Source organism: Cygnus olor, chromosome 1 (genome assembly GCF_009769625.2).
Source record: "Cygnus olor isolate bCygOlo1 chromosome 1, bCygOlo1.pri.v2, whole genome shotgun sequence".
In the NCBI taxonomy this organism is placed as follows: domain Eukaryota; kingdom Metazoa; phylum Chordata; class Aves; order Anseriformes; family Anatidae; genus Cygnus; species Cygnus olor.
This window is the reverse complement of record NC_049169.1, coordinates 198,236,584-198,339,693: the sequence shown is the minus strand read 5'-3', so window position 1 is coordinate 198,339,693 and position 103,110 is coordinate 198,236,584. Positions and strand designations below refer to the sequence as shown.

General features: G+C 38.5%; 2 protein-coding genes and 1 long non-coding RNA gene across 13 annotated transcripts in view; 1 reads left to right on the top strand and 2 right to left on the bottom strand.

The window, feature by feature from the left end:
• Positions 1 to 30,732: 30,732 nt before the first annotated feature.
• On the bottom strand, positions 30,733 to 46,055 carry LOC121063638. Of its 4 annotated transcripts, none has more exons than XR_005816115.1 (6): positions 45,299 to 46,055; positions 39,798 to 42,675; positions 39,386 to 39,497; positions 35,899 to 36,024; positions 34,755 to 34,877; positions 30,733 to 31,287 (listed from the first exon to the last, which is right to left on the bottom strand). It is a non-coding gene; the product is annotated as an uncharacterized LOC121063638 (long non-coding RNA). The 4 variants fall into 4 exon arrangements; XR_005816116.1 differs by having other exon boundaries at positions 39,798 to 39,892; positions 45,309 to 46,055; XR_005816117.1 differs by lacking the exon at positions 45,299 to 46,055 and having other exon boundaries at positions 39,386 to 39,504; positions 39,798 to 44,362.
• A 359-nt stretch (positions 46,056 to 46,414) lies between these two features.
• On the top strand, positions 46,415 to 89,050 carry DEUP1 (deuterosome assembly protein 1). Its single transcript, XM_040570514.1, is given in 16 exon segments — positions 46,415 to 46,601; positions 47,761 to 47,825; positions 55,333 to 55,504; positions 56,839 to 56,934; positions 61,750 to 61,809; positions 61,811 to 61,885; positions 64,795 to 64,908; positions 67,322 to 67,534; positions 71,376 to 71,512; positions 72,140 to 72,245; positions 73,814 to 74,011; positions 75,075 to 75,161; positions 77,144 to 77,210; positions 77,213 to 77,342; positions 83,005 to 83,302; positions 88,832 to 89,050. Coding segments are annotated over 15 exon segments (1,968 nt in total). The 5' UTR covers positions 46,415 to 46,601; positions 47,761 to 47,781; the 3' UTR covers positions 89,003 to 89,050.
• Positions 89,051 to 97,309: 8,259 nt separating this feature from the next.
• Positions 97,310 to 103,110, bottom strand: part of SMCO4 (single-pass membrane protein with coiled-coil domains 4) — a 27,239-nt gene continuing 21,438 nt past the window's right edge. For 2 of the 8 annotated variants that reach the window (XM_040544258.1, XM_040544259.1), the window contains exon 2: positions 97,738 to 98,196. In XM_040544258.1, the coding sequence (XP_040400192.1) occupies positions 97,885 to 98,064 (180 nt within the window). In that variant the 5' untranslated portion in view covers positions 98,065 to 98,196 and the 3' untranslated portion in view covers positions 97,738 to 97,884. Of the gene's footprint in view, positions 98,197 to 99,756; positions 99,975 to 100,118; positions 102,505 to 102,901; positions 103,080 to 103,110 lie in introns of all 8 variants that reach the window. The other 6 variants (XR_005816106.1, XR_005816108.1, XR_005816107.1 and 3 more) reach the window with 6 other exon arrangements.

Below are 103,110 nucleotides of genomic sequence, written 5' to 3'. Positions count from 1 at the left end.
AATGTGGTTTGAGATTTAGGTTTCTGGCATGTTAAGCCCACAGTGAAACTCTGCATAGCACAAAAATCAAAGGCAAATTTGTTATAGTTTATTTTTCAACTGGGCCTGGCTAGATGGGTCTACTGCTGCTGCATTCACAGGGCATCATCCCAGAGTGGACAGCCACAAGCACCTAATTACCTTGGCAAATAATCCGGTTTTAATATTTCTTTTTTTGGTTAAAACTTTCCAATATTAGTTCTGGAAAAGGGTTATCTTGCTGATTATCAGAAGATAAACGCAATGAAGATAGCTGCAATATTTCCAGATGCAAATGTGTGGTCAAGTTCATACTAAGAATGATAATGAGACTCATCTGATACATAGTGACCGTCTTTTTAATTATTGCAGTTCTCTTCTCCTCATTTATTATCCTAACAAAACTGTTTAATAAACCTCATTTTAAGACTGGAACCAATACAATTAGAAATATCAATTTCACTTTTAACTGAAGTCACCCAATTAGTAAGTACAATTAATGGTAATTTTAAAATCAGTTCCCATTAGAATATGATGGGACATAACTCTCCCAGGATCAATAACAATTTTCTGGTGTTCAGTAACCAGTGCCTGGAATAACAAAAGGCAGAGCAAGTCAATAGATAGTAAGATGGTCTGAGTACTGGAGGCTTGGAGTTTCCGCAAAATATATATTTTAATGTCATAGTGGTCACTGTAAGTGTGAATACCCAAACAGTTTTTGTTTTGTGTATTATCTAGTACACAAGACCAGCACACAAAACTTGCATATTATCTAGCACACAAGACCAGACTTTCAAAATAACTTAACTTCCCTTTAGGCTCAAAATATATGTTCAGGTATTTTTGGGTGCATCTCAAGCGCAGAGGTTTTTTGAAACTTTCTGCTTATTTTCATGCCTTTCTTGCAGCTCGAATATTTAAGTGTTGTGTCTCTGATTATGGAGCTAATTCTGGGCTGCCAAAAACATTCAGAAAAATCTCAGCTAGCTCTCTCCAATGCAAGACTCAAGTCTAACCTGGGAAAAACTCACCTCCAGGGCAGCTCCCTAAACACAGCACGGGTGAGACTACACCAGTTCTGCCTTTGCCCAGCACTATTGCAGAAAGACCAAACACCTCCCAGCTGCCTTCCCAAGAGTAAAAACCACACACCAGTGGGCTCAGAAACAGCTCTTACGACATTACAACACCAAAAAAGGTGTCTGTATACGCAGAAAATCAAGCTCTTGGCAGGGCTGGAGGGGCACCAAATGGCATCCAGAGGAGACTGTGCCCAAGTGCACGGCAGTGTGGATGCAGATGGAGAATTTGCCTCAAGCTGTGTGGACTTGGCCCAAGGTCAAGGCCCACACTCATCTAATCATGTAGATGTGACATCACCACTCAGTCTGGATGGCATCGAGATTTAGGTCTCAAGACTTCAGCTTTATTCACAGCCTGAGGACACCTTTGATGTGTACTCTCCAGTTAGCACTTGGAAAAAAACCCACAGGAGCAAGATCTACAACAATTGAATCATAAAGCATGATAAAACTGCCAAGTTAAGGTTGCAGCTTCAGTTTTGGAGTTCTGCACTGTTCAACTGCTTTTATTTTCAAACATATTCCTTGTTCCGATGGTAAAGCTCTCAAGAGCAAAGAGGATTGTTTTGTTTATATTTGGAGAGAGGGCTCTAAGATCAAAAGTAGCACTACATAACGTAAATAAAACATTTAGAGTAGCACCCTTTACTTTTACTGATTTAATGTATCATTTATGAATAAAGCTAAGTAGCAATCACCTCTCATTTTGTTTTTGGTGAAGTTTCCAGGGTCAGATTCTGTGCCATTGGAAAGCTCCATTCACTCCCCTGAAGTAATTGGACCTGTCCTAATGTACACCAGCTACTGCTTTCGTCCATTTGTAGAAGTACAGCAATTTGCTAGACATATCCATGGTGGATAGTACAGGTCTTTTATGAACTAGCCCATCTAGTACTATTTCTTCCTTGTGATTTCTTATTTTTAGATCAATACAGTAAGAACCATTAACTATTCTCTAATTTTAGGCTTTTATGCCCCATTATGTTACTTTTAAATTGTCATCATGATGATATTACAGGCAACATGATGGACACATCAGGCACCAATTAAGATTTAAAAGCTAATAATGATCTAAAAATGTAGGTAATTAGAATTGCCTGAGAATAATTTTCTCAGGGCATCTCTTGACATGTGTAGCTTTTTTAACCTAGTGGTAAAGGATCTTATCCTCTGGCTCTCCTGCTCTTTGTGAGTGCAGCTGAAGGTCAGAAGGATATCACAGATTTGAAAGTGAGACCATTGGAAGCCCTGGATTCCTGTTTCCTCACTAAAAGTAGGACAGAGACTCCTTCTGAGTCCTGTTTGTTGTGTGTTGATTGGAGAACCCTTATGTATCACTCCTGCATGAAACAAAAATTGGGAAGTTACAACGGGTAGAAAAAAAGACTGAGATGCACACTAAGCCTTTCAGCTTTTACATCTAGCAGACAAAGCCTAGGTCCTAACAGAAAATCCAGACAATGAAGACTGGACACATATCTCTGAAAGATCTCTGATCTCAAGTTTAACTGTGCTACAAAAACTTTGTGACGGTGTAAAGGACTTCAGTTAAGCACCTTCTGACTTCCAATGACATAAGTGAGATCTAACTATTCATGGAAATGTAATATTCATTTATGATACTTGGTTTCTGAACAAGTATTTTTTTAAATTTATCTGCATTCTCTTTTTTTTTTTTTTCCCTTACTCTCTTTTCCAGCATTTTTAACTCATGGGAAGGTGGGGAAAGACAAGATTTGTTTTTCTGGCCAAAAGATCCAGTGAAATAAAGCTGCCCAGGATTTCTTAATGTTTTTCTTTCTCTTTTTTCTCTTTTTCCTTTATGTAACTTTATAATCTCTGTACTTGGAAGAGATTTGTTTCCCTTTTGCCAAGCTGTGTCGTTGTGTTGGGTTTTTTTTTCATCTATTTTCTTTGAAGTTAAAAAGTGCAAAAGAGAAAACCGAGAACTTGTAAAGTTTCATTCTATTGCATGTAATGCCAAAAGAGGGGAAGGGAAGAAAGAAAATAGTATCCAAACTATTATAACTTCTAACATGGTCTGTTTTTAAAAGTTGAACAAATAAGCGTTTGTCTGCTTCATTTAAAAGATCAATAGAAGTGTGCCTGAGGAGAGAGAGAGCACCCTGAGCTGAAGGAATCCAGCTGAGAATTTCCATAAGAAATGAGGCTGATACCGAGATTCTTTGCAGTATTTCTGTTTCTCTGGCTAGAATAATATAAAGATATGTCACTCTGAAAGGACTTTCCATCAGCAGAAAATAGTCTATATTGTGTTTAATTGTAGCTTCAATATTCAACCTACCGAGAAATTATTAAATACTGGCTTTGGGCATAAAACCACTATAGCAGTCAAATAAAAGAAATTTAGTTTCAAAAATTTCCTACCTGTAACTTAGGTGTTTCTCATATTTCAGACATTCATTGTGAAACCACCTCAAAACCTTTTCAGCCCTATAAGCTGGAATACTTCCCACAAAACAGTAAGTCATAAAGTAAGTGTTTAGGCTACTTAGGCTATTCCTGAAAACAGAAGAAGAATTCTTTCCAGAAAATAACTCCCCAGCAGGAGATTTCTAAGTGTGTGTGTATGAAGAAGACTCCCATTTGACAAGAAAATTGCTTACTTGGCGAAGAAAGACTTAAAAAATACAGGGCTTGCCTTGCTGAATGACTATGAAAAGCTGAATGTCATATGTAATGTTTTGAAAGCCATGAAGTATGTAATTTTGTGAGACAGTGAGGCCCAGATCCTGCCCATGTATGAGAAAACAGCCTGACAGAGCCCTGGATAAGAACTATTGCCCTTACTCAGAGCTACTCTCAGCTTGCCTTGTCCCATTTCGTTGCTTGTTCCCTGAGACAGCAGGGATGTACAGTCTGGATTTCAGTCTGCATTAGGCAGTGGTGTTTGAATTGCTCTATTTATCACCCATTTACAGGTCTTATCGAGCAACTGAGGAGTGTTGTGAATAAGTTTTAGTCTTCTGACTGAAAGAATGTCGGAGGCTGTAAAAACCCACAGATAGGATTAATAATGGAAGGAAAGGAAAACTATTCTTCAGTTTTGCCAGTTACAAAAAGGATGATGCCTGATGGCTTTCTGTGCTATGAGAACCTGGACCCAGAGATCCAGGGCAGCCTTTCCGAGTTCCTGAGCTGAATTTAAATTCCTCTGCTGAATTTAGGAACAATATATATGTGTGTATATATATATATATACACATACATATATATATTTATTCACAAATATGAAAACCATAAAAAAAAAAATTCAAGGCTCAAGAGACCTGAGTGTTTAATGTGGAAAAAGTTGGGGATTTATTGTATTTATTTAAAATACATATATGAGATTTTCTTTAGTCATTAGAAGAGCAGCGTCTAACCTGAATGCCTCTGCATTTCCAATTCATGCCAGAACTTCAAATCTTTGTAACAGTAACTAAAATCTAGCCATGCTACTGACTGCTGCTACCCTATAAACAATATCAAAGATCACATAAATTACTGAATGAAGATACAGAAGAGTCTAATTAAATTAATGACTGTAATAATATATAAGGAGAAATAATTATGTTTAAAGCACCCTGTACTAAATAACAAAGGAAAGCTTTAATATATCATTCTTTTGATTTAAATAACAATCAGATGATACCCAGGAAAAACTCTTAAATGCCTTAACGCATAATTAAACTTATAACAATAGGATAGTATTCACCAATTAGCAAGAGATATTCATGTGAGAGGAACACTTCAATAGAGCCAGCAGCATTAAAAAATCATTTATGTACAACAGATCAAGCCAGGCAGTGGAGCAGAGGAGAAAAACATGCCTTTTCCTGGTATAACCCTTTGGAACATGCCACCAGCTTTCCTTCAAAGGTGATTGCCTCTCACTGCTCCAGGGGATAGTTTGTTAGAAAAACCCATTACTCTACAGCCAGCGCAGCTGCCTAACGGGCACAGCCTTCTGCAGTCTCACATTAATTTTGTTAATACTTCTTGTATTAATACTTCCTCATGCAAAGTTTCACAGCAGCTGCTACCAAGAAAGTTCAGGCTTTAAAAGCTAAACCTGGATCAAAGTTGCCTGCAAAGCATGGCTGTAAAAGTTACTACGTGTGTAATAAATTTCCCAATAAATGGTTATTTCAGCCAAAATGGAGGGGATTTTGTGACTCCAGAAGGTGAACAGCTTGTCCATGACTACAGGATATAAACATTTTTGATGTGCCTGTGCTTGATTTACAGCTGTAATATATTTGTAACAATTAATAATGTATTAACTCTTTAATAAGCCCTCAATTAAGAGAATCTGAAGCCCTAGGCAAGTTTAAAACTCAGACACTCTTGGCTGTGATAGTCACGCCAAAGGCTTGTAACATATTTTCCAGATTCCCCAAAGACTAAAATAAATCATGATTCATGGAATTTTAAAAATTCATCGTGCACTGCAGTCGTAGAATACTTTTAGGTCAAAAAACAGTGTGTCCAAGAGACCACAGACAGATTTTCTCACACAGACAACTCTATTCATAACCCTGCCTCAACAGAGTGAATAAGCAATTCAGAGTTACCGGTGACTAGCACAACAGGTACCTTTAGAGTGCTGAAGTTACTAAACCACAAATGAACATAAAAAAAAAAAAAAAAGTAAAAATAATTTTAAAAATACAAATAAAGACCCTAAAAGCAAATAGCTCACAGTCCTGAATGGCACTGCTATTCCTGTTAATTCCCTCTGTGGCCCCTACAACAGGTGAAACACCAAAGACGTGTTACAAACAGAGGTATAACTGGACAAGGAGTTATATGCCCACGTATTTACCTCCTTGATTTCCATAAGAAAGTTCTTTTTATTTTGGCTTTATTTCCTATGGTTTGTGTGTTTTTGAAGAAATGCAAGATAATAGAGAGGCATATTGAATCTAACTTCACAAAGAGCAAACATTTTCAAAAATTGGCTTGCAAGGGAAAGCAGTCAATGGGCTTTCTGGGAAGTGCTGATTTTGTCCACCAGGATGTTTCTGTCCTGCTTTCCATCAGAGTGTGTCAAGCAGAGACCAGCGCAGCTGATATTTTGGCTTTTTCTTTCAGTTTACAGAATAGATATATTTACAATGATTAATAGGTTTGTCTTTTTAAAAACTGTTCTTTAGCCTGGCAAGAAAATGGAGAGCACCTAATTAGCAAGGGCAAACATTTCCAAGAAGATGACGCTAATGCTTAAGTCCCATTTTCAGATGGGTGTCTAACAAGACTTGAAAACACTTACACTATTTCTCTTAACAAAAACCTTGGAACAAAGGCAGAAGGGCAGCTTCCACTGCAGCTCTCACAGTGTGCCAGGTCAATTCTGTCCAAGCCACAGCTGCTGGGTGACCTGTGGGCGCTGGGCGGGAGATGGGGCTGCAAAAGTCACAGCAGCTGGTGGACCTGCTCTGATTTACAACAGATAAAGTTTTCTTCCAAAAGCTGACTTGTCTCTTAGGAAACACCTGCAAATATAGACCTAATTAAAGCACCGGCTTGCATACAGAGCAGTGATTATCTTGCAGAAAATATTCCTTCTGTGTTTCTCTGTTTATTCTCTGAAACTCTTCTCTTTCAATTTCTTCTGTGGATATTTGCCTGAAAACAACTGTAAAGCCATCACTGAAAACTGGTTCAGTCTCAGACGTGATAAACGTTTGGCTACTTTCTATTTACAATAGCACATAGGAATTCAAAGCAAGTCATCTGTACTGAAAACAGGCGAAACTCACCTGAAATCTGAAATATTTCCCCAAGCTTTTTTTTTTTTTTTTTTAAGAACATGGTCTTGAGTTAGAGTAAATCTGGTTTCATGTACAGTGTCAGTGGTGGAGATCTCACCGCTTGTAAAAGGCACTATATTTGTGCCCCCCAGTTTGGAAAACAGGCAGGGTTCTGGTGCTTGAGCCTGAAATACATTCACACTATATCGAGTATTTTTCTTAGAAGCCATTTCATCGCTGCAAGCACTAATTTGCTTCCATTCCGTCATCAATAATGAACATAAAACTGCAGTATCATCAAAGTTAAGATTTAAGTCCGAGTGTGTGTAATAGAGGAGAGCTGTGGGATGTCCACCGGAGCGGACCCCGTGCTCCCGTGCTGCGGGCTCTGCTGCCATCAAGTGGAAATCAGCACAAACGCGAAGGCTCAGATCTCATCATCCTTACCCAGCCTCAGCTGTGGGACAGCGGTCCTAAGAATGGAAGCCCCGCAGTCAGCAGATGTCCGTTGTGGCTGATGGTGAATCCAGCTCGCCAGAAACGCTGCACCTAAGGGCAAAGGGTGTCATCATCATAGAGAAGTTCAAGTCGGCAAGGTCATTCCTTGTGTGTACGTATGGACACACCTAAACCCACCTATAGATTGGGATGGCCATCCTGCATCAGTCCAGGAGCAGCTGCAGGGTGATGGTGGTGAGGGGCCAGGCAGTGCCCCGCCCGATGCGGAGATGTCCTGCAGCACCCAGCCCGCACACCAGAGCAGGGCTGGGGACCACGACCAGGGTCAGCCACAGCCCAGGGGTGGCTGGACAAGCCCACAGGTCTCAGTCTGGCAGGAATTCAGTCTGCATTTCTCACCAACCTGAGCAAACAACACAAGTATAGGCCCATTCCAGCGATGCCTTCCCATCACCGCCCTTGAAGCCGAGCTGCTTTGCAGCAATGTGTTCATGGGCGCTCGAACCAGCAGTACGAAGTGTTTCCCTCTGCTTCATCTCCCTCTGGGCACACGGATTTCTGCTACATCACCTTGTTAGTGCAGAGAGCAACTTCTCTGCTCGTTTGTACCATTAGCAGCACGTGGAGACCTGCCTGGCTGGTTTCTGTGTGCTACAACAAAGTTACATTCACCCCACATCTGTGAATTAGCAAATATAATGACAATAATAAAATAATAATAATAATAATTGGTTTTTAGACTTTTGATACTATTATTTCATATTGCCACTACTGAAGAAGAAAACATGGTTTTAAGGACTGAAAATTGCATGAAGATCTTTTCTAGACATCAGCCAATGTGTGCAAGTAGACCAGAACAGCTTTTCTGGTTCATGCTTGCCCAGGATTCAGCTCATCTGGGATTCAGTCCAAGATAAAGATACATTTCAGCAAAATACTCACACATACCATTACTGACATGCTGCATGGCAGTACTGCTATGATCATTAGACCCATTTGAGGCTCGCTTTGTAGCAAATGTTTAGCACTGAGAGAATTGAACCCTTACACCTCTGTGAAATGGGTACAAGGCACAAAAGAGTTACAACATTCTGCTTTTATATATTATATATATATATAAAGTTATATATATAATTACATAAATATAGTTCTGCTATATATTATATAACAGCTTTTTGGGCTGCTATATCATAAATCATAAATCTTTCATAAACTGGTCAGCTTCCATCCTAAATATACTTCTCTCTGTTCCCCTTAGTTTCCATAAATTTGCTTCTCAGATAGTTAGAAATTTTTCCTACCTAAATTATTTCACATTGTTTTTTTTTCTTTTGTCAAGCTTGTCTTTCAGTTAAAATCATCTTCACTTAGTGAATATTTCTCCCTTCTCTCGCACATCTGTCCTGATGTACTTATACACAGTAATCACATTTCTTGTTAACCTTTGGTTTGTAAGGTTATAGAAGCCAAATTCTTCAGTCTTGCCACGTCTTTCTTCATTAGTAATATCAAACCAGAATGTACTTAGCTTCCATTGCACACACATAAATTATCAGATATAAAAAATGATAGTTGAAAATGAGGATCAGAGTTATTGGGGAAAAAGGAAAGCCGCTGAGAGCCCTGTAAATAGAGATGGGCATACGGCAAAATTCTCTGTTCCAGAGCCATATGGAAAAATCACAACTATAATTTAGTCTGAAACAAAATATAACAGCATTTCTGTCCAAATGGTTTTACTACATGAAATGGCAAGAAAAGTTTTGGTCTAAATGGGAATATTTTATTCAGTCCTAAGTGAAGAGTTTCATTTGATTCTTTTTTATTATTCAGTCTTTTTACAGGTCTTGTTATCCACTTTTCATGAACTCTTGTTTAGAAAAAGGAGGCCTTTTTAAATGCCATTTAAAAAATCCAAAACTTTGTAGGTTTCAGATAGATAATGTCAAAACAGAGCATTTCAGCAATACACAATACTTAATTCTGAAGATGTTAAAATGAAATGTTTTGGCATTTCCTCAATTTATCCTTTTTTTTTTTTTCTCCCAGTCTCAACTATTTATCAGATTTTATGTGACCTCACCATTTGCTTAACTGAAATTTTCTATTTTGGCAAAGTTACTAATCCTCAGAGAAGAAAATGGCCTGTATCTATCTACTGGATCTGCCTCATGTTCCTCTTCATCTTGGAAAAAAAAGGTGATACAGGTCTGTGCAAAATGAGTAGTAAAATGGAGGTGGTGAACTGGGTTCAGTTATCCTCTGATTCTCCCAATATTAAAGCCAATAAATATCAAATGCAGGTAGCAGGTTAAAAAAAAAAAAAAAAAAATGTTTCACAGCAAAATTCCTTTCTAGAATATTTTTGAAGGCTTACATGGGTGTGACGGATACATTTATGGAAAAGAAGCCTTAGAGGATGACTTAAAACTTAGATATCATTGCTGGCTCAGGAAGTCCCCAAGCTGCAAACTGTTGACGACCAGAAGAATATTTTGGCAAATAATCATCATGGTCTTTCTCCACTCCCTGTGGATGTACTTCTGGAAACGTTATGAGGAAGGATACTGAGCACCATGGACCTTTGATCTGACCAACTCATCTGCTCAGCAGGTAGTGCAAAGAAACAGAATTAATGAAGGAACCAAGCCTGGCTGCTCTGCCTGTTGAGCACAGCTTCAATGGTACAAGCTCTACTAAAAACGTCACATTTGATGTCTGAAATGCTCTTTCGAGTTCCTACTGAAAAGCAAGTAGCTGCCCTTCTGAGAGGCTTTAACAGGCCAGATATTACCTATTTTATTTCCCTAGAGGTAAGCTTATGATAGCTTGTCCTATCAAGCTGTTTACTGTACCATAGTAGTCTATTTTATTTCCTTTTGTCTTGTGTAGGGATTCAGATTTGTTGAAAACATGGCATCAATAAATAAGGAAAAGGCAAGACGATAAGATCTTAAAGCAAAAGAACAGACGTGGAGAGGGGAGAAAACGACATAACTTTGTTTAGACATTAGCTCAATTGCTTCAAGCCCATCAAATCCAACAGTTTATATTTCCCTTCATACTGCACAAACACTTAGCACAGCATGGGGGTGAAGCTGCTCCTCAAATGCAGCTTTCCCCACTCAATCTCAATTTCAGTGCCTCCATTACAGAATGCTCTGGCAGCATTATTCTGCCTTCTCTTTTAAGATGAGAGGAGCAATTAAACTGATTAAACTTCTTCTGAAGCCTCAGTCCTTTAGATGGGTTCTTAAACATCACAGTGACAGCTGTTGGTCTCATGCAGCCTTGGAAAAGTACTTGAATTTCTGCTCTGTTATATATAAGCACCATGTGGGTATTGCTATGTTGGTGGATTTGAAGAGCCAATGCATGGAGCACTGCAAGAAGAGTCAGGCTAAGCAAGGGAATCTCCGTAACACTTACAAGAGATTCTTCATTAATTATTACTCAAAAGAATAATTATTTGTGCCACTTTCAGGAGCATATTAAGAGTCTTTCCAAATAAAAAGCTGATAACGTCATAACAAGTGTAAAAGTGAAAGAGGTTCTCAAGCCTTGGTTCATGGACCACTTGTTAGAAGGTTGTAGAGGTAAAATGGTATAGGTGGTACCTTCTTCTGATTCTAAGCTTCATTAAAAGCTGCAAATATTTTCCAAATATTCCACATATTTCCAAACAGCTGCTGATTTTGTGAGTGGAATGGTAGGGTACTTATTTGGGAGGTTTCTTGACCATGATGGTAAAGGGAGTGACAGAGTTCCCAAGAGATTACATGAACCACATGACAAAAGCAGGGTAAGGCTACAAAAGAAAGATTATGCCATGACTTGTGGCTTAAGGACTATGTTATTACAATATTAATCAGAGCACGAGGTGTCACAGAGAGAGCTGCTAAGCTCACTGAAATTTGTGGCCTCATTTATAGCTACAAACCACTTGCAAATGTGCCCAGTGAGACAGAAAACATGACGCTGAAGGACCTGGGCATCATTCTTCAACTCAGTGCGTGCTACTGCATGGAAGGAGAGAAAATGAGAAAACAAAGTCAGAATGGAGAAAAATGGAAGAGAATGATATACATCCATAAGCATTTATTCCTTAGGAAAATGCTACTGTTAAACAAATAGTGAGAGAGGGAGAGTTGTGGGGAAAGAAGAGAGGTGGCCACTGTTAGTAGGGAAGTGCCAGGGAAGGGGCAGCCAAGAGGAAGGGTGAGCTCAAGACAAGGCAGTCCACTATTATCCTGTCCAGCTGCAGTCCATCCCTGCCTCTAGGCAATCATTCTCCTGCCACGCCAACCACCTGGGCTGGGCTTCCCCCGATAAGGCTGGGATTTGTTTTCATGCTGAAGAAAAGGTCTAAAATAAGTTGGGTGTTGGAGGAACAACACTTGAGCCAGACCTGGTGGTTTGTTCAGAGGTGGAGGGCTGTGCCGATATGGCTTGCAGGTGGTGTTCGGAAAGTCCTACCTGGGTCCCTTGTTTCACCAGGCCCCTTCTCTCCTCTCTGGTCCTCAGTTCTCATTCGGGAACATGCAAACAGCACTCCACCTTCCTAAGAATTTTGTCACTAAAAAAATACCTGGACATTTGGAAATGACTGAATGACATGAAACAGTATAAAAAGCAACACGGAAAATCTCAAAAGGAAACTAATGGTTTTGTTTTTAGAGCAGGTTTTTCATGTTTTACAGTAATAGGGAATGGGGATCACTCACTGACCGAGGGAAAAGCAAGGTGAGGCTGCACCTGGAGTACCATCTTCAGTTCTGGGCCACCCAGTACAAGAGAGACATGGACATACTGGAAAGAGTCCAATGCGGGGCCACCAAGAAGATGAAGGGACTGGATCACCTCTCCTGTGAGGGAAGGCTGAGAGAGCTGGGATGGTTCTGCCTGGAGAAGAGGAGGCTCAGAGGCTTGATGTGTATAAATACCTGGAGGGAGGGTACAAAGAGGGCAGAGCCAGGCTCTGTTCAGTGGTGCGCAGCAATGGAACAAGAAGCAATGGGCACAAACTGGTACACAGGAGGTTCCCTCTGACCATCAGGCAACACTTCTGTGCTCTGCAGGTGACAGAGCACGGGCACAGGTTGTTCAGGGAGGCTGTGGAAGATCTCCTTGGAGATCTTCATAAAACACCTGGACGTGGTGCTGGGCAGCCTGCTCTGGGTGTCCTTGCTTGGCCAGATGACCTCCAGAGGTCCCTTTCAACCTCAGCCATTCTGTGATTTTGTGATATTGTATTGCTGATGTAGAAGTCCTGCAGAGAAAGAAAAAGTATTTGATAATACATGTGATAATTAAAAACTACGTAGCAATGCAGGTGGACAAGGTCTGACTTATGATCGCGCTCTTTCATTTTTTTAGTGCTAGTCTAGCAATTTTAATAACATTCATTTACTTCTGGCTGTGTAACACACATTAAAGAGAACTCAGATCACTAAACAAGAGCGTTCACTCCTTAATTGATCTAAAATATGCAGTAGGTCTTCGCATGTGGTAAGATGTGAGAGAAAGTACTGCAGATTTCCAACCACATGCAAAAAAAAATGTTTAAAAGGCAGGAAACAGTCTTCTTCAATAGCAGAGATGAGTTGGCACTGAGGACCATGGTGATCAGCAGCAGGACCTTGATGGTCAGTACACGCACCTTCATCTGCAAGCAGCAGAGCAGGGTAGGTAAGGCTGGTGCCATATAACTGGTCAGAACAGCCAAAGCAAGGACTGCCTGCAAAGTCACCGAGGTCCTTACAGTCCTGAGTGGCTGGCAATGTAAAAAACCTGTCAAGTGAAGCACATAGAAAAAGTAGCCATTAGCAGAGGTCAGTGGTGCCTGTAAGACAGCTATATTCTAATCAGTGAAAACACAAAGGTCATGGTTGGGTACAACGCCTTTATTTTTTAAGGTGCTACCAAATACTTCAGAGATTTTTTACATCAGGAAGTATATTGGGGGCTGAAATTACTGGTTGCTTCACTGTAGTTTTGTGCACCAGCTTTCTCACTAGTAAAAGGGTAGAGTTGATGATTCCATCTCAATTTTTCTCCTATGTATGCATATGTATACAAACAGGCACACAAACACGTGCATGCATTTGCACACACACACACATACACACACCCCTCCCTCTGTTACTGTAACTCTTTGCCAGAGTCTCTCTCATTCAGAGTATTTCAGAGTTTCAAAAGAATCTCAGTGATGTCCTTCTGCACTTTATTTCTCCTTAAAAAAAATGTTTTCCTTTGCCACTTACCCCAGTTTGGTGGCGTCTGTAAATCTGTCAAGAGGGGACACTCCGTCACCTCCTCCAAATGCTGGTAAAGATGCTGAACTTGACAGACATCACCCTTCAAGCCAGTCATACAACCAGCTTTTTACCCATGCAGTTTTGCAGCCATCCAAACCATACTGCTGTGACTTCAATCACACGTTTCTGCTGTACACGCTCCTATACACCAACATCAAAAGTCTTGTGTAACAAAGGTGTGTATAGGAATTTGTGTTCTCCTAGGAGACAAAGTATATTGCATCCTGAAAATTGTCCTTACGTTAACCATAAGTAGTCTTATTAATGAGATGATTGTAAGAGTGCTGCGAGACAGAAAAAACATATCCAAGTTCACACACACACATAAAAAAAAAAAAGAAATATAAGAGGATGACAGTCATTAACAGAGACATTGAAAGAAAAAGATTACTGAGAAAAAAAAGGCAGTAAATGATAAATCTCTGCTGCCCATCATTATTTCAGGGAAACTGGACTCTTTCCAAAAGCAGGCACTTTGTGCCTAGCTATGCAGCAATGAAAGAACCATTTGGGGTCAGCACTAACTGTAAAATAAATGGACAGCCAAGGAGCCCCTCATTAGTCAGCCTGACTGGAGACAGAAGAATATTTGATGATCACTTTATATTCGGTCCCTGAAGGTGAGCACAATTAAGGCAAGCCAAAATGGTGATGGCTAATGGGATGCCACTGGGATTCAAACATTGTGTAGATTCCCGTGGCATGTGAAATCAGAGCCAGTAACGCAATTCTGTGGCCTAATTAAAAACAACAATGGAAATTTAATGAACACTGTGTTAGTGCAATGAGAAACATTTGTAATTTTTTTAAAAATTGCCCTAACAAGAGAAGATTGAACATTTGTGAGATTTGAAAAAAACCCAGGTGGCCAACGGATCAGAAGGTCAAACATATTTCACTAGTGCTTTTAGTTTCCCGTAGGAATTATAAACAGAAGGATCTCTGAGAAACTTGCTGCAAGAAAAATAGCTTTAGCAGCACCTGAACTATAGCGAGCAAAGGTATTTCAATGGCATTCATTGTAGCCTGAAAGAAGAAATTGCTCACTTCTCTGGGTGAAACATATTAACCTCCAACAGGCAATGAGTCAATAAAAATGACTTAAGACTCCTTTCTGGCCTTAAAGTCTGTGAATCTATGAATACCAGAACAACACCTGTGCGAAGCCAACTGCTTGTCATTCATACCACGAGCTTCTTTATGCTTCCTGTCATATTAAAAGGACAATGTTCTTCACTATTTTCTCACTTGCACATCTTAAAAGACTTTGTAATCATATGCCAGAGACTTTGTGAGTTGCTTCTACCCTCTGGATGACCTGTTTGGAAGCTGGGAACTTGGGATACGTGTGCAGAATCGCAGCTATGCTGCTACCGGCACCTGATAAATGTGATGACACAAATAGGCCCAGGCTTTTTTGTTTGTTTATTTTTACCAAATCATACCCTCCAAACTAGAGATTTCACATAAATCCTGAATGCAGGTCTGTAGCTCCCACAGCTCTGTCAGCAGTGACTGCAGAAGGTGAGCCCTCTTTTTACTTGCATCACAAGACACAACAAGGCAAGAGCATCTTCTAATGAAACAATTCCTTAACCATGAAGTTTTGAGCACGTACTAACATAAAAAGCTCTTCTCTGAGGTAGGGAGCAAAATGTCAGTGCCCCTTAGGGAGGCTGTAGGAGAAGAAATGGTTTTCCAAAAGCCAAGGCAGATGGGAGGGGAGACAGGCAGAGAGAGGAGGTGGCTGAAAAGTCCTCTCTTGGTGCTCAGGCATCGCTGTCAGGGAAAGCAGCCCAGGTCTCTCCCTGACTGCAGCAAGCAGTCACATCCCTGGGGGGTCAGGGCAAGAAGGGGTTCACTGCTCTGCTGTAGCCCCACTCACAGGAGTGCCACAGCTTGTGCAACAGCAAGGGCTTTCTGATTGCAGCTCCACAGCCTGTCCCTTGCAATGCTGCAGTCTGCCAGCCGCTTTTCTGGGTGGCCAGTCACCTTCTTACCTGCTGGGGCAGAGCTTCATACCCCTGTATCCAAAGAGCTGCCATCCTCCTGGCTTTGCACTCCCTGTTCTGGACCACAGTCGTGGCTGTTGCACAGGATTTCTTATGAGAAGCCATTGCCAACACTTTGTGAACCACCTTTTCTGGCATTCTTTCCCTCTTCACCCTTTGTAGGTTTTTTGTCTTACCTGAAATGTCTGTTCCCACACAAGCTGATGTCCCTCAGTTCTTTATATCATCAGTCATGTCCAGACATACTCTTCATAAAACATCCACATGGATGGTGTTGGATAGAACAGTGAGGTAATCATTCACTTTGGTGATTTATTACTGGTGCATAGGGTGTCTAGGGCTTCTGTATTTTAAGTTTGTAATAATTTCCTCTGAATTTATGGCTACCAAGCCTAAAAGATCTTGATTCTTGTTGTCTCTTCTTTTTGCATTTCATCCACAAAATGTTGTATCTTTATCTCTAAGACAGATATTTCTACTTTCAAAAAAAATGGCTTCTCTGCCTCTCTCGCTTTCATCTAGCAGCCTGGAGGATACCTAGGGGATCATTACTGTCTCAGGAGTGCTACCCTTCTTCTCTGCAAACTGTTTTATTACCCAAAATCCCTTAAGCACAAGGTTTTAGAATAATTCCTTATAGCATCTTTGGGTGATGAAACATGTGGCGAGAGTCTTTCTTTATTAAGTATGCTTGTAAAACTGCAATATTTTTAATATCATCTCAAGACTCTACTGTACTTTACCAAGGCTACGGTGGGAGGCAGCATGCAGTAGTAGACAAGGCACTATACCTTGACTCAGGACTGCTGGGGTCTTTTCTGTCTGCACGTCTCCCTGTCCTGTGGTTTTGGGCAAGATATTCCTCCTCTGGGCCTCAGGTTCTTTGTCAACAGTAAAGAGCGCTGATCCCAGCTTCCCACTGCTGTCTGTCAGGTACAGATGCAAAGAGTATGTCATGTGGATACGGTCATTTTTTTTGTTAAATCCATCCTTTTGACAACCTATATGAATAAATAGGTCCTAAAATTAGATCACTGTGATGTCAGTTTATTTTATTTCATGAAATCTAGGAACCTGGTGAAAGCAGAGGAGGGAATCTGCTGGAAGATATGTGGAGTGGTATCCAGTCAGGTTCTGCTCCTGTTCTTTTATACATTTGATGTGAATAGAGCATTTCTGGTTCCCAGCTAATTACTATAAGTGTGATCTCACCTGTTATATCCACACAGAAAGTAGGAATCTAATTCAGACCTCTAAAGTTCCCACTATAGTTGAGAGATACAGAGACTCCTTGAAGAGCAGTTCATCCAATAGTTAGGACACTACACATGTACAATGGCATCTTTATCTGCTACTTTATCTACTAAAGATACTACATCTTTATCTACTAAGGCTGATCAGGGCAATTAATGCAATTAAGGCCTTACATCCTCAGATTATATTTTTATAGTTGCATTTCTTTGGTTACTCATAGTCTTTCTGTGAAAAAGTAGTCTGCTAAACCCCTTCTTCTAAGTTGTTTTCAAGTGATGTAATCTTGGGTAACAGCAGAAAATCTTTTCATTATTCTTTAAATACATGATTTGGCATTTTAGGCTGTTGATTTTTTCCTCCACTTCTAGTACTTTGAATCTAAAGATCATCCATTTGTTTCTTGTTTTATATCTTCTGACTCCTTTATATCGATCATTTCTCATAACACAATGTCATAGGTAGGTTTTGTCACCACATTTCCACATTTAATTTCCACTTTTTTAAAGTGAAAATATTTTAAAAAATCAGTCACTGGGCTACTTTCCTCCAGACAGCGCATTCCGTTTCAGAAGTACTTACTGCTGTTTATTCTCTAACTAATTCCTTATTCACCTGAAATTTCCTCTGGTAATTTCCATCCTCTGCAATTTCCCACATGGCATGGAAGACCAGACAGATGAAATCTACTGCATTTCTTTTATCTAGAAAATCAGCTAGCAAAGAACAGTCAGGTTATATAAAAGCGATTTACATTCTGTAAACCCGAGCTGCAATTTATCTCATTCTCCATTTTTTCATTCTCTCAGGTTTCTTTTTCCATTAAGATGTCAGTGTCCTGAGGGCACTAATAGGCCTTAATTGCCCTGATCAGCCTTGCCTGAGCCTCCACTCATCCTTTCCAGCTCCTTCAGGAACTCCCAGCCTTCCCTGTTCCCTGACAATAGGTCCTTAAATTTCTCATACTTCTGAGACCAAAATAATGGGCCTGTAGTTACATAAATAACACTTTTAACCATCCTTAAATACCATCACTGCATTTTCATGATTTCCCTGACTTGAGATATGTGTTGGAAGCACTGCTATTAGACCAATAACTTCAGGTCTTTGAGAAATCTTTAATGGAGATGACGCACTCTCCCTGATCTGAACTCGTCAATCTCTCTGATGTTTTTGTGTGCACCTCACTTCTGGTAATTTTTATTTCTATATTCTTAATCACAGAGCTGTTCTGCCTTTGCCCATATGCTCAGCAGCAGCATCTTTGCTAACGACCGAGAAGTACAACAACCATGTTTCATCAGAAAACATCTTTCTGTAGATCCCTATTCAGTTAGGTTGTTAAGTACATGAGCAGTTTAGTTTGTGGCCCGTGGGAAAATTTGCATGTTTAAACACTTCACTATATTGGACACTTGCACCCAATCGCCAAGCTCGCTGTCACAAGATTAGTGACTTCTGCACTTTAACTCACATCATGTAATCTTCAAGCATTTCAAGGAGCTGACACAGGTGTCAAGAGACACTTGCTAAGGCTAAATATTGGAGCCTGCATTTTAATACGGTACTTTATTACAGGCAAGTATTCCCCTCTAGCAGCCATGCACCATATGGTTATCTAGTTTCACACATATTGCTAACCCCAGACTGCCTTAATGCAAATAAATCATGGCATTCTCCTAATATATTGGCGACAGCATCTGTTATCCTGCACCTGTCACTGCTGCAGCAACAGAATGATTTATGGTTCTTAACTTCAGCTCATTACCAAACAGCACATAGATAGACACACATGACACCAACAGTTTGGGGGACAGGTGGAAGTGGCAGCGTCACAGACTTCACGCATTATTTCCTGACAATGTCAATGCTCTCTGATGGACAGTTCATCTGAGAATCTCATCTAGAAACCGGTTACTCACCAACATCTGTATGCTTCTTTGATAACTGGAGCATAGCTTAACATCTACTCATTTCACTTGTTATACGTTACATGAGCATCATCCAAAATACTTGTCTGCACTGGAGAAATGAAGGTCAGTACATGGGTTTAGAGTACAAAAGAAAATAAGTCTTCTAAATCTTTCTTGTTTTCAACTTAATTTAAAGGTGATTTTAAAATATTTGATTGTATATATATTGTATATATATAGTGTGTATATATATACATATACTATATTGTGTGTATATACTATGTAGCTGTGGTGGTTTCACACTGATGGGCAGCTCAGCTCCACCATGCCACTCTCTCACTCTCCCCTTGAAAAGTACAGGGGGAGAAAAAGCAATGAAAAAAGGCTCAAGACCTGAGGAAAGGACGGGGAGATCACTCAATAATTATTGTCATGGGCAAAATAGCGCAGGGAGATTAATGTAATGTATAACCTATTACAAACAAACTAGAGCAGTGAGAAACTGAAAACAAACTAAAAACACCTTCCCACCGTCCACACTCTTCTACAGACACTCTGCCCCTGCTCCACGTGGGGTCCCTCCCACGGGATGCCATCCTTTCCGAACTGAGCCTGCGGGGGCTGCCCACAGGCTGCAGCTCTTCAAGAACTGCTCCCACACGGCTCCGTACCACGGGGTCCATCCCCAGGAGCAAACTGCTCCAGCACGGGTCCTCCAGGGGGGGCAGCTCCCCCCAGACCCCCTGCTCCTGCGTGGGCTCCTCTCCACGGGCTGCAGCTCCGGCCCGGGGCCTGCTCCTGCGGGGGCTCTCCCTGGGCCGCAGCCTCCTCCAGGCCACATCCACCTGCTCCACCGGGGGCTCCTCCACGGGCTGCAGCGTGGAGATCTGCTCCATGTGGGAGCCATGGGCTGCAGGGGGACAGCCTGCTCCACCAGGGGCCTCTCCACGGGCCGCAGGGGAACTTGTGCTGCGTGCCTGGAGCACCTCCTGCCCTCCAGCTGCACTCACCTTGGGGGCTGCAGGGCTGCTTCTCTCTCAGCTCTCACCCCTCTCTCCCAGCTGCTGTAGCACAGCAGATTTCCCCTTCCTTCAATCTGCTCTCCCAGAGGCACAACCAGTGTTGCTTATTGCCTCAGCTCTGGCCAGCAGCAGGTCCCTTTTGGAGCCGTCTGGAGCTGGCTCTGCTCTGACCTGGGGCAGCTGCTGGGCTCTGCTCACTGAGGCCACCCCTGCAGCCCCCTGCTACCAAAACCTTGCAACATAAGCCTAATAAAATAGCTTAGAGAAAACAGACCTACTACTTGTGTAAGAACAAGTAAAGAAATATATTCATAAGTTGATGAATAAAAAATGACTGCAATCTTGTTTTAACAGTGCTCTTTATTAAAGACAGGATGAATTTCACCTAACCTTATCAATGTCATACACATGTATGTCTTTTGTGGCCCTATGGACAATGAAAAACAATTCCTCATGTTTTAAAAATAGATGTCAGAGATAACTGCGTCTTAAGGAAGTGTGGAAGAAGTTTTTACATTATATGCCCAAATTTAATCATGTACAAGGAGATCAATCCCAACACTTTTCTCAACAATACGGTTAGAAATTAGCAGGCTTGCTCAGACGAAATGAATAATCTGTCTGTTTTCCACATTTTTTTTCAGACGTTCCTTGCCCTAGCTGCCATCTACCAGCTGACTGTGCTGTTGTATGTTACCAAGAAACTCTTATTGATATCTGGCTATTTCACAGTGTTTAAATAGAACAGTAAATAATTTAACTTACAAACTGTTTGAACACTATGAAAATAATTCAAACAGCCTGTAATACTACCAAACACCTTGAAAACGTTTGCTTAGGAGAGTCTTCTGTTTTCTCCTATTATTCCATTTCAGCTTTCAGAAATACCACACTATATGCTTGGAGGCCAGCAGAACATGGTTTCCTTCATTTGCACATAACTATAACACCTTGGACAGCAAAATGAGCTGGACCAAAAGTGCATTTCTGCATAGTCCTTCTTCTCTTTCCTGACCAAATAGGAGCAACTGAGTTTCTAGTGCCTAATAATTTTATACGTCAGTACAGGCATCCAAAGGGCAGACTGTCATTGAATGTGCTATTCATTCATACCAAGACTCCACAAATGACACCTAATCTGGTCAGAAATTTTCTGTAACAAATTGTTGTTGTAGAGTCTTTCATTCACATCACTTTCATAATTGCCTGATTACGTGCCAGCTTGCCTGCTTCCACAGCAGCCCACCAAGAGATCCAAACTTCAGAGGCTTCTGCTCTTGAGCTCTGTGACTACAGAGGATTAAACATGACAGCTAAACTCACTTTCTTCAAAAAATTGCCAGCTGTCTAATTATAGCATACACACTTGAGTAGTTACCTCTCCAATCAGATTCTTAGCAGCTCTGTCCTGTCCCAAACAAGAAGTCTTGCTGGATCTTTAACTCCAAAGCTCTCAGACTCTTTCATAGGTCACCAAGCTGTATATTGTGAAATGGGATCCCTGCAGTGTGCCTACAATTAAATATTGAGGAATTTTGGCTCCATGAAAATATCTTGGGTATTAACTTTATGTCCCAGTTCTCAAAACATTTTTTTTTTTCATGGATGTGGAATTTGCTTTTTCAGCAAACTGTGTGAAATAGACACCTTGCACAAACAGTTCACTGGAGTTTTTATATTTCTTTGATGCCGTACTACAAGATTTTCAAGCTTTTTAGATTTGCAAAATTGCAATTAGGACACTTAATAGGATTTTCAAAAAGGCCTGTAGGCATCTAATTCCGCTGATTTCAAATGTGTTTTCTCACTCTGCATATTGAAAACAAACATTTATGAAGTTAATTTCTTATCTCTGTGGAAAAGTGCTCTGTAACAAAGGACAACGGTCCTTAGATTAGAGTTTTCATAGTCTATATATTATGAGAATTAATGATGTTCTAAGGTTGTGCCTTAGAGCCTGGATGATATTTAAAATATAAAATCATTGTCAAATTGTTAGCAAAATATTGCTGTTTCCTAAAAATTGCAAATGTAGATTCCCATGGATGAGTGGAAAGCGGTCTATGAGAACGCACATAAATAGTCTTTCAGATATTGGGCCAAATTCTGCCTTCACATAAACACATAAAGTCTCAATATTTTAATGAGAATTCATAAATTGTAAGTCAAGACAGTTTGGCTAATGCTTGGCAAATAAATTTTAGAGCTTTTCTTGGAGGAGCTGTAAGTCACAAATTTCATTTTTCTATTAAAATTGAGCTGGCTTAGACAAACTGCAATTCTCAGTCAACTGCTTCTCCCATATGAGAAACAAAAAATACTACGCCAACCTTATGCTTCCAAGTGAAAATACATCATCAGCGTTATTAGTTATTTAAGGATGGATCCAAAGCCTGTGGAAGTGTACCATTTATTTTAATAGACTTTTGAACAAGTTTTTTTCAGAATGATAAACAGATTAACAGTAAATGGAAAATACCACAAAATGCAATCTCAATCTTCCTTCATTGGTTTAGATCTCCTACAGTTGGAAAACTATCCTGTACAAGCTATGAACATTTTTCTGATGAGTGAAACTACATATGCAGTTGAATCTGCATATAGAAATCAACATTTTTCATGTTTTATCCTTTTTTATTATTATTATTTACCTGCATTTTATATATAGGCTATTTCAACTTGAAACATAGCAGCCTGAAAGGAAGTGGGAAAGTTGGTAAGAAATTTATTTTATTGTTTCAATACTCCAAATGAAATACAAAAGACAAAGAAATTATTGTTGTCTATAAGAGAGAAAGCTATTTCTGGTTGACTTTAAAATGTTTCTGTAGATTACTAACAATTACGTAAAAATAGACTTACTTAACAAATCAACAGCTGTCAGATTAATATTCTTTAGGAAAATGACTAATGTTACCATTTTTCTAAATTTGATCATAAATTTTATGAAATGTAGTGCTTTTCTTAGAGTTCCGGATGCTTTGAAGACAATAATAACATAGGCATCCCAGCCAAATTAAGTTTCTAATCCTTAGAGCTAAAGAGAAAGGAGTGTGCCAAAGGACAAAAAAATATATATGTATATAAGCCTGTAGGGATTTTTATCCCAAATCATAGTTATCGTAACTACTAGGATTTACCAGCAATGAACTACTGTTAAGGTTACTGTTAAGGTTGTGTGCATCACTTTAGGTCTTTAGGTCTTATTATACTCTCTTTATATTATAGAATCACAGAATGGTTTGGGTTGGAAGGGACCTGAAATCCCACCCAGTTCCACCCCCCTGCCATGGGCAGGGACACCTCCCACCAGACCAGGTTGCTCAAAGCCCCATCCAGCCTGGCCTCGAACACCTCCAGGGATGGGGCATCCACAGCTTCTCCTGGCAGAGCCTGTTTCAGTGCCTCACCACTCTCTTAGTAAAGAATTTCTTCCTTATATCTAATCGAAACCTATCTTCTTTTGGTTTAAACCATTACACCTTGTCCAGTCACTACACTCCCTGATATGGAGTCCCTTTCCTGCTTTCTCGTAGGCCCCCTTTCGATACTGGAATATTTTATAACGGCTCTTTGACCTGTCCATCACAATCCTACCATTGAATGTGTATTAAGGGGAAAAGAGGATGTGTACGGTGGATGTTCTTCATATTCTTGTGTCCTGGTTTCAGTTAGGACAGAGTTAATTTTCCTCCTAGTAGCTGGCAGGGTGCTATGTTTTGGATTAGAATGAGAAGAGCGCTGATAACATGCTGATGTTTTAATTGTTGTAGAGCAGTGCTTACACCAAGCCAAGGACTTTTCAGCCTCTCTCTGTCCTGCTAGCGAGCAGGCTAGGGATGCAGCAGGAGCTGGGAGGGGACAGACCCAGGACAGCTGACCCAAACTGGCCAAAGGGGTATTCCATACCATCTGACATCATGCTGAACAATATATAGGGGTGGCTAGCCGGGGTGGAGGGGGGGCCGGCTGCTCGGGGATAGGCTGGGCATTGGTCAACGGGTGGTGAGCAATTGCATTGTGCATCACTTATTTCGTACACATTATTACTATTAATACTATTATTATTATTATTATTATTGTTATTCTTTTCCCTGTCTTAATAAACTGTCTTTATCTCAACTCACAGACTTCACTTTCCCGTTTCTCTCCCCCATCCCAGAGAGGGAGGGGGGAGGGTGAGCGAATGGCTGTGTGGTATTTGACTGCCAGCCGGGCTAAACCACAACATCTTGATAACAGGAGAAAAGAAAAAAAAAGGCTTTCAAGTGCAAATTTCAATAATTACCTAGATTCTTTGATTTGCCAAAACTGAAAAGACCAAGAAAGCAGAAAAGTAGAAATTAACTGGTGACTTGCAGACACTTTTTCCATATCCTTCAAGTGTGCTTTTTGTCATAATCCGTCCATACCACAGAGGCTCCCACATCCTAGAGGAATTAACGTACAACTTCCATTCAATTAAAACAAAAAACAAACAAAAAAAACCACTCTCTTTTTGAACCACACTGATCCAGTAACCTTCTAGACATCAAGATCACATATACACTCATTCAGAAGTTTCACATAAACAGTTGCATTACAAGACTTTGAAATAAAGGGTTCATTATGTCAAATACCTAGCTTATAAGTAAACTTTTGCCAATTGCAACTCCCTTTTTCAATGCAACCTCAAAAAAATCATGTAGTTGTATTTATACGCTCCTTTTAGCTGCAAATATCAAAGTGCTTGCAAAAATTTTATTATCCTCACAAACAGTCCAATAGAGTAGTAAAATCTGTAGTAGTAGTGATCTGTTTAAACCACAAGAAGATCGAATGGCAAAGATTAAGCCACTTTCCTGAGATCATGTATAAAATAATTCTTTTCTACTCACTAGATATTGCTTCCTCTTTAACTGTGATGACACCATCATTACCAACCAGTCAGCCTCACCTCAGTGCCCAGTAAGATCATGGAACAGCTCTTCCTGCAAGTCAAGTCAAAGCATATGGAAGACAGGGAGGTGATTAGAGATACACAACATGGCTTCACCAAGGGCAAATCATGCCTGACTGATCTGGTGGCCTTCTACAATGGAGTGACTGCACCAGTGGACAATGGAAGAACAACAGATGTCACCTACCTGGACTTCTGTAACACCTTTGAGATGGTCCCCCACATCATCCTTGCCTCTAAATTGGAGAGAGATGGATTTGATGGATGGACTTTTAGATGGATAACAGATTGGCTGGATGGCCACTTCAAAAGAGCTTCAGTGGCTCAATGTGCAAATGGAAACCAGTAATGAGTGATGTTCCTCAAGGGTCCATACTGGTACTATTACTACATACTATTTAATACCTTCATTGATAGCAGGATTGATACATTGATACAGGATTGATACATTGATAGCAGGATTGATTACACTGATAGCAGGAGAACACCCCAGCAAGTTTGCAAATGACACCAAGCTCAGTGGTGTAATTGACATGAGAGGTGGAAAGGATGCCATCCAATGGGACTTGGACAGGCTTGAGAGGTAGGCCTACATGAACCTCATGAAGTTCAACAAGGCCAAGTGCAAGGTGCTGCACCTGGGTCAGGGCAATCTCAGACATCAATACAGCCTGGTAGATGAATGGATTGAGAGCAGCCCTGAGGAGAAGGACTTGGGGGTTCTGGTGGGCGAAAAACTCAACATGAGCTGGCAATGTGAGTTTCCAGCCCAGACAGCCAACTGTATCCTGAGCTGCATCAAAAGAAGGCATGGCCAGCAGATCAAGGGAGATGATTGTCCCTCTCTACCTTGCTCTTATGAGGCCCCACCTGGAGTACTGCATTCAGCTCTGGGGTCCCTAGCACAAGAAGGACATGGACCTGTTTGAACAAACCCAGAGTAGGTCCCCAAGGATGAACAGAGGGCTGGAGCACCTCTCCTGTGAAGACATGCTGAGGGAGTTGGGGTTGTTCAGCCTGGAGAAGAGAAGGCTCTGGGGAGACCTTATTGGGGCCCTTCAATATAGAAAGAGGGTTTATAAGAAAGATGGAGAAAGATATGGCCTGCAGTAACAGAACATAGAACAATGGTTTTAAACTGAAAGAAGATAGATTACAACTGGATATGAAGAAAAAATTCTTTACTATCAGGGTGTTAAGGCATCAGAACAGGTTGTCCAGAGAAGCTGTGGATGCCCCATCCCTGGAAGTGCTCATGGCCAGGTTGGATGGGGCTTTGGGCAACCTGATCTACTGAGAGATGACAGGGAGGTTGTAACTAGGTGATTTTTAAGGGTCTCTTCCAACCCCAACCATTCTATGATTTTGTGGTTGTTCATTTATGTCAGAACTGTGTTGAAATAATTCCACTGCCTTGCAATAAATGATGGAAATAAAATGAGAATGTAGTCCATCAAGTGTGGCATTTCTATTTCTGTTGCCATTTGCCCTTTGTCACAATTATAAATACAAATTTGGTGTTTCATATGTGTCTTATCAGATTGAGCTTCCAGACCGTACAGTTCACTGAAGCTGAAAGTAGAATGCCTCACTAGGGAGACCCAGACTAAATGGAAACAGTAAAAGGTCACCTGAAAGGTATTTTACTTTCTAAACTGCATGTGGAAATTATATTACTTGTGCAGTACCGTAATAGGATGGATCTCCATTTAAAGAGGTAACTATATAGAAACCTCATTGTGCTAATACTGTCTTTCAATAATGCAATTGCTTCATTAAATGAAGCACCTGCTTTTTTTAGTTAAAATTAAGGAATAGAAAGGATTTAAAAATGATTTATTTGCTGTCCACCTGCATATGCTTAGAGAAACAGAAACGGATTATCCACAGGTTAGGTAGAAAACTCATTATGGCAGAGTCTCTTCAGAGACAGTGATTTGCAAGTTTGACTTCTTTGGCTCTCATTCGATTCCATGCAGAAGATAAAACACCGCACTGAATGCTCTTATTAATGTACTCAGTTACTACCTGGGATGTTACACTGCCAGTCTAGACATACGAAGTGTTATGCATGACAGAATAGAAAATAGTTTTCTCAAAACAGTTTTCAGGGTTGTTTTCAAATAGGTTTATATAAATGAAAGTGTATCAGCCACAATTTCATTTTGGTGAATCCTAGCGAATCAATCTTTACTAAGTTTCCATTTAGCTGACTTCAACATCTTTTTGTCTCTTGAACAGTTTTCAAACTATATTAAGTTCCTGAATTACTGTTGCTAGACATTATCTATATCTATTGCAGCATAAAAATTAAAGATTAAAAGCCTAACACTTGCATTTGTCATTCAGTATGTTTAAAATTTCTTGTCACTCAGGAGTGATTCTGTTTCTGAATGCTTTGACAACTCCAGTTCCAAATTGCCCTAACAATGAACGTATAACAATTCTTGGACAACATTTCAATATAAGTGACATAATTATTAACATTTCTGCTGACAATTTAAGATACATATTCTAAGCTATACCTGAGTTCCTTTAGATTCAGCCAGCCATGTCCTGTTGCCTTCCTTAGCTGACCTTGAACCATCATGCTTCATCCTGTGTCGTCAGCCTATCATATAATTGCAGATGGAACAGATCCACAGCAGGCAGGAACAGAACCTGGTTCCTCAGTGGCAGCTGAGTGTCTTTTGTCCGCCTATCAGTAAACATACAGGAGGCTTTGTCCACCTCTGCTTTGCCTCTGTTGACATGAATTAATGTGCAAAATAGTTATAGACAGTTACATGAGATCAATGGTTTTCAATGTGTACTCACCTGGACATCTCTGGACAGCTTCTTGGAGATCCACATAAGATAGTTAAGCAAATATAACTTAAGTGTCTTAAATTTGCTTCATTGATAACTTTTCAGTTGAAAACCATGACAATTAAACTAGATCCATATATTCCTTTGCAAAAGAAAATGTAGCAAATCAAGAGCAGCGAGCTAACTCCGTGATACTTTTTTAAAAATGTATCTTTAAGCACATACTGATGTTTATTATTTCATTTCTGAATTCTTTGTGACTTCTTTTTTGATATTGAGGTGCTCAGAACAGTTCATTGTTGTGGCAGCCTCTAATATCTAATAGCCATTTAACATCTCTGTGCACTCTGGTATCCTGTACCTTTTCACAGTCAGAGCTATTTTTTCTTCCTGCCCCAAAGGCCTTAAGTAGTCTGTCGTTCTTTTTCTCATCTTTTGGTCACTTTTTCTAGCAAGCAATATGATTAACGTCTCTTTGAGAAATGTCAGGCAGCATTCACTCCACCGTAATTCAACTATACCAGTTCTCTTCCACATTTATTAAACAAACTGGCCCTTCCGTTACTGCCACCGCTGTTAGCACTCATTAGTTGTACTGCAGGAACACTACTGCCTCAGCTTCATCCTGGTAGGCACTCCGCTAATGCGTGACAAATAATGGAACCTATTATCTAGAAAAAAAAAGGGGGGGAAACAATAGATAAGACAAGTAAATAAGAGGAAGTGCAAACTAATCATAGGAAACAATTTATGCCAAATTTATTATACAGGGGAAGACAGACAATAAAATTAATTCTGGCAACAGGTGAGCTACTCTGTATATGTAATTACAAACATGATACGAAAAGGCAAGCCTGGAAAAGGCAGTCCATCCTGGAGCAAAGGGGGAGGGTGAATCCTTTCTCTGCTGCAGACAGGAGGGCTTATAGCAAAGCTTTCAACCTATTTGTAGACTCCTTTTACCTTACATTGTGATTTTAATTACTGGATAGCCATGCATTTCCAGTTCTTCATACCCAGCTTGGTATTTGGATACTGTGATCTTGTCAAGAGCATGAACAGACCCCTGAATCCCTAAATGTCCCTGTTGAAACAGAATTTCACTCGTTCTACTGTTTTCAGGAATTCACTCTTCTTCCTGTGTCCAATATTGTATGCCCTCTGGTGCATTCCTGGTGCATTCACAATTCACCTCTGAGTTGTGAGCATGGTCATAATGACTGAAGCGTGGTAACATCCTGAAAACTAATATTCTGAAAAGAAACCTCAAATGGCACAGTGTGGATTCGTCTTTTATTGTCTCATTCGTCCCTCTAATACAAGCTGTTTACTTTGGAATATTTGAAAGACTGCATTGTTATTTGTTCTAAAACTTGCTGTAGATTGATTTGATAATCATGCCAAGTCCTTTCTGTTTCTGATGTCTTCAGTCCTAATAATTCAACTCATTTATCAGCAGCAGCAAAGGAAAGGAATGCATCTTGCTGTGCAGCGCTCACAGAAGTAAGAGTGAAAGAATTTTATTGGTGTTACGTGTCCAGAAAGTGCTATGAAACACTCAGCATGGTTCCTAGATGGTGTACTTCTGCGTTCACACTTCTGCAACCATTCCATTTTGTCCATTTTTCTAACCTTCACTGTACTTTCAGAGTAGTCTTTGAAAGAGACATGTTCAGACTGCTGAAGACACAATGTTCTAATGTTCACATTGAAAATCAGGTCACCAGAATTAGAATGATTAGTTTTAATAAGTTATTAATTATAAATCTTCGAGTCTGCTTTTAAGAAATTAAACTTGAGGAAGACTCAAGATTGTGTGGTCTAGAAATCTACCTGCAGGTATTCCCTGCAAGATTTAAGTGATACTTCAGGTGAAATTGTTACAAACGTAGATAAAAAGAGCCAAGGCTCCTCTGGAAAAACTCATTACATGGTTACCATTTGCATCCATTTTCAAACTTCGCAGCTCCTTGATGAATTACTCTTTATATTGCATTGGACACATTCCGAAACAGCGTGACTCATTTTCCTGTGCTGGAGATCCTGGCATCTCACAACACAAGAGCTACTAATCTCAGAGTCAATACACGGTTAATTTGGAAAAGGAAATCAGCTTGCCATATAACAAACTTAACATGGGGATAAACTTTGAAGAGAGCCTGAAAGAACAAATAGAAAAAGCACTTGATTGAAAAGAGCAGCTGATCTGGGAGAAGCTGTGCAAAACTAAGCTGCTAACACTGGAGTTTGCATTCTTAGAATTTGGTGTCACAAGGACATCATTATTTTTCAAGTTTTCAAGTCAACACATGACAAAACAACACAGTTACCAAGGTAGAAAATGCACTTCCGTAGTTTGGCTACGTTTATTTAGGTCCTACATCTTATATACCTCTGTGGCAGAACAATTTCTGCTCTGCAGCAGTGGTAAAATCTACAGAAAATTTTTTCCTTGTAGTTTTTACAAAATTAAAAAAAAAAAAAAAAAAAGAAAAAAGAACAACAACAGTAAAAACATTAAGCAAAATGTGGACTCATAATTTTCTTTGATTTGTACTCCTTACTTTACCTACTCATCAAAAATGGGTAATGCTTTTTTCTCTATACTCACTATGCCTGTATGTTCATAAAGCTGGGAATTGGATGCAAATGTTACAATGTTCTTACTTGTATAGCAATTAGTATTCATTTCCTCATATACATATATATATGCTCATTTTTTTTCTTTTCAGTCCTATTTCAGTGCTGAACACAGAATCAGATGTACTGATATAAAGTGTGGTCCACTATACACCGCTGTGAACAAAACACTTGAATATTTTGATGCCTTCAGGATTTAGGGAAACTAAAATATAAATGCAAACTAAAGTTATGGACTTGAGCCTGGATATTTCCAAGGAAAGGGAAGAGGAGCTATCATAATCAGCAAAAGACAGTTGTCATGTTTGTGCACAATGTTACAGAAGATAAAGATCCTCACAGCCTTTGAGGGAATTCTTTCTTCACAGGTTGACTGTGACTGCTGATGCTACCAATGTCCTGTTTTGCCATCCTTTGTGTTGCAGTCTGTTCATACTCTGTCCTACTACAAATAAAGAATATCCTGTAATCTCTCTTTTTTTTTTTTTTTGAACAGAAGCACAAGCTGAACATTCAAGCCCTCTGTACTGCCTTAGTTTCTCTGATCACAGCTGGGTGGCAATATAGACTAGACAGACTAATGACTTATAAAGAAGAAATATTCCCCACACGTTCAAACACATTTACCTATAATTTTGCCACGTTCCCCAAGTAAAATGAAGAAATCCAGAGTTCCTCTTTAGAAAAGTTTATTCAAAGGTGGATAAAACAGGAGCTAAAATCAACAGGCTCCATGTAACTGTCATACTAATTAATTATCATTTTCTTTCACATCTTTGTCTATTCCACCTGTTTAGATTGCACTGTACCACTGGACTGTCACTTCTTTATATTTAAAGAATATTTATATTCCAAGCTCTGTAATCCAATGATAAGGTTTTAGGAAGTATTTTTATATTTAAGTGAAATTTGTTAAAATGTATTAAGACAAGCAGCAAGGATCAGGATACAAGACTTTTCTCCTCAGAGCAGTCTTTTCTCACAGGTCTGCAGAACCCAGCTCCTGGTTTTGATTTCCTTCGGTCTCATTGATGTTGAATTCTTCTACTCACAGTGGCTTGAACAAGCTCCAATAAAAGTGATAAAGGATAATTTTAAATTACTTCTAAAATCCTCTAGCAGTTATATCTATCAGTCTTTTTGTACACAGAATTTCTTCATCAGAAATAGGAGATAATAAACTATTACCAAAAGCTTCAAAATGCAATAAAATGTGGCAGCCATTGAACACAAAGATATGACAGTGGGCTGTATGCCATAGGATATGGGCCTGGAAAGAAGAGGGGTCTAAGAGAACTTGTTGTTATTCAAGGGTTACCACTTCAACCTCACGAAAAAGTCCATCCTGACAAGCATGAAATCAAGTAAAGTTGACAGAAAGCCTGCATGAGTGAGCAAGGAGCTCCTCACTGAACTCAGATGTAAAAAGGAAGTGTGCAAGAGGTGGAAGCAGGGGCTAGTGACCAAGCAGGAGTACTGAGTTGCTCTCTGATCACATAGGGATAGCGTTAAGAAAGCCAAGGACGACCTAGAGTTGAATCTGGTGAGGGATGGGAAGGGTGACAGGAAAGCATTCTACAAGTACATAAGCAGCAGAAAGAAAACAGGAAAATGTGGGAGCACAGCTGAATGGGGTGGTCACCAGGAAAAATGGTGACAAATGACATGGGAAAGGCCGTGGTACTCAATGATTTATTTGCCTCAGTCTTTTCTGGTAATGTTGGCCTTCAGGAATCCCAGGCCTCCGAGACTAGAAGGAAAGTCTGAAGCAAGGAAGAAGTACCTTCAGTGGATGAGGATCAGGTTAGGGAACACTTAAACTGGACATACAAAAGTCCATCAGGTCTGATGGGTTGTATCCATGCGCGCTGAGGGATCTGGCTGACGTCGGTCTGAGGACGCTTTCTGTTATCTTTTAGAGATTATGGCAACTGGCAGAGGTTCCTAAAGAATGGAAGAGAGCATATGTCACTCCAATCTTCAAGAAGGGCAAAAAAAGATGCTCCTGAGAACTATAGGCCAGTCAGGCTCACCTCTAGCCCTGGGAAGGTGGCGGTGCAAATAATCCTGGAAACCATTTCAAACACACGAAGGACAAGAAGGGAATTGGGGATGGTCAGCATGGATTTACAAAGGGGAAATCATGATTAACGAACACAGTAGCCATCTACAATGATGTTACTAGCTTGGTGGGTGAAGAGAGAGCAGTGGGTGTTGCATATTTCAACTTTAATAAGGCAAGATATACTCTCCCATAACATCCTCACTGCATGGCCACAAAGATAGTTAAGGGTCTGGAGCACCAGGAGAGGCTTACAGAGCTGGGGCTGTTCAGCCTGGAGATGAGAAGACTCAGGGTAATCTCATCAAAGTGTATAAATACCTGGTGTGAGGGAACGAAGAGGAAGTAGATGGGCTTTTCATAGTATTGCCCGCTGGCAGGACAAGAAGTAACAGGTACAAGTTAAAAAACATGAAAAAAAACCCTTTGAATTCCTCCTAAACACGAGAAAACACTTTTTTTTTTTACTGTGAGTGTGGTTAAACACTGAAACAGGTTGCCCAGAGAAGTCACAGAGCCTGTGATCTGTGGAAACATTCCAAAGACAACTGGAAATGGTCAGCTTGCTATCACTGACACTGCTTAAGCGACAGGGTTGGGCTAGATGATCTCAAGAGGTCCCTTTCAAGCTAAAAGGTTCTGTGATTCTGTGACAAAACAGTGACAAAAATCAACAAATTTCTCCAAAAGTGAGTAAGTTCATGAATTAAGACATAGTAAAACACGCCGAATTCTTTGTTCTGGTGAAATTAAAGACCAATTTGGTCTTACAGAAAACCTAGTATTGCAGAGGACTGAAACAAAAGCACAATGTTTCAACAGAAACACTCTGTAGCTCTGGAAACCAAAATCCTCTGTAGAATTATGAGCATCAGTCATCTTGAATCACATTTAGAACATACTGTTGTGAGAAAAGATAACAGACTGTTAAATCAAAGTAAGTGCAAATTCTGCTCTCTCTTAAAAGCCTTACATTCTCATTCAAAAAAGCCTTAAGAAAATTCAAAGCTTAAAGAAAGTATTATTATTGAAGTGAAAGATATCTAATGGTAACTGCCAAATGAAAATGGTCAGGTTGAGAAGAATGCTAAAAAGTATCCATTTTTAATGTATCAACCTCCTATGATGTTTGTCTTAGATAAGCAAACTTAAAAAAAGTCTGATCTGTGAACTAGGTAGAATTTCTATGCCTTCTGGTTCTGTTTCTGTGTTTCTTGATTTAAAGGTTTATAGCAGAGATCTCTGTATATTGTCTGAAAAATGAGGGCTCAGATCCTGTGTGTATCCTTCAGAAGCCACCACAACACAAATAAGTAATTATAGCATGGAGGGGACAAGGTAAGAAGGAGATAGAAGAAAGAAATAATGGAAATAAAATTTATGTGAGTTAATCACAGAATTTCTAGGTGAAAATTAATTTCAGAAGAAAATCTCTTAAAAATATTACATATCTAAGACAATTCATAGCATACTGTATAGAAGATACACCTCTTTCTCTTAGATCCTGCCTTGAGGAAAGAATATTATGAAGTTTAGTCAGTCCTTCTGGATGGAAAAGGAAAAGCAAAAGGAATGGCAGGCTGGTGAACGAGCCTCAGGGGAGCCATAGTATGCTCAGCCCCAAGACAGAATATCAGGGTAAGCCATGGAGCTGTAGAGACCATAAATCAGAAGGCAGAAGTGATCTGTCTATCAACTTGAAACAGCAAAATACAGTTGGTTCTGTTTGCTGAGAACAAGCAGAAAAAAAAAGGGGAGTAGGGTTTAGGTGCCTAAATACCAATTTCTAGTACCATAGTAGACACCACTGAGATATCTGCTGGCACATATGAAACATACAGGAAAATAATCAGGGGAAGAGGAACACATACAGGTGAGAGAAGAAATCAGTTAATGGCACACACCTTTATATTCTTGGTACTACAGAGCTTCACAATGTAACGCAGAGCTCCTGTGTAATAAGCAGGGCAGTCAAAGAGGAATAATAATAGGAGAAAGGAGTATATACTCACATTAACACTGTGCCAAAAGGAAAACCTAATCCTTAATATTGTAGAAGCTAATGATTATTCAAGATGGTAGAAAAACACTCATATCAATTCTTGAAAAAGAACCTAAGGATTAGGACAGAATTATCTAAGGCAATGATTATTGGTATGACTGCAAACTTGGCAGAAGATCTGACGATAATATAACAGAAAGAGAGTGACCCAGTGACCTTACCAGCAAAGCTATTATTGAAAATTTTCAAGTGAAGACTTACACAGAGCAATGAACTGTAGAACTCTGATGGATTTATTTCCATTTTTCTTTTAATTAAAAGTATTCCAAAACTATACAACAAGAATAAAACCTTCAGCTTCCAAAGTAAAGTATAATGGATAAAAAAGCTGAAAGTTCTTTTTACATAGAGAATGTATGCCTCAGAGTGAACATGAAATTTCAACAGATAGAGCTCACTGTCCCACTCACCAGCCACTTTTCTCTGATGAAGAATGTTATTCTGGAAACAATGACATCTTGACGTGGTCCATATCATTCAAAGCAACCAATACCAAGTTTGCCAAACACTCAACAGGTACATACCAACACTTTCTGAAAGTATCAGAAAAGAGAATGTGAAAATGATAGAATGTAAAAATACCCCTGAGAAAGTCACACAACCCTAACTGCAACACTATCTTTTCTAATCAGAACTATAGTTGTGTGATCTCTAAAAAAAAATCTAAGCAGGGAAACTTCATTATCTGCTGTTTTTGAAACCATCCAGTAGTCTTAGATTTCAAAAGGATATGTGTAAAAATAAAATGTCAATAATTATCTGGCTTCAGGGTCCTTTGAGAGGTTACAGCTCTCTGCAGTTAAACCAAATAAATGAATAACTTGCTCTTAGAAGCATCACAAGGTTACTTTTCAAACTGGGATAAGTAGTTACAGCTGCCTGTTCTCCTGTATTCAAAAAGCAGTATTTTTAAAAAATCCAGTAACTCAGGGAATCAAAATTCTACTAAATCACATTTCTTCCTGCCTGAGACATTGTTTTGACAAGCTTCCCTACATCATTTCATTAGCAGCAGCATTTTTAACGAAAGAAATGTCACATTAAATAGCAGGACTATATATTTAAACTGCCTGCGCAGTATTTGCTGCTATTCTAATTACTTTAGTTGGTAGAAAGTATCACATTGATGTGAAGGGTGTTTCCTGAGCTTAGGAATCATTTCACTTAACTTTAGACAAATGTAACACAGTTTTATGCGTGGACTAGGCATCCTAACTTTTCTTTACAATTAATGACAGAAATGAGGACTCTAAAGGCCAAATTCATCAACCCCATATTTGATACATGCATTAGGAAGAGATGAATTGGGCCTAGAAATGCTTGCCTCTTCTTATGGACTGCCAAGGGACAGAAAATCATAAAATTCAGCTATAGACAACTGCTGCAAAGAGACTTGTATCGTCTTGAGTCCTCGGTCAACTTAATTTGGTGTAGAATAATTTAATCATTTAAGCATTATTTAATCAGATTTGAAGAACATATGATTACTATTGCATACCTAAATGACATCTAGGTATTTATGTTAATTGGAGTTTGAAAGGTATATATAGGTACCTTAAGCACTTATGTAGAACATCTTCATGCGCTGTATGCAATACATATTTTATAAAGTTGATATAATTGAAAAATTGTACACAGTTTGACTGTATTCTTCTTCTTTACTTCCTGAATATCGTTTGTCTTAGATTCAAAAAGATAGTGGAAAAACAAGGAATTAACAGAGTGTATTATCATTATGATTTCTTTTTTTTCCTCCTTTTCTTGTACTTTTTTGTAACTTTTTATGGGAAAAATCTCTTACCAGGACCTTCCTTTAATTGTGGGTTAAACTAGCTTAAATTACTTCACATATGCAGCATATCAAGAACAAAAAATAGTTGAATTTACAGTGAAACAGCTGCTATACAATGAACCAGTTGCTATATGACAAAACAGACACTAGGCCTTACCTTGTTGAAATGTCTAGAACCCAACTTGGCACCCAGAACCTAGCACTGTAGAAAAGACATTTAATGAAATAAAAACAATGTAATTGAACCTGATTTGACTGAAATAAAAAATGATCACACACTTGGCTCCAAAGAACCATAAAACAGTTTAAAAATCTATGCTTGGCCTTGTGCAAGTTAAATAGCTACTTACAAAATTATTTTTTCCTGTATTTCATTGCAAGGGATTATTGAGATAAAAAAAAGTGATATGGAAAAATCCTTACTGAAGCTAATGGTACAGGGGCTATATGTGGAAAATGAAAGATAACAAAAAGGGATTTGTAACGGGGACCTCCTTAATAAGGAAAGAACGCATTAGCAAGTGACCAGGATTCTTTCACAAATGTTTTTTTCAAATGCAATTGAGTAAACTCCTTTTCTTGATTCAGAGATTTCACTTTAGGCAGCTTCTCTCTGCATTACACCAGCTATGCACGCTATAACTTACACAAACTATGCAGGTATCAAACATGCTAACAACAGTAGCTGGCTTTTCACATGGTAAGAAGGATGCAGAACTTTAAGCCTGAGTACTAAAAGTGATAGAATATAACTCAAAATGCACCACTTGAACATGAACATATGACAAGATTTATAAATTTGAAAAATAACCTACAAGACCTTGAAAACAGGCAGGAGGCAGAAACAGAAATGCTCTCAGATTTGGCTGCATGTGGCAGTAACAGATGACTAGCCATGTGGCTTGGGAGTTCTCTTAAAAAAATAAAAAATAAAAATAACATTCACTTCCCAAAGCTTAAGGGAAGGAGAGCAATGTTGTGAATCTTTTTGGACAGCATACTGTAAATTTGCAAATATAGTTATTCTCTATGGGCTGATAAAGAATTCAGCACCTCAAAAGAACAGATTTTTTTCCCAAGGTTTGAAAAAATAGAAGGAAAACACAAAAAAAAATCTTTATCAGTATGTCAGTTGACTCTTTGATTTTTTCCAGCAGAAATCTCTAAGGGAAGAAACTTTTACACTCTATAAGAAGAACCATCAAAGCAGCTTAATCCTAAATGGTCCAAACTGGCTGCTTACAAACACAGAGATGCTAAACAGCAATTAAGACCTATCTACAATGTTTCCACACAAATGAACTAGTATTTAAATAAAGAAATGGAAAAGCATGTTAAAAACATAATTTCCAGACGTGGCAATGCTTAAAAGCCACATGAAAAATTCCAATATCCCACTGATTCTGATAATGTGAATGCAATCCATAGGATCCCAATACACCTCTAGCAGTTGTGTTGTAAAATGATCAATGAAATGTGTGAACCTCTGTGGAAAACAGGATGAGACTGCGGAACACCTTTTTATTACTACATATTAACAGAAATGTTACTTTGTCTTAGAAGATTTATCTTTCTCTATCAGGCAAGACAAAATTTCGTGTAACTACTTTCACTGAAGTGAGTAAGAACAATCTGTGAATGAAGAATGCATATGAATAATTAATGTCATGGCCCCTGTGTTATTAAATCCCAGCCAAGAGAATTCTTGGATATAGCAGGACTTGCTAACCAAGCCAGAACTCTGTTTCCTGAATACTTCATGTACAATAAACAGGACATGGTCATTGCTGCAATAGGCCAACATGATTTTTTTTTAATGAGAATAAAATTAATATTATAATCGATTTTCTATATCTGAAAATTAATCCAAATGATTTGCTGAAAGGCCTATGAAGCCTATGATAACATTCAGAGCTGAATCCAGAACTCATGAGTTCCCAGAACCACCCTCCTTCTCTACATGCTAATGGTTGCGGCTGGATAGAGCTGGCCTTCATAGTTTCTTTCTTCATTTGCAGTAACCACATATAACAAGTCCTAGAGTCTGAACAGACCAACTGCTTTCAAGCATCCCCTGATACTTTAGGAGATCAGTTATCCTACTGAATAGTTCTATTCCGGGAAGTGAATGGTTTTGGCGTACCATCACTGTAGAAATACTTCAGAGAAAAATTGCTGAAATGAAGGTGCGGCTGACCCTACTGCACTGGTCTATACATTATGTGGGAAGAGGAATTTGTTAAGAGGGAGAAGTGACACGAAGAAAATGTTGGACAAAGAACCAAAAAATACCTACAGCAGTGAGCTCTACTACTAGTGAGCACTAGAGTGCCATTGTTTCAGTCAATAAAATCTAGCCTGGATATAAAGATCATTAGAAATGGCCTTTAAAGATCACTGTGGTCTTGAGAGAAGTAGGTAATGCAGCAAGTTCTTTATAATGCTGTGAATCGAGGGGGGAAAGCTATTTTTAGTCAGTAATTGTATATTTGGTTTTTCAATTTAAACTACTGGGAATGTGGAGAGCTGAAAATATTGGTTTAATATCTCCCCAGCTGTGGACTTTTTTTGATAAGATGGAAAATACTAATATCACCTTATATGTATGCAGCTGCCTTTGTCCCAGAGGATCCCTAGAACCTCTACAAACTATTCATAAAGGAAAGCATATTCACTCAATCATAGATTGCAGCAATCAGATGTTGGGAGCAAAAAACAGCACAAGAGACTAAACAAGGGCATTTCGGACACTGATTATCTTATGCAAAATCCTGTGCTTATGGAGTATCATCGGACAGTATTTAAAGTCAACAGCTTAATTATTCTATAGTTGAATTTAAAAAGTGGCACGAGAAAGGGAACAAAAGTGGAGGCTTTTGAGATGGTAGAGGATGCAGAATACAGCAATCCTAGTCAAAGGTAGTTTTTGATCTGAATGTTCCTGAAGAAGAATGTGTAAAAATCTGTGAGGGATTGATAGAGAAGATGTTGAAGAGATGGAACTGGAATTGTTCTAAAGCACTCAAGAAGTCTGTGAAAGGATTGCTACAGAGCAATTACATGATGGTTCCCTTGTTACTAAACAACTTTTATCTAGCTATTCAGAAAACAATTAAGTTCTTAATGAACCACGATCTTCCCTGCAGAGCTATGTCCACAGTACATCTGTTATTAATGGAATGCTATGAGAGCAGCTAAGGAAGTTCTGGAAATAAAGAGTATTCAACATTCAAATCTTCTCCTCCATACCTGTTACAAAAGTTTGAAATGAGGGTTGATTTTCCTTTTTGTAAGCGCTCAGTCCTCTGTTTCAGCTGATCCATTACCCCCTCGTGCTCCAGAGGCAGTGTACCTCTATGCACTAAGGACTCAACAATAACGTAACAGGTACATCATAAAACTGGATCACAAAACATAAAACATTTTACTACAGAAATAATTTGTCTTTTTAATGCTCCTTTGCCCTGCCCCAAGGTGTGGATAGCTAGCAATTAACATCCAAAGAGCCCCAAATATTCAAAGATGAATTTGGTCTGTACTAAATATATTCTGTCTACCCTGTCTATGCCAGCTCTGCTCCCATTCCCCTTATCCTTTCACCTACCCAGTTTTTCCTCAGCCTTTCTCAGTTCTACCTTTAACCCTGGTGTTTTTCACATACCCCTCTGATGTCTGTGGAGGCTGATACAGGTCCATCTTCTTTCTCAAGTCTTGTGTTTCATATAGGGAGGAGGAAGCAGAAAATAAATCTCTTTCCTCAAAGGCCAGAGAGAATAAAAACAGGGCTGAGTTCTTTCCTGCTTTCTTGTCACCTCTTTTCAGCAATGTTATCAGCTTACAAAGTGTGCACATGAGCGAACAACAGATCTAATTGCTGTTTCCTACAAAGGGCAATGGAAAAGGCAACTGACCAGAGGCTGAAGTTCTTGAAATTCAACAGTGATGCTCCTTCTCATGCTATTGAACAACTGGCTCAAATCCTTGCCATTCAGGAGGAAAAAAAAATGCCAATGCTTAAGTAAAGTCAGCCTTTGATACTAGTGGTATAAGAAATCTGTTCCCTGGATATACACTGTCTTTGCTGTTTGTATCCTTGTTGCTTTGTCTGGAGACCTGGCCAAGGCTGGGCTGGAACATGCAAAAGGCAGAAGGCAGGTTTGAATGTTCCAGTCAGGAAAAACTGAGCATCTGGTTGGCGAGAGCAGCTGCTTCAAGGAGAATTCCGCCTAACATCCCACAAGCGTCCAGCTTGTTGCTTGGCCAAGCAACCCTTAAGCTATCCAAGGGCAGAAGCCAGAATCAGGTGTAGAATTTGTTTTGCTGCACTTACAGAGTTGGAAGATTGGATCCTTTGGGAGTCATGCCTCTCCAGCTATATTTTGCTGTGGCCAATAGCCCAGGTGTACAGGTGTAAGATTTAGCGTGCACTTCTTTGTGTGTCTGTACACGTGTGTTTGTGTGTCTCTCCATGAATCCTATACTTTTTTTCCCTCTACTTTGATCAGCTAGTCTCAGCAAAAGAATAAATGGAATGTGGCTCATATCTAACCAGTTATTCTTTTGGATAACAGTATAATGCTCACAATATATTATTTAGTGATATCTGAGATGTAGTTGCAATGTGGTCTTAATGAGATGGTGGCGTCCAGGTCGTGAGGGAAGGTCAAGGTTAAGGCTCCATGCTTTGAAGATGTCTGGCTTTTCTGCTGAAGAGTGGCAGAGCACTCTAACCCTCATTTTCAGCTTTTAGAAAATGTAGCTTATTTGTTAGCTGAAAGCCTTGCTTGCACTTGCTTTTTCCAGCAAGCTGACGCAAAATTTCCACTGCAGGTGCTGAAGTTATATCTGAACGCAGTCAGCCCTGCGAGGAGCACTCATATTAACTGAAGTTTCATCAGCATTAACTGTCAACGGTTAAGCAGAACTTGATATACAAGTAGGTACTGTATTTGCTCAGCCCAAACACAGCCCTGAGCATGTAGACAATCAGGAGCCTGCAAAAGGCAAAGGAGAAAAGCAAATGTTGCGCTGTTATTTCTGCTATAAAAATAATGACTTTCCAGGTCAAAAGGTTCGCTTTAGATGTTGGATTGTTAAAAAGCACTGTTTTCTGTTTCTAGAGACAAGCAAGAGAGTGACAGAGCTATTACCATATCTGCCTGCCACCGAGTCTCCCTAAGCCGACTGACCAAAAACCCCTTTTCAGTCACGTCAAAAGAGGACTTAACTTTGACAGACAAACCAAATCATTCATCATGGGATTCTGTAGAGGGCAACATAGCAATATGCTTTAATTGCTCTACAGTTGTACCCCAGAACTAATTCTAAAAATAGAAACATTCAAGTCATTAGAAAACTAAATGCATGAGTCAATAGTAAAAGAAATAAACCAGGTTAGAGTGCATGATCATCCAAGCATAATCTGAAAATACCGTCTTAATATAACCAATAAAGTATTGCACTCTATCTGAGTGCATTCTTACGCAAGCGAGTAATGTGAGCTCCCATGTCATCTCCTCAGTTGCTAACTCTGAAACCCTGGAATGACATCTTAAATGTCAGAATTGTTAATTATTCCTCTGCAAGTTATTTCAACTGAATATTCGCTTCGTGTGCTTGAGTCAAAATACTAGGCTTGCTCCAAAATCAATGCAAGGTGACAAAAGTTCCAATTATCCACCCTTCAGCTGTCAAATTCAAATGCTACCAGAAGCTACCTCTACAATCTTCATCGCATTTCATACCACTGAAAAACAAAATTGTAGGGATATAAAATAATTTGAATTTAAGATGAAACAAAATGTACAATTTGTTTCCTGTAATCCCTTCAGACAGTACAAACTGAAAATTATGCCTTGGGTAGGTGATATTTTTCTGTAACTTGCCTATTTTAACTAAAAAAAAATCTAATAAATCGTAGCACTGAAGCAACTGTGGCATAATACATAGACAGAGATGAAATGTTCCATATGAAGTTTCAGTCTTCTCTCTTTTTTAATTGCCACTGATCACAGACAAGAGATCATTTCATTTCATTTTTAAAAATAAAAACCAATTAACCAAGAAATATTCCTGCCTATAGAGTGCTAGAAACCATACCCATGTTGCTAAAACGTCAAGATTATTTTTATGCTGCAGTAGCAACAACTACAACGGAAAGACTATGGCATGCTAAAAGATGTTACAGTAATGCTCGACATTATCATGAGTTTCTAGAAAAACACATAAGCGGAAAGCTTTAAGCAGATTTTTCTTTTGTGCATATATTACCTAGCATTATTTTTCATCAGACACAAAAAGATTAAATTCGAACTGTCACAGCAACAGGGCAAATGGCACCTTTAACCCCTTTCTGCATTCTCTCAGAGCACTACCCTTAATTATCTGATTTCTTGCTGTTATATGTCACTGGATAAATTCTGACAGTTCTCCACTTTTAGAACAGGTCCCAGCCTACGGTATGGCTTATCAACCAGTTTACCTGGCAAATCCAACTAAATCCAAGCTCTGTCTGTTCTTCCCTTCAGTGATCTCATAAGCTGCTTAAGAACAGAGTACTTTTCAGTTTAAACTTGAAACAAAACATTTAGAAACAGCATTCTGCCTTTATGTCTCTATTATGCTGCCTCTATTACCTCCTGCCACTAAATTAGGTAGGCAACGTCAGAATTCTCAGCCAGATTTTATGCCTAATTTTCAAAAACAAAAATCCCTCTTGCAAAGGTTCTTTTTTAAAATGTCATTCTTCTCCTATTGCTTATGTCTTAGGGATTTTGCCACAAGTTTTATTGGCTCAGTGACTTTTGTGCATTTGTTGACAAATGGCCTATACTGAGCCATTCATTTTCCTTTCCATCTGTCTCTTCTAACAGAGTTTCTGTAAATTTAGTTGGTAAGTTCATAAATATCCAAACTGACTAACGTATAGAATGTCATTATTAAACTATTTTAGAGCTATGATGAATCCATCATGTAAGTTTTCCAGTGCTTAGAGGACAGCTGCATAGAGGACAGAGGCTCTCTCTTCACAAGGAGCCACATGGAGATGACAAGGGGCAACAGGTCCTGATATAGACAGAAATCTTAACAGGGAGAACAATCAATTACTGGAACAACCTCCTTGGGGATGTGGTAGAATCCACATTACTGGAGGTTTTCAAGGCATGACGGGATGGGGTGTTAGATAATTTCATCCAGGGACCCTTTCCCAGGAAAGGTACCCTTTTCCAGCCTGGGCTGTTCTATGATTCCATGATTCTGGGTTCTAAATTCTCAGAATAATTATTAGACTAAAAGCATTACTTTAGTTAGGACTTCCTTAAAAGCTCTTATTAGAATTTGTTGGATTTGTTAATGCAATTTAGGTTTCCTCTCTTTCAGCAATGTCTCCTAAACTAGCTACACGCTTCTCAAATAATACTGACAAAAGCTCAACAACGTAATGTAAAGCCCACACCACTGACAAAATACATCTTGTACAAAGAAATTCGCTTTCCATTGTTCTCTCCAAAACAGGAACATTCGTGGCATATGCTCTGTTAGATGGACAGAAAGGACACCCTCCCACCAATAATGTGTTGCAATGCCACATAAAAGGAAAAAAAAAAAAAAAGCTAAAAATAAATTCAGAGTTGCAGATACTGAAAGATCAACATTTCTTTTTATACTGCTTCTTGCAATTTTTCTACTTGAGCTGTTAGTTTCATCTTGGCGTATGAATCCCAGAACCGGACTGAGCAAAGGGGTGTACTGTTGAAGGTGTACAACCTTACACCCCCTGGCTTGCTACTAATTCCCCTTGTTTTTAGAAAAATATCAATGTTGTATCTTGTTTGCTCATATCCAAGTCCCTGCCCTGACTTACCTCCTTTGTTTCTACAGAATTGTGTTCATAGCTTTCCACTAATTTTAATCTGTAAACTGGTTTGAAAGTAGTTTCCTTTACTTTTCCTTTTTTTTTGCTGACTACCGTAATTTAAAGCATGTGTAAATACCCACCACAAAATCTTTAATTATTCTGTATTTATTATGCTTATTCTCCAGCTGCTTTGAATATTACTAATTGCCTCTCTAAAGTCAAAAAGTAAAAGATTTGGTTCTCATAAGACAAACTCTAGTCAAGAGATAGATGCTGATGAGCAAAAGCAAATAGAAAATGTCAACAATTTGATATGGCATTTTTTTTTAATATAGCAAATGAGATATTCAAAGGCACATCAAGGAGTTAGAAACACAACTCTAGTTAACTGCAGTGGGAATTTTCCTTCTAAAAAGCTTTGAAAACATTTATATGTAATTTTAAAATTGTGTTGTTTTTTTTTAAAGTTGCACCCCCAAATTTTATTTGGTCATGATAGATGGAAGCTAAAATTCTGAATAACTGATTACCACTGAGAAAGGATGAGATAGGGAGAAAATTAAAATATATGCACTGGGAATATGGCTGAAGAGTTAACTTCAGTTGCTGCAGATGAACAACTGGAAATTCACTGGCAGCTACATTACAAATTATTTCTACAACATAATATATTGAATCATTCTAAGTTTAAGTATTTTAAATAAAACATTCTAATATTCAGCATTAAAAAATCTTAAAACAGCATTCCAAATAGAAGAAATTATATTTGAAATATTTCAGGTATTAATAATCAAATGTTTCAGCGTGACTTCTTCACAGTCATTCTGTCACAGTAATTGAAGATGCCAGTTGTAATGAAGAAAATATTTTCAGGGCTCTGAGTGCAGTAACAGGTTCTGCAACCTCTTCCCCCTCTATCCCCCTGGGTTTGGCTGCTTGTCCTCAAGGCCAGCTCTAACACGGTGCAGCGATAACCTGGGGTCAAGGCTGCTTGCTACCAGACAGAGCCATGAGACATTGTGCTGGGGGCCTCTGCCCTTGGCTCAGGAGCAGGATTTCAGCTCCAGGCCATGCCCCTGAGCCTTGTCTGAGCAATGCTGTAGCTGTGTCTGTGCTCAGAATGGCACCTCACTGCTCCTGACCTGCTGCTGACTTGCCTTCTGGTGTCACCTCAGACCTACCCATCACTGCAGGCTTGGTTGGCCACCTCTGGGCTGTGGCTGACTGCAGGCACCATCTGAGCGGTGCCGTGGCAGCGAGGGCACTGCCCTGCTCCCTGCCATCACCCTCAGCTCCCAGCTCACCTGCCCTCACCTGCTCCTGCTGCTGCTGCCTGGCGAATAAAGAACTGAAGTGTTCCCGGGACAGTTCTGAAATGAAATACAGCAATGAAAGAAAAAATGTAAAGCAAAAATAAAAACATTTTATTAATCTTTAAGGAAACCACAAAGGAAAATTACGGCAGCATTTTCTTGAGCTAGTACACAAACTTATCAGGAACTTTCCTGAAACTCTCTGTATAACTTTATTTTAATCTTCCATTTTAAAAACATTTTCCATAATTCATAGGTTGAAACAATATTTCTGCTGACATGAAAACCATCTGCCTTAACACAGGAGGTAGGAACCAAGCAAAATAAATTATTCCCTAGAATTGATATTAAAAATGCAGTTCACTCAGCTAATTTAAGTAAACGGTCTAAGCAAAACAAAACAAAAGGTCAAAATTTGGTGTAAATAAATAGACTAGCAGCTCCTGAAAATGCTCCATGTGATTTTAGGACAATAAATCCAAAGTGAATTGTGCTACCCTTGGGGTCTGAAGGGATCTATAAACCCTAAGTTTGGAACAGCAAACTACTACTGAAAGAAGTTGAAACAGCTGCGATTCTTCATGTTTTGTTGTTGAATATGACACACTGAAGCGCACAAGGATGTAAAGGTGTCACCCAAACCTGCACCACTCACGTAATAAGCAGAGAAACCATTTGAGGGAAGCATAGTCAGAAAGAAATGGGTAGTGATCACTTCGTGTAGTGATAATAGCACTTAAATAAATAAATAAATAAAACTGCCTAGTGTTTTCCTAAATTAAGTTAAATTTTCTTTATCCCGGAGCTGCCTGAGAAGGATCTCCCTCCGGCTGCTTTCAGCCCGGGCTGAGGTGCCCTGCGTTGACAGAAGCGACTGCGGGGCGTCCCGGGGCCGGTCCCGCGGGGTCTCCCCGCTCCCTCTCCCCCTTGGCAGCCCTGTCACACCCCAGCCCGCTCCCAGCCACCCTCTCCTTCCCTCTCCGGTCCGCTCATGCCCCCCGCTGCCCCCTCATGCCCCCCGCAGCACACTCCCGGAGCCTGCCCGCCACCGCTTCCCGCCCGTCCCCTCATGGCCGCCGCCCGCTTCCGCGCCTCGCCCCGCGGCCCTCGGCGTTGCCGCGGCGACTGGAGAAGCCGCCGGGCGCTGGCCGCAACCGCCGCGGGGCGAGGCGGGCGGGAGCTGGGGCGGGAGGGAAGGAGGGAGGGAAGGGGGGAGGGATGGGGGCGAGGGGGTGAGAGGGCGCACGCCTTGCTCACGGCGGGTGCGGAGGGAGCGGCGGGAGGAGCGCGGCAGGTAACGGGCGGGGAGGGGGCGAGGGGGGTCCGTCGGTGCCCGTCGCAGCGTGGCGTGGATCGGTCCCCGGTGCCGCCCCGGTGCCTGGGACACCTCAGGTGTCCGTTCCCTGTGGAGCCGGTGCCCCTGTGCATGTGTTATCTGGGGTGCCTGTCCACGTTAGAGCCACAAATGACCCTGTGCCACTTCAGGTGTCCGTCCCCTGTGGAGCCAGTGCCACCGTGCCTGTGTCACCTGGGGTGTCTGTCCCCATCAGAGCCACAACTGGCCCTGTGTCACCTCAGGTGCCAGTACCCTGTGGAGTCACTGCGCCTGTGTCACCTCAGGTGCCACACAGCAGTGTCCACACACCTGTGCATGCAGGTATCCATCTCCTTGAGAGCCATGCTTTTTGCCCCCCAAGGAATTAGGGCTGTCTCATGGCACCCTCCCTCCTGTGCTTTGCCCTAACACACAGCCATCCATCACAGAATGGCTGAGGTTGGAAGGAACCTCTGGAGATCATCTGGTCCAACCCCCCTGTCCATGCCCTACATCCCTGTCCCACCAGCCCCACGGACCTGTTCCAGGGTCAGGCTCAGTCTGATCTTTCCTTGCTGCTAAGGTATGTGAGTGCTCCACGAGTCCGTGCTGCATTTGCCAGACAAGGGAACAAATAGTTCCTGTGAGTCTAAAAGTGTGTTTGGGAACCATTGTAGCCCAGTATAGGTTGATTAGAGTGTATGAAGGTATGGAATTTGGCCTCCACTCCATGGCAGTGGAGAAAAGGCTGCTTACTGCACCCACGGATCTACAACAAATTTGCATTCATATATTCCAGAGCGTCTTGGTAAATCATTGATATTATAAGACAGAGAATGATCCAAAACGAACTCTTCCTCGTGGAAATCCAAGTTTATCCTCGAGCTAGCACCACTTCTAGCATCTCACTGTTGCAGCAAGGGCAAAAGCTGCTGACAGAGAGCTGAGCTTACTCCAGAAGTTTTCATCCTGCCCATTCCAGGATGTAATGTAGAGCCACATTTCCCTGCTCCTGTTGTTTGCAATGGAAGAATTACAGAATTTGAAGGGAAAGCACCAAATGATTCGGTATACACAACTTCACTATGCAAATGTGCGTGTGTAAGAATCTGAATTATTTGATTTGTTGTTTCAACAGGTCAAAAAGACTATCAATAACATGGAACAGTGCTTGGAAGTGTTTCAGGAACAAGCTCTCGCTAAGTAAGTAAAGAATATCTGAGAGTTGAATACATAACAGAATTGAATTTGTGGGTTTATTAAAGATGTAAAACAAAATATTAATGATATGAGAAGCAAACATTATTTTTCAATTTCTTTGGCTGCTTTCTCTGCAAACTGTGAAGAGGTTACTAATAACTAAGACAACATGGCTTATCACAGTAATACCCTACTGACTGTATCTTATTTATTTAATTTTTTTTAATCTGCATATCTAAACAAAAGAGAAACAATGAAACTATGCAGGGTTTTATTAAGATGTTAAGCAATTTTATTTTAAATGTTTTTCAAAAGTAGTTGCTAGGCTACAGCAGTATAAACACAGTTCTTAAAACATTCTGAAGCCTTAAAAACAAGGCTATTAATTGTTAAAGCTATAGTCTTATTTTTCATATGTAATAACCAAAATTGATCTACCAAGTATGAAGTGCACTTTTCCTCACAACACAATCAACTTTTTTTTTACATAATCCAAATTTAATTGTTATAGTGTTTTAGTACAGCACAAACTATGGGGGAGATTTAAAAGAGGGCCTCATACCATCCAGCCTCTTCAAGGAATACAATGATATGAAGAGTACGTCCTGATATAAACTGAATAGAATATTTACCTATTATAATTTATGAATAAACTTAATACCTCCTTTTCATATAAAATGGTTTCATATATCATTATTACCAAGAAGCAGCCCTAGGTCATATGGCACATATTGAGTGTAAAAGAACTTAAAATAATAGAGACACACATATTCAATCAGACCTGGCCCAGGAAGGCTTTAATATGATTTGAAAGTGTGCTCTGTTGTACTGAAGAATAATGTGTGCAGTTTTCATAATGGAACAGAAATAGCATGCAGCATTAAAATATATTCTGAACAAAGTGGTCCTTTTTTGGCTTAGAGGGCCATTCTTTTTGTTAGTGATATGATTGGTAAATATTGTAATTAAAAATTACAATTTAAAAAGATCAAAATATTGTTATTTAACAAATACAAAGCTCATTTTAAGAGTTCAACTTCTGCTGGCTTTAGTTGTAATTGACATACGTGAAATTTCAGGCCATTGCAGATGGATCTAGAGAGTGATATGTCCTATAATAAAACAGGTATTCTAGACAGCTCTTTATTTCCATTACCAATACAAAGAATCTGGAAGAATAGTTTAGGATACACATCTGATGATAGGAGACTAATGTTTCAGTCTGTGCTGACAGTATTGCAGAGATAATGCAGATTGCTTTAAAATTTGGGAAAAGAGCTGAATAATGGTGGCAGAAATCATGACAATTATCTGCCAGCTGCAAGATCCCATAAATCACAAATTATCCATCCAAACATGTATGACTGTGTATGACTGATAATTGTTACATAAATTAGTTGTAGTTCATATACAGGGTAAAATGTATTAGTGGAGTGCTGTATCAATCATTTTATATATTTCTTATTTTTAAAGCAACTTTTAAGAAGGGAAAAGGAATTAATATTGGCTCTAGAAGCTGGGTTAAGGATCAAAAACAAATTAATGTATTTTATTGAAGATGAAAATCTTTGTTTACATTGTTCTGCATAAGTTTTGCATGTGTTTTTAGAAATATGCTCATACATATTTTTCCATTTGTCAGCAAACCTGAGAGCATGAACTAGATGCATGAACTAGAGACTGACAGTATGAACTAAACATTTCTTGAAATTTCAGTTTCTAAATTACAATTTTTTTCTAAAGAGTATGGACAAGAATATTCTTTCTATGCCTATTAAGATACAATCATTAAAATTCAGGTCTGTGCAGAAGTCCAAAGCAAAAGGTAGATAAACAGAGCTAGAAAGATCTAACTAATGCAAAAATCATTTGTCGTGAAGGACTAGAGTTGGTTAAATTTTTTGTCTGGGTTTTGGTTTGTCCACGTTTGGAGACATACAGATTTTTTATGCAGATAGTTATTAATGACCACAGAATATGAATCACCTCTATCTTCACTAGTATAGAAATAAGAGTAAAAGAAGGCTAAGAGTTTGTGTACATCACTTTAACAATGAGTTACTTTTAAGTGTTTGAACTGTGTCAAAATCAATGCAACAAAAAGAATACATGCCACTTGTTAAATACAAGCCATCACTTCCATGTGCGAAGGATGCATTTGATGTATGCATTCAGCAATGTGGGAATGCTGAATGCATATAGGTTACCATACTTTTTCACTTCATGGGAAAACTTATTCTTTGTGTGTTTATCTGATGGCATATTAAGCAAAAGATGCCAGAGTTTTTCACATTCTATATCCAGTGATCAAAATAAATTCTCATGATTTTCATACCATATGACTGACCATATTCTGAGAGGGGTATAGTAAGCACTATTTTCAAAGCACTGAAGGGATTAAAATAATAGTCACAACAGCTCTTAGTACTTCTGTGGTGGTAGGTGGGGATAGCAGCCACATAAATCTTTATGCAGAACTATGTGTAATGCCACAGCCATGTTACGGATCAGTTCTGGTAGTAGAACAGCAGCAGTAATCTACAGCTTCAGGAACAGCTTTCCTGTTTTAGCCTAGAGGAGCTAGGTAAGGAAGCAGGCAAAGATGTGAAGGTGAAAACAGTAGAGCTGACAAGCTGTTTCAGAAAGGATTTTCCAATAAGAGCTCCCTTTTATATATTGGTGGTTCTAAGTTCAGAAAACGTGCAAGAACTGTTGAGAGAAATTTGTCCTTGAACAGCTGCAGAACTTGCCTTGTGGGGGTTGATCTAAAAGGACAGGTGAAACAACTCAAGAGGGTAAGATGTCAGCCACGGTGGATCTAAAGTGGTAATCTGATGATCTGGGATGGAGAGTGCATTTGCTCTTGCACAGCAGTGTTTAGATGGTCCATATAAAACACAATGAAGAAAGTACCTACTTCTGAAGGCTAAAATCAGATAGTTGAGTCACTGCTCATTGCACACCGGTGTGTTTCACAATACGTGAGCCTGGAAGGACATTGGTGCTTAAACAGCAGTATCAAATGAAAGGTAATCCTGACGCAGTACAGCTTCATCTTCTGTTTTTAAAATCCCGTTTCATATTTCCCCAATTCCCCGCAGAAGGAATCAAAGTTTGTTGCATCATTAATGCAATTTTGAGATGAGTTTCAGGCATTTTCGGGATGTGGGGGAAATGTTTTTGTTTTCTGATATGTACATCATGGTATACCACTTGGCTTGCATTTTGGTAACTATTATTCTATGGTTGATATTAAATGTTAAAGTGGCATTGTTAACAGTTTTAACATTAAAAGGCATTAAGATTTTTGTGTATTTATAAAACCTTTCCAAGCTTAACAGGTTTGCAGATTTGAGTTTCTGTAATAATTATCAAAACATGGCATATGCATCACTTAAGCGCCAAGAAAATATGTTCAATAAACATGTTTCCATGTTAAGGAACTCTTTTTTTTTTTTTTTTTTTTAACTGTACTGCAGTTAGAAATTGAGCATGAAAGATATAATACGTGGAATGTGTGGGGCAAGCACTTCACCCGAGCAGATCCTACAGACAGGGGACTTCAGTGTGTCTGCATGGGCACTGGGAGGGCAGGAAACTGGGAAGCTGGCTGAACAGCTAGGATATGGAAGATTACCAGAAAAGAAAGAAAACATTTTCCACAGGGGCGTTTTTATCCACGGCATTTGTCATTTTGAACACGGTTGTTAACTTGAACCAAATGCTGGTGTTTACCTGAGGCGGTGGTATCAACCACCAGGAGTAAAACCTGTGAGTACACGTACCGTGTTCTTCAGCGATGTGCTGGCAGCACACCCAGCAGCTGAAGTCTCCCTGGCATTAGGGGTGTTACCTCTGAGTCATGGCTTGCTTTGTGCTTGAATATGTGAGGTTCTGCTAAAACAGCATTCCTAGTCACTTGGCACATTTGTGGTTGCGATGTCCCCCCCCAAAAATATGCCAGATTGTAACATACATGACACGAAAGAGCATCCTGTGCTAATTTTGGATACTGAAATCGTCTTTGATACTCTCTAGGATTGAGCAGTTACAGGCACGTTGCCGTGTGTTTTTTCATTAACCTTGTTGTACTTTGTTGCTACATTATGCAGATGGTGCACTCTCTTTTGTCTCTGTGTGACCATCTTTATGACAATTATTTCATAAATAATCAATTTACAGGTCCAGTCAGAAGGAGAGGAAGAAGAGCTAGGAAATACTGAAGAAATAATAAAATAAATAGCTAAGGTCACTTTAGCAAACCATCATGCCATAGAGGTATTAGAATGACTGCAAACTGATATGTAATCATGAGGGAATTTGCCACACAGATGTATGTACCATCAGCAGTCGAGGGAATATATAACTTTTAAAACTGCATAAATGAAAGCACTATAACTGCTGTTACTCTTAGGGTTTTTTTTCAGAACAGGTCAGTGAGATAAACAGTATTTTTGAGAGGAAAATGGAACATGGCAAAACTCAAAACAATGACACAACATTCTTAGTTTATTTTAAATGAAGAGATGTCTGTCAGAAGGCTAAATATATTATCATGAGAAGTAATAGGTTACAGTACATCTTTTACATCATTTTAGATTAACAAATTTATGAAAGAATACAATTGCTGGTTTAATCAACAGGAAATTCAATGTAGGCTTGTAGCCAACCCCCCGAAAAAGCAATAAGAGGCTTGAAAATCATGCAACGGTATGAGGAAATTGAAATTACATTTAGATTAAACTTTAATTGTGCAATGAATAAGCACTGTGACAGATTTAATAATAAAAAAAAAAAAAGGTGAAGAGAAAACAGATGTACCACTGTTTACTAATTGCATAATCTGTTAAGATAAGAGGGAGACAGTTGACACTGAAGAAACAGCACAATGTAATTTATTTGTACTTTCATGTAGGTGTGGCAGTTTCATATTTCTTGTAGATATGATAGATATGGATTGGATACAGCAATCTCTAAATTGTTGCGGAGGGAAAATGTAGAAATTTTCACAATGATCAGATAATACTAGAAAATAATGAAGATTTTAAGTGAGGTGTTTTTTTTTTTCATGATCAAGATAAGATTGCAGTGACTAAAGATAACACATTTCAGTACTTTCCAGTATGTGATAAAGATAAGATAGAGGTAGGTATTCTAAAGAAAATAGTAGAGCTGTGTAATGGGGCAATTTATGAATATAATCTCTTATCAAATCAAACAAAAATACTTAAAAGCAATTAAAACTAGAACAGGAAACAAGAAAGGTATTAAAATGTTATAAGAAGAAGCAGAAAAGAAAGTTTATTAACTAATATGAGAAGGACATGTACAAATAACAGATGCCACTAAAGAAAATTGTGAGGAAAGTAGATGTTTACTTGCTGAAAGTGAAATGAAAGAGATGCTGTTCCTGAAAAGTTTAACGATTCAATACAGTATTCCACCGGTTAAAAACAATCAGCGAAAGATTTTCCTTCACTCCTGTGAGATAAATGCCACTTTTTGTACTTAGTATAGAAGTATCTCTGTCTCACATCTTATGGGCTCTGAACACAATAAAAATGCTTAGAAGTTGTGAGATTTTCAAAGAAATACAAGATTGATAAACATAATTTCATTTCAAGAAATGACAAGAAGTGAGCATTACAGTGGTGAGTAAGTCTGCCAAAGGCTTTTATCAAAATACTGTCTTAACTATTTTTGATCTGGTATCTCAGTTTAAGTAAACTGAGGTCAAAATGAAGTTTTTAATGACTTACAAATAATGATTTTTGGTGATGTGTGATTACTCATAGTGATAGAGGATAATCTGATTATTTTTTTCCTATATAACTTGATGAAAATTAAGTTTTATAGAAACTTAATAGGCACTCAAACATAGTTAAGGAATTTGTTCAACAGCTAAGTCTTCTTTATAGCAGTCCAAAACCAGCCCTGAGTGTTAATGGAATAAAATTCCCCTGCTTTATTATATGGAGAGGAATTAGGCAGGAGTGTACGTGGTCTCCTTTCTTTTTCCCAAACCCTAGAATCCTAGGTTAAATGGATAAGAAGCAGTAAGTCAGAAAAATAAAATAGCTAGGAACATTTCAATAAACAATTTAATTATCTTGTGATTTTCTTTTTCCTAACTGGAGTATTTCACTGCAAGTTTTATAGAACCGTGAGTTCTAGAAAAATTCTGACTTTTAACGAAATCATTACAATTCTGCAATGCCAGCTATAAATTCACAGATTCAGAGAAACTCTCAGTTCAGAAAACAATTGAGTTTATTAGGCAATAAAGTCTCCAAAATACTTACAGAAAAAAATCTCATATACAGAGAAGAACAGTATAATTTAGACGTAAAACAGTCATTTCTACAAATAAAATTTAGAGTGCAGAAATAATTGTGCAATTTCTTGCATAAAAAGTATCCAGAACCAAATATTCTATAATGTATATCTTTCTTACTTCATTTTTTTCTTATATTCATCATCAAATACAAAGTTTGAATTTACATGGAATAAAGAAAGCTTCATATTATTCAGATGTTTTTTATGTATCTGCTAAATGGTATACGCAATCAGATTTAAACAGTTTGACACTGTCCAGTGTTTAATTTTTTAAGATTAATATGCTGTGCCTCCGTAAGGGTAAGTTTAAGAGGGCAACTTTGACTGCTTTATGTTTCTGATATACCTGTATATTCTGTATATATTCTAGGATATATATTAACTATATACCATTAGTTTGATGCTTATGACACATCATATTCCTAAAGGAGTGACATAAAAATATTCTATCACTGGTGATGAAGTTATGGTGTAAGGGATGTATTCCAAATTTAACCTCAGAAGTTTGGAAAAGTTCTAATGTTTATGTTAAAACCAGCACGTGGTCTCCCAAAGATAAGTTCGTTTTCAAAATGCTCTCACTTCTGTGGTTCCTAATAGAATTAAACCTTACTAGTATTATAGAAGTTGTCTTTTTATTTAAGTCCATTTTCCACAAAGAGATTGGGAAAACAGAGTGTAAAAGTAGAACTAGCAATCAAGAACAGTGGCTAGCTTTCAAGCCAACTGTTTAATAACTTCCTCCAGCAAACTGCCTCCATCATTACTCTATCCTTAGTGGAAAGTCCTGTGCCCATGTGCAGCTTAATATTCAGATTGTCCTACTATTGTCCTTTTAGGTTTAAGCTTGGAAACCTTCTACTTAACTTATGCTCATTTCAGAGCTCCTACCTGATGGAGTGAGAGGATATCAAACAGCCTTTAAGCTAGGCAAAAGATCCACAATGAAGTGATCCACAATGAAGTGATCCACAAATACTCTGATTTGGACTTCAGGCAAATTTAAGATTTCATTTTTGAAGGCATCATTTAGCTTTTCCATTTCTTTCTTTCTGATGTTGAAAAATGATGATTTTTATCAGAAGTAAAATCAAGTCTTAGCAATATAAATACAAACTTATTTTCTGCCTTACTCTGTATTTGAAAAAATAAATTTATTTTTTATTATTACTAGAGCCCCTCCATGTGACACTCAACTTCAGGAGTTACTGCATCAAATTGACATCACAGTAAACAGCAAAAAAGTGGAATGGGAAAGGAAGATGAAAGCTTTGGAAGCAAAGATGGATATCCAGGATCAAGAACTAGCAAAAGCCCAAAGCAAACTGGATCAAAAAGGTCAAGAGGTATTTTAAAATGTCACATTCTATAAAGTATTTATTCTGAGAGGTAGTTAATAGTACGCTCAAAATGCTCTATAAGTAGGCTTGTTTGTTCTATCATGTAAAAATACCAAACACCCTTTAAAGGTCACTAATTACTCTTACTGTTTTGTTTTAAAGTGTGCTTCAGTTCTGAAAAGTGTTTGTAAAAATGTCATTGAAAGTCCCATGATTCTTCTATTTCCCTAAAGTCTAAATCAAATAGTTTAGTTGTAAAAAGATAATGTGATTTTTTTTTCTAATACTTCTAGTTTCATCAGAAATTTTAAAAGGAAATGTACAGTTCAAAAGTTTGACAAAATTATGTCTTTGTAATTCATGTTTATACTCCATTTTTATCATTTTGCATTCTGTACTGGCTAAACGTTAATTTTATTATTAATAATGGAGATTTGAATTATCACCACTTAGAATTGCTTATCAAACTGAAAACCACAGCGTACCCGACATCATCCGTACTTCCCAGTCATGTCTGCTGAATATTCATTCAGAAGTATTTGTGAATCCTAACATGACATTCAGCTCTGGTTCAAGACGTCTGAAGTTAAGTGTTTACACATAGGTGTCCTCTTGTGAGCTAGTTGTCTAAACTGCCAGTGGGAGTCTTGAAAATGCTATCTCACTCCCTAATGAGCAATTACAGGAACTTGCCCTTTGTCATTGCAGTCAGAGGAGCCAAGAGAATAACTCAGCTAGCCAATCCTCAAAACATCAATTTATTTGCCCATGCACAGATGTTATCTGAAATATTTTAGCATATTCCAACTGGCTTCCAGCTGCCTCTCCAGAAAAACTTAGGTGTCATGTGTGCTCTTTGTCATATTTCTCAGATCTTTGTGAAAATCTCAGATAATTCAAGATATGTCAAATAGCACTGTACTTAGGGAAATGAAGTAGGTCTAAAATGTCTCCTGATAATTTGAACATAAGTAATTGAAAGTAATTTATATGATTATATAAACCATTCAAACAAAATTTTCACACTGGGGCACAGCAGTTCATTTATGTGGTTGGTTCAGAAATGCTTTCATTAAAGAGTCTTGACAGACTTCTACCGTATTATCATTAAATCATAATGTAAGCATACAATGAGATTTTTTACTGTAAAATCCCTATCTTGATGTTGCTGCCATCTGGGTTTATGGTGTCCAGATTTATTATTAAGTTACTGAATGAATACATATTTTTAATACTTACCTTTTATGCAACAGTCTTTCATAATTTCAAATGACTTTCAAAAATAATGTAGATTGGAACACTTCAGAAAAGGTAAAGGTGAATGCTTATTCTAACTGTAGGTGGGACTACTTCAGCAGAAACTGGAAAACTTACAGAAAAATAAGTATGAAATGGCTCAGAGTTATGAAACGCAGCTTCACGCACTGAAATCTCAAGTAAGGAAAATGTCAGTTTCATTATCTTCTGATTGCATTATAAAAACTGATACATGCCTAATGGTATAGATTTTATGAATTTTGTAAAACATTTATGGATTTGGGAAAGATGAATTGTGTCATGCTAATAATGATTACAACTTCTTACCTGGCTCCATTGTCATTACTGTACTGACATGTCCAAACTCTTTGGACAGATCTTGATGTGATTATGACTTCTGTTATGAAGACAAGTATTAGATTTTCTGACTATGGACTAATAACCTAAAACCTTGGTGAATTAATAGAACAGATAATTAGATTCATGCTAATAAGACTGGGATGCACATTAGGGATTTGAAGACCTAAACTGCTCTCGTCACATCTTTGCTACAGATTTTTTCTCGGTTTAGTTTGCCCGCTTCACGGGGATTATTAAAGAGGCCTGATCATTTTCCATAAGGGAACATAGTATCAAAACTACAGTAACCTGGAATATTGTTACTGTGGATTTGTTTTGCCTTTATTTATTGACTGTTCGCTCTGTGCCTGTGCCTTTGTTCTTCGTTATTTTCCACTTCAGTTACAAATCTAAATTCTTAGCAAGCTTGAGCCTATTCTAATTCTCAGATTTTAACAAGTTAACATCCAAAATTCTAATTTTTTTCCTGCTATTCTACTGTTTCCTTCACTGAATTCTCCTACCATACATTTAGTAATTAAAATTTTCCAGCAATCACACTTCCCACAGAATTGTCTTAGATTTTTAAATTGGAAATTATTATTTTCATTTAGAGGTGATAACACTTCTTGCCCACAATCCATCAAACCAATAAATGTATAATTTACTTTAAAGATTGTGCTTTCTTTCATTTATTTTTTCTTTTATATATGGAAACTGATTTGGCAAACAGTTCTGAGAGTAAGCAGAGACTGTTTTGGTTAATATGTAATTAACACTTTTAATCATTTGGGAAAGTGGCTAGAAACAAAAGCTGTTTTATAGTTTGCACTTATTACAGAGAAAGAAACAATGTCTAACATGGTTGTTGAGAAGTTAAGCAAGATACAATGAAAAATGGTGTGATGTTTTACTTAGAAGTTGTACAGTGCCTTTAGCAGTACAAAACTGTCCCCAACACTGTAGCAGATTGCTCTTTCCTCATCCTTTGTCACATTTCCTGCAATATATTTCACTTCTTAGATTTTTTTTTATCTCATGCTAAAAATGTCTGCTTTTAAGTTACATGTTGTTGCTAAGATCTTCACTGTTCTTTATGAAATTTAAACTCTGGGTCATTTTTCATAAAGCTTTTGATTTTGAAGTTGTTACTTAACCTACACGTCCTTCTCAGGAGCAAATATAATTTGTTTTCTCTTTGTGTCTGTTTGTTTTTGTTTGATTGATTGATTGATTGTTTTAAAGAATCTGACACTCCCAACCTTCAAGTTTCTCTCTGTGTACCTGGTTACACTTCTTGCCGATATTCTCCTTTTTAGTTTCCAGACTGACCACCTAACCTCTCTTTGAGTGCCCTGATTGCTTCTCCTTTTGTCTTTGTGCTAGAAGTTTAGACTTCTGGCTCTTAAGAATATACATCACTTTCCCAGCCGGTGTCACCCACCACTTCCTTCTCTTTTAGTCATCCTATTTTATCAAAGGTTCTAGCACAGATGCCATTTGCATTTCATTTTCCAGTGCCTATTCCTCCTCTTTCACCAGCCTTAATTCTTCATGAGATATCCATCCAGTACACAGTGACTGAAGAAGTAAACTGCAGGTGCCTAAGTTAGGAAACCTTCCTAGATTCTCAGTGAGATAAACAGGAAGTTTACCTGTCAAAACAATTCCAAATGCTTATGCTAGGCAGTAGGACTGTCCCACTCTGCTGTTCTAGCTTTCACCAAATCTCCTTATTAAGTTTCTTTCTTAAATGACAGTGCTGCGCAGTCTCCACTATAGAACGACTTTAATGTCCCCAATTTTAGGCTGCACAAACTCATATCTAAAATATTGAGCTCCACTGAGAATATTAATCTTTGCCCTGTGTCCTTTGTCTCCTTTCTTTTGGTTCTTATCTTCACTTGAAAGTTACACCTCCTTCTACACTGTATATTTTTAGGAGCTACAATTTAATTTTGCACGTATGGTGTGTTACTGTTTACCCAGTAGCATTGTGTTTTCTGTGCAGATGTTTTCTTAGAATCTCTCCCAATTTTTGTTCCACCCTAATCTTAATAGAAATGGTAAGGATTGCTTTTTCTAGCTGTAAGAAAGTTAAGGCCATTCAGAACAAATTTCTCCATGATAACACTGCTTCTGTGGACCTCAGTGCTTTTTACCCTTGATACTAATAAAAGCAGCTGTTTAATAAGTAACATTCCCACAGAATTCATTATGTGCTTGCCGAATGCAGTAAAACCTTTTCTTTATTATTTTTTTTCCTATTAGGGAAATAATTCCTGCTATGTAACCTGAAACTCTTAGGCCACACTGTTGCACTCATCCAAATATACAGCATTTTTTCATAATTAAAAAACCAAAAATTTTAGGGGGTTATCTCTATTACTTCTCTTTTTTTTTTTTCTATAGAGATACTTAGTAGTCAATCATGTTTTGAAAATGAGAGAAAACCTCCAGCAAAAGAAAAAGAATCCATTCTTGCTCTAAGCACTTTAACAACTAAGTGCATTTAAAAGTTAAATGTCTAAGTCTGAGATACCTCAGAATCGATGGAAGGAATTGGACACTTCTAGAATATAATGCATTTCAGTGTCTGATGAGAATTTAAGATAGCTGAAATGTCTAAGCATTTGGAGATAGTTCTTTCTGACTCAGAGTAGCTCAAGCTTGGATGTCTAACTTTCAGAAATCTGAACTTAGATGAATCTCACCCTAGAGGTCACTAAAACTCACTCCTTCTCCGCCCCCCAAACTGAAGGATTCTTGGCTTTTAGTCTAGTTTCTGGTCAGGATAACATTCAGACTATAATCTTTCTTAAATATCCACATTTCATTAAATTAATCAAATATAAAAACTCATTTTTTTCTCATTTTGTGTGTTCCATTTTAGATTGATTTGCTGAAGTTTTGAAGTCCTACATTTCCTAGCCTTTTTAGCGTGACCAATCTAGTACCGGTCTTCATGTGGGTTTGCTCTTCCCAGGCAGTTTCCATATGCCATCGTATACTTAAGAGCAGAACTCCTGTTAGTTGAAAACAGATATCTTTCTTCCAAAGGCAGTGAGTTCCATGTTATATGAGCTTGGATAATCTGACACATTTTAAATCTCACCCCTTTTTCCATCTCACCTGTGTTCTCTGGCAAGGTCCATTTCAAATATAGGCAACATCTCTGGAAGACTTTTAATTTCATTAAAAAGTGAGCTTTCAGCTCTGTAAGTCCATGTTATAAGATTTCTATTCAGAAATTCCAAGTTGGTCAGATCTATTCCTGGATCTTGCCATTTCATGACACTTCCTAGTTTATGACTGTCTACCTGCTGGTCAGCTTTTCAATTCTTTTCACTATTCCCTATTACAGGTTCCTCAAATTATCTCAAATATCTCTAGGAGGTTTCCAGATGATTTCTTAACTCCCATTTCTGTTCTCTGTATTTTCTGGACCTTCTTGGCCTTCTGTGCAGACCTCAATTACTCATTCATTGGCTCAATAGGATTCCATTTCAGTTTTGTTATTTTTTCCCCTTTGGGAGTAATTTCTTTTCCAGACAGTAGTTCGCCTTAGAGCAGAACACAAATATGAAGTTTTATGGATTTTGTTTGATTAGGCAAAAAAAAATCATGTTAGAGTGAGAATTTTTAAAGTGAAGCCCTAATTATTACCAAGAATATAAACTGTCATATATAACATAAATTTAAAAGAACCAAAAAACAAGAGACATGAGCAGTATTCATAGTTGTAAGCTTCTTTTATAGTCAACATTCTTTGCAAAGTTCTTTCACTTAGCTTTCCTCAAGATCATATATTTAGTGTTTCCTTTGATAATGTCCTTTGGTTTTCTTTTTTTCCAAAAGCAGATATACATATCTTTGAGCAACCTGATGTGGTGGGTGGTGTCCCTGCCCACGGCAGGGGGGTTGGAATTGGATGGTCTTTAAGGTCCCTTCCAGCCCAAGCCATTCTATGATTCTATGATCCCTACCAGACAATGGCAGTTTCTACTATATCAAACCTATAAATGTCCACTAGCTTGTGTAGTGCAGCAAACTGTTCAGAATGGCCATTCTTCTGAAGAGGCTGGTACCTTCTGAAGAGGCTGCTACTTCTGCTGGTACCTTCCCTTCTTTTTCTCTGACTCCGAAGCCATGCTTTCATGGTAAGATCAATAAGCAGAACAGTATTTAGGGTCCAATTCTCATAGACGCTCTTTGGTACTTCCTGATTCTGGAAGAAAACAATCATCCGATCCATAACATTTCAACAGTTTTTGCAATAGAAGAGAAACATGCAAGTTTAAAATATGTTAATGATAATCCTTCATTCTGGTTAGCGAAGCACCCATTAAAAATGTCAACACAAGATGGCAGTAAACAAGTGTAAAACATTTCATATAAACAGCAGAGGAAATGACACTATGGATAATAGTACCATAAAAAACTTCGGCAGAAGTATCTGTCAGATGAACCCATCTGAACAGTAAGTTAACATTTATGTGAGATCTTAGCCGTGTTCATCTAAGAAATTAATTTTATTAATTGATTCTTTGTCGTATTGATTAAATATTTAGATTGTTGAAGTTGCATAAATAAAACCTTGCCCACATGGTCAGCCTTGACAGATTCTGCATGTTCACTTCTGCTTTCATTTTTAGTTTTCAAAGCTGACACATAGTTATGAAAAGCTACGGTTACATCAGTTAAAACAAAAAAAATCTTCAAAGTAGAGGAAAATGTGAGGAAAGCCTAGAGACACCATTTGAATTGAGTAACTTAAACAAGAAATTGGAGGTAAGAATACTTTGTCATTATATTCTACTTTTAATATCCATTTAGAATTAATTTGTTGATTTCAGTCAAAACTTTAAATTTCTGCTTATTCTACAAAAGATATGAAATTTTCTTCAACTGGCAAGAAAAGGTGCATAGTTTGATATCCAGGTTTTGTTCCTTCACTCAAGTTTTAGTAATGTTTTTAGTAGCTTTATGAGTTAATAGATATAATTTGCTTCATAAATGTATCTACATACATAGATAAATTTTACTTCCTTCCTGATTAATATATTTAAACTGAACAATATCCATTGAGGCATGAGAGTTTTTACATATGCAGGATATTGTCACATGATACCTACCATTAATTTAGGTTTGTAGCCTTCGAGACAACTTTGATTGTGTAGGGCTAGATAGAAAAAGGATTTAGGATTGAAAAATTGCTTGTTATACACATATCTTGTCAGCACCTATGTACCTGAGGCAATCCACAGCCTAGGTCTCTGTATCTGATTTCCCTAGGTCACACATTAGGAAGGATAAGGCACTTAAAAATACAGTCCACAGAATCCAATATACTGAGTGAGGGACTAGATAATATGTGATGCTGAGGATAGGATTCAGTTACATTCCCTATCCATCCAGACACAGAAGGGATTTTAGGACTTATTCTTGGATACAAGAAGACACTGATCTCTGGTCAGAATTCCCAGCCATGACTTGTCATAGTTTGAGTTTACGTTGTGATCTGTGGAATAATCAAATATTTACTGGGCCAATAGGAGAATTAGCTGGCACAGAGAAATGGCATGTATAGGCTGTGCCTCTATATGGTGGCTTCTCCTTAAATACTCATGGGTACATTCACTGGCTCAGAAACTTGGATCCAGTCTCACCTCTGATAACTGAGCAATCTAATCTCTAGCTGTACTAATTTTCCTTTCTTCTTTCTTATCCAATATATTGTCTAATATCCTATGCAAAGTGAAACTTCAAAAGGAGGAATTCCAGAGCCTGATGAAAATTAGTATATAGTTTATTATGTAGAAAAATAACCTGGGAAGACTCTGGTTCAGATTCTGTTTGAAGAGATTTTGGAAGATTATTAAACCGAGTCTTCCCCATTTTAGGAGAACAGTCTAACCACTAGTCTCATGTCGCGTAGAAGGATCAGAAAAAAAATAAATTCTCTGGCTATCCTTTGCAGAGAGCACGATGAAGTACTGTGTGCTTCAAGCATTTACTACACTATGTCCTGTAGGGAAAGTAAGCAGAGGAAACTGGTGGAAACAGCGTGAGCTAGTTACCTAGCTGTTAAGCATTGTGAAGACTTAGAGGCTCATGATTTAGATTTATGTAAATTTATGCTGTAGATAGTTTAAATACTTAGAGAACTTCTCAATAAAAAAAAAAAAAAAAAGATCTAATAGATTTTAAGTACTTTCATAATACTTAAGCTGCAGTTAAGCAGGATTTTAAGATCTATATTTTGAACTTGCCTATCTTCTCTGTTACGCTGTAGGATATAGGACACATAAATGTTGATGCCTCTTCCACATGGAAGAGTCCTTGTCATCAGAAAATCTGCTAGGCCTTGGACTTCAGCATAGCTGCCAACATGTGCTACTACAAGAATAATAAATGGGTTATACATCCATTGTTGACTAAATATATCGCTACTGTGAAACTGTCTGATCCAGCTAATTTGAGAATGACCTTATTCAAGATTGAAATGTGAAAATAATGTAACACAGTGCTATCATTTGATTAATTATGCAGTATGAAAAATGAGTGCTTGGAATATATACAGCAAAGTCTAGTATTCAGGAAATAATTACGGTGCTGAAAATATACTAAGCTCAGCAGTGCTTTAGTAAGGCCTTGAATCTGCAGTCCTCATTTAGTAGTCTTTTTGTATCACATTTTGCTAAAAGGGGAAGATTTTAGTTGGTTTAAAATACCAAAGCAGATATTAGGAAAGCTAAGACTTGTATTAATGTATGTTAGAAAGCATTTGATTTTATTTCATTTGCAAAGAAATTCTTATTTTTTAAAATTCAAGGAATATGCCAATTTTGGCATAATTATAAAAACTCATCTACCTTTTGGGGACCAACAATTCCATTGTGAAAAAGGAAATTTTTATAAAAGCTTATAAAACAGTATACTTTTATTTTGGTAATTCTTCATGCAAACAAAAAGTTCAACAACTTTAGTAATTGTGGAGTTCTACTTATTTGGTAGGATACTGCCTTTAAATACCAGTCATGAACATACAAGGTCTGATATGATATAAAAGGAAATTCAGATATAGTGTAAATAGGAATATAAATAAAAATACAAGACCTGATATACTAGAATTTGTTAAACAAGTTTTTATTTAAACTAGGTGAACTTAGGTGAAAAATTTGGAACCTGAAGCAGCAATTGAAAAGAGAGCAAGAAGTAAAATTTATTCACTGTAGCTGCTGCCCTCCTTGTTCAAGAAAAAGAACAAAAAAGAAGGCACTCAAAACATTTGCCTGAATATTAAGGGTTTGATCAATGCTGATTATTCTACTTTACTTTAAACTCACAGGAACTACCCTCCAATAAAATTGGTTGTTTACTGTCACAACTCTAAGATCTACCCTAATTTTAAGTGACTTGAAATATTTTATCATTTCTATTCAATGATTATGTTTACCACTCAAATTTTTCAGATTAACAGCCCTTAAGACAATTTTTTTCTGGTGAGGGTGGCTGGCGGCTGGATGGCTTTTTTCATATAATTGTTCTTTTTATCTTCTTTCCAAGATTATGGAAAGACTATGTATTAACTATAAAACTGCATTTTTCTTAGAACCATACAAGTTACAAAATTATTTAGATTAAGGAAAAGAAGTAATTCTCCCTCTATTCAGTAACTTTGTTTTGCTGTCTTTCAGGAATTTAAAACAAAATCAAGAGAATGGGATAAGAAAGGGACAATCTGCCAAAATCATCTCATTTATTTAGATGCTCAGCAAAAATTATTGTCTGAGAAATGTAATTTATTTCAGGTAAAATAAGAAGCTTTAGAAGGAAGATGAGAATTAAACGAGCTGTTAGTTCAGCTAGTATTATTTAAAACTTATTTTTAAAGATTTAAACACTACTAAGCTTATAGTGAATATCAAAAATTAATATGGATACATTGTTTTAAGGCAAATCCATACTGAAAGATCTATTGATACATAAAGTTATTTTTATTTTATTTTTCTCATTTAATGTGAATAAATATCATGATGAAAATTAGAATATTTCTGATAAAGATAACTGCAAAATGCAATGCACATTCCTTTTTACTTTTTCAAGTATACTGTGGGCATGCTTTTGTCTTCTATGCTATCTATTAATATACAATTAATTGCGATGACAAGTTATTGATAAGTATCTTACAAAGTAAGCAGTACACGCCACTACTATGTTGGCTGAAATATAAATTTCCCTCAAATCTAAGGTATCCCTCACTTTTTGAAGATCATAAATAAACAGTATAATTTATACAGAAATTTGAATTCCTATGTGCTGCTCCAAAATCACACTTGGAAATGTTTGTTGGATCACTTATCCCTTTTTGATCATATTTTTCGGCTTTCAAGTTACCATTCAAGTTACCATGGCTGGCTTTGTGATCCTTTTTAACTTGCTAATTTGCCTATTACTTTTTTTTTTTTTACATTGCCTATTGATCTAGCGTATTTTTATTTTTTTAATTCCTTCCATTCCAGAACAAAATATTGATTTCATGGTGTCTTGATAACATATCCTGCTCTGAAAAAAAATCAAGAAATAACTAAAAAAATAATAGGTCTACAAGACAGCTCAGTAATGAAGTACAGGGAAGCCAATTACGTTGCTGACTGGTAATCCTCTTTTCCACTGGGGCTAAGCTCATTGGATCTTAATCTAGTGAAACACTTTCTTAATGATTCATATGAGACTCTTTACCCATATTCAGCATTTCCAAGGATGACAGTTACGTTTCATTTACAGATGCTGAAAGCACTATATTGCAATTATTGAACTTTCATACAAATGTGTGAAAAAAAAGCAAGGCTTTGACTAGACAAATCTACTGACTGATGTATGTGGAGGTGATTATATAATTAGACGGGTCAAAATAGATTGCACAAGATGATCACATCTTTCTTTCAAAGCTCACATGACTGTCATCAGTGAACTTTCTTTGAAGACAGCTTTCATTGTAACTGCAACATCACACTGGCTAGTTTATTAATTACAAAGCTGAGGGAGTGTTTCAAAAGCATTAATTTGTCCTGTGTCTTTGCCCCAGATTCCTTTTCTGTGAGGTTTTTGATTTCCAGATGGAGACTTGCACTTTTTTTTGCAGGATGCTTTGACATTATGGTATGTCAAACTCCATAATTTAGATTTCGGGGGACCTTAATTTATTATCTGTATAAATTAAAATTACCTGCCAATTTCTTTAGGCTTTTTATTTAATATGCAGCCAGTGGCCACTTCTACTTATGTGTTCAGCCAACACAAATTATGAGAACTTAGTGAAATCAAGAGAGTCTAAAGAATGCTTTTTTGCAGTCCCAAATAAAGTATTTGTAGCATGACTACTTATGTTTAATGCAAGTTTTCTTGCTCAACTTGATCTCTGCACATGATATGTGTTTTGTAGGTTTTATTTTGTCATCATTTTTCAGCTAATTCTCAGTCTTCTGAAAGATTACTGCTACTGTGTCCCAGTAGGAGGATCCATATGGGTTTTTTAAACAGTTACTGTAGGTATTTTGGTTCTTCACAATGCCCATGAATTCACAAATACCACCAAGACCAATTTTCTAAAGTTTTGTTTTTAGGACTCTTTAATCAGTACAAGAAACTGAATGGAGTTTGTGACTGCTTCCAGAGATGCCAAATGTGCAAATGATTTTTCCACAAGATTAACGATAATGATATCAAGGAAGTACAGTTACTGTAGTAACTGAGCTGTTTATACATAAACTATGTACTACTAGCCTTCTAGTCAAAGGTTAATACCAATCCTGAGGCACATACACACAACTCCTACTGAGTTCACTGTATCAAAGAGCAACATTTCTCCCAAAAATTTTTATAGTTAACTGCTTTGAGTTAGGTCATCGTAATCACCCTTTTACATTTGGGGCTAATTAATATTAAGTGCTAGGAAAAATCACGACAGAGGAGAAAAATTCTTGAAAGTCTGCAACCTCGTAAGTTTCTGAAACATTCTCATTGAAGGTAAGGAACTTGAGACTCAAGGAAGATGATATCCTTTTGAGAAGTAATGCAAACTGTTATAATGGTGCCATCTTTTCTGAGAAAAACCTGGTGAAAAAGATGAAAATAGCTTCATGATTTTAGTAGCAATGGATTGACCATAACAATATAGATGTAATTATTTAATTTCATTTAAAGGGTTTTATTGCTTTATAGAAGCAGACCAAGAGTTATCAATTCCAGATAAGCAATAAGAAACAGAATCAAGAAGAGGTAATTACATATGGCCATCCTGGAAGTGAAAAGGATGAGTTAATTACTGAAAAGCCAAAGGCAGCTGTGAATGAAATAACAATATACAGGAACAGACTACAAGAGGAAAATCTGAAACTCCAGGAGGATCTAAAAATGTTCCAAAAACAGTACCAGGTAATGATAGTTTTTCTTTTCTATAACTACTGTAGTATAAATGTTGGACCATTAATTACTTACAAGTATACTTTCAAAAGTGGTACTGGGATGCCTATATAAAAGGTATGTACATGCATCGTATATAAATTTTTTGCAGGAGCACAGAACGAGCTGTGAACAGTAAATTTTTATTAAGTAATACATGAAAACAAAAATGTTTGATATATGGTAGCACATTTTATTCATATCTGTTTATCTAGATTTTTATACCTTTCCTATCCCTGTAGCAGACAGAGAGTGAATTTTTTAATTCACTTGGCTCCTTGTATAAAAATTACTTCTATAAAATTTCCTTATCTGGTTACCTCTTTTTGTACAAACTGTCCTGTACCTACTAAATATTTATATTCAAAAGTCTATGGTATACTTTATTGCTGCAAGAATATTTTTCAGTGCAATGAATTTCTAAGTTGCCAGGCATGTGAAGACCCATCAGTTTTTATCTTATCTCTAGTTGTTTTTTTGTTGTTTTTTTTTCAACTGATATATGAAGACAGCTATTTGGGCCTCTTCTTTTGTTCATAATCTATGAATTCTGTCAAGATTGAGATAATACAAGATCTCTTCAGACTTTTTTATTAGTGAAGTTTGAAACAGATCCGGAATAAGATTCTCATTTCTATATTTTTCTGGTCACATACCTCTGCTTATTTATTTAAGCACTTCAATATTCAGTAATACATAAAGAGAACTATAGTGACTTTAACTCTTTCTCTGGAAAGATAATCTATTTCTCTTAATAGACAACCTTACTGAGTTTTAACTTCAGTTGCAATATGCTTTACCGTAGTTAACATATACGTGGTGGAGATTATTTTCAGGTGTTGTCAGAACAACCAAGTTTTGCACACATGATGTTTATACATTTAATTCACACATTAGTTCACTGAGTCATTTGCTTGCATGCAAGTTATCGGTATGCAAGCAAAAAAATCTGAGGCTGTTAAAAAGGTTCCAATTAACAGTAGCAGGATTAAATATATTTAGAGTGGAACAAAACGTGGAGAATGGAGCAGGGGGGTAGATGTCGTAGAGATTACATTTAGAGAGTAGATGGCATCGTCTGTGATGTAGCCTTCTTTAAGAAAATCTTCAAGCAACAGGATTTTTGGAATTGTGTGAACAGAATGTAAAGATGTTTTAATTGGAAGTGAAGCTAGGTAACGCTATTGGCTAAAGAGCAGAAAGGTACAGAATAACTGTGGTGTTCTTGTGAGATAACTGCTGTGTTAGTTAGAAAAGCTGCATTTGCAAACAGCTGCAGAAGGGGACATTGTTGTAAAGTTTATATATGGTGAAAATAATGTCAGTATGAGCTAAGTGCTAACAGTTAAGAGAAAATATTTTTTTAGGAATGTCTGTATGAGAAAGGAGGAAGTGCAGGGCCTGTCGTCAGCCAGAAGGAGTAAGCAGGTTTGCGTGAAGGAATGCTGGGTGAAAGTTGAGGATAGTTGGACCTGATGTGGATGAAAGAGGGAGAAGTAGATGGGCATCTTGGTGGGGAGAAGGCTGGTTGCAATGCCTCACGTCTTCTATGCCTGCAACTATTTCATGTGTGCTTCTACCTATTTCTCTCATACTATTGATTAGCAAGACAGAAGTGATAAAGTGAAATGTATGGAAGACCAGTTTGCTGGCTCTGCAGAAAATACAAACTTACAAAGATTCAAACTGAAACTACAGAGTATTTCTTTACCGTGTGAATTGTCTGACAAACTTGATTGCAGCCATGCATGAGAGGCAGCTTGAGAACATCACACAAAACTCTCAGAAAGTCTGCATTAAGTCAGTGGACACTAATTTATATAGAAATACAGCATATGATGGTATTAAAAAGGTTGAACAGTGTTGAGTACAATTAGAACAGGAGCTGATCTCAAAAATTTTGAGACTTCCTTTTGATATCGAACATGGCAATCTAGTTAAGGAAAAATGTTCACAGAAGAAAAGAGAACATTTGGTAATCTTTTCAACTTGAAACAGTCTCTGAAAATGTAATATTTTGTTGGATATTTTCTAAACAAAACCTTATCTTTTCTGGTTCAAAATTAATTTTAATTTCGGTATTTTAACAAAATGCAATAGATATTTCTGAAAATAATAAATGGTACATGTCTAATTGATTTTTTGAAGTGAGATGTGAAACTCTTGACCTGAAATTCTGTTTCAATTATTATTGCTGCTACTGCTGTGGCTGCTGTTATTCCTGGTACTATTGTAATTCATAGAAGAAAATACAATTTATGTAAATATGCATGTTGACTGCAGCCTGCCACACATGATTCAACTTCCACCACACAGTTGTGCAGCATTTCCCTTATCTACCACATAATCAAATCAGAGATGTACACACACCCCCCCCTAAAAATTTATATATTATAAACTAATTGTGGCTGTCTCTTGAATGTTAATGTCATTAAAGTGATCATAAGGAAGTTTCTGCGGAGAATTTTAACAGTTTATTACACTTTATTTCACTAGAATATGGCCACACTTCAACTTCTGAGTTTAAAAAGCTCTCTCAGCCTTAATTTAACAGAGGATGTGATGACTGAATCTGTATTTGCAGCCCCTAAAGAAAAAAAAAAAACAAAGTTTCATATCTGTTTTCAGCAGCCCTTTCAGCCACAGGAAAACCACAGGCTTCTTGGGAGGAAGGTCATTCTAATATGAGACTCTAAGGGAAATAAACCTTTGAAGTTCCTTGCTTGTGGAGTCATTTCTGGATTTCACTTTTTAGAGTTGTCTTTTGTTTAAAAGGTTTAAAAGACTTATTTTTGCTTTTAAACATGGAAACTGTATTAAAATAAAATGAAGAAATTATGATAAATACTAGTTTTTAATGTAACAATTTTAAAGGCAAAGGATCAGCATACTTGGAAAATCCTTTTAACTGGAACATGCTTTTGGATCTTGGGTGGGAGAAAATAAATGTTCTCTGGGTATTGTTATTGCAAGAATCTGATTATTGTTGCCACTTTTGTTATTTGGCAGTTATAGCTCTAATTTCTTATCTTTAGTATGATTTTAGTATATTTTTTGGTAATTGCTGTAGGAAAGTAGATTTTATGATGTCAAATATAACGTGACAGACAACTTGATGATAGATCATCAGTCAGAAATGAAAAGTAAACTAGAGATGAGATTTGTGGAGTCCCTAAGAAAAATATTTTTATGATTGTGTGAAAATTTGGTGATGTTCATCTACCCAGGCAATTACCTCCATGGAGATAGAACATGGAGATAGAATTGTTTTGGAGATGATTGAGCGCACACCTTATGCATACTTATACATATGTACGTAAGTCTACAGGTATCTGCTCCAAACTTCCAGCCAACGTTTAATGAAGATGTGCACCTAATCCTGCCTTTCTATAGCTTTGTAGTTTCATGCTTTTAAAATTGGAAACGCTGTTATCAAAATGCAATATAAAAGTTACTTACAGCACTAATTCTTACATACGAAGCATGTTCAAGGGTGTGGAAGCTGTTTAATCAAGCAAACTATGTATTTTAGATGTATTTTGTGTGATAAAGAGCTTCTAAGTGGTGTCTCCTATGACAGTTTCAGAGACATGCATCGGAACTAAAGAATGTTCAGTATCTGGTTTTTAGATGGCGTTTCTGGAGAAAGTAGCTGACGTGGAAGCAATACCTTCCTCAGAAATAAAGCTCAGAATACAAGCATTTATATCCTTTCATACACATTACACAGGTGTCAGAAATGATGCATTAAAGTACAGCATTTTGAGTTACTACTCTCTCATTTGCCTATTTGTGTATTTGTTTGCTTCTTTAGAACATGGAGGCCAGCTTTTTAGAAATGAGAAAAGAGCTGCAGTCACGCGATGCTCTCTGGAGAAGGATACATCTGGAATGCCAACAATTGCATACAGAATTATTGAAAATCAGAGAAATGCAGGAAATTCAAATAAAGTACGTGTGCTAAAGACAATGTTTAAATTAACAAGTACTACTAAGCTAATAACTTTCTTTCTTGCCTTTGATTTAAATTAAGTCTGTTGAAAAAGATAGTTGGGATTCAAATGTCAGACTATTAAACAATTTTTGAATGAACATTTTCATATATGACGACTAAAGGCAGTATGTGCATTCTCTGTTAAAAGGCTTTTATGTTGCATAGATCTTTGCAAATCAATGTATTTAACCTATTTTATTTATATGCTTAAATTGCCTTTCTATTTCTTGGCATTAAAACACTTTGGAAATCGTGCAATTAAGATTCTTCCTAATCTTCTATGAGTAAAATGTTCATCGTGTTATGGTTTATCTAATCTACCATAACTATCTTAGAACACATGAAATACTAACCGACAAGAAATTTCAGGGTTCTTTCTGCACGCGCTTCCCTGGTCCTTAATCTCTAGAAATCTCCCAAGATCCAACCTGGTTTAGGCCAAATCTCGTGTTTTTTGTTTTGGTTTGATTTGATTTTTTCATCCCCAAACAAGTTCCCAGTTTTACACTGAGGAGAAGATATTTTAAGTTAAAGGTTATTACACATTGTGCTTATTTCATATTTTGTTTGCTTCTTGTTTGAAGACATCAGTCATCTTCTGTGCAACTTACTGAGCAACTAGAAAATAAAAATTCAGACTTATTACTAGTGGCACAAAGTCAAGAAAGCCAACAAGAAGTGCTAAACAAGGTATGTCATATTGTTAAGTATTTCCAGGTCTTACACTGCAGTCTAGGATTTAAAAAAAAAAAAAAAAAAGAGATCAAAGTATTGACCTTGGACATGTGCAAAAGAGAGCAAGAGGATAAATTGAGGGTTTAGGAGAGTATGGAGTTTTCATACGTGGACAAAGTTTTCATATATGGTTGCATTCCTGGAGGTAATTGTATAGCTGTGCAATTGGTATTCTGACTCTGCGCACTAACAACTGAGGTTACTACTTTGTGAAAGTAATGGAAAAGCCCAGGCCTAAGTATTACTGTGATTAGGTAATACCTTACAAGTAATAAGTCCTCCAAGGCTATGGGTAGTTAATAGGCTGTAGGAGGTAAGTAGCAGTTTGTCGTTGGTCTCAGACATAAGACGCTAACAGATCAAGCAATAAAATTACTATGGCTGGTACCCACACAAAGCTAAACATAATCAGTCATCTGCTGCACAATCCAGGGCAGTGCTTCTTTGTTTGAATTTTGCATCATATTGCACTGCATGTTTCCAAACTGCTGTGTGCAAGCAGTTGTGGCATGGCGCTGTGGAATGACATATGGCTTGGCTGGTTAACACTTTGAGGAAGAGGGTGCCCAAAACTCCCCTTACAGACACGCTGTGTTTTTTTGCTGAGTAGCAATGTAAGCAGACACATCTGGAATTGAATGCAGCTGACTTGGATGCTGCAGCAATTTTGGCATGATAATCACGATCTAGCCCTCAGATTTTTTGCATCTGTATCTATTTGTTTACAATTCTAGTATTTCTGTGTAGTTTTCATAAATAAATATGAAATGCCATCTGTTACTGATTATGTACAGTACTGTGAAGAATTATTAAAATGCATTCGAAGGTATTTTTGCTGTTTTTAATAGTTATGTTTCTTACATAATATGAAAATCTATCAGTACTAAATTTTCGGTTCTTAGTTGAAAGATTATGAAAACAATCTTTGAGTTGATTCTTTGAAGAACCCTTTACATAGGAGATAATGCAGAAATCTTGACCTTAAATTTTATATATAATGGCAGAAAAATTCTCATAAAGTGGTTTACCATATATATTCTCCTATTTCTATCATAGTTTCTCATTAAAAGGCCTCTAGATTGATTTATTTATATTGCTCTGGAGTTAATTTCGGTTTAAGACATGTTTAATGCAGCCTAAATTAACTTTGGAGCAATATAAATAAATCATACTTAGGTTTAGTGAAAAGATATTTCCTTGGATTTTCTTTGTCATAATTTCCAATTCTTGAAATTAACATTATTATTATTGCATTCTTTTAAAATTTTAATATAAATATTTTATATTCTGTTCATTTCTAATGCTAAATTAGCAAATGAGAAGGGTTAGAAAAGATGTAAAAATAAATAAGACTGTGCACTGCCTCATGAAGACATTTTATTATAAAATCTCAAAAATGTCTGACTTGGTTAGAAGAGTTGGTGTCTTGGAAGCAGACTGTAAAAAAGTCAGTAGTAGGTGGTTAGCGATTCAGTCATATTTACTGCACAACATTTTTTCTTATTGAAACATATTTGCTACAGATAAGAAACCATCTTTATCGAGAGGAGCAGTCCCATCGCTCTGAGCAGGAAAGAACAAGGACAGAAATCTCTGACCTGACAGAAGAGCTTCATCAGAAGGAGATCACTATAGCAACTATCATGGAGAAAGCTAGTCTTCTGGAAAGACAGTTAAAAATGGAGTTACAGATAAAAGACAAATTGTTAGCAAAACAACAGGTATGCAAGCAGGCAAAACCAGCCTAGGCCGTTTTACTCCACACTATTGATGATGACATACATTATCTGTTAAAAAAGACATTACTTTTCTTTCTGTAGTTTTCATCTTCATCAGCAGTGATGTAGTAGTATTTATTAAATAGTACAGTCAAATATTGTAGCAGCCAAATTGATGCTGGAACAATAAAGCACCACTAAATGTCAACTGTACATCTAAGTTGCAAATCACCCTGACCATCAATTGTAGTCACCATTTTAACATGCAAAAGATCTCAAAAATTTCAAGTTTGTTGTTATTGTATGTACTTTATCATTAGAATCATTTGTTACATTATCTGGAATATTTCATAATTTTTAAGCTTTTTTTTAAAAGCTTTTTAAAGAATATTACAAATATGCTCAGAAAAGCGTGGCAATTTGAAAGCTGAAAACTGTAAAATACTAATTTTTTGAAATAGTAGTTTTCATTTTTTAAAGGAAATGTTCTATCTCCATTACTTAAGTTTGTAAACCAAAAGAACCTTGATATTTATCAAGGGTATAAAGGTATCTCTAAGTTTTCAGAGAGGTTTGGTACATATGAAAAACTGTGATTGACATAATACTTTACTTTTGACAATAGGAAAGTTAGTGTTTGGGAAAATGTGACGCTGCTGTGTGGCACTCTTTACCGGGCCATATGCTAGATGGTATCATTAAAAGAGTGAATGTGGTTCCTAGGCTTCATGACTAGGGTTTCAAACAGTTTCAGTGGTCTGCAAGGTCTGTCCCTCTTGGTATTTTGTAACTGTATGTCTAGTCCCTTGTTTTCCTAACTGATTATTTCTTTCAAAAAAGTAAATAAAACTGGCAGCAGATCATTTGTATGTCTATCATAGATAGTTTAAGATAGTTTAATATTTCTTTCTGGTTTAATATTGATATATTTTAAAAAAAGTTTCTAATGGGTTCATAATTACTTATGTATACTTTGCAAAATTAAACTTATCATACCTGTAGTCAGTATTTTTTCAAATTATCAGTAATATTCATATGTCTAACTAAGAACTTAATCTTCTTCTAGTTGTTGGATTTCAGGTACAAAGTTATCAAATCTGAAAACACACATCTAAAAGAGATGATGGAAAATCTCGAGCGCAAAAGTTGCATGGTAATTTTTGCTTTTTTAATTTATGCAAAAGGAAGAACAGTTACTTATACTTACTGTAATGGAGATTGAGATCATGGCAGATTTAGAAGTTTCTGGTTCGTGTAAAATAAATAAAAATAAACTGTATGACATAGTCAAAGACAGGTGGTATTCATGCACTGCCTGAAGATGGGTATAGCTAGGAATAATTTTTAACTTGTAGTAAGCTAGAAGTAAACTAGACTTTTCAGCTATTTTGTCTAGATACCAAAAAATTCTTGGAGCCTATTTTTTGTAACTGACCGCTTATTTCAGAAAATATCTATTTTTAAACAGTTGTCGTTTTCACAGTTACAAAAATATGTCTGTTTTTACTATTTTCCCCTTTTGTTCATCTGGCACTTAAATAATGGTGTAAAAAAAAAAAAAACTGACACAACACTTTACCCCACCCAGCTTATTTTCAGAGTTTAGTATTTATTTCTCTTCAAACGGGATATATAAATTTTAATTCATAAAACCATGTGACAATATAACGTGGAATTACAGTTTATACAGATGTAATAAACATTTCATACACTGTCTTCCACGAAGAGCTTTAAAACCTTCCCTGTTTACAGAATATCTGTAGTTATTGTGTGTGTCACTAGAAAAACTCCAAAATGCAGTTTGTAAATACTGCTGTAAATACGTCTTTGGGGGATTCATAGCCTGGTAATTGTCTGACTGTAAACTGGCAAATGTCACCTTTTTCCATACCCTTCAAATGGCATATCAGGACATATTATTTATACATACATATATAATGTTACAGATACGTGTGCGTGTATATATAGCTGTCAGCTCAGTTGTGGGCTTCATGCCATTACAACTGCACTAGAGCTGGTTCTAGAGCTATTAGTTTTAGGGTGACTTAGCAGCCACCTTTGTCTGTTCTGCCTCACCTCTCCAGATGAGAGACATAGCTGAGCCACTGCCTCCATCCTTGGACAAAATGTCATTTTTTTTATACTTTCTGGCACTTCTGTGCCAGCTTGGCTCATAATTTTGCCAAAAAACTAACCGAGACAGGCAAGGAAGAAATAACATCAGACCAACTAATCCAAAAAACAGGCAAGCTTTCAGGTGCAGGAACCCTAGTTGTGCTAGCAATGTGTTAAAACCAAATCTTTAATGCTCATGGATTACTGGGTTCCAAAAGAATAAGGTAAAACTAGAAATGTATGAAAGCACTTCATAATAAAATGTATGGGATTTTAGCCTTTTGTGTACAATCTGAGAAGTCTTTTGAGATAATTTTCTGTTGGTGACAGCTTACTGCTATTGCTAGTCAACCATCAGAGCTAATCTTTATCTTCCACTCTTGGCATCCTAGTGGATGGGCCTCTTCAGCCCCTGGTTGCAGTGCACACGCTGTTTGCACTTCCATTATTTTGACTTGTATACTCCATGGGTTTACCCAACTAAGAAGCAGGATTTAGTAACACAGGTGGAGACCACAGTGATAATGTAGCTCCGCTGCTTCTGAAACTGAAGGTGACTGTCTATCAACACAGATATTAAATTGTGCCTGTAGACATACACCGTATCTAATATAGTAATGAACTTACGTAATTTGTCTTGTTATTTTTGGTGCAGCCATTACTGGAGGGAGCAATACAGTCTATAGCTATAGCTGTTATGGTTGCTTTTATGTCATAAGTTTTACAATGCAAGTGATGATGGATTTACAACAATAACATTTTGAATGCAGTGTTCGTTGAGAAATTTTAATTTGTTTTATTGTGTTGTAGAGGCTGTTATCCTTTCTTTCCCATTTATCTACAGTGTTTTTTTTCTGGAGGCAATTCTCTTGGTTTGCTATAAGTGCTGCATGATTATATGTGGTAGCTAGGTCTTTCTTTAGCATAGAACATTGTTTTGTGTTTGCTTGTTGAAAATACTAACACCCATTTATTGTGGAAAATATGCCTATTTAGTGATGGCTTTATCTCCTTTCACAGAGTATAGATTTATCGAACAAAGAACATGGAAATTTCACAGCTTCCATTCACAAACTGGAACATGAGAATGTAAGATTTCAAATAGTCTTGTTAAACTGCAAAATGACACAGAAACATCAATACTGGGTGGCATGGATATATATGGAGAAACAGAGCACAGTTACCAAGCTGGTTTAAAGATGCAGGAAAAGGAAGAGAGGTAATATTTAGATTGTACTTATATATGAAACTTTCTTTAAGCTTTCTGGAAGTATGTAATTGGACCAAACTTGTAAGATGTTTTTTTTTTCTTTTCTGCTCATTCAGAACTCCCACCAACCTAAATATCAGACCCAGTTAGTATATTTGCAAGGTTTTCATACATTTTTGTGGCTAACTGAATTTGGCAATAAATGAAGTCCCAGAAATGTTTGCCTATTTTAATATTTTTCATGTGAAATAGTTTTAAAACCTTTTTTACACTGCTTAAGTTATTCTTAGCTCCAGGTTTTGCAAAACAGGACAGAATGATTTTTTACTGCCAAACAAAAACAAGACAAGAAAAGGATATACAAACCAACATGAGAGGTAAACTGCTCCACAGGAGGTTATCGTAATAAGCAGTTTGAACTACAGCTCCTGCTGGAAAGGTTTGTGTCCTACCAGTTCCATTTGTTGGAAGTTTCATTAAATGTATTTTAATGCCTTGTAAAGTTTTGGTGTTCTTGGGTGATCTGATTTTTAAAAGAAACATAAATTCAGATGCCCTGAATAAATTGTTATCACAGTGAACTTGTTAGGGAAAAGTAATGTGACTTAAGAATACTCAGTCTCACAGAAAACGTATGGTACTGATGTCTTTACTTCTTAATTCCCTGTACTCAGTGAACTACTGAAGGACCTTCAAATGTGTTATAATCATGGCACTGCAGTAATAAAAAGAAAATTAAACTCTCTGCTAAACAATATTTCACAGTACAGGAGATTAAAAATTAATAGAAAGCTAAATATTTTGATAATTTATAACAAAGAACTTATGCAATAGCACTAATGTAAAACAGTTCTGTGAAGCAAAGTTTAAATAAAGTGCAGCCAAAATTGTACAGGTTAAGATTTCAAAGTCATATATTCAAGTTTATGGCAAACCATGAAGTGATTTTCTTCTGTATAGTAGAAAAGCATTGCATTATCTGTTGATACACTCTTGTCTAAAATTTCCTTTTAAATATGATGTTTAGAGATGGAGGTGATATTCACGTGGAAATAAATGTGTATCTGTGTGCATATACAAGTGTATACATGCACATACAGAGATATATGGAAGCAGAAGGTATGTCTGTTCTGCTACTAAACTTCAAATGATGTCGAAGGCTTTGCTGAATCAAAGATTTACAAATCAAGGTACAGACTGTTGTGCACCTGTAGATCTCACGCTTCCACCAAAGATCGGCCAGTGCAATTTTTGCTCATGCTTCCACTCTTCTTAAGTGAGCAAAAGTAAGATTTTCCCATTTTATCAGTAATTACACTTACTGTACATGAGGAACTGTGAAATTTCATTCATGTGAATTAAGTGTAAAGAGAGTTATGCAGGTAACTTGCAGGATGTCAATTTCATAGCCATTAAAGCCTGATGTTAAACCAAAACAGAAATCTCACAACAGAAATCCCAGCCACCCCTACTGAACACAAGTTAAATTATGATTCTAATTAATCTGATGAAACTGGTGTATTGGGCCTGTTTTTCAAGTTCTAAAACATGCATTTAAGTTCCTAAGTTAAAGGCTATTTATTTTTAAAAAAATGCATATACAGATGCCAAAAAAAGGGCAAAGTCCATGTGCAGTGTATGTATACATCAGCCAGCAGTCCTTTTAAGATTGAGCCCTATGTATACTGTTGGTTCTCTGTTCCCCAGATGGGGAACTACCCCAAGATTTTCTCAGAAAAAAAAATGAAATTTTCAACCACCAAATGTGAGCACATAAACCAGGCAATTGATGTTGGTTTGGTTTAACTCTGGGGTATGTTTTATTTTATTGTGAGCATAAACCATGTTATTTCTGTTTTAATTTGCAGTTCTGTTTCCATGGTAATTATGGTACTGGAGAAAGGGCAAAAAAGATATTTTTTTTACATAGCAAAAAAAAGAAAACAATGTTTGTGCAAGGTGGGAAGGTTGTGTTTTAAATGGTAATTTTCAGAAGCTGTACTGTTTGTCCTTTGTGCATTCAGAAACCTAGAAATATTTGCACAATGGACAAAAATGTCTTTGAGTGTACCCCGTAATATTTTTCTCTCATGATCACTACTAGAACCCTAGGCATGGGCACAGACAGATAGGAGACCTCTAGAGAAAATACAGAAAATTGCAGGAAGTTAGACTGGTGATTTAGAAAGAGGCATTTCTTCTTTCTTTAGGTGTGCAGTGAAATTCTAAATATCACAAAGTAGCACATGGAGAAGTAGCATCTTTGTGCTAAAAAAGACTGAAGCCACATCCTACCTATAACCACTTTTAATTAATTACTGTTCTCGTATATGATAATTGATTTTATTAATATTAAAATAAGCATTCTCTACCCCCAAAGTTTTAATCTCTTGTTCATACTTAGTACACATACAGTTGGTTTGAATTTTGGCCTGATTGAAGAGGATTTTCTTTGATGAAGCCAGTGTGCTTAGCCTATTTCTTCAGAAATTAAAACATGCTCATGAGTTCCCATACAAAGTTACCATAAACACATACACAAATTAGATAACTGGCTAAGCCAAAGGGCACTTTTATCATGTGGAAAAAGTGAGGGGTAAAGGCTAGGACTGAATGCCTTCTGAGGTAGCTGGGAGTCTCTTAAAGGATGTGTTGACAGTGGCATATCTGTCATAAAGAAGTCTTCCCTACCCTTTGGAAGTCCTACATTCTTAGTCATACTCACTGCCGTATCAGTTATTGCAGCAGATAAATTGGAAGCAGCAAAAACAATCTCTTCAGGAAAATACTTATTAGCAGTTTTTTAAAATCCAGTTACCAGTTATTCTTGCAAGGTAAAAGCAACAACGCTAATCCCGCAGACATCCTGGTCTTTAAAGATCTGTTGTTCTCTTCCTCAGGAACAGGTATGTCAAGCAGCACGAGCTGCGTAAGGAGTTTGTTTTGCACCATGGAAGTCGCTGATCTCATGGGGACCTAGCTGATTTTATATATATCTGAGTATGGAAAAATCTATTCTCTCTAAAATTCCCTTTGTGAGGACATTGTTCTTTCATTTCTTGTCCCATATGTCTCCATGCCAACAGTGACATTATTTTTGTGAAGTATGTGTATATGTTAAATGCTTTATAACCCCACTAAAAGCATAAGATATTCAACTGCAGTTACGGTGAATTTGCATTGCCAGTATTAACAAATGGTCATTTTTTTTCACAAATTTGCAGATATTTGCCTACCTTTACATTTGTATTCAACCTAGAACTCTGTTTTTAGATTTTATTTTGGACCGAACTAGCAGAAATTTAAGCCCCAGCTGTGAAATTTGTCTTGAGTGAAGGCATAGCATTTATATCGAAACCTAAGTGTAGGTGGTATGTTTTTCCAAGATAGCAAACAACCCCAGCAATTTTATGGAATACAATAGGAAGCAGAGCCTTTAAAAAATCAGGTTTTAGTGGTGGTCTTTTCTGGGGGGTGTGGGGTATGTCTTTTTACTGTGTGAAAGCTACCATAACTGTAGGCACCCAAGTCTGAAAATTCTGGTCTTAGTGAGGTAAGCTATAAAATAACATTAATAACTGTTATTAAATACGTATAGAACCAGTTCTGTGGAAGAAAATGAACACAGATCACATAGACTTTACTAGGGGTTTTCGGAGGAAATTACTTCCAAAAAGGTCAGAACACAAAATGAAAAAAAAAAAGTCTGTAATTTTGTAATTCGTTACCATCTATCTTCAAAGGTGTCAGTTTTTTCACTGTGCCCTTCATACAAACAATAGGCAGAATAGATTTAAAATAGGAGAAAAAAAAATTAAAATGCATTCTTCTATGCCTAGAAGGACAGAGTATATTTATTTTAATGAAAGCATGAAAGAAAAGAGAAAATTCTGCCCCCCAAAAGATAAACATTTTAGGTCATTTAGAGAACTGGAAGGTTTGGTAAATATTTTCAGGGAGTTTTGTCTTTGAATGCGTAACAGCAATATCATAGTAATAATATTATAGCATCATGCTTATAATTTGCTTTCTTGTAGCATTCGGAGTAACTTAATCACTACTACTTTATAATCAGAGAAAATATGTTCTTCATCAGGTTTCTGGGTTGTCCTGCACAGCCCATTTATAGAGGACTCAGTCTCACGTTTCAGCCCCAGTGTGCTTATGTACAAGCAGGAGCCATTAAGGCTGCACAGCTACCTTCTCCCAGCACTAAATATTTAAACCGACATTAGAAAATGATGGTGTGATCTTTCTGCAGACGGCACTGCCCTTTCCCCGTGCTTGGCAAATTCTTCCTTTTTTATTAAAAATAAAATCTGTTTTCCTTGGATCTGAGTAGCACTGCATATTCTTAGATATAATAGTAATCACATTTTAGTGGCAGAGAACTTGATCTTTAAAAGCTTTTATAGCTGCATTTCAAATTAGTAAAGCGTTTTAGGATCTTTTCAATGATAGCATCTTTTCAAACATCTATCATGTTTAAGTACAGTAGTTACCTCCCAAGAGTGAAATTTCTACTTCATCATAAGCACAGGCCTCCCTACAGTGGCAATTTCTACTATAGCCAGAAATGTTGTCACAGAAATGTAATAAAATCTGAAATAATTGAATTGTCTTTTTTTCATGTTTTGGTATATAAAACAAGTAAAGATCCAATTGAAAATTAGTCTAATTCAGCAGACATCTGGGCAAGCAAGTCTCAAAATTTTCTGCTCTTTAATCTATGTAATTTCAGAGTTATTTGGTTAACTGTCAGAAGAAGAAATTTCAAATGGGAAGCAAGGAGTTTCCTTTTTTTTTTTTTTTTTAAGTTGCAGTTAACCATAAAGTTTTTTGCTTCACAGAGCTACAAATGAACGCAAATATATGCTCATACATCCATTCTGATCACTATAAGCGGGACTCAAGAGTTATGGAACATCATAATAAAATACTTAAAAATTCAATAAACTTGAAGATTTCCCTTATTTTTACAAAAGCATGTTCTTGTGTAATTAAAAAAAAAAAATGTATTTTAAAGATTTCATCATTTCCCTTATTAATTTCCAGTGTATTTTCTTTTATTAATTTCCAGTGGGTTATCATTAAATCAGTAGCAAAATTAGTGTTGCAGTAAAGATTTAGGATCAAAGTTTCCTGTACTATTCTTTTTATTTAACTGATTTAAACATTTATTCTAATTTCTAGCTATTCAAATATAGTTCTTTAAAGTTATATTAGATCAAAACTGACTAATTATCCAGACCACAAATAATCTCAGCTCTCTTATAATTCAACATTTTATTTCTAGTATTTGTGTGGCTAAGTTCTATCTATTTCCCATCATACTGAAGCAAGTTTGTGGTTTAGATCCTATCCTGCAAAATTATATGGCAAGGTTACTCAACTTAAGTTCCGATGGGAGAGTTTAAATCAGTGTGATTTAAGTTACAGCTGAAGCAGACAAAGAATGCACACTCAGACAATCACAATAAGTTAGGTGGAAAGTGTTTTTGCTGCAGCTTGGTAATGCGTAATCTTATGCCCATAACTGGGTGCAGGAAGCAGTTTGAACAGTTGAGTAATCAAAATCGCACAAATGAACAAAAAGCATGGCTTTGCTCTGATAGCTTGGAGTTTTAACTGGTTTTCATATTTTGATTTTATATTTTTATTGCTATTTTAGAACTTTCCAAAATGAAGATGAATGGCACATGAAAGCTCAACAGACTGCTCTGCTCACAGCCAGTGGATGCCACAGAAACCGTAGCCCTACTTTATATGGCCAAGGCAATATCACTGGCTCAAAAAATGGTATCACTTTATCTTATAAACTTGACAGAGGTCATGAAAAGGAACTGGATGATAAATCTCCATCACCACCAGTGGGGTATCCTTTGTGCTTTGGCGGGCTGTTTTCTGAAAAAGGCACAACAGGCGGTTTACTAAGCCATGCTTATGATGCAGAAGAAATCAAATTATCAGTAAGTAACTGTTTTTCTATAACGTAGATATTTTCAAAGCTTCTTTTAGTGGTCCACATCCATCTGTGGACCAAATGCAATCCTGAAGGAACCAAAAATCAGATTATTCCTGTTGTCACTGTTATTTATTCAGTGCTAGACCAGCAAAACTGTAAATACCTTATCCTAACATAACCACAGTTTTCCTGAAGATTAAACATCCCCTACTGGGCCATATCTCTGTACTAGTAACGATGGTGATAATTACCTGCCATTATGTGACTGCGGGAGAGACTTCTACATTTTAGCTCATTGCCTTCTATATTGGGGCACTCTGCTTCATGTTGCCTTCTGTAGGGGCACTGCTTTAAATGTCTTTCCATAATACCTGCAAACTTACGCTTTAAGTGCTGTTAGACAAATCCAGTTTCCACAGCATTTGATTGACGGATGAAATTAGAGGAATTGCAGCAACTGTTTTCTGTGTGTTAGCTATTGTATTTGAAAAGGAACAGAAATGATAACTGGTGTAATCCTTATTTTTCTTGAAATGAAAGAGTAATAGTGCAGCATTCTTTCTTTCAGTCTTCATAGGGTGCAGATTACCAACCTCCATTGACAAGTGGGACAAATCCCACTTTGGCTCTGGCAACTTCTTAGGAAAAACTTTCCAGAATTCTTCGACTTCAGCTCTCTCTTTAAATTCGAGCTTTATACTCTTCCTTAGTATCTTTTTTCCATCCTTAGGCATCCACTGCAGGCCCCTATTTTTTTTTTTCCACTAGAAGATTTAGCACTCATTTTCCAGACCTCAAACCACACAACCACACCAACTTTTAATAGAATTTACAGATTAGTAAGGAATGGACTGTGGCCATCTCTCTGTCCAACAGTGATATATGCATCTTTGTACCCAGGAGATCACAAACTGTTTGTGCCTGAGTCCTATTGAGAGAAGAAAGGGAAGATTAATTCAGCTTTTAATGGGGAGAACCAGTAGGCAATGTCTTGCCACATGGCACGTTAATTAGGACAGAAGAGGCATCGTGACACCAACGGCCATCTTCAGGCAGGTTGCGTTGGTCGTGCCCCAGTTCTTTTGTTCACTTCATAAATGTGCACACATCCTTTCCTATCAGAAATGTAGCTGCTGGAAGATGCTCCAGAAGCTCCTGGTAGATGAGCAGCGACATGCTGATTACCTGCCTGGGAAGCAGGAGTTGCAGTGCAGCCCTTCACTGCCTGTGCTCCCAGCAGCTGTGTCCCAGCAGTCAGAGTGAACCAGCTAGTCCTGGGTGTATGACCTCATTTCCATTTTTACATCGCATAGGAATTTTAAGTAATTGGCTTTTGGTTTCTCATTGGCTTGGAAGTTTTCCTCTTTGAACTGCTAGTAGCAAAAAGAATTGTTTGGACTTTTTCGGGAAAAGTCTGGTAAACAGCAGTTCTCATCCTCTCTTCTGTCAGAAGTGTCAGACAGAGATAGCAGGGCACAAAGCTTCTATTTCCAGCCAGCCCAGGGAAAATGCCCATTCTGAGACAGTTTTGCAAGCTGCTGGGAAACTATTTCCCAGCTGGCACTCAGGACAGGGTCGATGCCAAGACAGTTGACTAGATTGAAAGGAAAACATTTCCAGCTGGTGTGTGGGCAAAGTACAGAATGAAACTATAAAGCAAGGGATGTTTCCAATGCATAGTCTAAGCCCAAATGAGAGGGATAAAAGCAGGTAGGAGTTCAGAAGATCAACAAAATCAAATCATCATTTATATACATATATATTTATTCAAGAAGATTATTGGCAGGTTCAGAATTGTCTATTTCTATATAATTTCTCTATATTAGCTGGAGCAAGCAGTTATGTTCATTGTGCTTCCCAACCTGGATCTTCATTTGTGACTTCTAGTCACAAATACTTTGTCATGTTTCCCTTCAGATGATGGACATACATCACGTGTTCTTGCTTTCAAAACTTAGTAGGACAAAAAAGACTTAGGCTGTAGCAAGGAAAAATTAGTTAGGCATCAGGAAACTTTCTAACTTTAAGGATGGGAAATGACTTAATAAATAAATTACAATGGATCGTTGTGGAAATTCTAGCACTGGACATTATTAGGAATGATTCTGACAGTCTTGATCCTACCCTGAGGAACACTGTGGTCCATGCCTTTTAAGTAATACTGTTACTTACTTACTAAGGTATTTAGGTCTTCCAAATGCATTCCTATGTGGCTTGAAGTTATCCCAGGAATTTCAATTTTCATATACAAGCAGAAGCACATTCTTCTGAGAAGACAGTCATCCGTACTTGCTGCCTAAGATGTATTGCAGTGCAGGGTTAGAGGAAACTGCCCCCAGAAAATTAAAATTAGCCAGATCAATTTGTTGTCTTGGTGTGACAAGAACTTTCCTGAGAAGTAGAAGGGCTAAACATGAGAAGACTTTAATGCTCTGGGAGCACGATTTCACCACTAAACATTAGACTATCCTGAATGTCAATGTTTTCTTGCTGCACTGCTAAATGAGCATCCAGGAATGTTGGGACAATTCATGGGGCAAGAAAGAGATTAACACTAGTAAAGTTAACTAGGTACTCTGTGAGAGAGAATAGACCTGGCTTCCTGGAGTGCTTCTGCCCAGCAATCCGGTTTCATAACTCATAAGCATTTTGAGCAGCTTAAGGAAAAGACATATTTAACATATATCACGTGGAGATATGCATCTGTATATCAGGTGCCCTCCTTCATTTCCAGCAAATGATGAGGCAAAAGGGTGGCTCCCATTATTGGTGTACACCAAGGAAACATGGGGGGAGCTGACACTGTAGTAATGAAAAAGCAGAGTCCTTGTTGCCTCACTACCCGACCAGTTAGTCTGAAAGCTTACCAATGAACCCATTTCTGTGCAGCTCCAGTTAGAAAACTGAAGGATATAACGGAAGTGTTATCTGAGGAAAACAAATCCAAAACTAGGGACCATGAGTCTCATCTGAGACAGGGATTAAAGCAGTTTCTTTATAGTTTTTCTTCCTCAGGCACAGAAAGTGAAGATAATATAGGACATAGTGAAAGAACAGGCTGGGAAAACAAAGCTTACTTGCTAACAAGCAATTTTGCCTTTTAGACCTGTTTAGATACAACCTTCTCTCAAAGTGCATAAACACAGTGCATTAGGGACCTATCTAAAATGATAGTCAGTGATGTCTAACCCTCAGGGTAAGAGGCTGTGAGGAGCCACGATCTGCTTGTTCTAAGTGGTAAACATTCTTCTCTCCTCTGAGGAAATTCAGAAATGTCTCATTTGGGGTTCACACGGTATTTCAAGAAAAACACATCAAAGTAAGTACCAATTGAAGCAAAGGACAGTAGCATTTTAGGAAGATAGCTTCATCGCGAGGCTGGTATGTTTCTACTGACAAGTCAGCAATTGTAAACACTGTTGTAATGAATCTCTGAGAACCTCTTGTAACTTGATGTAATATTTCTGAAGACTGGCACATCTGCCTGGTTTCCTTTGCTTCTCTCTGGAAGTGTTTTATTTGCTCAGTATTGACTCAGTGATTTTAGAGTAAGTGAAACATGGTGTTGCTTTAAATAAAGCCTCCACGTACAGTGTCTTCTTCATAACGCAAAGCTATCTTAAAACACTTCAAAGTAGTACCGCCAACTCTATCACTGAATCCAAACATCACAAGAAAATGTTTATGTGACCTAGCCCATGAGAGGGGAGGAAAAATTTGCATGTAGCCATAGCATTCGAAATCTCAGGAAAATCTCTTTCTGTGAAAACAATGGTGATTTATGGGTGGGGAATCATGCACGTGTTTCCAGGGGAAAAACAAAAGGCGGGTGATTTCCCTCCAGTTTCTCAAACATTGGAATATCCCTGCTAGTGCAAGAAGAGTGTTGTGGGAAAAGGTAAACCAATACCTTTAGGTCCCTTATTCCTACCTGGCAAATTAAGTCACTTTCTTCTCTGTCCCATTAAAACACTTACTTTTGAGGCACTGAGTAAAGGAAAATTCTGCTTTATCTGTGAATTTCTCTTTAGGAATCCTGTATGTCCAGAAAGCCTGGCTCAGTCTAGAAGGGTGGTATTACATCCAGAATTTATTTCTTGCTGTACTGTGAAAAGTAAGGGGATTTCCTATGGGAAATCCCTAAATTTCATCTCAAGGTCTGCTTCAAACCTTTTGAATAGAATAGTGCTTTACAGCATTTCTATATTTTCTAGTTAATATCTTCTGGCCTGAAAAGCTGTTAAGGGCAGTTTTAAAGCAGGCAGAAGCAAAAACGGAGTCTGCCTGTAGTTGCTGTGGAAATAGGGAATACCCCCTCCTGATATAATGGATCCTAGAATAAACATTTACAGGTTTAATAGAATTGGCATTTTCCATAAACCATTTGGATATTTAAATTATTTGAGGCCCTTCCTATTTGATGTACCAGCAGTCTCCTTTTCGCATTCTAGGAAAAACAAAAGTAGAGGTTCTACACTAACAATTCTAACAGTTATTAAAAATATTTCAATACATGGTTTAATTAAGATAATAATTTCTAATATTCTTACTCAATATATGGTCACATAAAGACAGAAAAATATATTTCTCTTAATATTTTACAGATCCTGTATGAAGTTTTTTCTCAGTTGACTGTTAAAAATTCATGGCATAGAATCATATTTATCTTTACAAATAAACATTGAATATATTTAAACCAGCAAATTATCTTTAGACAGAGAAAAGGGTTTTGTTTTCTTTTTTTTTTTTGACAGACATTCCAATGAATGGATCTTAAATATTAGCAAAAGGAATTAACAAAGAATGCTGCTTACAGTTTTAGAACTCATTCCAGCAAAGATTTATTCATGTCCTTTGCTTTATACAACTCTGAGTCCCATGACAACCATTTTAAGACTGATTTTCATATGTTTTATGTCTCTGTCTACTAAATGTTCATTAAATGGGAATAAAATTTTTCAGTGAACTACTTGCAGTGAATAAAGTTTAGTACATTCTCCGGAATATCAGGACTTGAAGTAGACAGTGCTGAACTGAGTACAGTTTTAGTTCCTTTCCTAAGAAAGCATCTCATGAGATGGAAGAGAGGCAGAGGGAGAAAATTACAGGAGGCAATCAGCAGTACCCAACACTAGTTATATTCTGTAGTTCCAAAGAACAGGTTATTGTCCTCTGTCCTGGTCTAAATTACACAAATGACTAACATGACCTTTAGCTGATCCAAAGATTTAAGAGGTTCTGAGGCAGCTTAATTCTGTCTAACAGGATATTTATATTTTTTAATGGCAAATCTACATCCCAGTGCTGTGAATGTCAGAGGTGTTTAAACATCATGTTCACATTATGTTATTTAGCCACCCGAGTGCATTTAAAAACGTATGCCTGAAGTCATATTTTCTTGGAGATGTATAAAGCATTAAAGGGTTATTAGCTGCTCTGTGTTAAGATGTGTTTAAGTTTAAAAGCTGATTATGCAAGCACGTTGTTGAACTTTCTGTTTTTTACTAACTATTTCTTTCTGTGTGTTTCTCAGTCTTCCCCTGAGATGTCTGTCCTTGCAACAACACAAAAGTTCCTTCAAGAGGAAGAGAAACACACAAAAGAGTTTGAAGAACGTTTAAATTCACACCTTGAAGAACTGCAGAGACATTCTGAAAACACTCTAAAGAAATATGCCATGCTACAACAAAGCAGGCATACTTAAGCCAGTCACACAATCAAAAAAATAAAACCACACGTAATCGCTCCAGAATTTCTTAGAACTAAAAATCTGCAACTCTCTTCTTAATGTCTTTAGGCACATCACGAATTGCAAGTATTTTAACATGAAGGCTTCAGTAAGACAATCATTATCCTGCAGATTTGGGTATATTGCAACTGGACTACACTACAAAACGTTGTACTGTAGACATATTACAAAATACACAGGTTAGTTTCACATAGTTAAATTGAGACCCCGTTGTAGCACTGTAAATGAAGACACTTTCAATTCTGTGATGTACAGAGGGCTAATAAGTGGAATCATTCCCTCGAAAATATAATCAGCCAAGAGAAATTTTCTAGATCGCACAGAAGAAGAATAGGGGCCTTTAGCCATGTCATAGCTCCTAGCATAAAGAGCTAATCTTTGCTCTGGTTATTCTTGGCTATTCTATAGCCCTTGAGACGCTTGGAATGAGAAGTCTGAGCTTTTCATTTTTTATGGTGTAAGCCATGCCATTCTGTGGGAGGAACACAAGCAGACAAAGCACAAACATACTTTGAAGCCATCCCTATTACTCCTTTTGCCAGACCCATAGACTTCACTTGGGACAGTGATCTCGGGTGCTTTCTATGCTTTGCATTAATACTTATGATTTTTAAATCCCATCTTCAAAAGCACCTCTTTTGATAGTATATTGGCACATTGTTTAACTACATTGGAATAGAGAAAAAAACTTACTTCAGAAAACTTGTGATGAGTCTTAGGAAAGGGCCTAAATTCTTTATATTTTTCTGCAACATAGGAAAACATTTTAAAACTGAACAGAGTTAGTTCAGCTCTATATGCTTTACTGAGAGCAGCCCTGAGGAGAAGGACCTGGGCATGTTGGTGGATGAAAAGCTCGGCATGAGCTGACAATGTGCACTTGTGGCCCAGAAAGCCAAATGTACCCTGGGCTGCATCAAAAGCAACGTGGCCAGCAGGGTGGGGGAGGGGATTGTCCCCCTCTGCTCTGCTGTTGTGAGATTGCCAAAGCAATTCTTCACTCAGAGGGTGGTGAGGCCCTGGCCCAGGCTGCCCAGAGAAGCTGTAGATGCCCCATCCCTGGAGGTGCTCAAGGCCAGGCTGGATGGGGCTTTGGGCAACCTGGTCTGGTGGGAGGTGTCCCTGCCTGTGGCAGGGGGGTGGAGCTGGGTGGGCTTTAAGGTCCCTTCCAGCCCAAACCATGCTGTGGTTCTGTGATTCTTTGCTGAAAAACTGCATAATATTGAGATTCCTTTTATTTGCAATTCAAACTGGATTCTGTTGCTGTGTAAGCAAAACAAATTACAGACAGTGTTGATGAACCACCAATTTCAGTGAAAGAGATGCTGAAGTGCTGCTTTCCAGCATGTACTGTTGCCAACTTCCTGGAAAAATCTAGATGAAAATAATGCCAGACTGTCAAACAGCTCCAGTGTGTGAGTAAAAGAAGTCTCATTAATATTCAAGACCACAGCAAAAATGTAAATTGTCTTTGGAAGTTATATTTCAATTATGACAAAATATACTACATCACACTTACACAAAATATGAAGATTTTAAATACCAGTTTGGCTCAGTTTGCAATAAAATGAGCAATGAAAATGAGGACATCAAAGATCCTTTACAGCAAAATTCAGGGAAATTTCTAGACTCAGCTGGAGGAATAAAGGCTGAATAAAAAGATGATGAAAGGACATCTGAACAAACTAAATATATATGTGTCCTCAGTCTAAGGAGAGAGGCATCTGGGTGTTTTAAAAGGACTAATGAGGAAATTTAGGAACCTCTGTAAATAAAGCTTAATTTTAAGATGGGAAAGATTTGCAGCAGCAAAAAGACAGCAAAATGTTATCTTTCAGAAGGGCAGAAGAAGAAAAAAAATATTAGCCAGTTAGCCGGATTCTTTTGCTGCTGAAGACTTAAACAAGCAAGAAGTCAGTATGCCCCAGAGCTTCAAAGAAATGTGTCTGAGTACAGTTAACTACCCAAGGATCCCTCTCATGATACAGGGCTGTGTGATTATGTAGAATTAATGATTGGAATTATCAAAAAATGAATAAGATTTTTTTTCTAAAGCTTTTCAAGACCTGCCCAAGCTCCTGACTTTGGCTAATGAAATAACAGAGGCAGTTTCAGCCTGGCTTTTGTGTAATGCCGTATAATAAACTCCACGTGAGAAGCACCAAAGCCCCAAAGCACATGTGCCCGAGCAGCCGCCTTGTTTCCCGGTCCTTGCTGCATGGAGCACGTTCCACCGAAAACGTGCAGAGTCAGCACGGGTCACAGGGCTGGCTCGTACCACCTGCTCGTACCACCTTCCTCTTCGCTGGCCCAAATCTGCAGAAGTTGCTAAGCTAGCAGCTATGTTTGTACAGCCGATGTTAAAGAATATGTTAAAGAATGATGGACGGCAGAAACAATAAAGACTGAGAAATGATATACCTGCAAACAGGGACTAAAGATGTAGCGTCAAAAAAAAAAAATAATCATCATACAGCTCCAAGGCTTATAAACACCTGAAAGTACCCATAAAAATGAAAAAGAAATGAATTATTAATTGTAAGTTCAGTTGACAGGACAAGGTGCAGTGTTCTGGGGCTAAGGATTAGTCAAAAGATGGAGAAGGTTTCTACTTTATGAATAGCTGGCAATGGAAAATTCTTGCAAGCTGCTGGACTTCTTTTATAATTTTTCAAAGCTTCACCAAAAAGCATTTTTTTGGCTCCCACTTGAAAGGCTTGTTTTAAATAAAGAGCACAATGGTTCAAACTGCCACCAGCCTTTTGTTGCTGAAGCAAAACCAGAGGTCACGTACACACAGTTGCCAACATGTTTCAGGAAGATGTAATTTCAGAATAGTTGGTGGGAGATGAGCTGCCAGGCCACCGCTGCCCTATTTGCTTCCCAAAACCTGTGCTGATGGGGCTGTCAGTGGAATGGCAGCGAAGAGAAACATGTAAAAGTGACTCAGGTGAAAGTTGGTTATTTAGTACATTTCCTTCCTACTTCATTTCTTACTCTCTTCTTTTCTGTGTGGGAAATTTAGGAAGGGAGGAGCAGCACGGAGACCGTGGGCACGCTGAGCAGTGCAGCGAGGGATGCATACAGCAGCGACAAAACGCTGCCAAATCAGCACAAAAATGGGCAAACGTGAAAAATCACAGGCACGGTTTTCTCATTTTTCCAATGTGTAGACTCAAGCAATGGCTTAAACTTACCCAGTGAAAGGCAGATAAATTTCTGCTGTGGTCAGAGACCCCAAGAGGGCCTAAATCCCCTTCTCGCTGCTGCTTTAGTGGCGGTGCAGCAGGGCACAGAATCGAGCCCTCCACCACGCGGTCATTCACAGCGAGACCAAACAGCGGTGGGAAGGAGGAAGAAGCCGTAAACAGAGACTGTCAAATGAGATGAGCCCCGGGGGAGCTACGTCTGGGGTATGTCACAGCAGTCACCAAAGTGTTTTGGATGTGGCAGCCCCCATTTATGCCACGCTCCATTTGGGAGTCGGTCCTGCTGCGTCCGCCCGTGGCCCCCCAGAGGAAGGACCTGAGCCCCTATGATACGGATCATGGGATCATGTTCCCATGCAGCTTTACGACCTCCAGCAGCCAATTCCATCATTACAATCACTTTTTCTCACAGAATCACAGAACGGCCGAGGTTGGAAGGGACCTCTGGGGATCAGCCAGTCCAACCCCTGCCGAGCAGGATCACCTAGAGCACATTGCGCAGGATGGCATCCAGGCGGGTTTGGGATATCTCCACAACCTTTTTCATGTCTTTCCATGCAAAACAGCTAATCACTAGATTTCCCATCAGCTGTCTTGTGCTAGCAAAGCTCTTCCCAGAAAGCAGGCTGCTTGGAAAGTGCTAGGTTAAAGCTTGCTCCTGGTGGAGCTCATTTGAATTGGCCAAGGTGATGTGGGAGAGTACTGTTGGCTTTTCCTCACTCTAGGGTTCAGATCTCAGTTATTTAATCACTGTGTCTGAGGTAGTGTTTGATCACATGGACACCCTCAAATCTAGAAATAGGCTGTAATTTAATGTACCACATCTAAATTCCATTAGTGGGTTGAGCAACACCCCTAGACACTGACACACGGTGCTCCAGACTCACTTCCTAAACCAACAAACCCATCAGTTTGTTCCTATTATCTACTCCTAGCCACAATGCTAGGGGCCTTAAAACAGATTTATCAAAAACGTGTTTGCCCACTTATCTTATGAGAACCAGTGTTTGTGCAAAAAACAGTCCTAAACCATCCTGTCTCTGAATTTCCTGCAACAGATGTAGAATTTACTGTGTTCAGCTCTAGGGAACCCAGCATGAGAAGGACATGGAAGTATTAGACCAAGTCCAGAGGAGACCATGAGGATGATAAAGGGGCTGGAGCACCTCTCCTGTGAAGACAGGCTGAGGGAGTTGGGGTTGTTCAGCCTGGAGAAGAGAAGGCTCCGGGGAGACCTTACAGCGGCCTGCCAGTACCTAAAGGGGGCTACAGGAAAGCTGGGGAGGGACTCTTGGTCAGGGGGTGCAGTGTTAGGACAGCAGGGGAAGTCTTTAAACTAAAAGAAGGGAGATTTAGATTAGGTATTCATAAGAAATTCTTCACTCAGAGGGTGGTGAGGCCCTGGCCCAGGCTGCCCAGAGAAGCTGTGGATGCCCCATCCCTGGAGGTGCTCAAGGCCAGGCTGGATGGGGCTTTGGGCAACCTGGTCTGGTGGGAGGTGTCCCTGCCCATGGCAGGGGGGTGGTGCTGGGTGGGCTTTAAGGTCCCTTCCAACCCAGACCATTCTGTGGCTCTATGAATTGACTTACAGGCTTGGCATGGCTGCTTGTACAATCCAAACAGAGCAACAAATCCTACAGAAGTCCTGGGTCCTTGGTATCCCACCTAAGTACCAAAACAAGAATTTTTTACTTGACACTTTTCCACCGGGTACAAATAAAGGTGGTGCACAGAAGACAGGATCAGCAAAACCTGGACCCACAGCGACGATGCAGACACGCAGCTGGGCAGTGGATGGCCGGACCCCGGGTGGTTTGGTGCTGCCGTGTAAACTGGGATCGCACACCCAAAGCTCTCCCAGTAAGGAACTTTTTCATGATGCTTCTCCAGAACTCAGGTTGGAAGTGCGGGCTCTGCTTCACCTCCGCCAGCTCCAAGGGGGCATTTGAGTCTGTGCCCGGCTGGGCACGCAGCGGACATGTTCTGGAAGAAGGACAGTGCGCCGTATTTCCCTGCTGTATTGAAGAGTGCTGGTTTCTGACCATGGGCATTTGAATAAACAAATATTTTCTTGAAGTTTGATGGAAACAGAAGACCAATCATCAATTTCTCTAAATTCTGAAAACAGGTGTAGTTCTTCCTTCAGAGCACAGGCAGCGTCGCTGGCTTCTGTCACTCGTTTCTGGGGACTCGGGTCCATTTGTAACACAGCCGGCCCTTCACCCATGGTGGGAACACTTGACACAATTCCCTTATTTTCCTAGCACTTTGCAGACATGCATAAATCTCCATTCAAACCTTGATCTCTGTTTGACTCAGACGATTTATGCTTTGAAAAACTGGTCTTAATAAATTGCTTCCATAACTTGATTTATCAGAAGGCAATGGCAGGTTTATAATGACTTCACCTGATAATGAGCACTCGTGGAAAACTTATCATAAGCCACTGCTGAAGAAGCATCTCAGCATGAGTTTTCTGGTAAAATGCTTGTAATAAATCATTCAAGTTTGCCCACAAGCTACTGTATGCTGGGAAATGGTTGGAAACTCTATTTCTAAAACACTTCTGAAGACAACTGACACTTGGAGTAATACATACAGTTAAAAACCAGACACGGTTACACCTTAAGCAGAGAAGTTCACAAAAGTTGACATTCGGGCAACTGCCATTAATTTACTTCCTGATTACTTCCCAGTGATTTTTGACAGTTTCTGTCCACAGAGGCTTCATACCACTTTTCCAAATGTGCATTCTCCTATGCTAGCAAAAGGGAACGGGGTAGAAAATGTCAGAATCCAACTTCATTATTTACTAGAGAAAAAAAATTATACATATATATATATATATTTTAAGATTCAAATTGTGAAACCAATTCTAACTCCTGCATAATGATCAGTTCAAAATATGTAACGCTGTTCCTCTCAATTAGTACTCAGCAAAATTGCACATTTCAGGGGACTGAAGCACAGAGTCTCTTATTAGCATTAAGCTATACGTTCGTACTAATAAACATTTGGCTCTGAGAAGATGATTACTGCGACCTGAAGAAGTTGTGGATGACAAGAGACAAAGGAGAGGCATAAGAAAAAGCAGAAATGAAACATCTAATTAGAGAAGTAATCTTAAATATTATCAAGTCCTACTGACCTTTTACCTATTTTGTTGTTATCAGCCGATTAATTGCTCTTATGTGTCACAGACTCAACTCTTGCAGAAAATGAAGGAGGGATAAAAAACCATAATGACTCTGAACAGCTTCAAGGAAAGCTTTGCAAATCTATGAAATTATTGCTTGGGCTGATAAATAAAATAAAATGAAAATAAAATAAAATAAAATAAAATAAAATAAAATAAAATAAAATAAAATAAAATAAAATAAAATAAAAGCCCTACAGGTGGAACTGACTGAACTAAACCTGCTCCTGAGATGGGGAATTCACAAGGAACTTGGGTAAAGCCTACAGAAAGAGCGTCAATGGGGCAAGGAGGGAAAGGAAAATGTTGGTGAGGAATCTAGGGAAGGAGAAGGTGAGGAAAAGGAATCTATGGAAGAGGTCAGAGGAAACTTGGCTTCCATTCACGATGCCCAAGAAGCCAAGCACCCTGCAGAACATGCGTATTTGACATACACACACTTTTGTCCACTTCCTCGGACACATGTTTTAGTCCAGCTGAACGCCTCCTTTCAAAACCAGGCAAACTCTCACCTCTCCATTGCAGCCGTACGTAAGGATAAAATAAAAATAGGAGAATTGGTGAATGGGAGAAGGGTTTGGTGAATGGTTTTGGGAGAACAGAAACAACCGGGAGACAACCCAGACTGAGCAATGACTTTTACAGATTGATCACTTTGGATCTCTCCAACTGGAGGAAGCAGCTCTCAGTACAAAAACACAGAAAATTTTCAGCGTAGCAGCGTGCGGCTGGGTGACCATCTTGTCTTTGTCACTTACTGTACTGGTATCCCAACTACGCTGCCAACTGGGTGGAAAACAAAACAAAACAAATCCTAACGATTAATCCAAACTCTTCCCTTTACCTTTAAGCAGATTCTGTATCTCAAAAACAACCTGGTCTGCAGAGCCAGTTTAATTCTAGGCACTATTAACAGCAGTGGCCATCCCAGCATAACTAACTGGCTATGCATCCCCTCCGGAACTGGGTTGGTTTGTACCTGGTCACAGACTCACCCCACTTCAGGGACGTTTGCCTTTGGGCAGAGCCTAATGCAGGGAACTGCATTTGCTTGCCTACGTTTGCTGAGGGTTTTTTGCAAAACAGCTTTGGCTACCCATAGCGCTCTGCACAGAACAGGGCACCAGGTTAATGCTGGAAGCAAGAGCTGAGTTTTTCGCAGGCAGACGTACAAACAGTCCCACCGGGCTCACTGGGGCCACTGGAAGGTGGCACCTGATGCAAAGATCAGCGTGGTCTTTGACTGCCTGCTCAGGAGCACGTCCTGCTACACTTCCACGTGTTGTAGCATCGTTTTCTTTCTTGCTTGGTCTGTATTTAAGCAAGAGTCAAGAGTTCTCAAATTCCTTCCTCCCAAGTCTTTCGAAACTTAATGCTTACTGAGTGCCTTAAAATATTTGGACGAGAAAGGGCTGTAGAAAAATACAGAATTACTCAAGCGTTTTAATCAGAATTTATAGTTTGACTTCCGAGGCTAAAACCGCCTAAACAGTGCTTGAAGCTCCCTTTAAGTCAGGGGAAGAAGGGGATTTCACAGGACAGCGGCTCACTTAAGTAAAGAGATTAGAGTTATACTACCACTTTTCCTTCCTTTATGAAACGTAAAAAAAAAAATGGAAAAAATAACCAAGGGCTTTATCCAAAACCACCTTTTATTGCCACTTTATGGATTTAAATATTTAACATGCATATAAACAACTCTCTGTGTTTACGTAGTTACTAGCGATTTCACCATAAATGGCAGAAATGGTAGAATCTGCTTTTCCAGCTTTTCTGATATTCCTGGATCTGGTGGATCCTGAAGTATTCATCTTGCATATTCTCATCTCATTGCAAAGAAAGAAAAAAAAAAAAAGATTTTTTTTGAGTGAACTATATAGTGTTTAATGAAAAAATTATTACACAGTATAGGCTTTCACAATTAAGCCACATTTTTTTTTTTGCAAAATAACATTCCAAGTAAGACTTCTCTCTTTTATTCAAAAAATAAATATATCCTTTCTGAATCAAAGCATTTCATATGACATTAAGTACAAAGAAGAAATGTACTTCTTTGGAAGTTCTGAAATAGACAGACAGGAGCTCATGGGAGCAACATTTTCCATAACAGTGATAAAAGCTGAAAGCTGATTTTTTTACAAATTTATAGCAGAACAGAATTTCCTTTTACAATATAGAACTTCAAACAGATTTCAGAAAAACACCATTTTAAAAGTCTGAAAGGCACATGAACTGGACCATAAAACGTACTGGCACATTCACTAATACGTTTTATGTTACATTCCTAAAGAGAAACTGTGGAACCCTAACCAAGAGAAAAGACCGAAGACACCAGCAAGTTCTTTTGTAAAGTATCAGGAGTGGCAGAGAGTTTCTTTTGGCTCTTGATAAAAGCATTAATAACCCAAAGGTAGAAAGTCCGAAGCGCCGCATCATTCAGTCGTATTTGGACGAGTTGCTACATAAACAAACACCACAATCAGCAGTACTACGATGGCCAGCGTGGGAAGCACTACGGTGGTGATCTGTTGCCGGGCCTCTTGCATCGCCTGTTTCCTCTCCTTTTTGTCTTTGGAGGTCTCTTTTTTGGGCTTTCCTCTTAGCTGCCTCATTTTCCCCTGAGGATCTTTTGGTTGCCAAAGCGGAGGAGTGAGGGGAGTTGAGCTGCAGAAGATGGGCCAAGGTCTCTCGAGGCAAGGGGCTGAAATATTCCGTCTCCTTCAAACGGATGGCTGTGCAACTAACTGCAAGAGAAGGGGGAAAAATGCAAGTCTTTGAGCAAAATCTATATATATAATACAGTTATTAAAACTATTTCCAGCCTCACTTGGTAAAGCTTCTCCCTAACTGGCATCAACTCACTCAGCTTTTCTCAATGAAATTGAATTGCAGTGTGTTCGTTCACTTCATCATAGAATCATAGAAACATGAAGGTTGGGAAAGACCTCCAAGATCATCTGGTCCAACCATCCCCCTACCACCAATGTCATCCACCAAACCACGTCCCTAAGCACCACGTCCAACCTCTCCTTGAACACCCCCAGGGACGGTGACACCTCCCTGGGCAACCCGTCCCAAGGCCTGACTGCTCCTTCTGAGAAGAAATGTCTGCTCATTTCCAACCTGAACCTCCCCTGGTGCAACTTGAGGCCATCCCCTCTGGTCCTATCACTAGTTACCTGTGAGAAGAGGCCGACCCCCAGCTCCCCACACCTTCCTTTCAGGTAGTTGCAGAGAGCAATGAGGTCTCCCCTGAGCCTCCTCTTCTCCAGACCAAACACCCCCAGTTCCCTCAGCCGCTCCTCACAGGACTTGTGCTCCAGGCCCTTCACCAGCTTCGTAGCCCTTCTCTGGACACGCTCCAGGACCTCGATGTCCAGCAACATTTCCCCAGGATAAACTACAGCAGTTTGTCGTGGTGTGTCCATTCGCCCAGGAGCACTGAACTTGCCCTGTATTAAGCTGGAAACAAAGCCCAGCACCATACATTTTATCCTCCCAGGCAAACAAGATAACACAGCTAAAGACTTAATGAAAATAATATGAATTAGTCTTGCGTCAACACAGAGCACCAGCTGCCCCGTCTTGTAAGAGCAGCAGGCTCCCAACCAAAGGTCTGTGGCTCCCCACAAATCTGCAGAACCAGGAAGGGCAAGCACGCAGCCTGTCATAAGGAAAAGCATTAAGCATTTATCATCCACACCTGGTATTTATGGGAATAAAGGGTACTCTAACAGGAAGGAACGTGGGGAAAGAGCTGCTTAATTTACAGAACATAGCCTAAACCATAACATGACTCAGTGCTGTCACTCTCATTACAGCTGTCATTTTTCTATGGAGAAAAAAAAAAAAAAAAAACACATCCTAAGTGCTAATCAGCCTGCTGACAAATCGCTGTCTTAGACAAGCAGTCATTAATAAGCTAGTTGCTCTGGAGCATCAACCGCACTGGTTTAGAAAAGCAGAAGGAACTCTCAGGCAGGATTAACAAAAACACCGCACCATGTGAAGCCTTCCTGAAAGAAGGAGCATTAGGAGGTGCTTGTATTCCCGAACCCAAGGGCGCAGGGAAGTTTTTCTCTCCCCCGACACTGCCTGCAGCTGTGTAACTCACTGCCTGGGCTGGGGGAGGGAGAGGGCCTGCCAGCTGGCTCTGTTCCTCTTTGCCATGTCCCCGCTGCCGCCGCTGCATGCAGGCCACTTGTATCTGAGCACAAATTGGGGGTGGAACAGTTACTGCTGCTGTGCAGTCAACTTTTGGTTCAACTGAATAGGAACTGATGGTTTCCCATCACTCAACATACCGGGAATTAAACTTTTGAAGAAATTAGTGGGTGACTGCAACTGCCTCTTTCCTTTCTCTCTTTTTTTCTATCGCAATATAAACCCGATGTTAGCGTGCTGCTGCAGGTGGTGAGCACACGGCAACAAGCAAAGCTGCAACGCGCTCGCAGTTCACCACGGGCACGATTTCTTCTCGATGCATCATCTTGGTCAACATTACAAGTTGTCTTATGACTGCCTTAAAAAAAAAAAAGAAAAAAAAAGTGGTTTTCACTGAAAGTGAGATTCTTCCTGCTGGTGTTATCACTCAACCCTGTTCGTCAGGCTGACGACAGAAGCAAAACCAGACTAAAATGCCCACGTCCAAAACAAGAATCCCCACCTATCAGCTAGGTGCAGCTGCAGAAGGGCTTTCATCCTTTCTTTCATCCCTTCTCCTAACAGCAAGCTGCCTGTTGTGAATCTCATCCAGTCGGTTAGGTTGGCGAGATGTTTCATCATCAGGTCATCATTCGGGTACAATGCGGAACAACTCCACCAACCCAAAGCCACGGAAGCGACCAGACTAGCAGAACGATCCTGTGGCGTTGGGAACCCACCAGCAAACCAGCAGGTCTGTACGTCTGTCTGTCTGTCTGTACGAGGTCCTCCCTGGGTGCCATCCAGAGGAACAAGCCCAGTGTGAAGGACCCATGGGCAGCTGGGGTTGCTCCTTCAGCATCCCATGTGCACACCTTGCCAGCTTCTTCTGATCTTAAACTCCGTAAATTCAACCTGGCCTCCGAGGCAAACAGTTCCCGTCAGTGTTGATAAAGCATAAAAGGGAAATTTGGGTGGCTGGGGTGATTCTCAAAAGAGGAGACAAAGTTCAAGTCTTAGAAAGTCTTCCTTCCGCCAGCTGCAGCACTAGAGTTGAAATGCAGAACGTATTTAGAGACCAGAAGTGGTCAGTGAACTTCACAGCAAGGAGGCAAATAGGAAAGGGATGGAGCAAATACACCACACCCTGTTCCAGTCTGTTTAATCAAATAAGACTACCTGATTTCTAAACGTTACCTGTTCCTTTCGTCAAATCCTCATCTCTCTTATTGACTCAGGAGAAAGTCTTTGGTATTGCAACTTCTGCAAACTGTGTTTTGGGGGGAGGCTGTTTTTTTTTTGTTGTTGTTGTTGTTTTGTTAATCACTTTTCCAACTTATTCTTAGATTCCTCTGGGGAAAAACAAATCTCTGTTTTTCTCCTCCAGTTTCCATTTTCCTCCTACTCTGGTCACAAGCTTTGTTACCGAACTCTGGAGAAACTACTATGCAAAACAGAGCTTTACGTTTATCCCCTGGGATAACTAGAGATGCGTTTCACGTATTTTCATATTGTTTTCTGTTTCTACTGTTAGTGCACGTCAGTGGGTTTTGTGTCTGGATTACTCACAAGACCTAAGAAGTGATGGACAGTGAAATCCTTTGGGACTTTCTGCGTAACATAGTAACAAACAGGAGTTGCCATGAAACCAAGCTCTCAAACAATAAACGTATGCCTTGCTCTACACAGCATCACTTGCTACCCAGACATTAGAAACATCAAGTCTCTTTTGAATATTTCATTGTGAAGCAAAATGATACCAAGTTAATTACATACACTAGCTAGCATCTGATGGCTTGGAACATAAAGCCTTCCTGCAAATGTCAGCACCACTTGAGTCGCAAGCTGATGCTCTCCAGTTTGGGAATCTGGCATCGATCTTCAAACACGCTTCCAGTAGACCGGGCTACTTGGCTTTGCTACCAGCAGAGATGGCCTTGTGCAGAAACCAGCCTACAGTTTTTAGCCAGATGAGCCTCGGGGTTCATCCTACCTAAACCACAGAAATGAATCAGCCAGGCTCTGCAAGCTGCTGCCAGGCTCCTGCTGCCTCTAGAAGCCTGTGTGGTTTCTGCAGGAGAATTCACCCACAGGAAAGGTCCAGGACATTGTACATGTACGTGCAGGTGTATTCCTGCTGGTGCAGAGCAGTGCTTAAAAACTGATGTTCAGCTGCATAAGACAAAATTTTGTGGCCCGTGTTGTGCAAGCAGAGTAAGGGTCACAGCCGTCCTTATCCACTTCCAGGCCTCTCACTAGCCACACATGGGCTTCACTGGCCACTAATTGTCCCGCTTGCCCACTGGAAAGGCCAAACTTGGACAAGGAGTGGAAGGAGATAATATAGCATCAGGATGCCTGTAATTAATAATCTAGTTAGCACTGCCTGTGTCTCAGATCAAGCTGCTCTCAGAAGGGTGATGAGAAAGCGATGGCTTCGGTGTACTCCAGTCTTGTGCAAACTCATTTCCAAGCTCAGTGACCAGCGTACTCACTCTGCAGGAGAGCTGGAAACTTGCCTTTTCTCCTCAAACAGAAGCTGAGAGTCTTCTTTCCACTCCAAGTGCTGTCACACGCTGTATGCATCCCCCTGAGGCTGCCTCCCATTTCTAGGAACTGCTCAACCCAGCCCAAGCACCTCCGACGCTGGAAATGAACACCAAACTGGGTCAGCTACTGCTTTTGCTGGTCAGTGACTCCTCCAGCTGGGACATTTGCAGGAATACCAACAGAAAAGATTAACAGAGTCCAGTAGAAGTGGAACATCTGCAGTCCACAACAGCCTGTCTTTAACTTCACCTTCCTTTTATGAATGGCAAGCAGTGACAGGGTGTAGCTGTTTGGAACATCCATTTCAGAGGCTGCCTCTTCTCTCTGACACTGCAGTGCTACAACTTGACCCTGAAAAACTACAGTTTCAAGCAGAACAAAACATGGAAAGTTCAAGCCAGTGAGGACATACCTAAAAACGTTGTTCTTCAGCGTAATAACAACTCACAACTTTCCTGTCCTGGCTCAAAGTCTAGCCAGTGCGATTACGCTCCTCTCTGCCCATCATCCAAACTGCTTTTTACATGTAAAAATGTTCTTCATTCTAATTTCTGGGTTAAATTGCTCTGAACTGGTTTGCAGAGCTAACCTCAACACCTAAGAGCACAAATCAGTAGGCTTGCTGAAGTTACTCACACCGATGCTGAAGCATCTGGCAACACCTTAAGGCAACTCAAATGTGGTTAAGCAGGGGCGAGGCTGTAGTAACACCTACGGGGACTGACAGCCTTCAAAACACATCAACAATCTTCCAACCTGAATTTCTGGCAATCCGCTGCCTCCTTTTGTTGTAAAATTAACCCTGGCCATTAGTGATCTGCAGGTAGAAGCTCCTCACATGGCTCCTCACATGGCTGCTCCCGGGCGCCAGGAAAGGCAGAGCCGACTCCGGCTGCGCGGGTGCCCGCTGAGTACTGCACTTCTGGATCTCCTCCTACAAGCAACATGCACAAAAGATTTCGTTT